General features: G+C 43.4%; 1 protein-coding gene across 3 annotated transcripts; it reads left to right on the top strand.

The window, feature by feature from the left end:
* Positions 1–28,911: 28,911 nt before the first annotated feature.
* On the top strand, positions 28,912–125,762 carry ikzf1 (IKAROS family zinc finger 1 (Ikaros)). Of its 3 annotated transcripts, none has more exons than XM_078236972.1 (8): positions 28,912–29,027; positions 31,241–31,294; positions 41,870–41,989; positions 97,493–97,753; positions 98,354–98,521; positions 105,741–105,866; positions 117,592–117,723; positions 121,375–125,762. In XM_078236972.1, exons 2-8 carry the CDS (start codon positions 31,255–31,257, stop codon positions 122,091–122,093), a joined length of 1,566 nt encoding a protein of 521 aa, XP_078093098.1. In that variant the 5' UTR covers positions 28,912–29,027; positions 31,241–31,254; the 3' UTR covers positions 122,094–125,762. The 3 variants fall into 3 exon arrangements, with proteins under 3 accessions (XP_078093098.1, XP_078093107.1, XP_078093088.1); XM_078236981.1 differs by having other exon boundaries at positions 31,241–31,303; positions 97,493–97,675; XM_078236962.1 differs by having other exon boundaries at positions 31,241–31,303.
* The last annotated feature ends 18,417 nt before the right edge of the window (positions 125,763–144,179 follow it).

Raw genomic sequence — 144,179 nt, 5'->3', positions numbered from 1 at the left:
CAGAGAACAATGACTCATGGTGGATAGTTGTTTTTTAGACTGGAAGATGGTAGACAGTGTGGTGTTCTTCAAGGGTCAGTGCTAGACCACTTTTCATTTGATAAATAGATAAATGACATAATTCCCAAAGGTTAGGCTAAAAACAGAAAATGCTGGAAAAATACAGCCAGTCCGGCAGAATCTATGGCGAGAGAGAGTTAACATTGTGAGTCTGTATGACTTCTTCAGAGCTAGGCTACCCTTTCTAGGTCCCAATAATAAACCAGGCTGATTGCTTCGTCATCAATAGGTCTGAAGTTCAGCACAGGTCAGATTGCCAACGTATTGGATTGCCAAGGCTTCCACAGATGATAGTCTCAGTTCCAATTTCCCATCAACAATATGCTATTTTGGAGTCAACTTCAAATACAATTTTACAAATTTCCTTCCAAGACAAATATTCACCGAATGGTCATTAGATACAAGTGAGAATCTTCACTTAGTAAACAGCAGGAAATTTTCTCTTGAGATATGCTGTAAAAATAAGTTGGTTGTCACTATTCTCTTGACAACAGCACTGACATACATTGTACCTCAAATTCATTCAAGCCATTATGATAGGCACTAAACATCAGGTGCATGTGCACATGTTGTCATACTTTACTCCTGGCTAATGCCCGCTAGCAATCATCATCCAAAATCCTGGAATTTCACCATCAGCTATATGACAGATATCTATTTTTAATGTGATGGAAGGAGCTGTGGTGGGCAGCTTGCAATGTGCTGTTTCTTCCTTCCAGAGTACTGAGTCATAAATGAGCATCATCTATAACCCTCTGTCCCTGCAATCATTTCCTATTTTTGTCACCAACCTGTACCACAATTTTTCTTTGACCTTGAACATGGTTAAAGGAATCGTCCTGTTGCTGACCCAGGAGATACAACTCAAAAAAGGCACAAATTTAGTGTCACTAGCATTTTGAAATGAATTATGAATGTTGAAAAAGACCACAGGATTCTTCACTCCTTTTCAGCATGGGGCTAAAGTTTTATGTTAAGCTGAAGTTGGCATCCATCATATATCAGTCTGAAGTGAAGAAACAATCAAGATGCCCCTTTTATTATTCAATTAATATCTTTGAAGGTTTCTTTAAGGCAAGGAGAGCCATGAAACTGCACTAACAGACAACACGCACAACACTAGTGATAACTGTTCAAAATGTTAGTAAGCTGGATTGCTCAAATGTGTCTGCTGGCTACACAATATCATTTTCAAATCAAAGCACTACAATGATTTTAGAAATTCCTGATACTCTGAGACGATTCCTTACAATCCTGGCCGGTGCCTTTTCAAAGCATTTATGTTTCTGCCTACCAACTGGTCTCCGTACCACTCCTTGCATATAATTTACAGACCGGAGTAGAGTTATAATCGTTATCTGTTCAGATGTCCCTTTAATATAAATGCCTAGACAATCCCTGTGGTCTAAATAAATCCCGAGGTTAATTAGGAGCTAATTATTGATGGTCAGAATTTGCTGCTCTTGTTATCTTGACCCTCTCCAGATTATTGCAATAAACAAAAACACAATTTGTTAAGCTTTTTTAATAAATGTTTTTAAAGGTAGATTTTTATGCAAGTGTGAAGTTCGGGCAGTGACAAAAGCTGTCAGAATTTTTACGCAAATGGCCGGGATTCTCTGACCTCGTTCAACCCACCACCACTGCCAACAAGAATGAGAATTTAGCGATCACCCTAAATTCCATTCACTGCAGCCGGACTGGAGAATCCCAGCCATGGGCGAGGTCGGAGAATTCTAGGGCCCGATTCTCCCATCCCAACTCACACGTTTTTTGGCACGTCGGGATGGGAGAATCATGTGCTGGCCATTTCGCGGGATTTGCACATTCATTCCCAACGCTTGCACGACTCCCACAGCCGGAGAGCAGGCACAGTCGGGACAGCGCGAGAAACTGGCGGGAAGAGAGGTAAGTCATTTAAATCTGTTTTTGATGTATTTTAAATGTGATTATCGGGCCCGGCGCGGAATTCTTCGGGCCCGATAGCATCTCCCAACCCATCAGGAGTATTTCACTCTGGCGGGGTTTAGAATTGTTCCCCACTTGTGGAGAACTAGTGGGAGACCCCACCGGAGTAAACTGGAGGCAATTGGGGCCGCCCAGGGGGTCAGGCGGCGCAGGGATGGTGCCCACTGGACATGGGCATCCTGGCAGTGCCAGCCTTTGCCCCCTGGCACTGCTCAAGGGGCAAAGTGCCCATGCCCAGGGGGCACCTTGGCACTGCCTACTGGGCATCGGGCAGTGCCAAGGGAGCAGGTCCTAGGGGGCAAGGGCGGGGGCAAGGAGCAGGGACAAGGGGGCAGGGCCTGGGAGACAAGGGCTGGGGCCTAATGTGGGAAGGACCAAGGGACAGGGCCTATCATGGGCAGGGCCAAGAGGCGATCAGTTAGGGTGGGGGGTCCCGCTGTCACTCTGCCATTGGGAATGGTTGAGGCTGGAGGGAGGCCAGTGATCGGGGTGGGCTTCGGGGAGATAGTCTGCCGGGGGGGGGGGGGGTCTGCTTCCCGGAGGGGTCTGCCTCCTGGAGGTGGTCTGCTGGTGTGGTGGAGGGGGGGAACCACTGCTGGAGGAGGAGGGGGGCTGGAGACCAGGGCACTCCGGGAGGGGGTTCGGGTATGGCCCGGGAATACTTGTGAGGGCCGCGATCAGGCTTGGGGGTATTGGGAGGGGCAGCACTGCGGGGGCCCCGGGCTGGCCAGCGATCGAGCTGACCAGCAAACTGCAGGCTGACAATTCGGGGCCACTGCGCATGTGCACAGTTCCAGGACTGTCAGACTCTGGCGCGAATAGGCCCCGCCCCCCCAAATTTTAATGATATTCACGATTGTGGCCTCTGCATTGCACAGAGTGTGGGAGATTCGAGTCTGAACTCCCACTGAAAAAACAATCGTGATTTACACCAGTTTTCTCACCAATTCAGCACTTAGAATTTTTTTGGGAGAATCGGGCCCCTAATTTCAGAGAATAACGAGATTCAAAGGTGCCAGGAGAAAGTGGTTAAACAAACAAAACATAAACCTTAATCTTCATAATGGACCCCACGTGTAACAATTACTAGTGACCATGTTTAACAGCAATGGATCCACAAAGATTACAACAACAGAATTCATCTTGTGGACTGCCTTGGTGGGCTAGATTTACAAAACCACCTGATCCATAAATCAATCAGCATGGGATAAAAAATTTCATGGCATGATTTCACCACTGGAAACACAACTGGACAGAATTTCTGGCCCATATTTTCAAATCTCTGTGCCTACATTTGATGAAATGTAGATAAGCATATGCACCTGTAAGGACAGAGCACCGAGGAAGTGAAACTAATATTGATCCGAAAAAAATGGGGCAAGCGCTTTTCTTTCTCTTCAAGTATTGAATGAGGAAATACAATGCCCTTCTGGAATCAACTTCTGCCAGCCTTGCCCTTCACTCTAAGAGGAATGTACTTACCCTGAACCCTGGTTAACACACTTTTGAAAGCCTGCCACTTACCAGATGTCCCTTTGCCTTCCCATGGACTCCCCCAATTAACTGTTGAAAGTTCCTGTCTGATACCATCAAAATTGGCCTTGCCCCAATTTAGAATTTTAACTTTTGGGCCAGATCTATCATCCTCTATAGCTATCTTGAAACTAATGGAATTATGGTCACTGGTCCCAAAGTGATCCCTCACTAACACTTCTGTCACCTGCCCTTCCTTATTTCCCCTTTCTAGTCAGGTTATCCACATTCTGAATGAGAAATTCATCCTGAATACACTCAACAAATTTCTCTCCATCCAACCCTCTAATACTATGGCTGTCCCAGTCAATGTTGGGAAAGTTAAAATCCCCTATTTTTCTTGAAGCTATCTGTAATCTCCTTACATATTTGCTCCTCAATTTCTAGCCAACTATTTGGGGGCCTATAGTATAACCCTATCAAAGTGATTTCCCCCTTCTTATTTCTCAGTTCTACTCATATAGACTCAGTGGGCGAACCCTCGGATATATCCCCTCTCAGTACTGGCGTGATATTTTCCTTAATCAAAATCCCTCCTCTCTTACTCCTGTTCTATCTTTCCCAAATCATCTGTACTCTGGAACATTGAGCTGCCAGCCCTGTCCTTCCCTTAACCATGTTTCAGTAATTGCTATAATATCCCAGTCCCACATACCCATCCATGCCCTGAGTTCATCTGCCTTGCCCGTCAGGCTTCTTGCATTGAAATAAATGCAGTTTAATCCGAACTTCCCTTGCCCTCTACCTTGCTTTTGCCTGATCTGTCTAGTACTAGGATTACTGACACTGCCTTTACTATTTAATGTGCTCTCTTTAACTTCTGTGCTGTCCTCAAACTTCTCTTCTGTCTCCCTACTGCTTTGGGTCCAACACCCCTGCCAAACTAGAGCCAAACCCTCCCGAGTGGCTCTAGCAACTCTTCCCGCCAGGATGTTAGTCCCCCTCCAGTTCAGGTGTTACCTGTCCCTCTTGAACAGGTCACCCCTTCCCCAGAAGAGATCCCAATGATCTAAAAATCTAAATCCTTGCCCCCTTCACCAGCTCTCAAGCCACACATTCATCTGCCTAATCTTCCTATTCCTACTCTCACTAGCACATGGAACATGAATCAGGAATCAATTTGGATAGCAAATACACATGAAATACACATATCTGAGTATGTTTTGCTCAATATATATGATTTAAAATAATAGTATTTTAAAATCATTGACTACCTTGTGCCATTTAAATTGTATTTTTGAGTTAACTTAGTTACCCATAGATAAATATACTGTCTTAAGGTTATCAAGATTTCAAGATTGATATATTCCCCAGTTCGAAAATAAAAATGCTCCTCGTGCCATAGAAACCAATGATCTTTAAGCATTGGTTGCATCGGTGACATTCAGCATCATTAGCGCCTGTAACAGAATAAATTGTCACAAGGTGCTTCACAGGAGCGTTAGAAAGAAAAAATAGACATCAAACCACATAAGGCAACATTAGAACATATGGCCGAAAGCTTGGTCAAAGAGGTTCTTTAAGGACAGTCTTAAAGAAAGAAAGAGAGGTCAGGAGTCAGAATTTTTTAGGAATGGAATCCTAGGGCCTAGACAGGAAAACATGATCAGCAATGGTGGAGAAATTAAAATTGGAGATGCTTAAGAGACGAGATTAAAGTGAAATATTAGAAACTCCCCAATGTTCCAACAACTAAGGCTGCTTGAAAGGTTGTGGTCAGAACCTGGGATTTGTTCTCCAACTAAAATGAATGTGATTAGATTCCAGAGTCTCTTTCACTTTTATTTTTGGTCAACACTCGTGCTCCAGTTTCCTCTCACATTCTGAAAGACATATTGGTTTGGCATTGACCAGAACCGGTGCTGGACTGTGACGTCTAGGGGAATTTCACAGTAACTTCATTGCAGTGTTAATGGAAGCCTTATTTGTGACTAATAAATAAACTTTTATCAATAGTTATTACACAATTCTATGAATGTCAAAGCAAATTATTGTTTTACGATTGAATTTTTTCAATGATCATTTTTTAATAATCTATTGTGACTTAATAAATTGTGGATAATGAAGTCTGCCCAATCATGCAATCATCTGCATATTCATACTATCTATTCTTCTTATGCTAACAGGATTATGTCATATATAAATAGTAGAAAATGCTTCTATTTCATTAACGACGATGACAAATATAATTATAGCAATATAAGACAACACAAGATTTAATCAGAGCCCTATCCAAAATAGTGACAGAATGAAATGTTGCATCAGTCTTGACAATAATACTGTAACTTTTTTACTTTTCATAAACAATAGAAACTTTTTTTAACAAGGTGAGGGGTATGGCGTGATCCACTTGCTCCCGCCTCCACTGTCTCAGCACAATGAAGCAAGTGTGGATGGTCAATTTGTTGCCACCTGGAGTAATTGCAGTGGTGTTAAGTAGGGGGCTCTGTGCCCAATTGAGAGTCTAGGCCAGGACATCGCGCAGGAGAGTGGTGATGCCATGCCGATTTGCAGCTGTAAAATCCAGTCTGCTTGAATTTCATACTCAAATTCTTGGTGTCACCACCTCTATTTGTTTCCACTCTTGATGACATTTTTCCTCTTTCTCATGCAATGATAAATACATTCATCAAGTGAGTCCTACTCAGCAGAAAAGCATTTTCCAGTTTAGATTCTTCTATTCAGTTCCAGACCTTAACACAGCTTTGACCTGGGTCATGGTCACAAAGGTGAGGTTTAGCCTCATTATTTTCTCATTGTTTCTTTTAACACTTTACAGTATTTGTAATTCCTATTCCCATATCTGACGATGCCTTTCTAAAAATCCCACAATGCTGGACAGGAGTACAACAGTGTTAGACACGTGGAGACAAGGTTAAGAATTGAGAGAGCCATTGGAATGCTCAAAAGGTTACAATGTTTGGATAGGTCTCGGGATACCCTGCAATATTCATGTAGCATCTCACAAATTGTGAGTGCCTGATGATAACATTGCTGATGCTGTGGACACAGCCCATGTATAATGTGAAGCAGGTGCAATACAGCATTCCACAGAAGCCTTCACCTTTTGGGCGACCATAACAAAGAGTCAAGGATCCTAAGCCATCTGACAGCATGGAGGTCCTGAGAGATGGACCAATGCCATATTAAGAATTTATAATATTTTGCATGAATAGTCTACGGCTGGAATTTTACAATCCCACCTGCCACGGAGCGGGCGTGGGCCAGACCATGAAAAGGTCTGTTGACCTCAGGCGGGATTTTACAGCTTCGGGACGAGCGAGGCCATAAAATCCTGCCCTACATTTCAGCTGGTACATATAGAAATGTTACAATCAGGGAGTCAGGTAAAGAACAGCTTGGCTAATCTCAAGTGTGGATAGTGACAAAAATAAATTATATAAAAAGTTGTAATAAGTCACAGGAATATTTCATGCAAAGTCTGAATTGGATTTGATTCTCTTGCCTGACAATAGAGTTGATAGTATACTGATATTAAGATGTGATAACCAGATAGACAGCTGAGCAACTCAGAGTCTTTTGAGACACAATAAAACAGTATTATTGGAAAATCCCTGCCCTTCAAATATCTACTTCTTCTGACCAATCCCTCAAAGGGCCAAATAAAGCCCTCGATCCTCACAGCTGGTCATCTTCCCTGATATCCTCTCCTGTGGCTTGGTGTGAAATTTTGTTTGACAACACTCCAGTGAGGCACTTGTCAAGGTTTGCTGTGTTAAAGGTACTAGATAAATACAAGTTGTTGTTGAATCTCACTTTGAGCTATTTCATCAGCTACATTAACTGTATCCTATCAGCACATGTCTCCAGACCTCTGACCGTAAGGGAGAAGGTAAGTGGCCTGCAGTGTTGCCAGAGATACATGGAACATAAGGCAAGATTATCCACTGTCTCCAGGCTTGCAACCTCCAAAGGAGAGAGTTCAACACCGCCCCTTGACATTCGATGGCGTTACCATCATGGAATCCCCCACTATCAACATTCTGGGTGTTACCATTGATTAGGAATTGAACTGGACTAGTCACAGAAATGCTGTGGCTACAAGAGCAGGTCAAATGCTAGGAAGCTTGCGGCGAGTAACTTAACGCCTGACTCCCCAAAACCTCCCCGCCATCTACAAGGGACAAGTCAGGAGTGTGATGGAATACTCTCCAATAGCCTGGGTGAGTGCGTTCCAACAATAGTCATAACATTCAGCACTATCTCGAAAAAAACAGACTGCTTGGCCAGCACCCCATCCATTCCATCTTCAATATTCACTCCCTCCACCACAAGATGCACTGCAGCAAATCTTTGGACAGCACCTTCCAAACCCACAACTTCTACCATCTAGAAGGACAAGGGCAGCAGGTGCATGGGAACACCATCACCTGCAAGTTCCCCTCCAAGCCACACACCATCCTGACTTGGAACTATATTGCTGTCACTTTGCTGTTATTGGATCAAAACCTGGAACTCCCTTCCTAAAAGCACTGTGGCTGTACCTACAATACATGGACTGCACCACTTTCTCAAGGGCAATTAGGGATGGACACTAAATGCTGGCATGGCTAGCAATGCCCACATCCCATGAAAGAATGCAAAAAAGGAGAAAAACTATACTGTTAACTTTGATGTGCTTGCACAGAATTTCATCCTTATTAGCGCTTTACATACATTTTATGAGGAAAGTGGTAGCTGGTAAGAGATTGAATAACCAGCGAGAATTAACTATCAAGCAAGAAATGGTATATATTCTCACAAACACACCGAAGTAACAAAGACTCCCATATCTCCATTCCAACTGCCAGGTCAGAATTGCCTCCTCTTCATTGGCTGTTAAACATTGGCTAATAACACACCATCCTCCAATGGCCTAGCATTATGCACTGTCATCTTCTGCAACAGTAATACATGTTATTAATTAATGGCTACAATTTTCAAATTCTGCAGTCCAATCTGTTATGATTCATGCAATGGATGATAGTGTACATGAGCGTAAAGGAATGAGCTTCTGGATTGTGAGACTCAATGTATGTTTTATGGAATATGAGACCATTGACATGGATGTTGCCTATTGACTTTGTTTCTGGGACAAAGGACATGGTGCCATGTGATACGCTGAAGAGCAATGCTTTACTGTTGTACCAGAAAATAACTATGGCCAGAATGTTACAGCCGTTCACGCCGGTGGGATCTTCCCATCCAACTGCAGTGAACGGAGATTTGGCTGGGCGCCAAATTCTCCGACTTGACTGCAGCGGGAGAGTGGCATGAATGGCCAGTAAGATCGTGTCCACCATGTTTCTCCACAACTCAGTTATCTCTCCTGCTGTTCATCCAAAAACACATTATCCTTTGCTAACTGAGTGAGGCCATCGAACATCTCTTCCAACACCTCAATGGATCCTACACTTTCAAACTTCGTCAAAAGCACTTCCGACTGCAGGAACCAGTCTACTGTAACTGACAGGGTCTGCCCTGGTGCTTCAATAAGTGCATCCTCTATTCTTTAAGTTGGGCAAGTAGCAATTTTACCTAAGTCTTTGAAAAGTTAGATGATTATCTTTTTCCTTAATTTAATACACAAATCAGCCTATTAACAGAATTTAAGAAGATACCCTGCCAATATTGGTGAGTTTTCACACTTGTTAGGGATATCAGAAGTCACCGTGGGTTTACCCTGAGAATAATAACACTTGCTATGTTACAAATGTGGTGGTAAATTGCTTCAGTAAAACATTTTGGTTTTGAGAAAGAAAGATATAAAAATGTTTGTTTATTTTACTTGCCACCTATAAACCAATTTTAATTTTATGTCTTGATGTAATCAGAATCAGGTGTTTTAATATACATTTGAGATGGGACATTAAATAACTTTACCAACCCTTTTTCATTTAATGTTAAAATCACTTGAAAAAACTGGAAAGTCAGATAAGTATGTAAGGTCAATGACATCTTTATTTTCTTCACTGACGAAAGGAGTACATGAGAAAGCATTTCTGCAGAACCGGCACCGTTGCCATGAGCTAGAGAAGTCATTTCATCTCATTAACCGGGTTCAATTCCGGTTTGGGTGACAACTGTGTGGAGTTTGCACATTCTCCCCGTGTCTGCGTGGGCTTCCTCTGGGTGCTCCGGTTCCCTCCCACAGTCCAATGATGTGCAGGTTAGGTGGATTGGCCATGCTGAATTGCCTGTTTGCATCTCGAAATATGTAGATTAGATGGCTTGGCCATGGGAAATGTGTGGGGTTATGGGGATAGGGTGGGGGAGAGGCCTGGGTATGATATTCTGTCAGAGAGTCAATGCAGACCATGATGTTTTCACCATCTGCCAATCAGTCATTCCTGTGATATATGAGCCGCTAAGATGAATCAGAAAGTAGTTGCTTGGTTAGAAGGGTTACCTGATCTACATGTAACTCATGACTCCTCTCTGCCACCTGAACACATGTGGACAGTGCACTTACATTGAGAGTCATGCTGCCACCAGGATCTTTATCTAAATGGTGAGTGATTGCAGAGCTCTGAGGTGCAGAAGATTTGGGTGTCCTAATGCATGGATCACAAAATGTGCAGATACAGCAAGCAATTAAGAAAGCTGATGGAATATTATCATATATTGTGAGGGGAATTGATTACAAAGTTATGCTTTGGTTATACAGGGAACTAATGAGACCATATTTGGAGCACTGTGAACATTATTGGTCTCCCTATTTAAAAAAAGATGTAAAAGTGTTAGAAGCAGTTCAGAGAAGGTTTACTAAGCTGATACCTGGAATGGGCAGGTTGTCTTATGAGGAAAGATTGGACAGGTTAGGCTTATATTCACTGGAGTTTAGAAATATAAGAGGTGACTTGATTGAAACCTTGAAAATCCTGAGCGGTCTTGACAAGAGTGGATGTGGAGCAGATGTTTCCTCTTGTTGGAGAATCTAGAATTAGGGTTCACTGTTTAAAAAAACAGCCTACTCCAGTACCTAATTTCTTTGTTCGTATGTGTGTATTGTAGAGCAAGCCATCGGCATTATAAAACAATGTCTCCATTGCCTGGAACACTCAGCGTTGCCTCCAATACTCACTGGAGTTTGTGTGGTGATATGTTGCACACCTAGCACTGATAATGTGCAGCCTTGCCACCCAGACCTCCAGACAGGTTCTCCAGAGGAGAAAGAGCAGGAGAAAAAAGAGATGAAATATCCACCACTTCTTCGCTCCAGACTGGTTGTCCGTTAGTGGCTAATCAGACCCTGGTTCTATTAAAATCATCTCCACATCACCGCTGCTTCACAAATCCCCACCTTTCCAGCCCTTTCTTATGTCCCATTACAGTGTTCTCTTGGACAAAATCTTACAAAAGAAGACACCACAAAAATCAAAATCTATAACAACTTCGTCCAATAAAACGTCCAATAATGTTTACTAACTGAACTATTCACTCGAGTACATTTCCTTCTTACCCGTCTTATAGATATTTTTGCCTATCCTAGCGCTCCCACATAATACTATCCCTGTGAATGCAGCAAGACTGGTGGAAGGCTGTTGACTTTCACTGTGAGAGACTGCAAATGGCCTTGCAGGATGACATTGGTCAGCTTTGCATCTTGAGGACCTGCCCTTGGACTGCAGTACCTCAGCATTAGTAGCAGCCATCTAGGCTGGCTGTCTGACAAGCAGCAGCAAGGGTCCTTGCACAGTGGCAGTGGCAGCATGAACACATGTTGGTGCAATAAAGGCCACACTCCTCCATGGTGATGTCTCAGTAACTCTAGTAACCTGCTGAAGCACAGATTGAAGGACTGCTGTGAAAGACCTCATGACCTTTGGAGCACTGGTATCCACAGCCACAGTGGCAGAAATCTGGATCACAAAAAGCTGGAACACGTGACAAAAAGGGATAGATATCATAACATCAGTCTGAGCTTTGATTGTAGCATTGAGATATTCAGTGGCTTCTGTCTGCTACAGGAAGCTGAGACAGTGGCCAGCACATGCTGCATCATAGCTGGGTCCAAAAGTGTTCTCATGAAGTTGATATCTCATCTTCAATGGAAAGGATAGAATCCAAATTCTGTGTAATGCCCAGTGCCATGTTGGAGCCAGATTTCTCTGTGCTCCTTGATAGTAACAACAGACTCTTTAGCAGAACTGCAGTTTCATCAAGCATCTCTGGGCATGCCCATTGGCTTCCTCATACAGTATGTGCTGCCCCTTCTGAGCGTTCTGCATATACGACCTCACTCTTCAGTGAGCTGGTACATATGCTATCATTACCCCCCAGTCTGTCTGCAGTCCACTTGTGGCCGGTGACTAACGATGTGCAGACCTTGGCTTCATAATGCCTTCTAAAGAAGATGCAGTACCTCAGCATTAGTAGCAGCTGTCTGGGTTGGCGGTCTGACAAGCAGCAGCAAGGGTCCTTGCGGAGTGGCAATGGGAGCATGAACACATGTTGGTGCAATAAAGCTGGTGGCTCTGAGTTTCGATTCATATGCAGGCACTTTTTCATCGGTTATGTGCTTTTGAATAGGCCTTTCACTATCAGTCTGCACTGCCCAACCAGGCAGAGGCAAATTCACAATGAAACACACCACGTCTGGGCACAGGACCCTGACCAATGGGGGGCCCCCACGCCGGCCGGTGCACTGGCCATCCAATCAGAGTCTGATTACTCTGCATTTGCTGATAGGTTCATTTGTATTTGTTGAGCCCATCAAGATGATCAGAGGATTAGATAGGGTGGATAGTGAGAGCCTTTGTCCTCGGATGGTGTTGGCTAGCACGAGGGGACATAGCTTTAAATTGAGGGGTGAGAGATATGGGACAGATGTTAGAGGTAGGTTCTTTACTCAGAGAGTAGTAAGGGCGTGGAATGCCCTGCCTGCAGCAGTGGTGGACTCATCAACGTTGAGAGCATTCAAGTGGTTATTGGATAAACATATGGATGATATTGGAATAGTGTAGATTAGAGGGGCTTTAGATTGGTACCACTGTTCGGCGCAACATCGAGGCCGAAGGGCCTGTACTGCGCTGTAATGTTCTATGTTCTATCAGCAGACAATGCAAAGTGAGATCAGACTCTGATTGGTGAGTCTGAAAGAGCAAGAAAACACTGGTCTTTTTGAGGTTAATTTGAGACGCGCCTGCAAGAGGAATGAAGAGAGGTGAAAAGGGAGAGGCAGAGGCTGCTGATGTTTTACCATTTTTGCAAAAGATGAGTAGGTTTGTGTCTCGATGCAGGGCAGGTCAGCAACTGCGAGGCACCGAAAACCACCACGGGGTGAGGTCAGCCACCAAGCAGGAGAGGTGAACAGGTTTGCCACTCGACCCAGGGCAGGCCATCAACAGTGAGGCATGGGGTGCAACGCCCCCAATCAAGCCTTAGCCACGAGGAGAAGACAAATGAGGCAAGAGGCTTCCATGAAGACCCTCGGTGAGCAAGGTGAGGGAGATTGTGAGTGTGTGAGGAATGGGGGAGTTTGTGAGGAAATGGGAGTATGAGGGTGTCAGGGGAGGAGAGTGTGTGAGGGGACTAGCCAGGGTTGCCGACCTGTAGAGAGGGAGAGTGTGTGAGGATCGGCTTGTATTTTGGAGGGAGGGAGAGTTTGTGATGGGGTTGGGGTCCACGAGCAGGGAGAGTTTGTGAGTTTGTAAGGGCGGCGTGGGCAGGGGAAGAGCAGAGTGAATGTTATTTGAAATCCAGAGTAACAGCTTCATAGTTAAACGATGAATCCAATTTTTGCAGAGCATGAAGTGAAGCCGATAAAAATGTGGGATTGACTGTGCAAACGCCTTCTCTTTCAGACACTTCATTATAATCAAGATCAGTTTCTTTAGCAATATGAAGTGACATTATCAATCTGGCAGTCAGGAACGCAGAAAATTGAAGGTGAGGCAAGAGGACAAAGCTGGAAAAAAAGACAGTTTGTCATTGTACATTAAGTTGTTCAAAGTTTTGAAGAATGCACAAATCGCACATTCATGTTCATCCACCAAAAGAATGGATGAATTATCTGATGACTTAGACTTGCTGATTTTCAGAAATACCAGTGCTGGAATTCTACCGCCCTGCCCGCTACGGGAATTGGAGCAGGCGAGGGGTGGACGATGAGAAGTTCCATTGACCTCGGTCGGGATTTTCCAGTCTCGGGTCCAACGAGGCCATAAAACCCTGCCCCACATCTCCTGAAAACGTTGAACAAGAAGTAGACTCTGAAATGACAACGGAACTACAAGATATTGTTGATTCTTCTGTTGAAGTGAGGGAAGAAACTTACCTTGAAGACATTGCCTTATGGCCAAAATCTGTTCTGCTGATTATGATATAATATTTCATCCTAAATAAACCAGAAAACACAGGCAAAATAGAAAATTTGATGAAAGTGTTAAAGTTGGAGGCCGAAATCCCAGGTTAGAAGTCTTTATAAATCGCATTTTCTCACAGTCAAGAGAAATGCGATGATAGAAATTACAAATTAATTTTTTTCAGGAACTTCTAAGGCAGTCTACTGTTATGTTCACAAATTATTCCCTGGCCCTAGTAAAGGGAAACAAGCGTTCCCCAATGGGTACTCTAACTGGTGTTAGGGCCCTGGACCAGAATCCCACATTGCATTAGGAAGCCAGACAAGAGCCCAACAATTTTTCTATTTTGACATAAATGTGAGGATAGGATGCTTCACTCCAGGAGTAATTCTGCTGATAAACCAGGGATCTTTTAGAGTAAAATAAACTTTATTTAACATCACAGTTTAACTATAACTCTAACAAACAAAGCGGTTTAACTATTACACGTTAAACAATATTTAAACATAGAATCATAGAATCCCTACAGTACAGAAGGAGGTCATTCAGCCCATCGAATCTGCATTGACAACAATCCCATCCAGGCCCTATCTCCATAACCCCATGTATTTACCCTACTAGTCCCCCTGACATTAAGGGGCAATAAGCATGGCCAGTCCACCTAACTCACACATCTTTGGAGTGTGGGAGGAAACCGGAGCACCCAAAGGAAACCCACGCAGATACAAGGAGAACATGCAAACTCCACACAGACAGTGACCCCAGGCTGGAAATGAACCCGGGTCCCTGGTACTGTGAAGTAGCCGTGCTAATCACTGTGCCACTGTGCTGCCCGTGAAAAGAAACAACTCTAATTTCTAACATCACTGTTTTCTTTCCAAATAAGCAAAAATCAATTTAAATACAGTTAGCAACCATAAATATATTTGCTGTAAAGAGTGTAGCCAGTCTTTAATTTTGATTTGATTTGATTTATTATTGTCACATGTAATAGTACACAGTGAAAAGTATTGTTTCTTGCGTGCTATACAGACAGAGCATACAGTTCATAGAGAAGGAAAGAAATCATAGAAACCCTACAGCACAGAAAGAGGCCATTCGGCCCATCGAGTCTGCACCGACCACAATCCCACCCAGGCCCTACCCCCATATCCCGACGTATTTACCCACTAATCCCTCTAATTTATGCATCTCAGGACACTAAGAGCAATTTTAGCATGGCCAATCAACCTAACCCGCACATCTTTGGACTGTGGGAGGAAACCGGAGCACCTGGAGAAAACCCAACCAGACACGAGGAGAATGTGCAAACTCCACACAGACAGTGACCCAAGCCGGGAATCAAACCCAGGTCCCTGGAGCTGTGAAGCAGCAGTGCTAACCACTGTGCTACCGCGCCGCCCAAATAGCTAAGGTGTAGAGAAAGATCAACTTAATATAAGGTAGGTCCATTCAAAAGTCTGACAGCAGCAGAGAAGAAGCTGTTCTTGAGTCGGTTGGTATGTGACCTCAGACTTTTGTATCTTTTTCCCGATGGAAGAAGGTGGAAGAAAGAATGTCCAGGGTGCGTGGGGTCCTTAATTATGCTGGCTGCTTTTCTGAGGCAGCAGGATGTGGAGACAGAGTCAATGGATGGGAGGCTGGTTCAGAAAGGGATTTTGCATTTCAGAGCAGTTTGCAGACCTCTGTCCTTAAACAAACCCCAGCCAAAACTGAAAGTTGTTTTTCTCTCCACGTACCTAGCTCCTCCCATTAACCACACTATCACAAGACCCTGCATACCTAAAACCACCTTCCATTCTTCTAATCAAAAACCCCAGAGGACGTTTTCCTTTTGTAAAGAAAAGTGCATTAACTCTCTAAGTAAACACTGCATGACTAAAATAAGTAATTAACCTGTTCTCCCAGCATCTGAGTTATATTTCTTCCAGCCATACCAACAACCTGTAGGATGAAGCTGAATTTTAATCATTCCCCTTGAACACAAAAAAACATAATATCTATAGCAACTACTACCATCTCACTGGAGAAATGTCAGAAGAGGTATTGCTGGTCATCAAACTTCCAAACCTCATATTAAAGCTATGTGTACGTTCATTCAAAGATGTAAATTAGCTGGAAGAATTGATATTGCGTTATGGTCTCAATTTGTAAAGGAGTGTTCTTATTGGAGGAAAGTGCAGAGACGTGTTATAGCCCGGTCAAACTGCTGTCTTATTTGGGACCACCCAACCCAAAGCTTGGTGGGAGGGTAAGTTGTAAGGAGGATGCTGGATCCACTACAGTTTGCCTATCGCCGCAACAGGTCCACAGCAGATGCCATCTCCCTCGCCCTGCACTCAGCCCTGGAACACCTAGATGAGAAAGACACCTATGTCAGACTTATTTACTACAGCTCAACTTTCAACACCATTATTCCTACGAAACTCAATCTCCAAACTCCATGGCCGGGGCATATCTCCTCCCTCTGCAACTGGATCCTAGACTTCGGAACCCACAGACCGCAATCAGTAAGGATAGACAACAACACCTCCTCCACGATCATCCTCAACATCAGTGCTCCACAATGTTGTGTCCTCAGCCCCTCACTATACTCCTTATACACCTATGACTGTGTGGCCAAATTCCCCTCCAATTCGATTTTCAAGTTTGCTGATGACACCACCGTAGTGAGTCAGGTCACAAACAATAATGAGATAGAGTGTAGGAAAAAGATAGAGAATCAGATGAACTGGTGCGACAACAATAATCTCTCCTTCAATGTCAACAAAATGAAGGAGATAGGCATCGACTTCAGGAAGCATAGTGGAGGACATGCCCCTGTCTACATCAATGAGGGCGAAGTGGAAATGGTCAAGAGCTTCAGGTTTTGAGGTGTCCAGATGACCAACAACCTGTCCTGGTCTCTCCATGCTGACACTATAGTTAAGAAAGCCCATCAACACCTCTACTTTCTCAGGAGAATAAGGAAATTTGGCATGTCCGCCACGACCCTCACCAACTTTTATAGATGCTCCATAGAAAGCATTCTTTCTGGTGGTATCACAGCTTGGTATGGTTCCTGCTCTGTCCAAGACTACAGTAAATTACAAAGGGTCGTGAATGAAGCCCAGTCCATCATGCAAACCAACCTCTCATCCATTGACATTGTCTACACTTCCTGCTGCTTCAGAAAAGCAGCCAGCATAATCAAGGACTCCATGCTCTCTTCCACCTTCTCCCTTTGGGAAACAGATACAAAAGTCTGAGGACACGTACCAACCAAATCAAGAACAGCTTCTTCTCTGCTGCCATCAGACTTTTGAATGGACCTACCTCATATTAAGTTGATTTTTCTCTACACCCTAGCTATGACTGGAACATTCTGCATTCTCTCCTTTCCTTCTCTATGTACAGTATGCTCTATCTGTAAAGCACACAAGAAACAATACTTTTCACTGTATACAAATATATGTCTCGATAATAAATCAAATCAAATCAAATCAAATGCAGAGATGCTTCATTGTGATTTGGACAAGCTGAGTGAGTGGCTCAGTACATGGCAGATGCAGTGGATAAATGTGAGGACATCCACTTTGGTAGCAAAAACAGTCAGGCAGATTATCCAAATGGCTATAAATTAAGAAAGTGAAATGTGCAACAAGACTTGGGCGTCTCATACACCAGTCGCTGATGGTAAGCATGCAGGTGCAGCAGGTGGGAAAGAAGGCAAATGGTATGTTGAATGTTGGCCTTCATTGCAACAGGATTCGAGTACATGGATGTCTTGCTCCAATCATATAGGGTCTTGATGAGGCGACATCTGGAACATTGTGTGCAATTTTTGTCTCCGTTTCTGAGGAAGGGTTTTCTTGCAAAAGACAGAGTGCAGTGAAGGTTTACCAGACTGATTCCTGGGATGGCAGGGTTGATGTATGAGGAGAGATTGAATCAGTTAAGATTATATTTGCTGGAGTTCAGAAGAGTAAAGAGGGAAAACTGTAAAATTTTAACAGAATTAGAAAGGATAGATGCAGCAAGGATGTTCCTGATGGTGGGGATGTTTATCTCTAAGAGTTTGTCAACTCGAAGAGGTAATTTTTAGCCTGCCATGAATATCTCAGTGAATTTGATGAGCTTTTCAAAGAGCATTTGAAAAGTTATCGATATAGTGGCTCAAGGAAGACCAACATTTTAATGCACCAAACCTACAATAATATCATCACGATAATGGCAGAGCAGCTCAGAAACCTATTCACTCCATTAGTAAAGATTCCAAATACTATTCCAAAATAGCTGATTTAACACCAAATGTGAATCATGTTGACCAATTAACATTAATTTTAAGATATATGACCAACAATGGTGATATTGTAGAGCAATTTATTTGTTTGTTCAGCTACAATCCCACACTTCTCAGTGCCTGGAGAAAACTACTTTGGGAATCATTGCAAATTTAGGTTTGGACATCAAAAAAAGTATTGCTGTTTTTACTCTTTCATGGAACCATTTACTTCAAAGAATTAATGCCATCAGCAAATCACTGCAAACTGTTGATACAACTTTATTGAATGCTGCATAGTCGCTGGCCTCAATTAAAAGTTTTGTCATGAAAGTTCAAAATGACTATAGCGCTATGGAAGCAGAGGGACTAACATTAACAAAAATTTTAGGTCCTTCTGATGGAAAGAAGTGTGCAAGATGCAGGAAGTTATTTGGTGAAACTAGAGACACTGAAGGGAAAGAGAAGATCATTGTTGAGACTGACAATGCCGTTAGTTACACAATAATGGTGGAATTTCAGAGTAGAAGTGAACTTCTAAAGAAAATTGATGATTTATTTTGCACACTTATTTACAGAAGTTTGGATGAAAATGCTAAAAGCCACTGAAGTAAGAAATTAAATGTATTCTTCAGGAAGGACATAGACACAAATCCTTTTGAAGATGAAGTGAAACAATTCATTAATTTTATCAATAATGATGAGCTCTGTGCTTTGAGATCACCAGCTGATTTGTACAGACATGTATGTGATAGTTTGCAGGCAACACTTCCAAATGTGAAAACCATTCTGAAAATATTTTTAACAATACCTTTCACAAATGCTTTGGGCGAATGTTCTTTTTCTGTATTGAAAAGAGTTAAAAATTATTTACGAAGTAAAATGAGTCAGGAACATTTGACAAGTTCAGCAATATTGATGATTGAAAGTGCGTGTTTACAAGATTATATCTATGATGATGTAATTGATGAGTTTGTGGAGAAAAAGTGTGGAATAAAAAGCTATCTAAATTGCCATGCTAACAAGGGATGGAGTAAGAAAATCTTAAAAATCTGTCCATCTTCCATATCCCCTTGTTTAAATATTGTTTTTCAAAATGGACCAGTGCTGGTCTGATATGATGGCTGCAGATGGTCACATGCTGGTAGTTCTAACCACCATCGCTCTCAAGACTGGCCTTCAGAAAGTCTCTTCGGGACAAAGAATGGAATCCTGCAGACAGAGTCACTGATATTGGGCTTCGACTCTCTGGACACTACACTCGCGTGAATTTACAGTAATATCTTCTTTAATTCTGTGAGAGGACCAAAGAACAAAGAACAATACAGCACAGGAACAGGCCCTTTGGCCCTCCAAGCCTGCGCCGCTCATGTGCCCAACTAGACCATTCGTTTGTATCCCTCTATTCCCAGTCTGTTCATGTGGCTATCTAGATAAGTCTTAAATGATCCCAGCGTGTCCGCCTCAATCACCTTGCTTGGGAGTGCATTCCAGGCCCCCACCACCCTCTGTGTAAAATACGTCCCCCTGACATCTGTGTTGAACCTTGTCCCCCTCACCTTGAACCCATGACCCCTTGTGTTCGTCACCTCCGACCTGGGAAAAAGCTTCCCACTGTTCACCCTATCTATGCCCTCCATAATTTTATACACCTCTATTAGGTCGCCCCTCATCCTCCATCTTTCCAGGGAGAACAACCCCAGTTTACCCAATCTCTCCACATAGCTAAGACCCTCCATACCAGGCAACATCCTGGTAAACCTTTTCTGTACTCTCTCCAAAGCCTCCACGTCCTTCTGGTAGTGTGGCGACCAGAACTGGACGCAGTATTCCAAATGTGGCCTAACTAACGTTCTATACAGCTGCAACATCATATGCCAACTTTTATATTCTATGCCCCGTCCAATAAAGGCAAGCATGTCATATGCCTTCTTGACTACCCTCTCCACCTGTGCTGCCACCTTTAAGGATCTGTGGACTTGTACACCCAGGTCCCTCTGTGTGTCTATACTCCTGAAGTAAGGAGTTAACTTTTATTTTTGAAACTGAACGAGACTGGAATATACGGAATGGCATGCTGTAATGAGGTCAGGTGCTAAATGGCCAAACTGAGTGCCAGTGAGCAGGTTATTGCTATGGAAGTGAAGTTTGATAGCACTGTCAATGGCACCTTCCATTGCTTTACTGATGATTGAAAACAGACTGATGGGGAGGTAATTGACTCGGTTGGATTGGTCCTACTTTCTGTGCACAGGACTTTTCCACATTGCTGGGCAGATGCCAGTGTTGTCGCTGTACTGGAACAGCTTGGTTCAGGCGCAGCTAGTCTGAAGCATAAATCTTCAGAACTATTTCCGTAATATTGTTAGGGCCCATAGCTTTTGCTATATCCAGTGCCTTCAGTCATTTCTAGATATCACATGAGCAAATCAAATTGGCTGAAGACTGGCATCTGTAAGACTGGGGACTTCAGGAGGAGGCTGAGATGAACCAAATACTTGGCACTTCTGGCTGAAAATTGTAGCAAATGCTTCAGTCTTATCTTTTGCACTGATGTGCTGGGCTGCTCCATCATTGAGGATGGAGATATTCATGGAATCTCCTCCTCCAATGAGTTGTTTAATTGTCCATCACCATTCATGGCTGGATGTGGCAGGACTGCAGAGATTAGATCTGATTGGATGGTTGTGGATTTGCTTAGCTCTGTCTATCACTTGCTGCTGATGCTGTTTGGCACACAAGTAGTCCTGTGTTGGAGCTTCATCAGGTTGACACCTCATTTTTCGGTATGCCTGGTGTTGCACCTGGCATGCCCTTCTGCACTCTACATTGAATGAGGATAGATGCCCTGTCTCGGTGATAATGGTAGAGTGGGGGATATACTGAGCCATGAAGTTACAGAGTGTGGTTAAGTACAATTTTGATGCTGCTGATGGCCCACAGCACTACATTGATGCCCAGGCTTGAGTTGCTAGACCTATTTGAAGTCTAATCCATTTAGCATGGTGGCAGCGCCACACAACATGATGGAGGGTATCTTCAATGTGAAGACGAGACTCTTTCTCCACAAGGACTATGTGGGGTCACTCCTACTGATACTGTCATGGACAGATGCATCTGTGGCAGGCAGGTTGGTAAGAATGAGGTCAAGTACATTTCTCCCTCTTGTTGGTTCCCTCAACACCTGTAGCATACCCAGTATAGCAGTTATATCCTTTGGGATTCAGCCAGCTCAGTTAGTAGTGGTGCTGTCGAGCCCCACTTGGTGATGGACATTGAAGTACCTCACCCGGTTTCCACCCTCAGTGCTTCCTCCAAGAGGGGATCAAATAGGAAGAGCGCAATTCATCAGCTGAGGAGTGGGGGTGTGGAATGCGATCATCGGCAGGAGGTTTACTTGCCCATGTTTGACCTGATGTCATAAGACTTCATGGAGTCCAGAGTCGATGCTGAGGACTCCCAGGAAAACACCGTCCTGACTGTATACCACTTTGCCGCCACCTCTGCTGGGTCTGTCCTGTTGATGGGACAGGACTTACCCAGGGATGGTGATGGTGGTGTCTGCGAAATTGTCTGTCAGGTATAACTCCATGAGTATGACGTCAGACTGTTGCTCGACTCGTCTGTGAGACAGTTCTCCCAATTTTGGCACAAGCCCCCAGGTGGTAGTCAGGAGGAGCTTGTAGGGTCCACAGGGCTGGGTTTGCCATTGTCCTTTCTGGTGCCTCCGCCGATGTTGGGTTGTCTGTTCAGCTTCATGCCTTTGAGACTTTCCGATGGTCTGTATCGCTGAATGGCTTGCTAGGTCATTTCAGACACGTCATCCACATTGCTGTGGGTTTGGAATCACGTATAAAAACGGTGAAGTGGGGAATATACCAGGCCATTAGGTTACGGATTGTGGTTGAGTACAATTGTGCTGCTGCTGATGACCCACAGCGCCTCATGTTTGCCCAGTCTTGAGTTGCTCGATCTGTTCGAAATCTATTCCATTTAACACAATGTCGTGCCACACAACACAGCAGGTAATGATGGCAGATTTCCTTCCCTAAAGAACAGTAGTTAATCAGATGGGTTTTTGATGACATTGACAGTGATTCCAAGGTCACCATTCATGGTCATCATTTAATTCCAGATTTTTATCTAACTGAAATGGGATTTGAACCCCAGTCCTCAGACCCAGTCCCCCTGGGTCTCTGATTACTAGTCCAGTGACAATATTATTACACCGCAACCTCTCCCCTAAAAGGGGTTGAGGAAATGCAGGTGTGCCTGTCCTCTACCAGCCTTTGGTTCTGCCTCTTATTATGTGTGACCTTGTCCTGCAAGAGATAGAAAATAGTGTTAGTGAGGATTTTTTGATGTGTTTAGGTGATGTTCCTGTTGTAACTGAATAAAATGTGGAAGCTGTCAGGTCTATGTCTGAGACTAGAACATGGGTAAGTGTGTGAGGATGAATGGAGAATCTGAATGCGAGGAATGAGCTCTGGTTGTTGATGGGTGAGTAATGGGAGTCTGGTACATTGAGCAACATGTGAGGCTTGTGATGCGCTGGGTAGGAGATGCATCCACCGAACTTAACCATCTATGTGAGTACACTGAACTTTTTTTGGCACTGCAGCCAGATCCTCAGGACCAGAGTCTTTGCATTGGCCTCCGCGACCACCTAAAGTTTAAAGTTTTTCAAAGTTTATTTATTAGTGTCACAGGTAGGCTTACATTAACACTTCAATGAAGTTACTGTGAAAATGCCTGATTCCCTTCGCATAGTGTATCTGGATGCCCTCTAGTCCCCGTTACTGAAGCATAATCTTTCACCTTCTTTCCACCACCTTAACTAAGGCGTCCAGTGCTGCCAGAGATCATGGGAGCCCTCTCTCTAGCCTATGATTTCATTGATAATTTTATTCCTTTTCTGAAACACTTTTGGCATCAGTTCTAATAGATGCTGCAGCCTTTATGCATCTCCATTTTATGGATGAGGATTGCCTGGACCCCATCAGCATGACTCTCCTCACTGGGCCACATGTTTTGATCATGCAGGTGTGGAAGCAGCAGAAATTTTGTATCACCTTGACTGGAAACAGAGTAATCGTGCACTGCGATCCCAGCACCTCCCATCGGGTCTAATCAAACTTTCGGCCAATAGACTACCAATACAACCTACCCAGTATATCCCACAACATTTCCCTGTCAGAAAAAAACAAATTTAACTGCCTCTTGAATCTATTCATGTTATCTGCTATATTGGTGTTTCTGGTAACTTATTCCCCAAGTTTATTCTTTTTCATGCAATGAAAAGCTTTAGCTGCCTCACTGTCTTAATCCAAATTTCCAAATATTACACACACAAACTTAAGAGTTAGGAACAAGAGTAGGCCATTTGGCCGCTCAAGTTTGCTCTCCAGTCAATAAGATTATGGCTGATCTGACTGTGGCCTCAACTCCACCTTTCTGTCATAACCCTTGACTCCCTGTTGAACAAAAATCCATCTAACTCTGCCTTGAATATATTCAATGACCCAGCCCTCAATGCTCCTTGAGGAAGAGAATTCCACAGACTAAAAGCCATCTGAGAGAAAACATTTCTCCCCATCTCAGTCTTAAGTAGGAGACCCCTAATTTTTAAACTGTGTCCTCTAGATCTAGACTACTCCACAAGGGGGAATATTCTCTCAGCATCCACTCACCCTGTCGAGTCCCCTCAGGATCTTATATATTTCAATACCATCACCTCTCACTATTTTAAACTCCAATGGGTTTGGACCCAACCTGCTCAACCTTTCCTCATAAGATAGCTCTTTCATACCAGGAATTAGTTGAGCAAACCTGCTCTGAGCTGCTTCAAATGCCATTATATAATTTCTTCAGTAAAGAGACTAAAATATTACACAGTACTCCAGATGTGATCTAAGGCCATGTACAGCTGTAGAAACACTTCCATAGTTGTATACTTGATTCCCCTTGCACTAAATGCCAACATTCCCATTGACCTTCCTAATCACTGGCGCCTTATCATTAATTTTGTGTTCCCTCATATATGTACAACTCAACAATGTGGGCAACTTTCTGAATCATCTTTATCCATTCCTTCAAAATCTTCAATCCAATGACTTTATGACATCATAGGGAATGGCATTGTGAAAAATAACTAAATGTCCTGGATATTGCATGAAATTTCTACAATTAGTATTCAAATTGTGTCCTACAACAAAGAAGCTTTCACATAAATCAATGTAGGAAAATATGTTAAAAGATATTAACTGAAGCTCTGTGACACTGGTGGAACCGACAACAGAGAAGCTAAAGCACCTCTTTCAGTCATTTCCAGTGTGGTCACACAGCAGCCTACGATGGTAAGGCTTTCACACTGAGCAGGGAGAAGCATCTGGAACACGTTTTCAGCTGTTCCCCCAAAGATCTCATCCCATCATCACAATTGCTCCACAATTTCCCACTTTTCAATCCATCTAGTTTATCCAGCACCACATCCAATAATACATCTATTTAGTGCCTGTCTTGTGACTGTCTTTGCCTGTTCTCTACTGTTACATTCTGCTACCCTAGTGGCTGCAGAAAGGCCGATGGAAGGCTGCTGACACGGGGCGGCACGGTAGCACAGTGGTTAGCACTGCTGCTTCACTGCTGCTTCACAGCTCCAGGGTCCCGGGTTCGATTCCCGGCTCGGGTCACTGTCTGTGTGGAGTTTGCACATTCTCCTCGTGTCTGCGTGGGTTTCCTCCGGGTGCTCCGGTTTCCTCCCACAGTCCAAAGATGTGCGGGTTAGGTTGATTGGCCAGGTTAAAAAATTGCCCCTTAGAGTCCTGGGATGTGTAGGTTAGAGGGATTAGCGGGTAAAATATGTGGGGGTAGGGCCGGGTGGGATTGTGGTCGGTGCAGACTCGATGGGCCGAATGGCCTCCTTCTGCACTGTAGGGTTTCTATGATTTCTTCTATGATTTCTATGACTTTCAATGGGGAAGACTGCAAGTGGCCTCACAGGATGAAGTAAAGCCATTCTGGGCATTGAGGGACAGGCTTTAGACTGCAGCACTTCGCATAGCCAGCCACAGGCAGGGTTGGTTGAAAGGCAACAATAAAGACACTGGACGAGAACTTTCATCCTGAGAGAGCACAACAGATTCATGCTCCATACTGCTAGTGGCTGGAAAGGATGGACTTCAAATGCTCCATGATATCTCCATGCTCCTTAACAGAGGTAATAATTACCTATGCCAATGCACCAAGCAAAGGCATTCATCTTCATCAGTGTTTTCAAAAAGTCACCCCCACTACTCATCTGAGTTGGGTGCAGCAGAGGTCATCTAGACTTCACCCTCCAAGAAGGTGAAACATGACAATCCTCACTTCCAGGCCTATCGACAGCTCAATCATGCGCAGTGCTTCACCAAGTGCTGATCCAGCTTCATACTACCTTCTAAGGTATGGCATTGTGTGTAGCTGAGCCTATGTCTGCAAGTGTCAGATCAAGTAATAATGTTAGCAATTCTGGAAAGGGTAAAAATAGATAAGTCTCCTGGGCCGGATGGGATTTATCCTAGGATTCTCTGGGAGGCTAGAGAGCAGATTGCAGAGCCTTTGGCTTTGATCTTTGTGTCGTCATTGTCTACAGGAACAGTGCCAGAAGACTGGAGGATAGCAAATGTTGTCCCCTTGTTCAAGAAGGGGAGTAGGGACAACCCTGGTAATTATAGACCAGTGAGCCTTACTTCTGTTGTGGGCAAGGTATTGGAAAGGATTATAAGAGATAGGATTTATAATCACCTAGAAAGGAATAATTTGATTAGGGATAGTCAGCACGGTTTTGTGAATGGTAGGTCGTGCCTCACAAACCTTATTGAGTTCTTTGAGAAGGTGACCAAAGAGGTGGATGAGGGTAAAGCAGTTGATGTGGTGTATATGGATTTCAGCAAAGCGTTTGATAATGTTCCCCATGGTAAGCTTTTGCAGAAAATACGGACGCATGGGATTGAGGGTGATTTAGTGGTTTGGATCAGGAATTGGCTAGCTGTAAGAAAACAGAGGGTCGTGGTTGATGGGAAATATTCACCCTGGAGTTCAGTTACTAGTGGTGTACCTCAAGGATCTGTTTTGGGGCCATTGCTGTTTGTCATTTTTATAAATGACCTGGATGAGGGCGTGGAAGGATGGATTAGTAAATTTGCGGATGACACTAAAGTCGGTGGAGTTGTAGACAGTGCAGAGGGAAGTGGCAGGTTACAGAGGGACATAGATAAGCTGCAGAGCTGGGCTGAGAGGTTGCAAATGGAGTTTAATGCGGAAAAGTGTGAGGTGATTCACTTTGGAAGGAGTAACAGGAATACAGAGTACTGGGCTAATGGTAAGATACTTGGTAGTGTGGATGAACAGAGGGATCTGGGTGTCCATGTGCATAGATCCCTGAAAGTTGACACCCAGGTTGATAGGGTTGTTAAGAAGGCGTACAGTGTGTTAGCTTTTATTGGTAGAGGGATTGAGTTTCGGAGTCAGGAGGGCATGCTGCAACTGTACAAAACACTGGTGCAGCCGCATTTGGAGTATTGCGTACAGTTCTGGTCGCCGTATTAGAGGAAAGATGTGGAAGTGTTGGAAAGAGTGCAGAGGAGATTTACCAGGATGTTGCCTGGTATGGTGGGAAAATCGTATGAGGAAAGGCTGAGGGGCTTGAGGTTGTTTCCGTTAGAGAGAAGAAGGTTAAGAGGTGACTTAAAAGAGGCATACAAGATGATCAGAGGATTAGATAGGGTGGATAGTGAGAGCCTTTTTCCTCGGATGGTGATGGCTAGCACGAGGGGACATAGCTTTAAATTGAGGGGTGAGAGATATAGGACAGATGCTAGAGGTAGATTCTTTACTCAGAGAGTAGTAAGGGCGTGGAATGCCCTGCCTGCAGCAGTAGTGGACTCGTCAACATTAAGAGCATTCAAATGGTTATTGGATAAACATATGGATGATATTGGAATAGTGTAGATTAGAGGGGCTTTAGATTGGTTCCACAGGTCGGCGCAACATCGAGGGCCGAAGGGCCTGTACTGCGCTGTAATGTTCTATGTTTCTTCCTTTGTGGCCTATATCAACTCTCCCCCTTCCTCATGGTGTCGCAGTGGCTGGCCAGGGACCAGTTCTTGGGTATTTGAGAACATAAATGCAGGGTGAGGGAAGTGGGTTTATATAGAAAGCAAGATGCCCTTGGTAACACCATCTGCAGCTTTTATATTAGATAGCAGGATGAGGTATGATGGGAATTGAGAAAGAATATAAGGCAGGAACATACCATCAGGTTGAAAGCTCTCAGCAATGCGGGATGTAACGGCCTCTGTCATAGATAGTCCCCTGATGCAGTGCATGGTCTCCTCAAGAGAGCCTAGGCAATGCAGGCATACCTGTCTCCCTCTAGCTCTGTTCCCTCCTTTTATAGGCTGCCTTGTCCTGCAAGGGAGAAGAAAGAATGTCGGTGATTGTGCATGAGTGATGTACCTGCTGTGGTCACATATCCAGCGATTATTTGGAAACAGCAAGAGGTGAGTGTGAGGCTGGCAACAATGCAAGATTTTTGAGGGTGAGGTGGCTTATCTGAATGTAGACCTGTATCCTAATTGCTAGAGATTGCTGATGGGTGAATGGTGGATTAACATTGAGAGGTTAGTGGTGCTGTTGGTAAGAGGCATCCTTTGAAGATACATTCACTGAATTTGACCACACGTGTGAGGTATTGAACATCTTGTGGCGCTGGTACCTGAAACTCTGGGAATTGACATTTCTGGCCACCTAAACCCATTCCCTCCACAGAGTTTGCTTTGAAGATCTCCAAAAACATTTTTCCGACGCCTTTCAACCTCATGCACTAAAACCTCCAGCGCTGAAAAGGAAAACCTGAAAACCTGGGAGCTCTCTCTCACAGTAATTTCATTGCACTGAATGTAAGCCTACCTGTGACTAATAAATAAACTTTGCTTTAACTTTTCTTGGCTATCATTCCATTTGGGATGCTGATCTTGGCAGTTAATTTCTGTAGGGACAACAGAAGCTTCCTAACAATGGGAAGGGGGTGGGGGGGGGGGGGCTGTGTATGTTCCACAGTAAGAAGTCTCACAACACCAGGTTAAAGTCCAACAGGTTTATTTGGTATCACGAGCTTTCGGAGAGTCACTCCTTCTTCAGGTGAGAAGGCTGAAGAAGGAGCGAAACTCCAAAAGTTGTGCTGCCAAATAAACCTGTTGGACTCTAACCTGGTGTTGTGAGACTTCTTACTGTGTTCACCCCAGTCTTAACGCTGGCATCTCCACATCATATTTTCCACATGCCAATGCTTTGGTGCAGCTTATGTTTTTGCACCTGAGTGGTGGTGTGGGAAGGGGGCAAAAGTTGGCTTTTCAAATCAAAATGGCAAGAAATTCCTTCAACTCCCCCCCCCCCCCCGGATATTGGCACAAGATGACTTGTGGCTTCTTTGGGGTTCCTCATTCTTGGAATGTGTGTAATCCACAGTTTTCCACATTGCTTTTCTGTGTGCTTGGTTCCCCCCCCCCCCTGCCCCTGCCCCTGCCCCCCTTTTATTAGCATGTGGAGGAGCAGGTCGTGCTGCCAGCACCCTGCTGAAAGCCCATCACAGACAGACATTGCGGTGCAGCAAAGGCTCCTGACAACCTGGGTGCCACCGCTCAGCGCATAAGGGCATCTCTACTCGTGAGCTGCAGCTGAAGCTGAGCCCTGGGCTCTTCCACCAATCCCAGCACGAGGGTGTGTGCGCACGGTCGGCGCATTGGAAGGAGGAAGTCGAGCGGGGAGAGATGTACAACCGCAGGGAGTCCAAGTGCAGCCTGCACATGGAGCAGGAACTGCCGGGCTGTGCGTACCGCCAGCGAGGAGGGATACAGGTAGGAAAGAACTGCCAGCCAACTCAAGCAACTTGATTCTTAATACCGCTTAATAGCGTGCAGCGGACACGCACACACATACATACACTCACTCAGGACTTGTACTGCTGTGGGATTGTCAGAGCAAAAATATATATGTATGGAAAGTGATGATTCTTTTTGCTTTCTAGTTTGGAGGAGGCACCTGTTACCTCGGCTGCAGTGTGCTCCTGCCAATGCTGCCTTCAGTGTGTGACCCAGAAGATTTTGGGTGCTCATCTGCAAAAATCTGAATATACCTCTCCCCATATATAGCTGGAAATATAGTTTAGATCCAAAGTTTTGTCAGTGCGTTGTGCATGTTATTCTGGGGCGCCGCAGCAACCCGCAGCACATGAATGCGACTGTCAAAAACTATTGAGTTGTTTTCTGTAGTTCAGTGGCAACAGTGGAAATACTCTGAATTCTCTCTAAAATAATTTTGTTGCAAAATCCATTGCGTGACAAAATCATTTATTAGTGTTGTTCAGAAGCTGATTTGTTAATTCACCACCACCCCCCCCCCCCATTCTGGCTCTGATCGAGGATTTTTGCATATTGCAGTGGTACACTTTTCTCTTCTTACACCACTCAAAAGTTTCCAAAAACGTAATTCTGGAAGATTAGTTTGGAGGACCCCCCCCCCCCCCCAACTCACCCATTAGAATCACTCACATGCATGGTCGAGAGAATGAGGAAGGTTAGTCGAACTATTTTGGGGAAGTCGTTTTAAACAACTTCTGTTTGCCGTTGTGATATAGAGAACTTCGCTCATTTAAATAAACTCTGACTTATAACCATTTGTGGGCACGTGTCCTTTGGTCCAGATTTTCAGGCAAATTGGGCAAATGCTCCATTGGAAGGAGATGCTCGAGTTATTTCATTCCCATCTAGAATATTGAAAATTGAAAATGTTCTGCTATATTAGTCATTTTGTAATTATACTGTGCAGGGCAGTGCTGTAGGAGGAACTTATTTGTTTTCAAGGCTTGCTATTAGCCAAATTAGTATTCAAGTATTTGCATAACAATTTTGTTTCTGCAGAACATTTTGGGGTGGGGAGGCAGTAATGTAGAAATATTGGTCATTTGAGGATTTGGACATTTTAGTCATTTGTTTTAACACATTCTTGTAAATATGATGCCATTTGTGTCATCAACTACCAGTGAAGTTTGTAAAAGCTAGACCTTAAAATTGTTATTTGGTGATCTTCATAATTAAATTGCTGGTTTTGCAAGTTCTAGTTTCGTAATTGTTGAATATTAAAGTGCACCAAATTTTCACAGAAACGGCCAATCACTGGTAATCTGCAATCCCAGCAAAAGCTGTTTAAAAAAAAACTTGTGCCCCACGAAACCTCAACCGTCTACTCCCTGGTGTTTGCAGTTGCTTCAAAACCAGTGTTTAGAACATAAAGTGTTACAGCAAAAGAGTAGCAGCTTCCCACCATTCGTTCCAAATCTGTGGAGCCATCTGTCAGTAAAACAGGAAGGCATGGGTTCCCTTTCTCTCCTGGGCTTGTTTCGCTATTTTAGGGAGATTCACTTCTCCCTATGTAGGAGCTAACTGAAGAAATAGGTTGCTGCGACTTCTTGAAGTGAGGGACAGAGTATAAAGCTGCTGTTCTGCCCATCTGCTGCTATATGAGGTGTATTCATTATTAATCGAGGCAGAGCTGTGCTGCTCAAATATGCAGTCCTGCTTGGGTAAATGAGACATTCTTCTGTAAATTGCTTCATTTTTGATTGCTGATTGTACAAGTGTCACAAAGCTGACTCAAGGTTCATCGATGCATGCTCAGTAAATTAGAGAGAACATAACTATAGATCAACCAGAGAATGAATTCTGTGCTTCTCTTCACATACAATGACCCAGGGCCATTTAATTTTCTGCTTAATTTTGTTGCAGTCAGTTTGCATTTTTGGGTTATTATGGAGTGGGAAATTAACAATAAATAACAAATTTCGTCAACCTCTGCCTGTAATGAAATTTCTATAAATCTTTGTAATCTGTGAAAGATCAAGGTCTCCTTGTCAGATAGCAATGTACAGTTCTTTTTTCAAGAGTATTTGGAACTGAAGGAAGAAGGGCATATTTTTCCATAGCAGATAGTGTGTTAGAATAGTAAGCTGTTTCATTATCATCCATCCAGGTAACTTGCTACATTATTCCTTCCTCCCCCCCCCACACTATAGAGCACAAGCAGAATATGGAAACTGAAGAGGCACAGGACATTTCCCAGCTGTCAGGTGAGACAGGTAAATGGCATTTCTGTATTTACGTGATTTTATTACAGTGCTTTTTTTTTTACATTAAGACACTCTTGCTGCTGATATTTTCATTTTTAATGTTTTGTGCTGTATTAGAGTAAGTTGACCATACAAACTTTGCATTATAACACGCATGAACTTGTGTGAACTGTTATGTTAGGGGTGGAGAGTATACATGCCCATATAAAACTTTTTTTTCTTTTTAGATGACACTTTTTGGGTCCACAGTAAAACCTGAATAAATTCTATTCAAAGTATTAATCAACGAATGACGTTGACGGAAAAGATATTCATATTCGTAATAAAGATAAAAATGGTATATGATGGACTGAGGAACTTGAGGGAATGGCTCCTGGAATTGACTGCATTATATAGAGCAAAAAATATAGGGCGGGATTCTCCGGCCGTGCTCACCCAGCCATAATTCCTCCTTTTTATTTCTACATTTCAATCCAGCCTTACTTTGTCTATTTCTTTTATCATAGTAAGAAAAATTAGCAAACAAAGGAAGGTGCATGTTTCCGAGCAAATTTTATGTGTAGAACTTAAAGTTGGTTTTATTTGCCATTTATGCTTAATTTGATCAAAACATTATTATGAAACACCTTCATTAAACTTTAAGTAAATTCAGTTAATAAACTCTATTCAATCGTGCATAATGGAATATTACCCATTTAGTCCCACTGGTTAAGGCTTATTTCTCAGCAGCCTGGTATATGTTTCTCATAGACGCAGTGTGAATGTGAGACATTTAGTACAATTATTAGTTTCACACATCCTCCCCCATAAGCAGACCACACAATCTGCAACTCTATTCCAAGTTAGCCATTGAGCTGCTTATGTACTAAAGTCCTCAGACACACATCGTCCCACACAAATACATTGACCCACACACATACCACAATCTCAATTGGCAAGTGTTAAAATGTAAATTGCGGCTGTTGAGATAAAATACTGAAGCAGCTCACTTTTTAAATCTAGTTACCTTTAAAGAAAAAACACCTAACGAGCTAGAGGGCATATAATGTAACTAGCTGTAATTGCTGTTCAAAAGCGTGTCTCAGTTCCCATGCTTCAGTTATTCTGCTAAGTCCAGGTTCCTCCCAGCAGCTGCTTATCTTCTGGTCCAGATCTTGTTGCCAGCTGCTCATCTCCCTGTCCCTTGAAAAGGCACTCCTTTCCTGCTCCAGGTCCTTTTGAAGACCTACTCCTCCTTCATCCCATGCAGTTTGCAGGAACAATGTTGTGCAAGTTTCATTTCAATGATGCAATCTCTCACTGGAGTGAACTTTGAAAACAGTCCTTTATTCTGGAGCATCTCTAAAACATTTCTGATCTGCTTCCTCATTCTGGAAATAGATGACTGGAAAAAATATAAAATAAGATCTAATGACCAATTTAAAATAAAAGTCAATTTTTTAACAAATGGAACACCAGCCTGTACTCATTGAAGACTAGGATATTCAACTTGGCTGGCGGCCTTGACTACCCCTAAGGGCAAAATATCTGAGTATTTTTCTTGACACTTGTTCAATATTGTTCTTCGTCAGTGAGCACATACTTTATGTCTTCAGTGTACGATTTATTTTCCCCTTCTGGCCTGCACAATTTATAAAAGAAAGACTTGCATTAATATAGCACCTTCCGTGGCCCCAAGATGTAAATATTTTTCAAAATTAGCATTTAGTGCTGCAAAATATTATACGTTGTTAACAAAGATATTGAACCAGACTTTATGAATGGTAAATGAATGGCACCTACTGTTTATTTGACTTCCACTTGCAAAATCCCATAGAAGATCTATGTGTAAGGCTAGGTGCTGTCAGAGGGACATCCAAATGGCTTGGTGCCCTTTGTTAACAACCGTGTCTCTTCTTCACCAATTAGATTGAGGAATAATGAGCAGTGCAGAGTCTAAACCAGAAAATGTAAATTAGAATTCAATGCCGATTCATGAACAGAAAATAATTTAAAAAAAGGTTGGGAAAGAAAAATTGGATTAAAAGGGCAAGAAGTAAAAGACAGGAAAAATAAAACAAAACATACTTTTTAAAAAAGAAATGTCTCCCAAGTGTAATTTTTTTTTAAATTGAAGGAAGGTGTCTTCACACTGGACAAAGTGTCAGTGCCAAAGAGGTTGTTTGGCCATAATTAAGATTTACCAAATCGTTGAAAGAATACATAGACTGAAGTGAACAGGCCATAGCTTTTTGTATTGAGTTTAGTCTGTATCTGCAGCATCAGTACAGGAAATTTATGCCATGGGAATGAGATATCAAGATAACGTTTTTACACAACTCACAGGCAGCAGTGTGACTTCGACAACAGCTTTTGGGATTTGTGTTTAACAGCACATGCTCTGAAGAAGAGTCATACAGACTCAAAATGTTAACTCAATTTCTCCATAGATGCTGTCAGACCTGCTGAGTTTTTCCAGCATCTTCTGTTTTTATTTCAGATTTCCAGTACCGCAGTATTTTGATTTTATGTACATTTTGGAAGTTGTTGTCCAATTTACACATGAACAGTGGTGAGCACTACGTTAAAGTCACTACCACAGAAACATCCAGCCCATTGCTGCAGTATCGGTTTCTTTAATTGCATTGCATTAGAAATGCAGCTTTGATGATAGATTGACCTGAGGAAAGGAAAATATGATTCTTATGTAGCATATATTCTCTACTGAGTAGTCAGAAGGGAGCCATACTTTAAATGCTTTTTTTAAAACCTAACTTTTCAGAAATGAAATATTAAAATTTCCAGAAATTTAAACGGGAAGCGGTCAGGATATTTCTACTGTTAAAGAAGGAGGTTTACCATTAAATATTTCTCCACATTTTCTGAACTACATCTGTACTATGAAGGTTTTTTTCTTTAATTGCCATTGCTTTTGTCTTTCTGCTTTGAATTCCTGATACGGTTAATACTGTGGTATAACTATCATTTATGTTTCATAATCAATTTTTAGTTGAAGTAAACATCACAAGCCATTAACAAAATAAGTCAGTTCAAAAAGATTGGTCTGAATTTTCTGAACAGTAACACTGCTAGATGAATTACCACCATGCATGAAGTTTTTTTCTGATCTGACACTGAAGCGCATTGCTTCTGGGATCTTCCCAGCTGTCAGACAAATGTGCAGCGCAGCGTCTCCTGGCGAACTCCAGTGGAAGATAGGATATTCCACCTTTCTATGGCACTAGTTGCTGTATTCTGCCATTCCCACATAGGACTGTGCATCAGGACTTCTGACGATCCAGAAACCGGAATTTTGGGGCCATAGTTTTCAATGCCAAATATGATATAAATGTAAGATAAGAAATAAGCATTGTTCTTGCCCTTCATCAGAATGACTTAGTCAGATATTATATGAACAATCCCATGGCACTATTCAAAGAAGAGTATGGCTCTTCTCCCATTGCCCTGGCCAATGTTCATCCCTCAACCAACACCATCAATCTCAGGTTAACAACAAAACAACAGGCACAACATTTCAAAATATTGGCCGTAAAGTGCTTTGGGAGGGTCTGAGGACATGAAAGGTGCTTAGATACAAATTGCTTTGTTTATCTCAGTTATTCCCTTTTGCTTAATATATACAGTTCTGAAGGATAACATATGTATTACAGTTTGCACATCTCATTCATTACTTCTCGATCAATGTTGTTCTTAACTGTCCTTAAAGTTTTGATTCAACTCACTCTTAAGAGAAGAAATGTCACTTTTTGGAATTTAGTTGTCAGGTTTAATTAGATTGAATCCTGAAATTGCACGGCTTATTCAGCAAAAACAAGATTAAATAGTATTCACATAAAGTCTGACTGTGTGCCATACACACTTTGGCACAAGGAATAGGTGTGGTAAGGGAAGGTAAAGAAGACAAGATAGTACTCTAAAATATAAATGAATAATGCTGGAAATGCTCAGCAAATTAGGCGAATGTCCACCGACATGCTGATTATTTCCAGCATTTCCTATTTTTGTTTTGGATTTCCAGCATCCACAGTTTTTTTTTGTTTTTGTGTCGGTACAGAATTCTACACTTGTTTAGAGCTAACATCAGTATTGTTTCATAGGTAGACATTTTAATTTTACTCCAATTCAGGGTTTAAAAAAATCAGTGGAAAACATTTGGGAGTAAGTGCTTTTTGGGTCAAAAATGTTAATAATCAAAAAATTCAAGTAGAATTGGAATCCTTGAGAAAAGCAATTTGGAAAGAGAAAATACTACAGTTAAAATAAGTAATTACATAAAATTGTCTACTACATATATACTGGTCTAAAGGAGTTGGCTTGTACTCTTGGCTGTGTCCGTATTGACTCCCAGCCCACTGAATAACTCTTGGCGTTACAAAGGGTTTACATATTACAGATGTTCTGTTATTTTAGACTATAAAAAGGACACAAACAACCTTTGTCCCATCACTTTTACCACAATTTCAGGAAAAATAGAGACACATTATTTTTTAATCTATTCACGGAACAAGGGCTTCACCGACAAGGTCAGCACTTATTGCTCATCACTGAAATCAGATGGTCTTAGGAAGCAATATTAACTGCTTTAGAAAGTTTGAAACTCAGTTGTCAGATTAATTGAATTGAATTTGAAAGTTACCTGGCTTATTCAGCAGAAACAAGATTAAGTGGTATTCATATCTCATGACCTGTTCTGTCCTCGGTTATGTATCCTTTAGAATAAAACAAACTTGATGATAATTCTAATTCTTTTGAATTAAATAGAGGGCACTGTATCAGTAATGACTTACTGAAAGTACTTTTTTGTTATTATAAATTGTGGAATTTATGGCTAGGTTTTCAGGCTGGGGTTGAGAACCTGATGCCTGAATAATTTCCAGGCCCTAACCCCATGCCATCATTGCATCGCTCATGTGATGTTATTTCAAAATCCCAATTCAATAATTGGGCAAGAGGTGAGCTCGGATCCCAATTAGTGGCACCAAGTGTTACCAGGATATGCCTGCAGAGCACGAGTGGCAAAGGCAGAGAGCAGCCATGCTGGGGCCTGTCACTGCTTTGCTGAAGAGAGCAGGCAGCAGCACCTCGAAGGGCCTGCAGCATTAATGTGAACAAATGTGGTCGCGCTGTCAAGTGAAAGGTAACTTGCACGATCCAGTGCAAATCCTCCAGGTGCCAACACATTTCATCATTTAGAAACAAACTTTCACTTCTCCCAGCCTTGAGCCTGACAGCTTGCACAAACGTGCACCAGATTCGCGTTTGCTGAATTCACCATTGGAAATTTCCCTGCTCGCTCCCCAGACTGAAAGAATTCTTGGGGAGCCTCTAACTGGAGGGACGTGAATTTACCATTTGTCCCCTTTGAAAATCGTTGTAGGAGTTAGGATCCAGAGACACCCTCAGGGAACTCCAATTTTAAATCAGGCCTGCAGCCAATCCTTTCCCCCTGAAAGTCCAGCCCTTAGTTTCTCATGTGATGTTATTTCAAAATCCCAATTCAATAATTGGGCAAGAGGTGAGCTCGGATCCCAATTAGTGGCACCAAGTGTTACCAGGATATGCCTGCAGAGCACGAGTGGCAAAGGCAGAGAGCAGCCATGCTGGGGCTTAGTTATGTCTGATATAATGTTGTAGTTGCTTTGATTAGATTAATTTCTAAAATGTAAGTTTTAGAAGTTTCTTAATTGGATTAAGATTGTTTTCATGACCTCTCTAGTAAATTTTTAAGAAATGTTTGTATTCATCAAAGTGAAACTAATGACCTAGTAGTGCCAATTTGTAACATAACCAGTAACCTTCACATTGAATATAAAACAGACTAGTTACAGGAAAAAGATCTAACTAAAGTGTTCCATCAATGGATATAGATTTCTCCTGTGCATTATATATCGCAAAATGATAAATAACCTTGTAAGGGAAATGTTTACAATTTTGTTATCCTTAGTGGTACAGAGGTAATCCTCCCCTAATTTGTCTTAACCCCAGTTTCAGTGAAGCATTTCTAGATCCGTGTGAATGTTCATTTTTTCACACTTCCTAACTTAATTGGACTCTAACGTTTAAAATCAAAGCATTGCTTGACCAGGAACCAATGTAGATCAGAGAGCATGGGAGAAAGGAAACAGGCAGCAGAGTTTTGGATAACCTCAATTTTGCAGAGGATGGAATATGAGGGTGGGGGGCAGCCAAGATTGTGTTGGAATAGTCAAGTTCAGAGACAACAAAGGCATTAATGAGGGGGTTTTGCAGCAGATGAGCTGAGATGGATGCTTTTGGGCGATGTTAGGGAAGTGGAAATAGGCATTCTTAATGAGAGCTTGGAAATGTGGTCGAAAGCTCAACAACATGGTCAGATGTGTAACCAAGGCTGTGAACAGCCTGGTTCAATCTCAGACAGTTGCTAGGCAGAGGGACGGATTTGGTAGCTAGGAAACAGAATTTGGAGCAGGAACTGAAAACAATCACTAAAGTCTTCCCAATGTATGATTGGAGGAAATTTCTGCTTATCCAATACTGGATGTCAGGTAAGTAGCTTGATAATTTAGCAACAGTGGAGGAGTTAAGAGCCATGGTGGTGAGGTCGAGCTGGGCATCGTCTGTGTACATGTAAAAAATAACACTACTTTTGAATGATAATGCCAAAGGACAGCATGTAGATGAGAGATAGAAAAGGGGCCAAGGATAACCTTGGAGGTAGCCAGTAGTGGAATAGGAACAGGCACCATTACAAATGACACTCTGATAATGAAAATGGTGAGAATGGAACCTGAAAGGATGGATTCAAATGTAGAATTCCAGCAAGGTTGAGCACAGATTTAGAAGACAGCAACATGTTCAGGTACTTTGCAGTGGAAAAGGAGATTGGAGGTGGAGGCAACGGATTGCCAAGACAGTGGCGTCAAGGGTACTTTTGAGGTGAGGGGTAGTGACAGCAGGTCTATAGGCAAATGGAACAGCACCTGTTGAGCTAGAACTGCTAACACAGGGACCATACCAGGGCTAGAATGTTCAGGATGATGAGCGTTCAGACCCCACCAGTCAAAGAGTTGGCGAGGGAACGCAGCCAGGCCCGATTCCATTTCACACTTTTAATAAGCGCTGATTGACAGCAGGCGGGACTTCTCCCCATCACTGGGAAAAAGTTCCACCTTGCAGAGCCAATCAGATTGGCCAGCAGCTCCCAGTCATTCCAAGAACCGATTGTAGTGACCAGGAGAGGCAGTATAGTGAGCTGCCTGGAATAAAGTGCCAGGAACTGGAGGAAAGGTAAGTGGCAGGTCAAGGGGGTCAGTTAGGGAAGGCCAGAGGTGACCACCAGCGGGGAGATCGAAGTCTCTGAGAATAGGTTGGAGGGATGATCTTGGAGTGGGCTGGAAAAGAGGTGGGAAGGAAAATAAAAAATAAAGATCCAAAATCAAGGCAGGGGCAAGGGGAAACCTTGGATGATGTTTGGCCCAATGGAAGAGAGGAAAGTGACACAGGCAGCTGATCGATGGTCTGAACCCTACGAACAATTTCATGAAGCTCCTCACATTTATCATTGGGAGTGAGAGTGAAGAAAAAATTTGAGAAGTGTTTAAGATGATGGTTTACAGTTGAGAAAAGAAGTTGGGGCAGACGCAGAAGGAGATATGTGTGGGACGTGTGAGGGGGATGTGGGTGAATAATGATAGAGCTGATGGCCGCCATTGTGATTGATGCAAGGAGAATAGTGAGTTGACATGATCAAGGGAGTGACCATAAATATGGGTCGGGGAGTTTAGATGGAGGGAGGGATTAAGGGAGGATAAGAAGGTAGTGAATTCAGAGGAAAGAGATCATGATGAATTGAGATTGAAGTTGAAAACACCCAAGTTTGAGAAGTCGTTCAGTGCAGAGACCAGGAGAAAAGCAATGAAAATACCACAGTGAGAGAGCATCTTGCCACCCCACCCACTACCTTAAACATTCACTCTCTAAACCAGCAATGCATCAATCCTGCAATGTGTACCATCTGCAACATGCATTGAGCAACATGTCAAGTCTTCTTTGACAACACCTCCTGAATCCATGTCCTCTATTATGTAGAAGGGCAAGGGCAGCAGATAAGTGAGAATATCCTTGTCTGTAAATTTCCCTCCAAATCTCAAATTATCCTGGCTTGAAAATATAGGAGCATTCCTTCAGCATAGAGTCATTGAGTTTTACAGTGCAGAAAGAGGCCCTTCGGCCCGTTGTGTCACTGGAACAAAGTCTGGAACTCCCTATTTAACAACAAATAAACTGGCCAGGTTCACGAAGGTGACTCACCACCACCTTTCCAAAGGAAATTAGGGCTGGGCAGTCACTGGCTGTCTTATAAGGAGCGGTTGAGCAGGTTGGGCTATCCTTTGGAAGGATGAGAGTTATTCCTAGTCAAACATAGGATCTAGAGGGATCTAGACCGGCTAAAGATTGAGAGAATGTTTCTTCTTGTGGGAGAACCAAGCTAAAACTAGGGGACACAATTTAACAATAATGGAGAAAAGGAGGAATGTCTTCTCCCAGCAGATCAATCTTTGGAATTTTCTACTCCAGAAAACAATGGAGGCTGAATCATTAAAAATATTGAAGGCTGAGCCACACAGACTTTTAGGGTGAAATTTTCCCGACCCGCCCACCACGGGAATCTTGGCGGGTGAGACAACCGACCACACAAAGTCCGTTGACCTTGGGCGGGATTTTCCGGCCTTGGGGTGAGAGCGGCCAAAAAACCCCGCCCTGTATTTACAAAGGAGTCAAGGATTAAGGAGAACAGGCAGAAAAATGGAATTGAGGCTACAATCAGATCAGCCATGATCATATCAAATGGCAGAGCAGGCACAAGGGACCAAATGACCTCCTCCTTCTATTTCTTATGTTGCTGGATTGCAGGCCTTGCCAGCAATGCTCAGATCCCATGAATGAATAAAAAGAAACTTTAGGTCTCTGCTTCTAAATTGTTTCCATTGTCAATTTTACTTATATAATACATTTATGTTAATTAAATAATCAAACCAAATCACCCTGTGAAATCTTTGCCTCTGTCAAAGAAAATTTGGTGTGAATCGATTCAAACATTTTGAGCACTTTAGGTGGAATCTTGTTGAAGTGGTAAGCGGCCTGATGATCGGAAGTGGGCGGGATGATGGGCCATGTGTAATCACGCGGCAGCCAGCCAATTAGCTGTGCACAATGGAAAGGCACAGCTGGAGATGGTGGGCAGGGATCACCACCCCTGCTATTACTTCATTCTGCCTGTCTGAAAGCACGACTTTGAACTTGAACAGCTGCCACCCTCTCCCCACCTGTGACACCTGGATCCCTGTATCACACTTGAGCTGCCTTCGGTACATTCCGTCTGTTGTTCTGCTGCCCCCCCTCTAACCCCCATAACCATTCTTGAAGCTGCCATTACTGATCTCCCTCCCTTAGACAGCCATGGTCCGAACTCCCTGGGCAGCTAACACCCTCCCTCCCTTGGAGAGCCATACTCTGATTTCCCAAGCCACTGGCACTCTCCCTTCCACAGAGAGTTATGGTCTGAGCTCCTTGGACAGCAACCACTTGAGCTTGATGCAAAAGCCTCTGGTCCAATGAAGTTTCCTATATAAGAAAAGCAGCTCCCACTCACTCCAGATCCTTCAGGAAAAACTACCTCGTTTGCTGAAAGTCACTTCTAACAATCTGTGAATCCGAAGGCACTTTTTTTCTTATTTGCTGCCGATCTAATCACAAAGATACAATTTAATCCGGCGACCATGGTTTTAATGAGTTTGCGTGATGCGCTAATGCATTAAAAATAGATTCCTGCTGCTTCCCCCGCCACCAATTTACTTCCCAACTTGCATCTCTCCATAGGGTGGCACAGTGTTTAGCACTGCTGCCTCGCAACACCAGGGACCCGGGTTCGATTCCTGGCTTGGGTCACTGTCTGTGTGGAGTTTGCATGTTCTCCCTGTGTCTGTGTGGGTTTCCTCCGGGTGCTCCCCGGTTTTCTCCCACAGTCCAAAGATGTGCGAGTTAGGTTGATTGGCCATGCTAAATTGACCCTAGTGTCAGGATCAGCAGAGTAAATATGTGGGGTTATAGGGATAGGGTGTTGTTGGTGCAGGCTTGATGGGCCGAATGGCCTCCTTCTGCACTGTAGGGATTCTATGATTCTATTTGGAATCTAACATTTCATCTCCTGCACACCCCCTGGCCATCTCATTTTCTGCTTTCAGGAGCTTCACTAGATTCCACCCCATATTTTTTGAATAGTAGATTTATGGCTTAAGCAGTTCAAGTCTTGTCAGAGTGTGTAACAAAAATCAGAACATTAATCCGGGTTTCTTTAGTATTAATCACCCAGAATTCTTGCGAATTCTGCAATTTAGGAGGCAATATCTCCTTGAAAATGTTTGAATATAAGCAAGTTCGGAACATTCATACTGCATTTAATGTAATATTAAAAATACATGGACGCATTATTAGAGAAAAATTGCAGTTAATCCACGAATATATTCTCCTGCCTTTGATACACAAATCTGTCATTATTGTTGCTTGGCTATTGTAACCATGTCCCTTTTTACCTAGGGAGTACGGAAGCACTTTCTGTAAATGACCAATCAGAACAATTGGAGCAGATGCCTGTCCCTGAAGATCTGTCCACCAGTTCAGGAGGCCTGAACAACCCACAGGGTGAGAGGGTCATTGGTAAGTGCAAAAACTTTAGAATGTTTATGTGGAATATACAGCACAGAACAGGTCATTCAACCCACCTCGCCTGTGCTGGTGTGTATGCACTATACGAGTCTCTTTCCACTCTGCTTCATCTAACACTATCAACTTAAACTTCTGTTCCTTTCTCCTCAAGTGTTTATCTTGCTTCAATGTATTTGATATCACTCCAATATTAGGTATTCTAATTATTGAAATAAACGGTTCTCCAGAATTTGAACCCCTTCAAAATAATTTAAATAATTTGGATTAATTTATTCTATGGTTTCCATAAACAATCTGCAAATAAAAAATGGTTTCACATGTGTAAACACTTAATTTTTTCATGTGCAAATGGCTTCAGAAGAAATCCATCTTTATCTTGCATGAAATCTCTGGAACATACGCGGGGAGAATTGTCCCGTTCCACACTCCACGGAAATCGTGGCGGGCAGGGGGGCGGACCATGCAAAGGTTCGTTGCCCTTGGGCGGGATTTTCCGGTTTTAGGTCAAGTGTGGCCCTCAGAGTTTTCTGCTATCTGAGGAAATAACAAGAAATTGTAAAGACTCGTTTGAGTAAGGTTGCGGTATCCTCAATAGCCCTTGGTTCGTAAATCTAGTTTGCAACTGGGTACTTAGACCAGAATTTCATATCCTCCCCCATGGTGAGTTAAGTGGGGAGGGAATCATTTAATCAAGTAGGGAGGTGGCGGATGGGCCTCTCGATTTTTCAACAGCCCCCCCCCCCCCCCCCCCCCCCCAATAAAGTCTGTGCTGGGAATGCCTGTAGACAGTCTTATCACCCCGCTTCCAATTGAAGCCTTTAATTGCATCAACATGCAGGGAGCATGACAAGCAAATCTGTGCTTTGGAGCTCATTAGTAGGGGGTCTCTGGTTCAGAGGCACTTCGTGAGGACCTAGCATTGGGAAAGAGGGGCCCACTGAAAGTCACCTTGCTGCTCACTCCTCTCCCCATGACCCCTATCCTACCTCCTGTTGCCGGGGATAATGGGCCTTGGGTAGGGTGTTCTAACAGCAACAGCCATCGCCTCTCCAGTGAAAATGCTGTTCAATAGATTTGCCAACTTCTGGTTGGCTGACAGCTCTTAGTGGGCAGAAGTTCTGTCCCTGGGGTCCTCAAACCTGGGCCAGGGAAAGGCCTGCCACTGTCTAGTTAAATGCCTGAGTGGCACGTAATTCAGCATTTTTCCCTAAAAGAGGTGTCGGGCACCCCCTGACTCTCCAGTCCACATAATGAGGAAGATGCTAGTTTTGATTCTGGTTTGTGCTGACAATACTGGTTTCTGCGACAGGGGCACTACAGTTGACGTCCCTAGACTAGGAAGCTTAGCAGGGTTTTCATTAAGTGGGTGATTTTTGCCGGAGAGCTTGTGTAGGTAAATAAGGAAAGGCTTAAATTCAGTTGGGGTGAAAAATAGGGCAGCCACATTTCTGGAATGGGTCCTAAAGTTGACGATTAACCCCACATTAATACGAATCCTGCTTTAGGTGTTAATAGGATGACTGAAAAATTGCCTGCTTCAAAATGCTTTTGGATGTCATTCGGGAATCTTTGGCGCACACGCCATAGTCCTGTGAAATGTGTTATTTCTGCCTCTTTGTATCTCCTTGTCTATCTTACCAAATCCACTAATAATTTTAAGTATCTGAATTTGATCACCCTTCATCATAATAAACACAAGGGAATACAAGCCTAATGTATGCAACTTGTTCTCATACTCGGAGCCCTTCAAATAGCAAATGGGTGTGTACTTGAAATTGAAAAACTGCAGAGCTACAGGGAGCAAGCAGGACAATAAGAATAGTTGATAATTCTTTCAGAGAACCAGCACAGTCATAATGGGCTGAATGGCCTCCTATTGTGCTCTATCGTGAGCATTGGTATCACTCTGCTGAATTTGTGCCGTATCCCTCAAAACCATTAGTATGCTTCCAGAGATGCAGTGCCCAGAACCGAACACCGTATTCCAGAGGGAGTCTCACCAAAGTTCTGTACAACTGAACCATAATTTTCTCCCATTTATATTCCAGTGGTAATGTCACTGGACTTGTAATCCAGAGGCCCAGGCTAATACTCTAGGGGACATGGGTTCAAATCCCGCCATAGCAGCTGATGGAATTTAAATTCAATTCATAAAATCTGGAATTGAAAGCTCAGTGATGGCCATTCATGTCTTTTTAGGGGAAAAAACCTGCCACTCTTACCCAGCCTCGCCTTCTTGTACTCCAGACCCAGGAGAGGCAGCAGAGTGGTGGTTTTGTCACTGAACTAGTAATCTAGAGTAATCCTGTTGGATAAATTTACGACTTGCTCACTGAAATAATGGCCTGATATTTTCAGGGAGATTGTGAGGATGGTAGTTTGGGGCGAAATCCAACAAGGCTGGAATATGGAAGTCCTTCCAAGTTTAATACAAGGACCTCATCATAACTGCATTGTGCGAGTCTGAATTAAATATATTGACAAGGAGATGGGACGCTCACCCTATCCAATGATATAAGCGTGGAGACAGGTATCTATGCAGCAAGTTGGGTTGCATTCCCTGTTTTTATTGTTAATTAACTCATCACAGTTAATGAATTAAATTAAGATATTAACCTCTTCTTGACTGTTTGCTGCCCAACATGGGGAGCATGGTGGGTGTAGGGTTGTTACTGCCAGGGCTAATGTTTCAGGAGGTTAATTTTGAATGACACAAGACTAACTCTATTTCCACGCACCTTTATTTTTGCTAATAATCTTGTGCAGAACCTTATCAAATGCCTTCTGGAAATCTATACAGACAACACCCATAGTCCCCCATATGAGGGACAGCCTCAAAAAAATCGAGCAGATTAATCAGGCATGACCTCCCTTCATAACTCCATGCTGGCTTTCTTTAATCAGCTCTTCCTTATCCAAGTGCTCAGTCACGCTGTCTCTGATGATAGATTTCAGTAACTTACTAACAACTGATGTTAAACGGAAAGATATGTCGGCTCCTGCTTTCTCATTCCTTCAGTAATGGAATGTCATTTACAGTTTTCCAATCCGAAGGCACAATTCCAGAATTTAGGGAGATTTGGAAAATTACATTTCATTTTCTCACCCTATTTCTGTTAACACCCTGGGGAATCATCAGGTGCTGGAGATTTAGCTGTTAGGTTAATAAATAGATTATTTTTCAAAGAACAAATCCAAGTTTTTGAAAAAGCAAACTGTGTTAGAAGAGCTAGATTTCGTAACTTTGTCAGAAATCGGACATTTGCGTCCCAAAAACAATGGGCAATTCTTGAGCCATCGATGTGTACTCAAAGTTTTTTTAAACACATTCTTATTTTTCATAGTACTTTAACCCAAATGTTTTGTAAGGAAAATGGCACTGTGATGGCGAATCACTACATTACTGTGTGATTAGGGTCCTCATGGCTTTGATTTAGATGTTTTATTCTCGCTAATATATTTGAAGAGCCTCAGTTAAGGGCAATATCAAAGATTTTTACCCCAAGGGCAGGATTTTCTGTGCCTCCTGCCACATGTCTCATGCCGGTTGAGGCGGCGCACCATTGGCCGGTGGTGAGATCTTGCGGTGCCAATACTGTCAATGGGGTGTCCCATTTTATGCAACCACCCCACCCACCCACCTCCCACCTTCCGCCACCCCCCCCACCTCCCATGGCGTCACCGGAACCACCTGGAAAAAATTGGCCATTGTCTTCGTTAAAGATTTCTTTAAAACTTCTACTTGTTGAAATAATTGTATGCTTCGTCCCTGATGCGAGGCAATGGACAGGATTTTCTTTGCAGGTTTCCAAACGCCCCCACTGACATGCTGAAACGTGGGTTTGAAGCTTGCACTGTGTGACAAACAATCATTCTTCATGATTGTCCCTGGAGCGGCCAATTGATGGCCGGAGGGCAGGCTCACCGTCCAATTAAGTATGATGAGCAGGCTCTCAAAACTGGGGGTTACCAGGAGCAGCAGGCTGTATTGGAAGGGAAGGAAGAAAGAGGATGTTTCAAAATGGAGGTCCTCTTCTTTCCACCACTTTAAAATTTAAGAAATGGCATTTGCTGCTGGGCCACCATTGTGGGGAGGTTAGGGATGGGAGGAGCCCCCCCCCCCCCCCCCCCCTTAGTGTTGCAGCAAGGCAGGCAGGAAGGGCCCCTAGGTCTGACTTATGGAGCCCTGGCATCCAACCCTACATAGTCTGGACACACCACCTCCAGACACCTAAACTGCATCCCCAGCCCCAATACTGACTACTTGAATTTGAAAGCCAACTGGAAAAGCCCAGTAGGTCTCCTTTAATTTTTTAAGATTTTGAGTGGCTCTTTATGAGCCATGTTGATTACCCACCACATGGAGGCGGGTAGCCCTGCTGTTTTCCCCCCCTCCCTCCTCCTCAAAAATAGCCTGAAGGGAGGGTGGAACTGAGGAACCAGCATGCCAGTCAGTGGTGCTATTTTTAAATCCTGCCCACTTCCCTTCCCAGCCCTGGTGGGGGTTCATACTCATGCCCAATATATCAGATCAGTTGCTGGCTCAAATTCCAGGCCACTTGTGCACAGTGGACTGATTCAACAACACAATGATGGAGAAGAGCAATCATGTTTTTGCTTGTGAATGCAAACCTGGCGTGTACTTTTAGTTTCCAATTCCAGGTCATGTTATGTACATGACTCCTGTGGTTATGGTGTTTTTGTAGTGGTGCAAAATAGATAACTGAAGACACATTCAGGTGCTTGGAGGAGCTACAAATCAATATGTGTTTATGCCTCATTGTCAATGCCACTGGTTTGAGGTTTCTATGGAAAAATGGACAGAATTCTGGAATATGATCACTGTGGCACGGTGGTTAGCACTGCTGCCTCACAGCGCCAGGGACCCAGGTTCGATTCCCAGCTTGGGTGAATGTGTAGAGTCTGTACATTCTCCCCGTGTCTGCATGGGTTTCCTCTGGGTGCTCCGGTTTCCCTCCACAGTCTAAAAGACATGCTGGGTTAGGTGCATTGACCCGAACAGGCGCTGGATGGAGTCTGGCGACTAGGGGAATTTCACAGTAATTTCACTGCAGTGTTAATGTAAGCCTACCTGTGACACCAATAAATAAAAAATCGAGTCCTATATAATAAAAAGGGGATTTATTTATTTGTTCAACCCCTTGTTTGTTGGAACTGAAAGAATGTTTCAGAAAAAAAATAAATGTTTCAAAGTTTAGGCTGCTGATAGTTAGACCCTCATAATCATCCTCACAACCTACAACCCAGTTTTGACCAGCATGATGGGATTTCCTTTCTATAAATCCCAGGGCACTAAGTGAAATGAATTTCAGCCGTCACACTCAATTTTCGTGTCACCTCAAATCTATAGCTAATTGCAATATGTAAATTGCAGTTGTCATTAGATTGCCAAATTAACAGAAAACTTCAAAGGAAGACTTCTGCAGGAAATGGAAATATCATGGTTGGGTAATAGTGGTTTCTCTTTTAGCTGAAGGTGAAGAAACATTATTGTGGAACGAGCACAGGAAGAATTGTTTTCTACATAGAATGCCTGCTACGTCAGTGTGTATGACGATGAGTGAGTTGATCTGTTCCTTCCGAAATGTTCCCTTCCATGGAATTCTCCCAAGCCCCCAACAGTGGGCTCGATAGTGGGCATGGGTAAGAATATAGCTGAATACCCAGAAATTGGTTCCACACCAGCATAAATTTACAGCGCAATCTTCCGCTGATGCCCACCATGGCGGGTTGGAAAACCCACTGGAGACTGGCATGATCTTCATTTACACCCCCCGCCCCCCCCCCCCCCCCCCCCCGCCCCGCCAGATTCTCCACCCCCGTCAGATTCTCAGTGATGCCAGCAGGAAAACACGCCAGTGTGAAACACATTTGGAACAACATGGCATGCAGATGTCGGGACTCACCTGAAAAATGCCAGGGGCATTTAATGCCAGAGTTCAGGATGGCGGCCACCCGCAACTCTGGAACACCACAGCAATGGGCCACGGGAGCACCTGCAGGTGGACCTTGCAGATTAGGTGTCCTGGAAAGGGGTTCCATCTTCCAGTCTCTGAATGTTCCGGGAGATCCATCTTCGTTCTCAGGAGGTCCATCTTCGAGTCTCGGAGTGCTCGCAGAGATCCATCTCCATTTTCAGGCCCATCCTCTTTCTTCAACAGTGGATCAGTGATGTTGGGCACCTTTTCAATATGGCACCCGGACACAACAGCGGACTACGCACCATCCGGACCTGTCCCACCACTGAATATGGCGTAAAACACCCAGGTGCATAATTCATGAGGTCAGGGCTGGAGGGTTTGGTGCATATTTCCACCAGCCTCCACAGCAGGAAACACTCTACATTCCTGCCCCCAGCACAGCACTAAGTCTCAAAGTGGGAATATTCTGCCCGATATCTTTCATTCTGGAGGAAGGGTTTACTTGTGCCTGAATTACCAATTGACTCCTGTTTCTTGATGGATGCTGCCTGACCTGCTGGGTGTCTGTATTGTTTTCTTTTTTAGATTTGCAGCATCAGCAGTATTTTGCTTTTTGGGGCTACAATTAAAGAAATTTCTTTCTCTAACACCTTGCGAAGAATTGCATTTGCCCAAACATTCTTTCATTTCTCATTCATCAGAGCAAAGTAGCTACACAAATCTTATAGAGTAAAAGGTCTAGGGTGAGATTCTTCGGCCTCCCAGCCGCTTGTTTCCTGGCGGTGCAAGGTGGAGTGCCGCTCGCTAGGGTCCCGCCGCTGTCAGTGGGATTTCCCATTGATGTTACCCACACCGCTGGGAAACCTGCGGGTGGGGGGTGTGCTGCTGGAGGGACCAGAGAATCCTGTTGGCGTGAACGGCTGGAGAATCCCACCCCTGATCAGCAAAGCCTTTGCCAAGCACTCGTACAACATTTCTGTATATATTGATTTTTACACTGGTGTTAACCAATTCATTGTGGATGTGTTAGTGCCCATTTTAAAATAATGAATCCCTGAACAGGAATATAACACAACAAATAAAACTTTAAGGTACAGGGAATTTCCACTCTACTTTGCAAAGGAAGAACCTTCTTTATACCTTAGAGCAACAAGTCATAAGTAAGGAGCAATTTTAATTTCTGCCTGCATATTAAGAATTCAAGTACATGCTCTCCAAGAATTTTCATCTATTAAAATGACTGAGTGGAAACTCTTGGGGATGGATCCCAGAATTGCTGGCACTCCCAATGGTGGTGGGAGAGGTTCCCTGCTGGGAATACAATTTCATAAAAATTATCCAAATAATCTGTAATAGATCTTGGCTGAACAAAATAAAGATGTGCCAGTTGACTTTGGCATAGATGACTGAAGATTAACCTTAAATTGTGCGTCATATCCCCTTGTAATTTATACGGCAAGCTACTCTGGTTTGGTATATGACTTACCTGCAAAAAGTAGCAAAACACCTAAACAGGCAAAACAAGTTTCACAACAATCCTGAACAGCGACAAGACATTTTCAAATCTGTCACTTGACACCCAACTTCAACATCATTATGAAGCAGTGATTTGGAATTGCTACAGTAGCCCTTTGTTGTCTCAAAGGTTCATATTTTTCTGATTTCCAGAATGGGAGCACATGTCAAATATTCAGATAGAGGTCAGCGAGTCATGGGATATTCCACTAATTAAAATAGATGCACTTATGTCCACATCCAAACTGTGCACTCGCATTGCCTGCAAAGCATTAAGTCATACTTTCCCCATGCCCTTGCACATTGTTTCTGTTCAAGAAATCATCAAATGCCCTCTTGAATGCCTTGATTGAACTTGCTCCCACCATGATAATGATAATGAAAATCTATTATCATTGTTAAAAGTTGTTTAATTACTAATCTCATTGTAAAAGATACTTGGGGGGGGGGGGGGGGAAGGAATTCATTACACAATCAACTATCATATTAAGTTTCAGAACGACATATTCCTGTCGAAAACAAGAATCCCAAACAAAACTAATGATGTATGTATGAGGAAAAACTAGCTAAGGTTGATTGGGTAAATAAGCAAAAAGACGTGGTGCTAATAAACAGTTCAAAACTTTTAAAGGAATAGTTCAAAATGTTCAACAAAATATATTCCATTAAAATACAACTGTTCAGCGAGACAAACTTATCCGTGGCTTACTAATAAAGTTAAGGATAGCATTAGGTTAACAGAAGAGCCTTAAAAAATAAACCAGCTCAGAACATACAAACAAATCACAAGAGTGTTTCTAGGTTATAAAGACTCATTGTTGAGTCTGGAAGACTCTAAAGTGCCTAACCAAAAGATGAGGTGCTGTTTTTCAAGTTTATGTTAAGTTTCATTGGAATAGTGCAGCAAACCCAAGGACAGAGATGTCAACCTGAGAGCAAAGTGGAGAATTAAAAAATGACAGAACATTGGAAAGTCGCAGAGAAGAGGTAAAAGGTCAGGTGATACATCTCTTGCATTTGCACGGAAAGGTGCTGTGAACAGGGGACCCAGTGTTGTGGTGATTGAGGAATGGAGGAGAGTATCACAGAGGGAACAGCTCTCATTGTCCAAGGCCTCAAACACTCCTTCCTGGTGAAGTTATGGTTTATACGTACTTCTTTCAAATTGGTCCACTGCATTCACTGCTCACAATGTGGTCGCCTCTACGATGGTGAGACTGGGTGATTGCTTAGTGGAACACCTCCGTTCAGTCCGCAAGTGTGACTTCCGTGCTTCCATCTCTGTTCAAGTAACCACAATATGCCACCTTTAGTGTCTCTGGTGCTGCAATCACTTTGTTGCCAAAGCAAATGTGTAAAGGTTATATGTGTTCAGAGATTCTGCTGCAATTACCTTGCAGTTTTACTCTGGGGCCACTTTTGGCTTGCAGTGTTAATATTCTCCTGCTTTTCCTTGCCCCAGAAAAATAAAAGTACAAAGATTTTGTCTATTTTGGATTGGCTTGATGTGATCCATTTAAGAATCCCGAGTTAAACTGTTTCAGGCCAGGGACCGTTTACCAAAGCGTACATGGCACATGCCTCGCTCATTAGCCATAAAAATAACCTCGGCATCCAAGAGTGGTAGTAAAATTAAATAAATCTGCTGGTTTTGGGCTGGGGCATTGGACGCCTACTTAAAGGCCCTGCCAATGATTGAACCAAGCTGGCCTCTCAGTAGATCCTGACAGGGTGTCAATCTCAGCAATTTTCACACTGTGCTGCCTCGGTCTTGTCAGGAAGTGAAACAAACAGCAGGCAAAAACCAGCTATGTTTCCAATCTCTCTCCTTTTTAGTTTGCTGCTATAGCCCACTGTCTTTCCAGGAGCTATTTTCTTTTCCCTTTTGAGTGTTCCACTTTGGTGAGCATTTACATTCTGATCTGTTCCTGTTAATCTCTTTGCTCAATTTATCTTTCCTGCCTTATCTTCCATATACTGCTCACCATTGTGGTTTAATTATGCAGAACTGCTTGATGTGACTGTTGGGTCTCAGCAGCACTGACCTCTGAAATTCTGATGGACTACATTGCAAATGGAATCAGCACATCAACCATGTAACCTCTGCCTAACAATGGGCATCAGAAAAAACTTTAAAATATGAACAAAAATTAAAACACCCAAATGTATTTTGTACTGAAGACAAAATGCACATTACCATTATTGTTTTTGTAAGCTTGTGAAACCTTTTCCAGTCCATTGCTTCAGAATATGTATTATTTAAACCACAAGAATATTTGTACTGTGGGCAGGAATACTGTCGCTGGAGTCTTCCACCCCACTGGTGACTGTGAAACTTGCCCCCACCCCGACAGGCTGCCTTGCGGCCACTGAGTGGTCGGAGGAGCATTAAGTGTCTCCGGGTGATGAGACGTCCACCCCATCGGGGGAGGAAATCCAACTTTCGAGAGCTGCCAGCCAATCTGGCTGGCGACTCTCTGGTCCAAGTAGTGCCACTGGGAGCAGCCAGTCCCAGCAAAGAAAAGCAAGGAGCTGGATGACAGACAAGTCAGGGTTTGCTGTTGGTGGAGCCAGAATTGGAGGCCTTGAGGCCAAGGGAAGTGGGGGCCTGGGTGCGTAGGCGGGGGGATGGGGCCATCCAAAGTGGGGGTAGACCCTGGGGAGTCTCCAATCTTGAAGGAAGCAACCTCCCCCTTTCCGACCCGAAGCCCAAGCATGCTGACTTGCCAAGTTTCCCAACTATTGCCAATCTCCTCCCACCAGCCGAAAAATGACAACTGGCTGGGAATTGGGCCTTAAGTGGCTACTAATTGGCCACTTAAAGGCTTTGGTTGGCATGAGGGTGAGCTGCCAAAGCCTTTTCTGCCACCTGTCAAATAGTAGGCAGGTCAGGGGGTGGTCTGGTAGGAGATGGGAAAGGCACCCATGGAATTATACAGGCGGGAGCAACCTACCTGAACGAGATTGTAAAATTATGCCCTCTGTGCCGTGTCAGAATAAATTGATGGTACAGTTGAAGAATGGTTGGCAATAAAGATCTATGGGTACATAATAGCATAGAGATGACTACACAATGGATTTGAAATGTTATAGATATCACTACACAATGTGTTTGACAGACAAAATTGAATGTAGAAAAATGTGAGGCGAGACATTGTGAAGGAAAGACAACACATGCTAAGTTGTACAGTTTTAGAATGGATTGCAAGAGGAGATTTGGGGGTGTTTGTAAAATCTCTGAGGTTTGCAGGATAGGTTAACAGAGCTTACGGAAACTTGGGTTTTATAGTTCCAGATGTGGGGGGATTTTAATTGTTAACGTGGGTGGGTTTCTGGTGAAGGTGACAGTTAAAGCAGCTGTAACTGTCTGTGGGTCTGGAAGCCTGCAAGAATTTGCTAAATTCTACCTCTACCTTGAGTGCAGAGGAACTCCTGGTGGGGGCAGCCAGGTCTGCCATTTAATTATGTCAAATGCTCATTCACTGCTCTTAACCCATGATTCTGAATTTAAGAGTGTGTGCACTGTTTCCCAAGCTGTTTGGAATTCGACAGGGAAAACGAGGCTAGATGACCGTGGGAGTTGATGGGGGTTGAGTAATTGTCAGGCAAGAAATGCTTTCAATGCTAAGATCTGACACCTGCTTTCTTGTCTAAGTGAAAACATTTTGCTCACAATACTTGTTCTGTGAATGTGCTTGTGTCATGTTGAAGGTGACCTCCAGTGCTGTGGAGGTCATTTCTGCTACCTTGGTGTTTTCTGGCCTTTGAATTGCACTTGCCAGCTGTCAGCCTTCAGATCAGCATTGGGAGCAGCTAATGCATCCCTCTCTTGATCTTCAGATGGAAAGACGCAGCTGCCACAGCAACAAGAGCAGCAGCCTTATCCTTACCCGGCAGCTCAACACGGTAGAAGGGAGGAGCACAGAGCACCAGCTTGCAGGAGGAAATACCCTAACACAAAGTTTACAAGCAGAGAACGGGTTTCCTGTTCATGACTGAGCACCTCAGGAGGCTCAGAGTTTCCTGCCTGGTATTTGCTGACACCCGCAGCTTCCTGGAAAAAGACCTCCTTCCAAGTGGACCAGGTGTGCGTGCATTGCCCGTGGCGATCCCCACAGCCCTGAATATCTTTATCTCCAGCTCTTTCCAAGGGCCTGCTGGTGACATTTGTCAAAGTTCACGTTCTGCAGCTCACAGTGCTTGTCACAGGTGACTGACGCCATGTATGTCAGGGCTGGCACTTCATAGGCACTTTGCTCTTGACAATCCCGGTCAGAATGAGAGGGCATTCAGATTTTCCACTGTGGCTGGATTCTCTCAGGTTTAGGGAGTCAGAGACAAGTGGCAACCAAGACACTTCCAGATGGAAAGACATTTGTGGAGGGTGACTGAGAGTGGGTAAGGGTGAGTGTCAGTGGTGATGGTTAGATGTGGATGTGAGGAGGTGTCTAGACAGAGAGGGTGAGCCTGCAAGGTGTGTGGGCCTGAGAAATGATTTTCAGAAGAAGGCTTGGAAAGTTGGATTTGGGATGAGAGTTGTATAAGAGTGTGCCAGGCCATGTACCTTTCCTACCCTGATTAGGTCATTGAATCGCTTACACCCAGGATCAAGTAACCACACGCCTGCTGATCTCTTCAGCCACTTCCAACAACACCTTCTCCTCTACAGTGTATAGCCTTCCTTTTTCCCAGTGACTGGGAGCAGAATCTGTGTGAGTTCTTTATACAGCCAGCTACAGTATTTCCAGAAACTTTCTGTGGAAGCTTAATGCTGTTTTACCACATTTCTGTAGGTTTTGGCTCGGTCTACACAACTGTGTTAGCCTTCACCTCTGACCATTGCAGGGTCCCTTTTAACTAGTGGAGCTGAAAGAGAAGTCATTACACCCATTCATTCCAATTGGTCACAAAACCAGAAAGTCAGATGCAAATACAATGATTGGTCAAAACCAATGTGCTGCTGAAGCCTCCAGCTTTCCCACCCACCCCCTGCCACTGCAAGTGAACCTGAAAGTTAAAACTCAGATCATAAGCGTACAAAATGTCAGGAAACTATGTTAAACCTGTATGTTAAAAACACGTTTTGGTCCCAGCTGGAATATTGTATCCACTTCTGGGCACCACAATTTAGGAAGGACTTTAATGCTTTGGAAAATGCTTTGGTACAATAGAGGTTTATTAACACGGTTCTAATGGCTATGGGCGGCACAGTGGTTCACACTACTACCTCACAGCTCCAGGAACCCGAGTTCAATTCTGTCCTTGGGTGACTGTCTGTGTGGAGTTTGCACGTTCTCCCCGTGTCTGCATGGGTTTCCTCCGGATGCTCCAGTTTCCTCCCACAGTCCAAAGATGTGCGGGTTAGGTTGATTGGCCATGCTAAATTGATACTCGCGTTAGGGGGATTAGCACGGTAAATATGTTGGGTTATGGGGATAGGGCCTGGGTGGGATTGTGGTTGATGCAGACTCAATGGGCTGAATGGCCTCCTTCTGCACTGCAGGATTCTATGATTCTAACGATGAGAGATTACAGTTACGTGGATGAAACAGGTTTTTATTCTCTCTGGAGTAAAGCAGGCTGAGGAGATTTGATAGAAGTTTTTAGAATCTTGAGCAGTTCAATAAAGTAAAGTTCCTAATGGTTAAACTAAATAAAATGATCAGCAAGAGGTGACATTGAGGAAAAACATTTTTGTGCAATGAGTGGTGTGAAGATTTGGAATGCATTGTCTTGGGGGAAAATAATGCAGGTTTTGGGGAAAGGTACAGGAGAGTGGGACTGAATGGACTGCTTTTCAAAAGAGCAAGCATTGATGGACCAAATTGCCTCTTCCTGTGCTACCCAATTCTATGATTCCAGTTGGCTAAAAGGAGTATGTAAGTTTCTGTTTGTAATTTTCGGTTCAAAATTTAATCCTGAATGTAAAGCAACACTTCATATTACTTTTCTCTTCTTGCTTAAAGATAGCAACTATAGAAAAGTTCACTGGAATTCTTCTGATAATTTGATGAAGCTTTAACGATAGTCATTGAAACCTGAAGGCATTTGCTAAGGTTTAACATTTGGGGTTTTCATAAAATGTGAAGTTTAATGGCTGGATGGATAACAAATTGGCTAAGTAATAATAGGAAGATGATACTGAATGGAGAGGGCTCTAGCTTGGGGTGGTATCCAGAGATTAGTGGCATTACGTAATACTCTATTTCCAATTTGTTTTTTTTATACTGCTTCTAAACTCTCTAAGAGTAATTTGTCAATGACTTTGGGTGGGATTTCCCAGCACTTTCCGCCAGCAAGATCTACTGGTCCCATCAATTATTCTATGTGATAGTGTCCATCAATTTGGGGCAGGATGGTGGCATAATGGTTAGCACTGTTGTCTCACAGTGCCAGGGACCCAGGTTCCAGTCTTGGGTGACTGACTGTGTTCAGTTTGCACGTATTCCCCGTGTCTGCGTGGGTTTCTTCCTGATGTGGAAATGCCGGCGTTGGATTGGGGTAAACACAGTAAGGAGTCTAACAACACCAGGTTAAAGTCCAACAGGTTTATTTGGTAGCAAACGCCACTAGCTTTCGGAGCGCTGCTCCTTCACTGGCTGTCCTGTCTGGAGACAATACACATCTCTTTAACCTGTGCTAATGCTCTCTCCACTCACATTGTCTGTACCTTTAAGACTTGATTAGCTGTAAAGACTCGCATTCCAATCATTATTCATTATACTGTAAATTGAGTTTGTGTCTTTGTATGCCCTGTTTGTGAACAGAACTCCCACTCACCTGACGAAGGAGCAGCGCTCCGAAAGCTAGTGGCGTTTGCTACCAAATAAACCTGTTGGACTTTAACTTGGTGTTGTGAGACTTCTTACTGGGTTTCTTCCCACAGTCCAAAGATGTGACAAATAGGTGGATTGGTCATGCTAAATTGTTCCTTAGTGTCCCAAGATGTGTAGATTAGGGGGATTAGCGAGGTAAATGGGTGGGATTATGGGAATATGGCGGGAGTGAGCCTGGGTAAAATGCCCTGTCGGAGAGTCCATGCAAACGCACTGGGCCGAATGGCCTCTTTCTGCACTGTAGGGATTCTATGATTCTATGAATGTGAAATTGTTGTTACCAAACCAATTTAGGGTCTAGTATGAATATATGTGGTATTTCATTACAAATCAAAGAAAGCTTTAAAAAAACTGTTGTTACATATTTGTGAGCTTTTATTTGGAGTTGTGTGTCCAGTTTCAGTCACCTTCAAAAAGATGCGGCTGCATCGTTGAGGGTGCAGAGAAGAATGACAATGCAATTATGAAATTAAAACTCATTAAGAAGGACATACTGACAAAACATAATTTGTTTCGATTAGACAAAAGAAGATTAAGATGCAACAAGCTTTAAATCTATAAAATGTTGAAAATAATGAATGCTATAGATGTAGACTTTTGAATTTAATTATGGCATATCAAGTGTCACATGATACTTGACATGATAGTCAAGTATCATGTGACACTAGCTATTGTAGAAATGTTTATTCTGAAAGTAATTGGTAAGTACAATAGAATTCCATCAGAATTTGTTCATACTAATTCACTGAGCTCTGTTAAAAAGTCATTGGTTGATTACCTGTCAGGTAATGACATTGAAGTTGTAAGAAAAGATTAAATAGTTAAGGAATAATTACAGAGTGCTTTTCGGGACATGGCAGGCATATTTGTTGAGAGTTTGTTGCTTTTGGAAGCTCACTTCGGTTAAATCATCTTACTTGGAAATTTTGAGAATGGATTTGGTGGGGCTATAACAGTGTAGTTGGAAATGGTATTTTGAAGTGAATGGGGCATATGGCCTTTTCTTGTTCCAGGGCTTCTTATATGTTATGCTTTTTTTTTGCATATCATAAATTTTTAAAGAAATATAAATAAAGAATAGAATGTCACAGAGTTATGATGACAAAGTGTTTCCCTTCAGCTTTGACACCCTAACCAGAAATGTTATTGTTCTATTCATAATATAGATGATGTATTTTTTGTTATTTCAAATAAGTCGGGCAATTTCCTTACCAAATTCTATGATTGACTTGGCAGAAGGAAAATTGGTACAATGTAAAAATTCCTATCTGTACTAATATTTCATGGGTTGCGTGCACTATAATATCAAGTCTCATCCTATACTGTGAAACAATCTGGTTGTTAAGGGATTGTCTTGTTCTGTGCACATAAAATACAAGAAGAAGATCTAAAATGATTTATGCTACACCTAAATGATGTTCATTAGTGAACCTTTTTTTCACATTGATAGTTAATTTCATTGAGTGGAATTCTCCCATCTGGGGTCCCGCGGCGGGGGTGGGAACATGGAATGTTTCCCACCGCAGAGGCTGGCGAGATAACATGCAATATCTTCCGGCTCCGGCCTCATTAACTATGCAACGAGGTATTTGGCACCCATATTCCGTGCTGGGGCAGACCTGATGGTATGAAGGCTGCCATCATATCCGAGTGCCATATTGAAAAGGTGCCCAACATTACTGACCCATTATTGAGAAGAAAAGATAGACCTTCTGAAAATGAAGATGCAGCTCTTGGAGCACTGAGATCGGGACATTCTGAGGCAGGAAGATGGACCTTCTCAATGAGACTGAATCTGGATGATCCACCTGCAGATGCTCCCCCAACCAATGCTGTGGTCTTCCAGATGGAGGGTTGCAGGTGGCCTCCATTCCGAATTCCAGAAGCAGTCCCAGGCATTGTTCAGGGAGTCCTGACATCTGCACACCGCGTTGTTCCAGACATGTTCTGGATCGGCATGTTTTCCGGCCAACATTGTGGAGCGTCAGGAGTGGGTGGAAGATTCTTGTCGGGCCTCCGTCTGTATCCAGTTAGCGGGATGCAAATCAGTTTCACACTGGCCTCCAGTGGGTTTCCCAATCTGCCCTGGTGGGCACCAGTGGAAGATCCCACAGGAAATTCACACCAGTGTGAAACTGATTTTTGCACTCTAGCCAGATTCTCCTCCACTGCCCATCATTGCTTTTTGATATTGCGCTATTTTAAACAAAATTTCTTAACAGTTCCCCTTATTGCCATTTACACTTGCTATTTCCTTGTTTTAGACCTTAGATTATATCTTTGATTTCCCTTGTCATCATGAGTACCAGATTGAATAGTTCAGCTGTAACATTTAAAATGGCTGTACATAGTTGTCACAATTGGCATCTATTATTTCTTGCTTTCCAATTAAGTTGTGCAATTTATTACGCCAGCTTTTGCAGTTCCATTGTTTTTGTTTAGTTTATTGTGCTTCAAGCTTCAAAAAAAGGCACGTTTTCATTAAATAATTTGCTGAAATGCAAAATTATTTAGAATGCTGATTTACTGAATTCCAACACTATGCCTACAAATTGTCATGCTTTCAATCTGATACATCCATTGTGTTAAAAGAATGCATTCTGGGTGGGCAGACAATTTACGTTGAGATCCATTTTCAGCTCCACGGAGATAAAATGAAAGCAACAGAGGCTGGGGTGAGCAAGTTTTGGCCTTTGATTTTACCGTACGAAATAATGTTGAATTTTACTATTTTTGATTAATTCATGGGATGAGAGCAATCCTGGCAAAACTAGCGCTTTTTGCCCATCCCAAAATGCCTTTGAGAAGGTGGGAATGAGCTACCTTCTTGATGCACTGCAGTCGATCAATCTGCTGTCGGTACACCATTTGTTCTGTTACAGAGAGACTTTCAGGATTTAATTCAGTGACACTGAAGTAACGGGGATCAAGTTAGAATAGTGTGCGGCTTAGAGGGGAGCTTGTAGGTGGTGGCATTCCCATCTTCTAGGTGATAGAGGTCATGTGTTTGGAAGATGCTGTTGAATGAGCCTCAATGAGTTGCTGTAGTGAAATTTGTATATGGAGCACACACTGTACACCAGTGATGGAGGGAGTGACTGTTTGAGATGTTGGGTGGAATGCAAAACAAGTGAGCTGTTTTGTCTTTCATGGTCCCAAGTATTGCTACAACTTCCAGGCAAGTGTAAAATATTCCATCACAATCCTGACTTGAGTCTTGTAGGTGAGGAGTTTGAGGAGACAGGAAGTGAGTTATTCACTGCAGAATTCCCAGCCTCTTGCATTCGCAGTATTTATGTCGCTAGTGGCATTTGTGCCACTGGCAACATAATGTTATTTGCCAGTTATCAGCACAAGCATAAATATTGTCCAGGTCTTGCTACCTGCAGGCACAAACTGTTTGACTATTTGAGGGATTACGAGTGAAATTGAGCACTGTGCAATCACCAAACACTCCCACTTCTGCACTTATGGCAGAGAGAAGGTAACTAATGAAGCAGCTGAAGATAGAAATTATAGAATCCTACAGTGCAGAAGGAGGCCATTCGGCCCATCGAGTCTGCACCAACCACAGGCTCCCTATCCCCATAACCTCATGCATTTACCCTAGCTAGTCCCCCTGACACTAAGTGACAATTTAGCCTGGTCAATCCACTTAACCCTCACATCTTTGGACTGTGGGAGGAAACCGGAGCACCCGGAGGAAACCCACGCAGACATGGGGAGAATGTACAAACTGCACACACAGTGACCCAGTCAGGAATCGAACCCGGGTCCCTGGTGCTGTGAGACAACAGTGCAAACCACTGTGTCACCCATCAAACTGGGGTTAATTTAATGTAGCATATACATTTTGGTGTTCTGGGCCTAGCTAATAAACCCACAAAGAACAAATTCATTACTTCAATAAAGACTTTGGTTGAGTGGAAAATGCTCTTCAGTGTTAAGTATTAAGTTAAGAAATACATTTTCCTAACTCAAAAAAAAACTTACAAAGCTAATTTCTGTAAATGTGCTGTAAAGCCGAATTGGGAAAAAAATTACCAAATGGTAGAAAATATATTGATCCTTGAAATAAATCAGACATTGTAATCTTGGTAATTTTTTGTGCTTGAGCTATTGCAGCTCTTAAAGGGTTAATTCCACGCTGGGAAAGACCTGAAGACTTGAATGAGGCTGCCGTTCTAAGATGAATCCGAAGTAGAAACCTAATTTTTTTGATTGGTGTTATGGTGACCATGCCGAGTCTGACAGTGTTCTCTCTTTCAGAGGTGTAGTATTTACAGAATTAATGTTATTTTAATGAGTATACATTGGTTACTGAAGCATTACCAATGGCAGTGCAGGTGTCAGCTGTTAAATGTCAGTGGTGAGCAGAAAAGGTACAAGCGTGTGTTATTTATGACAGAATAATTAAGGCCACAAGAAGTGATAAACTCAAAGTCTGCTTGAGAGGAGAAGCACTTTGCTGTGTGGCTTCAGCTCAGATACTGTGCTCACTGATCTAATCTGCAGCAAGAGGAAGTTGTTTTTATCAGAAAAGTGCATATCTTCTGCTCAGATCAAACCCATCTCTTGGGAGAGCTAAATTATCTTGCAGGATCTAACGGTGACTGCAACAGAGCTCAGGCAATGCAGAGCTCAGGCAATGGAATTTTTAAGTGCATGCGAAAGAACTGGTGGCAGCAAGTTACTAACCTCAGGTTATTTTAACTTCAAACCCCAGTACACAGACTACTGGATGGTGTTTTGGATTTTGAGGACTTTCAGTTTCTGCTGCAAAGACTGTATCACTGAGTGGCTTGCATCTGTCTATTTCAGTTCTGTCTGGACTTTCTGCATTTAACTAATGTTGAGGCAGGATGAAAAACATTCATTTTTTTGTACTGAACCATTGGAGAATTAGGATGTGCAGGGGGTGATTAAGCATTGAATATCTTGAGAAAAATATATAACATTCTATCTCTAAACCTATCCAGCATACTGAAAAAGCAAATTATAAGTGACACACACTGGGGTTAATTTAATATAACATATACATTTTGGTGTTCTGTCTTTCTAGCTTGTTTCATCACTAAATGTTTTGGAAGATCATAGGCCAGGTAATTACATGTGCTCAGCATGTCTGTGTTCTGGTACATTCATCACCTATTTCCCAAATCCCTCACAAGTTATTTTAAACCCTTCCCGGTAGCACAAGCAAATCAGCCGGGTGCTCCGGTTAGGTGGATTGGCCATGTAGGTTAGATGGATTAGCCATGGGCACCATACAGTTTTTGTACAATGTACATGATACTGGCTATTTGGCCCAATGTGACTCACCCAACAATGAACCCATATGGTCTCTATTTCCTCGCATTTAGCTTTTCTTTCAAACAATTCTGAAATTTCTATTCCTTCTATCCCAGAAGATTAGTCCAAACAAAAACAGAAAATGCTGGAAAATCTCAGCAGGTCTGACAGCATCTGTGGAGAGAGAATAGAGCCAACGTTTCAAGTCTGGATGACTGTTCGTCAGAGCTAAAGAGAGCTGGAAATGGGATGAGATTAATACTGTTGTGGAGTGGGTGGAGCAGGGACTGGATAGAGGACCAACAATAGGTAAAGGCTAGGGAGAGATTGACAAAGATGTCATGGACAAAAAGACAAAAGGAATGTAAATGGTGGTGATCATGGTCAAGATATTAATTCCATATATTAATCATTCTTTGTATGAAGAGCTTTATAACATTAATCTTAAATTGGCCTTTCACTAGTTGTTCCCACACCATATTGCCACAGAGTGTTTTGAAGATCTATCCTTTCATTAACATCAATTGAGCTGCATTTTACAGTACTGTTGTCAGGTACTGAGCCTACCTCCTTCCCACCTACAGACGACCTGTTTCCCATAACATGGCGTGGAGGGGGGACTGGTTGTGGGAGGAGGTCACCCCCTAAGCCGACTGCCCTTAGGTCTATTGAGGCCCTTAACTGCCCAGTTAATTGGTAATTAAGGGAATCAATTTGCCTCCACTGCCACAAAACATGAGGCAGTGGCAGGTTGGCCAAGTGTGATGGTTTTTAAAAAGGTTTCTTTGGAAAGGAAGAGGAGGTATGTCAATCTGAGAGTGCATTGTGCTCATTGGAGGCATCCCCACTGCAAGATGTTATTCCCCCCTTGTTTGTCCCCACCTGCCCTAAAACTCTGAGCACACATCCACTTCTTCTACCCCCCCTGTCCCACCCCAACCCAACCCACTCCCTCCCCCTTCCCACGCTCTGTGATCCCTTCCTGCCCTTAAACTCCAGGACTTCTCTCCAATGGCCATTCTTCTTCTTCCTGCACTTCCTTGCAGTCCCAGCAATACCCACTACAAAGAACAAAGAACAATACAGCACAGGAACAGGCCCTTCGGCCCTCCAAGCCCGCGCCGCTCCCCGGTCCAGGATTGAATCCTGAATCCAGGATCCCCACCCAATTTTCCAGCCTATCTACATACCAATATCCTATCCACCGAGCTGTCCCTCACAGCTACGATGCTTTGTTCATTACAACCTATTAACTTACCCCCACCCCCCCCATTCCAGACCATGTGATCTCCAGGGAGAGGCGAAAACCCAGAGTGAAAAACCCCAGGGCCAATATGGGGAAAAGAAAATCTGGGAAATTCCTCTCCGACCCCCTGAGGCGATCGAAACGAGTCCAGGAGATCACAATGGCCCCGATCGGAAAATGCTTCCCAACCCTAGTCATTTCCACTTCCACGAACACCATATGAATCCCCTGCCCCCGAGACAGGTTCCCAACTATCCGCAGTCTCACTCTGTACTGGCACCGGCAAGATGATCGTAGAATGAAGCCTTGAAACGAGAAACCAGGAACAATTAGCCCGCGCCGCTCCCTGGTCCAAACTAGATCACTCTTTTGTATCCCTCCATTCCCACTCCGTTCATATAGCTGTCTAGATAAGTCTTAAACGTTCCCAGTGTGTCCGCCTCCACCACCTTGCCCGGCAACACATTCCAGGCCCCCACGACCCTCTGTGTGAAATATGTCCTTCTGATATCTGTGTTAAACCTCCCCCCCTTCACCTTGAACCTATGACCCCTCGTGAACGTCACCACCGACCCGGGGAAAAGCTTCCCACCGTTCACCCTATCTATGCCTTTCATAATTTTATACACCTCTATTAAGTCTCCCCTCATCCTCCGTCTTTCCAAGGAGAACAACCCCAGTTTCCCCAATCTCTCCTCATAAACAAGCCCCTCCATACCAGGCAACATCCTGGTAAACCTCCTCTGTACTCTCTCCAAAGCCTCCACGTCCTTCTGGTAGTGTGGCGACCAGAACTGGACGCAGTATTCCAAATGCGGCCGAACCAACGTTCTATACATCTGCAACATCAGACCCCAACTTTTATACTCTATGCCCCGTCCTATAAAGGCAAGCATGCCATATGCCTTCTTCACCACCTTCTCCACCTGTGACGTCACCTTCAAAGATCTGTGGACTTGCACACCCAGGTTCCTCTGCGTCTCTACACCCTTTATGGTTCTTCCATTTATCGTGTAGCTCCTCCCTACATTATTCCCACCAAAATGCATCACTTCGCATTTATCAGGATTGAACTCCATCTGCCATTTCCTTGCCCAAATTTCCAGCCTATCTATATCCTTCTGTAGCCTCTGACAATGTTCCTCACTATCTGCAAGTCCTGCCAGTTTTGTGTCGTCCGCAAACTTACTGATCACCCCAGTTACTCCTTCTTCCAGATCATTTATATAAATCACAAACAGCAGAGGTCCCAATACAGAGCCCTGCGGTACACCACTAGTCACAGGCCTCCAGCCGGAAAAAGACCCTTCCACTACCACCCTCTGTCTTCTATGACCAAGCCAGTTCTCCACCCATCTAGCCACCTCCCCCTTTATCCCATGGGATCCAACCTTTTTCACTAGCCTACCATGAGGGACTTTGTCAAACGCTTTACTAAAGTCCATATAGACAACATCCACGGCCCTTCCTTCGTCAACCATTTTGGTCACTTCTTCAAAAAACACCACCAGGTTCGTGAGGCATGACCTCCCTCTCACAAAACCATGTTGACTATCGTTAATGAGTTTATTCCTTTCTAAATGCGCATACATCCTATCTTTAAGAATCTTCTCCAACAACTTCCCCACCACGGACGTCAAGCTCACCGGCCTATAATTACCCGGGTTATCCTTCCTACCCTTCTTAAATAACGGGACCACATTGGCTATCCTCCAATCCTCTGGGACCTCACCTGTGTCCAGTGACGAGACAAAGATTTGCGTCAGAGGCCCAACTATTTCACCTCTCGTCTCCCTGAGCAGCCTTGGATAGATTCCATCAGGCCCTGGGGATTTGTCAGTCTTTATATTCTCTAACAAACCTAACACTTCCTCCTTTGTAATGGAGATTTTCTCCAACGGTTCAACACTCCCCTCCGAGACACTCCCAGTCAACACATCCCTCTCCTTAGTGAATACCGACGCAAAGTATTCATTTAGGATCTCCCCTACCTCTTTGGGCTCCAAGCATAAGTCCCCACTTTTGTCCCTGAGAGGTCCGATTTTTTCCCTTACAACCCTTTTGTTCCTAACGTATGAATAAAATGCCTTGGGATTCTCCTTAATCCTGTCTGCCAAGAACATTTCGTGACCCCTTTTTGCTCTTCTAATTCCCCGTTTGAGTATTTTCCTACTTTCATTATACTCTTCCAGAGCTCCCTCCGTTTTTAGCTGCTGAGCTCTAGCGCTGCCAGGACTGTTAGAGTTATTAGATTGGCCAGCAACCCTCAAGGGTAGAGCCTGCAGCCCACTGAGGGGTGGAAGTCCGACACTTAGCTGTTTAGCCCGCCCCTTCATGTTATCACCGGAGGGCAGACTTCTCAAAACTCTCCATCCAGAGCAGAGGGTGTGGGGGGGTGGCTGGACACGCAGTCTACCCCTGACCCCACCCCCACAGAATTCAGCCCATTATCTTAATTCTCCCTACTGGGTTATTTCCTAGTTGTCTCCATTCAAGCCTGGAAAACCAAAGTTGTCCAATTTAATACTCTTTTTAACCCTTAAATAAGCTGTGAATTTGATTGTAATGGTTATATTTTGCAGTATTTACAAATAGAAGAATCAGAAGAGATAATTATTTTAAAAATTTGAATCTTTTGCCCCATTTTCAAAAAGAACTCACTGATGCAACTATTTCTAGAACAGTCACTAATGTTTTATTTTCAGTGCTCATGTGACATCTTTGGAAATTCTGCAGGATTCACTGTAGATTGCATAAACTTTGGAAGTTTCACAGGATGCCACACACATTGCTTAATATTTAAACTAACTCTAAATTCTGTCAAATCTGCTGAAGGGCAACCCGCAACAAATTTTGACATAAGGCGAGTTGCGGTTCCAGTTCGGACAGTTGTAAACATTTTGACCTGTTTAGCCAAAGAACAATATCCACAATTCTTTTCCCCATCACACATCGAGTGACCATTTACATTCTTCCCCGAAATAAAATAGTTTTTGTACGAAATGTGCTGCGTCTTTGTCACAGATTTCCAGTATTCAGAGGAAGTTACTGCCATGGAGCGTTGCAAAGCAGCTGAAAAATTCAGACGATTACATGCACTTCTGTCTACTTTTCTAAAAATCTTACAAACTTCAGATCACAGATTTCTTAACATGAAAATAAGCATTAAAATGCAAATTAGGACACATCTGGGAATTGCAAAATGGCCTTAAAACATCACAATTGTTTTAAAAGTAAGGGTGCAAATCTTGACCTCCATTTAGATAATGACTTTTAGGTGAATTTATCAAATAAAAAGTGGCTTGTAGCCATTAATAGAAACAAACTGATTGGTCTCCTTTTTATAAATTGGGTGTTTCCTATCAAATGAAAATAGAACTTTGAAAATTCTAACACATTTAGCAATGAATTGGAAAATATGCAGGCAATGTTGGAAACCAATATTTCACATTGCATGAAAGGGTAGTGTGTTTTTTTATTACATGGATGCATGTTCTTGTATGAGAAAAGATAAAAATAAATATCCAACATGGTCTAATAGATCTTCTGGCAGAGTGTTTTGCTTGAATTTAAATGCCAGCCTTGACTGAACTCTGCTATACTATGCATATATTTCACAAGTTCTTATCTGAGTTGCTAAATAAAATATTTCATGATATAGCAAGGAAAAACTGGATGGGTGTACACTATTTAGCATACCTCCTGTTGGCTGTCTCTCATGATTAGCCTGAAACATGTGCAACCATCCATGGCCAGATTGTTACGTTCCTTCAGCTAAGAGAGGAAGCACAATGGATAAACTAGCATCAATGGATCTAGAGGATGGAAAATAGCAACCGAGGACTGAAGAGCAAGCGGAGGCCATTCAGCCCTTCGATCATTTTTCCATTCAATAAGAACATGGCTGATCTGGTTGTGGTCTCAGCTTCACTTTCCTGCCCACACCTCTTGACGCTTGACTCCCTTGACCATTAAAAATCTAACTCAGCCTGAAATAAATCTAAAGACTCAGCCTCCACTACCTTCTCGAGGAAGTGAATTCCACACTCCAACGGCCCTTTGAGATAATAAAATTCTCCTCATCCATACCTTTAAATAGGAAACCTCTTATTGTTAAACTGTGTCCCCAAGTTCTAGTTCCCCCACAAGAGGAGACATCTGTAATGACTTCAATCAGGCCATTGAGATTGGCCAATTGGAATATGAACTCTTTGATTAAGGAGTCAATTGATGGGCCAATCTGGGAGTCTTCTCCTTGCATTTAACTGGGAGTGTCAGTTCCTCTGGCACTCCCGAAGATAGACTGTTGACTGATAGCATTTGTGTACTACTATTGGAATTGTAAATAAAAGGATTTTGGTGAAGGGACTTCTACCTCTGAAGACTCATTACAACATCCCCCAGTATCTACTCCAACCAATTTCCTCAGGATGTTATATGCTTCAATAAGATCACCTTTCATTCTTCTAAACCCCAATGGGTATAGGCCTAACCTGTTCAACCTCTCTTCATAAGATAAGCCTTTCATCCAGGAATGAATCTATTAAACTTTCTATGAACTGCTTCTAAAGCAATTATATAATTTTATAAATATGGAGATTAAAACTGTACACAGTATTCCAGATGTGGTCTCACTAAGGCTCTCTACAAATGCAGTAAAACTTCCCCACTTTTATATTCCATTCCTCGTGCATGTAGTGACTAATCACTTGCTGTATATGGAGTCTAAATTTATATGATTCATATACTAGGACACCCTGATCCCTCCTGCAGTCTCTCTCTATTTCAGTAGTATACTGCTTTTCTGTTCTTCCTGCCAAAATGCATAAGTTCACATTTGGTTCCTGTTATACTCCATCTGCCAATTTTTTCCCAATTTCTGCAGACTCTCTACTTTTTGGTAACTTCTCCTTATCTTGGTGTCATTGGCAAATTTAGCTCCCATACACTCATCTCCGCCATTTCCTTGTGTTCTATTATCAATTCCCCTGACTCCATTTCCAGAGGACCAGCACGAGCATTAGTTACCCTTTTCCTCTTCGAATAGTTGGAGAAACTTGTGGGCCGGAATCTTCCGGCACCATCCTGGCAGGTTCCTCCATGATGGATGCAGCAAGCCGTTCAAACATCTATTAACTTTGGCAGGACCAGAAGGTTCCGCCGGCAGGAGAGGCCAGAAAATTCTAGCCTTATTGTCCATTTTGATATTTCGTGAGCGAGCTTTCTCTCATACTCTGCTTTCTGCCTCTTTGTTATCTTTTTATTAATTCTTTGCCAAATCTTAAAGTCTGTCCATTCCTCTGACCTATTAATCTTTGCAGATTTGTATAGTGTTTCTTTCAATTTAATATCCTTAACTTCCTTATTTAGTCATGGGTGATGTATCATTCTCAAAAAGCCTTTCTTTCTCACTGGGATAAATCTTTGCTGAGAGTTATTAAATATTTTCTTAAAGGTCAGCCACATTCCAGTGTACCATCCTACCTTTTAACCTAGTTTCCCGGTTCACCTCAGCCAGCTCTGCTTTCATACCCTCAGTTACCTTTCGTCATGTTTAACACATGGACCCACATTTCTCGCTTTCAAATGTAATGTGAAATCCTGTCACGTTGTGGTTGCTGTCTCTTAGAAGCTCTTTTACCCTGAGAGGCCAAACTGTTGCCTCGCTCTATTACCCAAATTGCTGTCTTGCTCTGTTACTTTTGCTGTTTCCTTCACTATATTTCCTCTCACTAACTAGCTTAAAGCCCTCTCCACTGCCATTGTTATACAATTCATCAGAATGCTGGGTCCAATGTGGTATAACTGGTGCCAGTGTCCCAGGAATCAAAATTCATTTAGAAACATAGAAAAACTACAGCACAAACAGGCCCTTCGGCCCACAAGTTGTGCCGAACACATCCCTACCTTCTAGACCTACCTATAACCCTCCATCCTATTAAGCTCCATGTACTCATCCAGGAGTCTCTTAAAAGACCCTATTGAGTTTGCCTCCACCACCCCTAACGGCAGCCGATTCCACTCGCCCACCACCCTCTGTGTGAAAAACTTACCCCTAACATCTCCCCTGTACCTACCCCCCAGCACCTTTAAACCTGTGTCCTCTCGTAGCAGACATTTCCACCCTGGGAAAAAGCCTCTGAGAGTCCACCCGATCTATGCCTCTCAACATCTTATACATCTTACACACCAATCTTTGAGCCATGCATTCATTCCTCTAATCTGATTTACCCTACCCCAATTTGCTTGTGGCTCAGGTCATAATCCAGAGATTATTACCCTCGAGGTTCTGCTTTTTAATTTAGCCCATAGTTGCTCATACTCGCTCAGCAGAATCTCTTTCTTATTATTACCTATGGTAATGATACAAACATGGACCACCTCGGCTGGATTCTCCCTCTCCCACTGCAAGTTCCTCCCCAACTCATAGAAGATGTCCTGAACCCTGGCAGGCAACACAACTGTCTGGACTCTTGCTCTTGGCTGCAGAGAAGAATGTCAATCCCTCTGACTACCTCCTATTACACCACATTCCTATTTACTCCACCAGCCTGAATTTCTTCCTGTGCCATGGTGCCCTGTTCATTTAGTTAATGCATCCTGCAGCCCCTACTCTCATAGAATCATAGAAGAATCATAGAAACCCTACAGTGCAGAAGGAGGCCATTCGGCCCATCGAGTCTGCACCGACCACAATCCCACCCAGGCCCTACCCCCACATATTTTACCCGCTAATCCCTCTAACCTACGCATCCCAGGACTCTAAGGGGCAATTTTTTTTTTAACCTGGCCAATCAACCTAACCCGCACATCTTTGGTTTGCAGGCAAACTAAAAAAAGCCTCAGATCTGTTGGACATTTGCAAGACTTCTGCATTCCTGCCTTCTGGATCCCTTTACATTACTCACTTGCAGTCACACCATCCTGCCCCGCACCATTGACCAAATCAGAAGACCCTACTCTAAGGGTTTGTTTGCTGGTGCAAAGTACCCAGGTAACTTTCCCCCTCCCTGATGTGTCACAGTGTCTGCAGCTCAGCCTCCAGCTGAATGACACTGAGCCACAGACACTTACTGCAGTTGTGTTTGCCCTGGATCACAATAGCTTCCAGAAACTCCCACATTCTGCCAATGCAACACATCATAGAATCCCTCCAATGCAGAAGGAGGCTATTCGGACCATCGAGTCTGCACCAACTTTCTGAAAGAGCATCCCACCCAGGCCCTCCCCTCCGCCCTATCCCTGTAACTGCACACATTTATAATGGCTAATTCACCTAACCTACACATCTTGGGACACTAAGGGGCAATTTAACATGGCCAATCCACCTAACCTGCACATCTTTGGACTGTGGGAGGAAACCAGAGCACCCGGAGGAAACCCATGCAGACACGAGGAGAATGTGCAAACTCCACACAGACAGTGAGGCTGGAATAGAACCTGGGTCCCTGGTGTTGTGAGGCAGCAGTGCTAACCTCTGTGCCACCGTGCCGCCCTAACACCTGCTCTGATATCCTTGATGAGTTTTAATCATTAATTATTTATTTTCCTTTTTTAATGCCCCTCCTTACATCACTAACTGTATTAATTTAAACCTTAATAATAGAAAAGAGCTTTTAACAATTTAAACAAAATATTTAAAAATTGACGTTTTCTAACTTCCAGATATTTACACTCACCCAACAGCCAATCAACTTACAGCTTTCCAGTGATGTCACTGTTCACAGCTCTTTTCAAACTGAAACTCCCCTCAATCCCCAAAAGTCTCACTGTTTTAACCCCTCTCTCTCCCAAAGTCTCACTGTTTTAACCCCTCAATCCCCAAAGTCTCTCAATTTTAACCCCTCAATCCCCAAAGTCTCACTATTTTAACCCCTCAATCCCCAAAAGTCTCACTATTTTAAACCCTCAATCCCCAAAGTCTCACTATTATAACCCCACTTCCCCGAACTCTGGCTATTTAACTCCTCTTCCCCCAAAGTCTCGATGTTTTAATCCCTCTTCCTCTAAATCTTGCCGTTTTAATCTTCCTGTCCCAAAGTCTTGCTGTTTTAACCCCTCCCTGTCTCTGTCTCACTGTTTTAACCTCTCCTTCCCAAAGTTTCACCATTTAAACTTCTCTCTCCTGAAGTCTCAGTGTTTTAACAATATAAACTGAAATTATAAATTTGTAGTTTTTTTGTTGAGGCTTTCCTGATTCATGATATTTGAAAGATAGAGCAATATGATATTTAAATTTGCCCTTAATCACAGCACCAAAATTGAAATAGGTTTATGACTTGAAAGTTACAGTTTTAAGGCACCGTTTTAAAGTTATTTTGACTTTCATGCTCTACCCTTTTCTTGAAGGCAGCAAATCGTAAGGAAAGGTGATGGATGTCGAAAACTGAGGCCCATTGAAATTAATGCTCATGAAAGCAGGCTGTATTTCTAATTGGCAGCCAATCCTCAGTTCCAGTCTTACAACCAAGTGATAAATTGAAAATCTGCTTCAATATCTTAGCCATGGCCATCTCTCTAACCACCCAAAATCTGCACAGTTTCCTGCAGTAATCCTCGAGTACACTTCCACATGCATCAGTGGTCCTTTTACATCTTCCCTAAGTGTCCAAGCCTCAAATATGAGGCTGTTAATGATGTTTTGCACAAGATGAGCATGGAAGCATGACAACTAAATCCAATCTTTCATTTTGAGCAAAGTTTGCTGGATAATGTTGAAGTGTAGGAATCTAACTTGGTAACATCTCCATGTTTCTCTTGATGAGGTTATTTGGTCCAGGCAGCAAACCTACAATTATCTTTTGTCTGTTTGGTTTATTCCATGAAGAGCAAAGGCTTCTAAAAATGTATTCTGAATACAAATTGTGTCTTTGGTGATTGTTACGCGCCACGAGCCCCACCCTCCGAATTCGGAAACAGAGGTAGGCTCGGCGCAAAATTACTGGTGCCAGGCAGTCTCAGTTCCTGCTGCCAGCCGTTTTGTGAGTGATGAGTTTGGAGCCAAGGAAGCCCTCAGAAGGTGGGTAGGCAATTAAACTCAATAAGAGCTTTGTTAGTTTCCCACCATGAATGGGGTTGTGGTGGGGTGGGGTACAAATCTACCTGGAATCAGGCATCAAGGTGGCATGCAGGAGTGCCAGTACTACTGGCAGGTGTACAGGCCCTCCCTACCTGGTGGGTAAAGGTAACGCTAAACACCAACCTGCAGAGGAGTTCCTGCCCCCACAATAGTCGTCGGCTACATTTTTTGTTTTCAAATTAACATTTTTTTTAAAAGCTCATGAGGCACACTTTACGTTACGGCCTGGTGCGCCTTTGAGGCTGGAAGACTTCAGATTAGCCCTCCAGTTTCAAGATCCTGCCCACCACCCTTAATTGGACAGGAAACCTGTTCACACCAACTAAGCGCTTATGTACATGAAAAATCAGTCTCCATTTAGAGACTGGTTCCTGACTAGAAAACAGACCCTATTCTGTTTCCCACCTTCACGGTAGAAATTCAGCCCCAAAGGAGTGAACTTCCAATTGCTAAAATTAATTTCCAAGCACCAAGAACTTGTCTGCAGTCTTAGTTTAATGCAGCATCAACCCAGATAAACATCTGTGTAAAATAACACAAACTGTAGTGTCAGCGTGCTGAGTTTTGTCCATGAGTTTTGCTGATCAGACATTCTACCCTCAACCTGTTATACAAAGATATGAGATCCAGAGTAAGGTCTTCACTTCCTATGGGAAGGGGAGGCTCCTCTGCCTTTTCATTGCAATGGCCATTTGCAGAGTATATCATCTACACCTGACATCTGCTACAAAATATTAACTGTTGCTCATTGTTTTACTTTTGAAATATTTATGTGCAAGAAATAAATTAAGTTGATTTCAAATTCAGACGCCACCATTTTGGTGTCAACTCTAGACCCTGAAATGCTCACTGTTCACATGGTCACTAGTACGAGGTATTTCACAGAACTTGACAATTTAAAATGTTTAAAAACAGAGACCTAGGCCAGGATTTTCGATGGCCTTTGTAAGCTCCCCTCAAAGCCACACACCATCATGACTGGAAATATATTGCTTTCCTTCACTGTCACTGGGTCAAAATCCTGGAACTCCCTCCCTAACAGCACTCTGGGTGTACCCCTATATCACATGGACTGCACCGGTTCAAGAAGGCAGCTCACCACCACCTTCTTAAGGACAATTAATGATATGCAGTTAAAATGCTGATCCAGCCAGCGGCGCACGCATCCTGTAAAGGAATAAGAAGAAAACATTCGGTACTACTAATTGGGTGTCGAACTCACCAACTGCCAATTAGGATATTAACGTTTGACAGTTGCGTTGCAGGATCAGGAGCCAGGAATTTATCTGCAAGAAGTCTCAAAACACCAGGTTAAAGTCCAACAGGTTTATTGGGAATCACGAGCTTTCGGAGCGCTGCCTCTTCATCACTCACCTGATGAAGGAGCAGCGCTCCGAAAGCTCATGATTCCAAATAGACCTGTTGCATTTTAACCTGGTGTTGTGAGACTTATTACTGTGCCCACCCCAATCCAACGCTGGCATCTCCACATCAGTAATTTATCTGGGCATTGGGTTCCCAACCCTAAATTGGAAAATAATTCCCAGCACTTCCAAAATTTGTTACCAAAAGAGAAAATGCTGGAAAATCTCAGTAGGTTTGGCAGCATCTGTAAGGAGAGAAAAGAGTTGACGCTTCGAGTCCAGATGCTTTTATCCAGAATTTGTTGTTAGTTACTCATGTGAAGCTTTCACTTGAGTTTAACAGAAATCCATTTCAGAATTCACACATATGCAACATTTCCAGTAAATTTTAAGTTATCTTTATCTGCGATTCCTCCAATGACTCGGCAGGTTTACTCAGTGACGAGTCAAGTCCGACAGACAAGAAAGATCATTTGAGAGTCCTGTCTTCTCTTTATCCCCAATCTCTCACCTATCTACAGTTGCAGGAAGAAGAATTCAGTATCACCATATCTTGTTTCTGTTAGAACAATTTGTATTCGTGTTACATTTTAAACATGATGGGTAGGCAGCAAAGTAAGTCTGTACATTGAGCTCCTCTCTGCCTGCAATCACAGAATCCCTACAGTACAGAAGGAGACCATTCAGCCCATCGAACCTGCACCAACAACAATCCCACCCAGGCCCTATCCCTGTAACTTCAGGTATTTACCCTGCTAGTCCCCCTGACACTAAGGGGCAATTTAGCAAAGCCAATCAACCTAACCCACACATCTTTGGACTGTGGAAGGAAACCGGAGCACCCGGAGGAAACCCACACAGACACTGGGAGAACATGCAAACTCCACACAGACGGTCACCCAAGGACAGAATTGAACCAGGGTCCCTGGTGCTGTGAGGCAGCAGTGCTCACCACCGTGCCACCCATTATTGTACGAGAGGCGCAGAAATTCTGGATAAATCATTGATAAATTGACCAACCATTTATATCTTCAGTGGTCAGTCTAATCATCAATGGATTATTATTCATGTTTGTGTTGATTTAACTTATTCACGCTGGGACAGCAGTAGGAGCGCTTGACTTGACCTCTGTGCTCCTGGATATGAGAAGTTGATACTCTTATTGCCGAGTAAGTTGTATCAAATCATCAGATTTGTTGCATGAGGATCAAGATAGAATAAGAACTAAATTATTATCTATGGCCTGAATTTTACGCTCCTTCTCCGGTGGGTTTTGAGGCCCAGGGCGGGGGAGCCCACTCTTGTCCCAATTAGCCACTTAAGGACATTTCCCTGCCCAGCCTCAATTTTTAGGCAGACAGATGACAGATCGGTGGAGTAATAGAAAAAATTTAAACAGCTACATCTCAGGCTGTAAACGGGAGAGAAGCACCTCCATCAGAAGCCCCTTTGTTATTGGGTGCCCTCCTGTGAAGCCCAGATATTTCTGGACCCCCTTCTCCCCTTGCCCCTTCTCCGAGACCTAATTCATCCCCGTCGCGACCCTGCCCCCAATGCCCATGTGTCCCCTACCCTTCCCTCTCCGGGACCCCTACCACTTACCTGGTCTCCATGTCCGAACAATCCCAGGCATGTCACTGTAGTGCCTCTTCCCACCACTGCAGCGCTGTGCCTGGAGGGGCAGGACTTCTTCCCAGTGAGAGACAGAAATCCTGCCTGAATGTAAAATGGAGACTGGATAGAGGTACATAAGACTATGAGGGGCATAAATAGGGTGGGTAGGAAGGCACGTTTTCCATTAGTAGAGGGCTGAATAACCCGGGGCATAGATTTAAGGTAAGAGGTAGAAGGCTAAGAGGGAACGTGAGGAGAAATCTTTTCACCCAGAGAGTGGTAGGAGTCTGGAACTCACTGCCTGAAAGGGTGGCTGAGGCAGAATCTCTTGTGCAGATATTCACTTGCACTGCTGTTGATCTCCACAGCTATGGACCAAGCGCTGGAAAATGGAATTAGTGCAGTCAGATCTTTGTTGACCGGCGTGGGCACGATGGGCAAAATGGCTGCCTTCTGTGCTGTAAATGTTTATGAATTTTATTAAATTGTCACAAAGTAACAACTGGTTCAGTAATACCATTCAGGAAAAGAAAGTTAACACCCTTACTAACTTTGTTCTATTTGTGATCTCAGACCCACACCAATGTGGTTGACTTTTAATCGGCCTCAGAAGGGTTTCAGGAAGCCAGTCATTTGATCACACCACTTCAGGACGGGCAATAAATGTCGCCTTGCCAGTGACGCCCACATCCTGGGAACTACTTTTTAAAAAGGCCAAAGGAAGCTATTTTTTAAAATGAATGATTTTACAAGAATCGCATGCACTCAAGCAAAAGTCGCTTACACACTTTTTTTTGGAAACACTTAAATGATGATTTACTTTGGCTCCCATAACTTCCTCAAAGGCAGGGGGAGCTTTGTGGAAGTGATTGATGCTGAAACTCTTTCAATCCCCATGCAAGATTGAGCAGCAGCTCTTCAGCTGTTCAGCCTATCAACTCTGAACAGAATCTTCCTGGCCGTTTGGAGGCAGATGGCACCGGAAAGGATTCTGAAAACCCCATCAGGACAGTTCCCAATGCTGGTCTGCCTCCAGGCCGCCAATCAATCCAAGCTATACCACAATCAAAGGCCAATTTCCCATGCTGACTGAATTTTCCCAACCTCAGAGTCTGGGGCCCGGCAACTAGTAGGAGGCAGTCCCCCGGCAGCATGTCTGAGGGCCATTGGAGCCTCCTCTCAAGTTGGAATGACCGACCTGCCAGGCTGAAACAGCCAGAGGCACGACCACATTCATTCCTCCACACACTAACACCTCTAGAATATTTTACAATGTGCCACAGTCATCCAAGAACACCTCCATTCTGACGCAGTATCATGTTCACCCATCAACCTAAGTAGCACAAAACTCTCCCAGTCAGGCTGCAGCTGTTCATTGCTGCGTGCTCTCTCACTGGGTCTCTCACCTTGCTTGCTTAATTGGACGTTGAATGCCGAGGCTGCCTTCCGTAAGATCACAACGCTGTGCAGAGAGCTGTGGAACCAGAAATGGTCCCAAAATGTGAATGTTTTCTCTGTGAGGAAGATTCCGCCCTCTGCCTTTGCGACACCACTCATGTTCATGTATAGACAAAAGTAGTTTGGCCTTTGGAGGTGAGAATGGAGACACAAAACTTTGGTTTCTGTTGCATGGTTGACCTGAGCTACTGACCTAAGCTGTGAGTTCCAAGGGAAATTGCAATGTAACATGGGATCAAACATTATCAGAATTGAACTTGAGAGGGTATCCTAATCTCATACCTCTGACTAAATACAGATTCTTGAATGGATCAGTTAGCTTCCTCGAAGGCAGAGCACAGGCCAGTATGCAAGGAGAGTGCTGTGATAAATTAGGCGTGTAATTCATGTTCTTTAGATGTGATACATGACTAGCTTGCGTGTTTTAGAATTCAAACTTTACTGACGCTTTTGAAGTGTTGAATTCATTGGCAAATTCCCAAAGAAATTGATTTACAGAAATTCAATATCTAAGAACACATTAGAATGATGATCAGAATTGCATGGCTGTAATCGAAGGCGCTTACACCAGCAGCTGAATTCCTGATACATGTTTTCACTGCAAGCTCTTTGCCAGAAGTGTCAAATTGCAAAATATACTTTAGTGCTGAGCATGCTTACAAATATGTTGTCATGACAGTGCAGGTAGCAGTGTGGTACGTTTTCCCCTACTTTTATATTGCATAAAGTCGCAGGATCTGTGTCACACTGTCAGTTTGTTTTATTACGAACCTAACAATTAATAGACTTAAAACTCACCTTTTTTATACCACCTCCATAAACTATACATTGGCAGTGTTTGCACAGACAAGCTAGTAACCGTGTGTCTCTGTGTGCTGCGTGTGTATTTCTGGGTATATGCTTTGTGATGTGTGTGCATCAGCATACGCTCATTGCTCAGCCAGTGACTTCCTGGCACATTCAGCAGATGGATGACAGCTGTGCACCTAAAGACCCTCTGTATGGTGAACTGGCCACTGAATCGTGACTTCCTGGGTATCTATGCCTCTGCTACAAAGACACCTGTAAGTAAAATATCAAGGTGCTGGATATTGACACCACCAATGGGGGGATATTTGGCAATGGATGCAAACTCTGAAAGCTCCTGTTTAGAAGGGCATTGGAAAAGATGAGAAGAAACAAAAAGCTCAGCTGGCCGAGAAGACAGTCCTGAGAAAACTGAGGCCTGAGAAAACCGAGGCCCGTGAATCTTGCATCTTCTCAGCCCGCTGTCTTCCTCTGCAGCAAATGTGAGAGAGACTGCCACCCCAGAGTTGGGCTCTTGAATCCCAGATGATGTTTAACACAGAGCTACCCACCACAACACAAGACGAAAGGCTACCAACTGTGTGTGCAAAATCACTCTTAATTCCCCTGCCCCCCTAAAAACATACGTTGTCCTGATTATTTACCCAAAAGGTAGGGAGGTTCTGAATACCAAAACTACTTTATTCCTTGTATAATGGCAAAATGGAGCATTTCCGATCTTGAACCTTTAAAAGAACTGTGCTGACACTGTTCTGTGACTTTCTCTGGCAAAACTATTTTTATTTTACATTTACTGACATGAGAGATTTCAATGATGATTAAAACACCATCCTGCCAAATAGATATGGCAACTATTGCTATGTCAACAACAGAATATGCTGCACCTAGCCCTAAAATTCCCAACCTTTCCAGAATGTTTTTGCTCCGGAATGAACTTTCAGTTTCCCAGCCTTTTTAGATTGAGCTTCCCTCGGATGGACATGGTGGCAATTTCCAAGCTGTAACTCGGGGGGGGGGGGGGTGTTCTCCAAAGATGCACTCAGGAAAACCCCCGCCCCCAGAGGTTCCTGGGTAAGCATTTCATAACAGTTGCCCAGGAAGTGTAATTCCCGTGCACCGGGAACCATCCAGAAATACGACTTCAATTGCAAACTTCGGATGGTCCGTCTATCATATAGCAATGGTTATCCAGAAATGTTAGCAAAATTAACACTACTTCTAACTTCTGGACACCTATTATACAGACCGACACTGAACTCCCACTGGACTCACCCCACATCTCTGAACCCTCGGAGGGGATTCCCCACACCCAAACTCCCTCTGCCAATACCACGTGACCCCCCCACCAACCCCCAACTGCCATCGTCCCACAGGACTACCACTCTATCCCCTCCCCCATGACTACCTCCTCCCCACAGGGCGCTCACCACCAACACCCAACCTCCCTCCAAGGAGACTCCCCATGTCCATGGGATTCCTCACCCCTTGGGAACCCTCCCCCACCATCCCCACCCAAAACAAGGCCTGAATCCCAATTTTTTCACCGAGCACCCTCTTCCCCATGGCCAAACCTGAGGGCTGGCCCAAAACCATTCTCCCCCCCCCTCCCCCAACACTCAAAATCCCCTTTCTCCTAAAATCCTACCCACTTAGACACTTCTCCCTAGCCTGTCAAATACCTTTAACCTTGGCTGGATCCTTAAACTTACTTGAAACAAGAACAGAGGACGCTGGAAAACCTCAGCAAGTCTGCCAGCATCTAGAAGGAGAGAAACAGAGTTAACGCTTTGAGTCCGTAGACCAGTGGTGGGCAAGATGCGGCCTGAGGGCCACATGCGGCATATCAGGGTCTGATGGCCCTCGAGACATTTTGTTGACTGTTGTCCATGCACAGTGTTACTACATTCTGCTGACTTTTACCTACGTAACTTTATTTTACTGATATAACTTTAGTGATACGCATGTGAAGTAAGGGCACGTGAAGTGAGGTGCATATTGATTGCACACATCATTGACCGTAAGAACAATGTTCATCCAGCAGAAGGGACTCTTCAGTTATTGGCAATAAAATGAAACAAAGCTTACTCCAACTTGTAAACCAAAGAAAACAGTTTAATAAAGAAGCATCATTACTACAACACTTGAGGCCTCACCCTGGGCCATTCCAAGCTCCCACAAACCCCAGCAGCCTCTTATTTATACCTAGTCAGCTGGTCAGCTGACCACCACATCATTTTGTCATTGGTTACGTAGTTTACTGCGTCAGCTGACCCTTACAGCATGTTACCATTGGTCATTACAACAGATCCAATGTTATCATTGGTTACATTCTAACAAGCCATGTGCTCCCTCTGCATCCAATCAAGTGTAAATATTTATTTTGTTCTTGACTGCTTCCAGTTCTATTAATATACGAATGGTTTAGCATTTTCTCTAACGTGTTATGAAATATTCAGCGTGTATCACTATGTATTCAATCTTACCTAAGGGTCGTTGTAAGAGAATATGCCCAAATTCAATCTTGAGATGAAAGAGGGCCACTCATGTGTCCCACTCACCTCGGTTGCACATCACTGCCTTAGACTTCTCAGGACTGAAGGGGGGAGAATGTGTTAGAGCTGTAGAAACTGCAAAACAAAATGGCAACTTTAAGAACAAAAGATAGATGGCCTGAAGTGAGAGGTGTTGTTTTGAATTGAAGCAATACATGGATGGGATATTAAAAAAAGAGGCGGGGGGGATTTAAACTGGAGGAGAAAGGTCAAAATCTAAAGGTTGCCAAATTCAACGTTGAATCCTGAGGGTTGCAACATGCCCAACCAAAAGATGAAATGCTGCACCTTCACTGGAGCATTGCAGCAGGAAAAAGGATGGACATGTGGGCATGAGAGCAAGATGCTAAGTTAAAATGACAAGCAATAGGAAGATTGGGGTTATGCCTGTGGACTGAGTGAACGTGTTCTGGAAAGTGGTCAATCATTCTGGCTTTAGTCTCCCTTCATAGAATCATAGAATCTATCGTGTAGAAGGAGGCCATTTGGCCTATCGAGCCTGCACCGACAACAATCCCACCCAGGTCCTATCCCTGTAACCCCACATGTTTACCCTCCTAGTACCTATGACACTAAGGGGCAATTTATCATGGCCAATTAGCCTGACCTGCTTTGAAATGTGGGAGGAAACCGGAGCGCTCAGAAGAAACCCACGCAGACACGGGGAGAACATGCATACTCCACACAGACAGTGACCCAAGGCCAGAATTGAAGCCGGGTCCCTGGCGTTGTGAGGCAGCAGTGCCAACCACTGCCACCGTATTGCCCTTACGTAAAGGAGATGCATTGGGAACAAATGTGAAGCAAGTGCAAATGAAATGCTGCTTAACTTAAAAGAACTATTTGGGGCCTTGAACGATGAGGAGGGAGGAAGTAAAGGAGCAGGTGTTGCGCCTTCTGCAATTGCAAGGGAAGGAGCTGTGGGAAGGGAATGGGGAGTTGGAGGTGATGGATAATTGGACCAGAGTGCCATAGAGGAGGCGATCCCTGTGGAATGCTGACAGGGGCAGTGAACGGAAGATGTGTTTCGTGGTAACATTGTGCTGGAGCAAGCACTTCCCTGCTTTATGGTTGCTCGTGCTGCAAAAAAGTGGATGTAGCTTCCTTATATCCAACTCTGCAGCACATAACTGAAGGCCCCAGGAGTGCCCTGCACTGTACATATCCCCATGAGCACTGTGCACTGCACATATCTCCAGGAGCACCCTGCGCAGCACATATCCCCAAGAGCGCCTGGCACTGCACATATCCCCAAGAGTGCCCGGCACTGCACATATCCCCAGCAGCGCCCGACAGTGCACATATCCCCAGGAGCGCCCGGCACTGCACGTATCCCCAGGAGCGTCCTGCCCTGCACATATTCCCAGGAGCATCCTGCCCTGCACATATCCCCAGGAGCGTCCTGCACTGCACATATCCCCAGGAGCATCCTGCCCTGCACATATCCACAGGAGCGTCCTGCCCTGCACATATCCCCAGGAGCTTCCTGCCCTGCACATATCCCCAAGAGCGTCCTGCCCTGCACATATCCCCAGGAGCGTCCTGCGCTGCACATATCCCCAGGAGCGTCCTGCACTGCACATATCCCCAGGAGCATCCTGCACTGCACATATCCCCAGGAGCGTCCTGAACTGCACATATCCCCAGGAGTGGCCTGCGCTGCAAATATCCCCAGGAGCGCCCAGCAGTGCACATATCCCCAGGAGCACCCTGCACTGCACATATCCCCAGGAGCACCCTGCACTGCACATATCCCCAGGAGCACCCTGCACTGCACATATCCCCAGAGCGCCCTGCGCTGCACATATCCGCAGAGCGCCCTGCAAGGCACATATCCCCAGAGCACCCTTCACTGAACATATCCTCAGGAGCACCCTGCGCTGCACATATCCCCAGTGCGCCCTGCCATCACATATCCCCGGGAGCGCCCTGCACTGCACATAACCCCAGTGCGCCCTGCGCTGCACATATCCACAGGAGTTGCGTGTGCTGCACATATCCGCAGGAGTGCCGTGCACTGCACATATCCTCAGGAATGCCCTGCGCTGCACATATCCCCAGGAGCGACCTGCGCTGCCCATATCCCCAGGAGCGCCCTGCACTGCACGTATCCCCAGGAGCGCCCTGCGCTGCCCATATCCCCAGGAGCGCCCTGCACTGCACATATCCCCAGGAGTGCCTTGCGCTGCACGTATCACAAGCAGCCTGAGTCAGAAGGTCTGGTGAGATAGGATCACAGCAGCAAAGATTAGTCCTAACAATTTGATAATCCTGACTAGAGGATTTAAATCCAGTTAATTGTATAAATATGGGGTTAAAAAGCTAGTCACAGTAATTATGACAATGAATGTATCGGATTTTTGTAAAAGAAAATCCACCCGGTAAACCATCTGGCTTAATGATATCCTTTAGAGAAGGAAGTCCATCCAGACCTAGAATGGCCTTACATTTAATTGCAGTTATCGGTTGACCCTTAATGCCCTCTTAGCAAACCACTCAGTTTCATCAAATCTCTATGAAAATGTTTAATAAGAATAAAACCAGACAGATCGACAAGGGGTCACCTTCGGTGCTACCTGAAGATCCCACCAGTAGGAATGGCCAGAAAATCTCACCCAGTGTATCTGTCATAGTTTGCACCACATTTTCATGGCAGATCAAATTGAATATGTTTTCTATTACGTAATACCTCTCTGAAGACTTCCACACATCTGCATTAACAAAGGGAATAAAGCAGTAAGCATTAAAGCCAATTATGTGTCAGTGATAATTGTTTCAAACTAAGTTGTTGTAATTGGCATTTCTTGGATAAGAAGCTTTTCAATGAAGAAAATAACCCACAGCAACTACATTGCTATTTCTGTTAAAGAGCTACAAAATGGAAAGATTTTAAGAACAGTTGTAATATCAGTCTGTCTTCAAACAACCATATCACAGGAGTGCAAGGATGTGTCAAAGAAAGAATAGGCCTTTCAGCCCATTGAACGTGTTCTCAATGACTTCAACTCACCAAAAGTAGCATCTAATTATATCGTGAACTTGCCAACATCTTGGATTCCACTGGGAGAGCTTTATCAATATTAATTACTCTTTCACTAAAGATTTGTTTCTTGAAGACCTGAATTGAATTCGTGTTTCATAAATGTATGTCTTCTAATGATCTTGAAATTATATTTTGACTTAAATTCATCGAATGAGTTTCATTTACTTCATCCGTTCAATACTTTATAAACTTCTTTGATGTTGCCATTAATATTTACTTGGGCTGAAATTCCTGCTGGTCTGGAAACCCTAGCCCTAAGCTGGATACCATGACCCAAAAAAAACAGTTATGGTGTCTTTTGCATTTCCAGAGAAGGTGGATCAGTATGATGGAGCAAAGCTTCACATAAAATCCTCTTCAAAGGATCCCTCATCCTAATGGTGCAAATGGACTCTTTATTGGCCTTTTTAAAAATTCCTTCATTCCTTGAGGCATTGCTGGCTTGGCCAGCATTTATTGTCCATCTGTAGAAGGTGGTGATGAGCTGCCTTCTTGAAACACTGATACAACTGAATGGCTTGCTAGGCCATTTCAAAGCACAGTTGCGAGTCAAACACATTGCTGTAGCTCTGGAGTCACATGTAGGCCAGACCAGGTAAGAACGACGGATTTCCTTCCCTAAAGGACATTAGTGAATCAGATGGGTTTTTCCAACAACCGGCAATGGTTATCAGTAGATTCTTAATTCTAGATATTTTTTAATGAATTCAAATTCCACTACCTGATAGGATTCGAACTTGAGTCCCCAGAACATTAGCTGAGTTTCTGGATTAATAATCTAGTGATAATACCACCAGGTCATTGCCTCCCCTGAGCTCTGCTGGATGCAAAAGGAAGAATATGCTGCCGAAACTCAGAATCTAACGGAGAGATGTCCCATCATGCTGGGGTATGGTGGATAGTCTAAAGATTCAGCCATGCTTTACCTAACTGGAAATAAAGGGCCAGTCTAAATGAGAAAGAATTCTCTCTAGACAATGCAGAATAAGGAGTCATTTAAAAAGCCTGATGGCTTTGTGCATTGGAAAATCATGGGCAACACACCAGTCATATTGAAGGATGCATTCCACTGGGTGAGACTCCCATTAACAATCCACATTTGTAAAATTGTTTCTAAAGTTTCTCTCATCTTTCCTCAGACCTCATCTCCTTCAGGTGTCCAACCATTTTGTTTTTTCTTCTTCTTAAAGGCGCATGAAATGTGGCCACCAGATCTGCATACTCTATTCCAAGTTACCACCACACCCCCCATACCTTCTAAACTCAAGTGTTACACTACATGGTTCTGGCTATGCATTTGTCAATATTAAATTTCAGATATCATCTAGGTGCTCGATTAACCAATAAACCTGCTGCATTTGTAATTTAATAATACTTACATGCAGTCGCTGATATAAATAAGGATGAAGATGATCATAAGCACTGAACCATCTGGTACTCAACTAGGCACCTATCCCCAGTCTGATGACGTGCCTCACACAAAAACTCAATTGATAGACACACTGATATGTACCAATACGTTCAAATACCATATTTTTTTATTCATTCGGCATGGGCATCGCTGGCTGGCCAACATTTATTGCCCATCCCTAGTTGAGGGCAGTTGAAAGTCAACCACATTGCTTTGGCTCTGGAGTCACATGTATGTTCCTGTCAGGATTAAAGGCAAAGTAAATAGGAATAAGGAACCTTGGTTCTCGAGGGAGATTGTAACACTGATTAAGAGGAAGAGAGAGTTGTATGAAATGTACAGACAGCAAGGAACATATCAGATGCTCGAGGAGTATAAAAAGTGCAAGAAGCTACTTAAGAGGGAAATCAGGAGGGCTAAAAGAAGACATGAGGTTGCTTTGGCAGACAGAGTGAAGGAAAATCCAAAGAGCTTCTATAGGTATGTTAGGAGCAAAAGGATAGTGAGGGATAAAATTGGTCCTCTTGAAGACCAGAGTGGTAGGCTGTGTATGGAACCAAAAGAGATGGGGAGATACTAAATGGTTTTTTTGCATCCGTATTTACTGAGGAAACGGGCATGGAGTCTACGGAAATAGGGCAAACTGGTAGGGAGGTCATGGAACCTTTACAGATTAAAGGGGAGGAGGTGCTCGCTGTCTTGAGGCAAATCAGAGTGGATAAATCCCCAGGACCAGACAGGGTATTCCCACGGACCTTGAGGGAAGCTAGTGTTGAACTTGCAGGGGCCCTGGCAGACATATTTAAAATGTCAGTATTCACGGTGGAGGTGCCGGATGTTTGGAGGGTGGCTCATGTTGTTCCGTTGTTTAAAAAAGGTTCCAAAAGAAATCCGGGAAATTATAGGCCAGTAAGTTTGACGTCGGTGGTGGGCAAGTTATTAGAAGGTGTGATAAGGGATAGGATCTATAAATATTTGGATAGACAGGGACTTATTAGGGAGAGTCAACATGGCTTTGTGCGTGGTAGGTCATGTTTGACCAATCTATTAGAGTTTTTCGAGGAGGTTACCAGGAAAGTGGATGAAGGGAAGGCGGTGGATGTTGTCTACCTGGATTTCAGCAAGGCCTTTGACAAGGTCCGTCATGGGAGGTTAGTTAGGAAGGTTCAGTCGCTAGGTATACATGGGGAGGTAGTAAATTGGATTAGACACTGGCTCAATGGAAGAAGCCAGAGAGTGGTTGTGGAGGATTGTTTCTCTGAGTGGAGGCCTGTGACTAGTGGTGTGCCGCAGGGATCGGTGTTGGGTCCATTGTTGTTTGTCATCTATATCAATGATCTGGATGATAATGTGGTAAATTGGATCAGCAAGTTTGCTGATGATACAAAGATTGGAGGTGGAGTGGACAGTGAGGAAGGTTTTCAAAGCTTGCAGAGGGATTTGGACCAACTAGAAAAATGGGCTGAAAAATGGCAAATGGAATTTAACGCAGACAAGTGTGAGATATTGCACTTTGGAAGGACAAACCAAAGTAGAACGTACAGGGTAAATGGTAGGACTCTGAAGAGTGCAGTTGAACAGAGGGATCTGGGAATACAGGTACAGAATTCCCTAAAAGTGACGTCACAGGTGGATAGGGTCGTACATTGGCCTTTATAAATCGGAGTATCGAGTATAAAAGTTGGAGTGTTATGGTAAGGTTATATAAGGCATTGGTGAGGCCGAATTTGGAGTATTGTGTACAGTTTTGGTCACCTAGTTACAGGAAGGATGTAAATAAGGTTGAAAGAGTGCAGAGAAGGTTCACAAGGATGTTGCCGGGACTTGAGAAGCTGAGTTACAGAGAGAGATTGAATAGGTTGGGACTTTATTCCCTGGAGCGTAGAAGATTGAGGGGAGATTTGATAGAGGTGTATAAGATTTTGATGGGTACAGATAGAGTGAATGCAAGCAGGCTTTTTCCGCTGAGGCTAGGGGAGAAAAAAACCAGAGGGCATGGGTTAAGGGTGAAAGGAGAAAAGTTTAAAGGGAATATTAGGGGGGGCTTCTTCACGCAGAGAGTGGTGGGAGTGTGGAATGAGCTGCCGGATAAAGTGGTAAAGTGGGGTCACTTTTAACATTTAAGAAAAACTTGGACGGGTTCATGGATGAGAGGGGTGTGGAGGGATATGGTCCAAGTGCAGGTCAGTGGGACTAGGCAAAAAATGGTTCGGCACAGACAAGAAGGGCCAAAAGGCCTGTTTCTGAGCTGTAATTTTCTATGGTTCTATGTAGGCCAGACCAGGTAAGGACAGCAGATTTCCTTCCCTAAAGGACATTAGTGAACCAGATAGGTTTTTCTGACAATCGACAATGGTTTCATGGCCATCAGTAGTTTCTTATTTCCAGATGTTTTTTATTGGATTCAAATTCCACCATCTGCCGTGGCAGGATTTGAACCCGGGTCCTCAGAATATTAGCTGAGTTTCTGAGTTAACAGTCAAATGATAATATCACTAGGCCATCACCTCCCCAGGAATTGTTTAGACACTAAAGGGTGAATTTTCCCGTTTCACCCACCACAAGTATCGTAGCAGGCGGGACAGGACCTGTCAAAGGTCCATTGACCTCGGGTGGGATTTTCTGACCTTGGGGTGAGCGTGACCGGAAAATCCTGCCCAAATCTCTGCTCTTTTGTCCCAGAAAGATTTTTTTGGAACCTTTGTCCCTGCAAGAATCTGAATGTATAATTTCTATCCTGGATGAATGACACAACATATGTTTTTGATAACATTCTTTCAAAGCATAATTGTCGTATACCAGCGCATGTTATATTTGCCAATCAGTTTATAACTCACAAGTATTGTGTTATACTAATTGTCCCTGTATGAACTCTGGGCAAATGGACACTTCATAATAGCAACTTCATAACCAACCAATTGTGCAAATGGAACAGCTGCTGTCAGTTTACTAACAATCCCCCATGCAAGACTTCTCGAGAAAGTGAGAGGGCATGAGATCCAAGGGGCTGTTGCCTTGTGGATCCAGAACTGGCTTGCCTGCAGAAGGCAGAGAGTGGTTGTAGATGGGTCTTTTTCTGAATGGAGGTTGGTCACCAGTGGAGTGCCCCAGGGATCTGTTCTGGGACCCTTGCTGTTTGTCATCTTCATAAATTACCTGGATGAGGAAGTGGAGGGATGGGTTGGCAAGTTTGCCGACGACACGAAGGTTGGTGGTGTTGTGGAAAGTTTGGAGGGATGTCAGAAGCTGCAGAGTGACATAGATAGGATGCAAGACTGGGCGGAGAAGTGGCAGATGGACTTCAACCCGGATGAATGTGTAGTGGTCCATTTTGGCAGGTCAAATGGGATGAAGGAGTATAATATCAGGGGTAAGACTCTTAGTAGTGTAGAGGATCAGAAGGACCTTGGGGTCCAAGTCTATAGGACTCTTAAATCGGCCTCGCAGGTGGAGGAGGTGGTTAAGAAGGTGTATGGTGTGCTGGCCTTCATCAATCGAGGGATTGAGTTTAGGAGTCGGGGGATAATGATGCAGCTTTATAAGACCCTTGTCAGACCCCACCTGGAGCACTGTGCCCAGTTCTGGTCACCTCATTGCAGAAAGGATGTGGAAGCCATAGAGAGGATGCAGAGGAGATTTACAAGGATGTTGCCTGAATTGGGTGGCATGTCTTATGAGGATAGGTTGAGGGAGCTCGGTCTTTTCTCCTTGGAGAGACGAAGGATGAGAGGTGACCTGATAGAGATTTACAAGATGTTGAGAGGTATAGATTGGGTGGATTCTCGGAGGCTTTTTCCCAGGCCTGAAATGGTTGCAACGAGAGGACACAGGTTTAAGGTGCTGGGGAGTAGGTACAGAGGAGATGTCGGGTAAGGTTTTCACTCAGAGGGTGGTGGGTGAGTGGAATCGGCTGCCGTCAGTGGTGGTGGAGGTAAACTCGATAGGGTCTTTTAAGAGACTTCTGGATGAGTACATGGGACTTAATAGGATTGAGGGTTATAGGTAAGTCTATTTATAAGCCTAGGTAGGTAGGGACACGACCAGCGTGACTTGTGGGCCGAAGGGCCTGTTTGTGCTGTAGTTTTTCTATGTTCTATCTCTTTGACCCCTTCTGAGTCTACTCTTATAGTTACTAATTATATATAGATCCCCATGTGATATTGTAACTGGCTAACCACTCAAAACCTGTTTGGTTGACCACTTATTATTGATGAGTTCCGAGCTCTGGGCTCATACTGCGAGGCAATTAGGGTAGAGCTCAGGAATAGGAAGGGTGTAGTCACAATGTTGGGGGTTTACTATAGGCCACCCAACTGCCAACGGGAGATAGAGGAACAGATATGTAGGCAGATTTTGGCAAGGTGTAAAAGTAACAGGGTTGTTGTGGTGCGAGATTTTAACTTTCCCTATATTGACTGGGACTCTCTCAGTGCTAGGGGCGTGGATGGGACAGAGTTGGTAAGGAGCATCCTGGAGGGCTTCTTGAAACAGTATGTAGATAGTCCAACTAGGGAAGGAGCCATACTGGACCTAGTATTGGGGAATGAGCCTGGCCAGGTGGTCGATGTTTCTGTAGGGGAGCAGTTCAGGAACAGTGACCACAATTCAATAAGCTTTGAGGTACTGATGGATAAAAATAAGTGCAGTCCTCAAGTTAAGGTGCTAAATTGGAGGAAGGCTAATTACAACAATATTAGGCAGGAACTGAAGAATGTAGATTGGGGGCAGATGTTTGAGGGCAAATCAACATCTGGCATGTGGGAAGCTTTCAAGTGTAAGTTGATAGAGATTCAGGACGGCACATTCTTGTAAGGATGAAGGATAAGTATGGCAAGTTTTGGGAACCTTGGATAACGAGAGATATTGTGAGCGTAGTCAAAGAGAAAAAGCATTTGTCAAAGCTAGGAGGCTGGGAACACACGAAGCAAGTGTGGAATACAAGGAAAGTAGAAAGAAACTTAAGCAAGGAGTAAGGAGGGCTAAAAGGGGTCACGAAAAAGCATTGGCCAGCAGGATTAAGGAAAATCCCAAGGCTTTTTCCACATATGTAAAGAGCAAGAGGGTAGCCAGGGAGAGGGTTGGCCCACTCAAGGACAAGGGAGGGAATCTATGTGTGGAGCCAGAGGAAATGGGTGAGGTATTAAATGAGTACTTCGCGTCAGTATTCACCAAAGAGAAGGACTTGGTGGATGATGAGTCTGGGAAAGGGTGTGTAGATAGTTTGGGTCATGTTGAGATCAAAAAGGAGGAGGTATTGGGATTCTTGAGAAACATTAAGGTAGACAAGTCCCCAGGGCCTGATGGGATATATCCCAGAATACTGAGAGAGGCAAGGGAGGAAATTGCTGGGGCCTTGAGAGAAATCTTTGTATCCTCACTGGCTACAGGGGAGGTCCCAGAGGATTGGAGAAAAGCAAATGTTGTTCCTTTGTTTAAGAAGGGTAGCAAGAATAATCCCAGTAATTACAGGCCGGTGAGCTTACATCAGTGGTAGGGAAATTATTGGAGAGGATTCTTCGAGACAGGATTTATTCCCACTTGGAATTAAGTGAACGTATTAGTGAGAGGCAACATTGTTTTGTGAAGGGGAGGTCGTGAATCACTAACTTGATCGAGTTTTTCGAGGAAGTGACGAAGATGATTGATGAGGATAGGGCAGTGGATGTTGTCTACATGGACTTAAGTAAGCCCTTTGACAAGATCCCTCATGGCAGACTGGTGCAGAAGGTGAAGTCGCATGGGATCAGAGGTGAGCTGGCAAGGTGGACGCAAAACTGGCTCGGTCAAAGAAGACAGAGGGTAGCAGTGGAAGGGTGCGTTTCTGAATGAAGGGCTGTGACAAGTGGCGTTCCTCAGGGATCAGTGCTAGAACCTTTGCAGTTCGTAATATATATAAATGATTTGGGGGTAAATGTAACTGGTTTGATTAGCAAGTTTGCGGACGACACAAAGATTTGCGGATAATGATGAGGACCATCAGAGGATACAGCAGGATATAGATTGGTTGGAGACTTGGGTGGAGAGATGGCAGATGGAGTTTAATCCAGACAAATGTGAGGCAATGCATTTTGGAAGGTCTAATACAGATAGAAAATGTACAGTAATTGGCAGAACCCTTAAGAGTATTGATAGGCAAAGAGATCTGGGTGTACAGGTACACAGGTCACTGAAAGTGGCAACGCAGGTGGAGAAGGTAGTCAAGAAGGCATACGGCATGCTTGCCTTCATCGGCTGGGGCACTGAGTTTTAAAGTTGGCAAGTCATGTTGCAGCTTTATCGAACCTTAGGTCGCACTTGGAATATAGTGTTCAATTCTGGTCGCCACACTACCAGAAAGATGTGGAGGCTTTGGAAAGGGTACAAAAAAGATTTACCAGAATGTTGCCTGGTATGGAGGGCATTAGCTATAAGGAGAGGTTGGAGAAACTTGGTTTGTTCTCACTGGAGCGACGGAGGTTGAGGGGAGACCTGATAGAAGTCTACAAGATTATGAGAGGCATGGACAGAGTGGATAGTCAGAAGCTTTTTCCCAGGGTGGAAGAGTCAATTACTAGGGGGCACAGGCTTAAGGTGCGAGGGGCAAGGTTTAAAGGAGATGTACGAGGCAGATTTTTTACACAGAGGGTGGTGGGTGCCTGGAACTCGCTGCAGGGGGAGGAGGTGGAAGCGGATACGGTAGTGGCTTTTAAGGGGCGTCTTGACAAATACATGAATAGGATGGGAATAGAGGGATATGGTCCCCAGAAGGGTAGGGGATTTTAGTTAAGTCAGGCGGCGTTGTTGGTGCAGGCTTGGAGGGCCAAAGGGCCTGTTCCTGTGCTGTAGTTTTCTTTATTCTTTGTTCTTCTCTGCATGTTTCGCTGTGTTTATTTTTAATGGAATAGCAAATCACTGAAATATTTAAAAATTCTATTCGTGAACATGCCATTTTACAGTGCACAGTGTATTCTTCATTATTTCCCAATAGTAAATTGAAGAAAAATCTGAACAGACAATTTTAAAGAAAATGTCAAGCAGCTCAAAGAGTTCTGAAATGATCTGGTTACTTGTCCTTGAGTGTTCGGTCTCAAACAATAAACCCAAAAGATAAAGTGACAGTCACAAATCCCTCAATACAGCTGAGACATTACAGAGTTTGAACACTTGCTTTGCTTAACCAAACCTGAATACTTGCTGAAACTAAAATAACAGGCAAGGAGCACTGTGGAGTGATTTAATAAAATGTTAATGATGCAATCTTTGGAAAAAGACTTTGTGTAAAAATGGAGATTTGTTCCAATGAAGTCCTTCAAAATAAAGAGCCTGATAAATACCTGGTTGGCACTGAAGATTATTCGATTGGGAATGGAGAGAGATGATCGACATGCCATGAATCTGCAACCTCCATACCAATTAACCCATGGCTTTAAAATTGACCTGTGTTGATTCACGTAGACAAAAAAAAATTGAGTTTTCCTTTTGGAATGTAGGGTTATTCATATAGAACTTTTTCTTTGTAAATTCAGTCAGTGGGGTGGAGTCCCTGCATGGTTGACAGTGCTATCTAGTACATTATTGAGGAGCAGTATAAAGATAAATGACAGCACATTAGTTGTAACTTACAAGCCTCTGACCTATTAAGGTCTGGCATATGTGCAATTCTTTTTTTTCAAAGCCTTAGTATCTTGTTAATCAAACTAATATTGTGACCGCTCTATAAAAACCAAGGAGGAAATGGCCTCTTTAATATTGCTGTACTATGTGAGGCCATTTCCTCCCCAAACAGGCAAATGTGCAGATGTGGAAGTATGCTAGAGATTTCAGATTAATTGATTAATGTCTTTCAGCGGTAGACAGAAGCTTTCAGGTACTAAATAAAGTTCCTAAGACATATGCCATGACTTAAAAAAAACTCTCAAAATTATCATTCAAGATTGGACTAAATTTCAATCAAGCATCATTATTACAGTTGTGTGACAATTAACGTGAATTTTCCGGAGGTTCGAGTTCATAGTGTCATATTTGATCCTGAGATGAGCTACCGATCACATATCTGGTGCTATCAGTAAGATCGCCTATTTCCACCTCCATAATATTGTCCAACTTCGTCCCTGCCTCAACTCATCTGTTGCTGAAACCCTCATCAATGCCTGTGTTACCTCTAGACTTGACTACTTAACACATTCCTGGCTGGCTTCCCATATTTCATGGTCCATGAACTCAAGGTCACCCAAAACTATGCTGCCCATGTCCTTGCTTGTGCCAAGTCCTGTTCACCCATCATTTCTCTGCTTGTTGACTTAGATTCGCTCCCCTTCAGGCAACATCTTGACTTTAAAATTCTCATCCTTATTTTCAAGTTTCTCCATGGTCTCACCCTCCCTATCCCTGTAATCTCCTCTAGCCCCACCACCCTCTGCACTCTTCTAATTCTCGTGTTTTGGGCAACCCTGATTTTAATTGTGCCACCATTGGCAACTAAACCTTTAAGTTCTGGAATTTCCTCCCTAAACCCTCCATCTCTCTACCTCTCTTTTCCCCTTTTAAAATCTACCCCCTTGGCCAAGCTTTTGGCCACTTTATGTGACTCAATGTCCAATTTTACTTCCTATCATTCCAATGAAGCATCATGAGGTGGTTTATTATAATAAAAGTGCTATATAAATATGAGTTGCTGTAATGTCAATGCTGAATCTGCCTTTACACAGCTTCAGCCAAAACCAGAAAAGAAAGAAACTTGTAATAGGAGTTTGTTTAACATGAGGTCTCACTTAAGGTTTGGTTGCAGGAAGGATGTTGCACGTTTCCATCAGTGTGGTGAAAAACAGTTGATTTAGGTCCCGTTATACATTCAATTTTAATCATCATTAACTTGTATTTGCATCATTTAGCAGTGAGCAATCTATGGGTTTAAATAATTCAATCAGACAAATTAATTTTTTGCCATATTATGCTTAAACATTGGAAATGTGACATAAAGCAAAAAATATTGTAAAGCCATAATGGATCAGTTAGTATATAAAGGAGAAAGATAGTTTAAAATTCTGGGTGTAAATTAATCTAATAACGGAGTTTAAATTTATGTGATTGGATATGCAAATTGAAGATTGTCGATCTGATGGCAATATTTTAACAGGTAGCAGTGTGATGAAAGGCTATTGTGCTAAACCATAAGAATAGCAGGAGTTAATAAGATAAGGCATTAGAATGCCTTAAAGCATGTTGGTCTATCCACATGCTTTAACTTGGACTAGAAATGTGGTCCAAAAACCAGGGTTTCAAAGCTTTATCAGCTATTTCCCATGTATAAATATGTAAAGTACTCTATATTGCAGCATAAGTTAGATGGAACTGACTTGATGAATTGTGGAGAAAGACCTTAAATTTGCTAAATGCAGCTCTCCAGAAGAGACCCTTTTTTTCCTCCTGTTCTCAAGCATTATATTTCCATCAGGCTCCCAAGTTGATGTAATCTCGTTTCAAAATGTAATCATTACTGGTGTATTTTCAATTATTTTCATAATGAAGTTTTCATTATTAATTCATTGTATTATTAAGTGCGGCATCAACCTAAAACAAGCTGGCGTCATAGGCATTCTTTTTCAAAGATATGCCAACAGCAATTGCAGATGAAACTAGTTGAACTCAGCCCTTTTCATATAGAATAAGTAGCAGGGTATGCCAAAAGCAGAAAATTACAAAATTAGAAATGTTACTCACTTAAAACTGCCATAATTGCAATTTAAGGAAGAAATCTTTTGTGGCTATTCCTTATTCGCAAAAACATCCAGAATTGTTTTGGCACTGCCATTTCATCCAGATGTGCTGAGTTGATGATTCATCTCGGCTGCCTCCTAAAGTCCCCCGCGGGCAGATGCCTGTTTTCAGCCAACTCGCTTCACTCCGCGTGATATCAAAAAATGGCTGAGCTAGTGCAATGGGTACAGCAAAGGCTACGGCCCCCCAATAGAATCCTGACCGCTATGTTGAAGAGCTGTGTTCCCGAACTAGCCGTACCCCTAGCCAAGCATTTCTAGTACAGCTAGAACACTGGCACTTAGCGAAAAGTGGAAAATTACCTATGAACGTCCTATCTGCAAAATGCAAATTGGATCCTGCTAATTACCCTATCATGAGTCTACCCTCATCATCAACAAAATGATGGATGGGATCGTTATGGTGCTATCAAATGGCACTCGATCACCAGCGTCCACCACTGCCCAGTTTGGGTTCAGCTATGATCATCCAACTCATTATAGCTTTAGTTCAAATATGGACAAAGGAGCTGAACTCCAGAGGTTGGCATCAAGGCAACCTGAGTTAACATCAAGGAGCCCGAGTATTGGTGAGAATCTTGGGAAAACTCCCCATTGGTTGGAGTCATGCCGAACACTAAGGAAAATGGGTGTGGTTCTTGGAAGGACAATTATTCCAGCTCCAGGATATAACAGGAGGGATTTCCTCAGAATAATACCCGAGGCCTAATCATCTTGAACTGCTACGTCAATGACCTGCCCTCCACCAAAAAGTCAGTAGTGGAGATGTTTACTGATCATTGCACAGTGTTTACTTATATTCACAACTTCTCTGATAATGAGGCAGTCCATGCCTATTTGCAGCATGACCTGGATAATATTCACACTTGGACTGATGGGTAACAAGTGACATACAAATGCTGGACAATTACTATCTCCAACAACTCTATTTTCCCACCTGCTCCCCATAACCTTTAATTCCCTGACTGTAAATTAGTCTATCCCAGCCTTAAATGTATTCAACAATGGAGCATCCACAACCCTCTGAGGTAGTGAATTCCAAAGATTCACAACCCTTTGAGTGAAGGACATTTCTGTTCATCTCACTCCTAAATTATCAGGCCCTTTTCCTGAGGTTGTGCCCCAGATTCCCCGGCCAAGAAAAAATATCTTTCACTGTCCCCTGTGACCAGCTTCAGAATTTCGTATATGAAATTGAGATCAACTTTTTTCCCAAACTTCAGAGTGTATAGGCTCAATTTACTCAGTTTCTCATCATAGGACAACTCTCTCATCCCAGGGACCAATCTAATGAACCTTCACTGCACCGCCTCAAATGCCAGTGTTTTCTTCCTTAAATATAGAGACCAAAGCTCCACGTTCCCATTCCCTGTGGCAGCGAATTCCACATTCTCACGAATCTGAGTTTCTTCTGAATTTCCAATTGGATTTATTAATGACTGTCGGATATATATCATTATAGTTGAGAGACCAGTGAAGTGGGAAATAAGGTGATGGAGGCAGAATAAAAGATGCAACAAAGGAACAGTAAGATCCAGTGGGAGAAATTAATAGGTAGGCGGATGCTTAGAAATGTCACTTTGGAGGTTGGCAGAATCCAATGTGAAAATCACCTGCATTTTCCTGATTTTAGTGACAATCTTGACTCCTTGCACCACAACAGACCCACGTAAGACAGGAGAGATTCTGATATTGACGGACAGTATTCGAGGGGGCCTTCAGTCTAGGGTCGGGGGGGTGGTGGGCTTAGTTTGGTGGCAAGGAGCGCGATGACAGGGAGAGTACACCACAAGGACTGTGACGGATCAAGAAAGTGGCCTATCACCACCCTCGCAGGGACAATTAGGGATGGGCAATAAATAATTGGCCTTGTCAGCAATGCTGACATCCCATGAATAAAATGAAACGCCCAGTTTTTGTAATTAAATACTTAAACTCCTCACAGCTATTGAGTAGCTACCTAACTTGGTACAGCAGGCAGAACTTTCTATTCACACACGAGCTACCTGCTTCTAATTGGCTGGCAGCTTGTGTGGCGAGGACCCCCCCGGGCTTTGATGCCAGGTGAAGGCCCCGGCTGTTGGCCTTGCCATTCTGATTAGCTTGAGGTTCTGCAGGCCTTCTCAGTAAGGCAGTGCCGATCTCTCATTGGCTCTCTAGCTGGCAGGCGAGATCCCCGATGCCTCCACAAGATTCTGTCTTCCTTTCGGAAGATTGCTTTGTTTGCAGATTTGTTTCCAATTTGGTCATAAAATAATAGGGAAAAAAATCTTTTGAGATAATGTTCTGCTTACAGAGGCATACTAATGTAACATGCATCAGAGGCTCATTAGGTGTGTTTAAATCATTCACCATGTGGTTAAATGCAATTAAATCTGGTATATTCTGGAATTGGAGCCCACAAAGGAGTCTTCTCTGTGATGTATTACGTGTTTATCATTAATTATTCCTGTCTCTTTGCATTATCCAAGAGATGTTAATGTGGCAGAATTTCAAAATTCAAATGTTGGTGTAAAAATGTATGCTATTATTTTTGTCTTGACATTCCAACCATATTAATGTCCAGCTAATGTGCTCAGACAGTACTAGTTAATGAAAATGCCACATGTAACAAAGGATCTTAAATTTGTACCGACTGATGCTAAACTGCCACTGTTGCAGGTAGTATCTTGTATTTCCTATCTCAGAATAGGTCTTCCAACATTTGATTGGATTGGTTTTTAATTAAGATTGGAATCTTTCAAGCAATCAAGGGCAATTACACAGATGTCACGAGTAAATTACTGATCCGTTCTTGATAGCATTGAACAGATGAGAAATAAGTTTGGGTTGGCCTTTATATCCAGAGGGCTGAAATCCAAGGGGCCGAGAGTTATGCTACAGCTGTACAAAGCCCGAGCAACACCATGTGTAGAGCACTCCTGGGCAACACATCCTACGAAGGTTATATTGGCCTCAGAGAGTGTGCAGCATTGATTTTCCAGCAAGAGCCCCAAGATTACAAGGGCTAAATTGCAAAGCGACATGGCAGAAAATAGGGTTGCTTTCCCTGAAATTTAGAAGGTTAAGAGATGAATTTATCAAAGTTTTCGGTGTAAGAAAGGGAACTGATGGTGTCGGTAGAAGAAAAAACTCGTACAGCATGGTTGGGAATCGTAAGACATGGGGATGTAGCCGAAAGGTCAGGCCTTTAACATTCAGAAACACTCCTGCACAATAAAAGGCAGTATATGTTAGGAAGTCTCTTGCACAAATGACTGTTAATACTAGGTCAGCTGTTAATTTTACATCTGAGATTGAGTGTTTTTTTTGTCAGGTTATATGGAGTTAGTTTGCACATCAGCCGTGATCTCATTCAATGTTGGAACAGGCTCAAGGGACTGCATAGCCTGCTCACCTCCCTACAGATAACCCTGTCCTGCTGTTTGATGCACAAACCCACCCTTTGGTGTCTGATTTCTAAATATGAAAATTGTTGCAAGTTTCGTCATCTCCTCCCCTCCTGTGTAAAATGATTGTGTTGTCACTATTTTAGTATCACGCCCACATCTGCTACATATTGTGTTCTATTTTCTTGCAGCAAATTCTATTAAAATAGAAACTCCAAGTGATGAAGAGAATGGGAGAGCCTGTGACACAAATGGCGAAGAGTGCGCTGAAGACTTACGAATGATAGATACTTCTGGGACTAAATTGAACGGACCACACAATGGCCAAGGCAGCAAAGCATTTTCTGGAGTTGGTGGCATTCGACTTCCAAATGGCAAGCTGAAGTGTGATATCTGTGGAATAATTTGCATTGGCCCAAATGTCCTCATGGTGCACAAACGTAGCCACACTGGTAAAAACAGGCACCGCTTTTTTCTGTTTTTTACCTTCATCATTTCATTTGGATTTTACTGTGCCGCATTTTTGCATGCCATTTCCAAAAGAAAATTCATAACTGGAATAACAAAATGCTTCACATTTAAAATGAGAATGTGATGCGGAGATTAAACTGAGAGCCTGAAATGCATTTTTAATAAGTTTTCTTTTTTTTTCTTGTTCATTGCCATTTCTTATTTTTTTTAAAGAACCACTGAAAAGCCACATTAAAAAAACAAAATGCCACAACATTCAGAAATCAAATCTGTTTATTCTGAAACTGCTGATCAGGAAGAGTAGCTCTTAACACACAATGATGCAGGCACTCTATTTAAATGAGTTTGAATCTTCATTGTGATGTGCCATTTTGATTTTTTTAAAAATTAGATTTTTCAGATCAAATTGACCCAGCCACTGAAGCGTTGAGAAACTGGCAGGTTTAGTCTGAATGCCTCATGTTATATCAAAACTACAGCTGGCAGAAATTAGAGAACAGTAACAAAGATACATCTTTTTTTTCTGAAAATCCACGCATAATATATGTATTTTTTGCTAACAAATATACTCTGCCTTGCAGGGGAGCGCCCCTTCCAATGCAGTCAGTGCGGTGCATCTTTCACTCAGAAAGGCAATCTACTTCGCCACATTAAGTTGCACTCTGGTGAGAAGCCATTCAAGTGCCACCTTTGCAACTACGCTTGCCGCCGTCGAGATGCACTCACAGGTCACCTGCGGACTCATTCTGGTGGGTATACATTTTGACGATGTGTACACCAAGTAACAGATTCAGAAAATGATAACCAGAAACTAATGTTGCAAATGTTAGCAGATGAATGGTGTGCATGTTCACACCCGGCATTCTTTTGTCCATTATTTTAACAGAGGGGATTACCTTCAATTAAAATAGCAGGTAGACAAATGTTATATCAACAGACATCCACAAATACCACCTCCAGTAAGTCCGAGGCTTATAAGGTATTCATTGATTGACATCGTTATTTATGTAGTTAGTTTTCTCTTGGTCCTCTCCAAATTTCTGCATCATTCAATTGGTTCAATTGTAATTCTGTTATGGACAACCCAGCTAAGGTCAGATGGCTCAATGCAGAGAGGGATCGTGAACCTAAATGCTTCCTGATCTTTATAATTCAGTCCCACAGTCATCTTTATACTCACCAACTGGAGATTCGTTTGTAAAAATCTGGAAATGTAACTTTAATTTAATTTTATATTTAAAACTATAGTTCAGCGAGCATATCAATCATCCATGCCCAATAGTTAATCATAAATGTAAAAGCCCAGTAATTAACTGCGCAATCTAAATTCAGGAGCTAGTAGGGATCACCTACTGTCAGATCAAAATTGCAGATTAGTGTCTGAAATGTGTAAAATGTACTCTGGAGGATCTCCAATCACATGGTGATAAATTGGAATATAGGGTCTTTAATATGTATTGTGATGTTGACAATAGTAAATGATACCAGAGGCAGGGTGCTGGAAGGATATAGTAGTTTTATGATCATATGGGAGACTGTGGTACAGTTAGAGGAAGAAAGTATCAAGAAATTATGGGGCAACTATGGGCTTATGTGATGTAGTGTTAAGCAGACAGCATTTGGATTGGGTAATAACGAGTTTAAGGTAGGAAATATGGATGGTGAGCAATTTGATAGATTGGGCTACTTTGCAGTTGGGAAGTTAAAAGCCTGGATGGTTAGTAAAAGGTTTGGGGAGTCAACATGCATATCTGCACTGTAGGGATTGTATTGTGTTCTAAAATAGTTTAGTTAAGTGTACGTTTTCAAAGATGGACAGTGGTATTCAAGTAGTGGGTAATATAGAGTTTTTTTTTCTTTGTTAGTTCTTAGAATATGGGTGACGTTGTGTGCTGCCTGCCTCAGTGAGACCAGGTGCAGGAAGATTGCAAATCATATCCTCCATACCCAAACGTTGGAGGAAATTATTATTTTTTAAAGTTTATTTATTAATGTCACAAATAGGCTTACATTAACACTACAATGAAGTCACTGTGGAAATCCCCTAGTTGCCACATCCCGACGCCTGCTCAAGTACACACTGAGGGAGAATTTAGCATGGACAATGCACCTAATCTAATCTGCACATCTTTCGGACTGTGAGAGGAAACCGGAGCACCCGGAGAAACCCACGCAGGCATTGGGAGAACATGCAGACTCCGTACAGACAATGATCCAAGCCGGGAAACGATCCCAGGTCTCTGGTGCTGTGAGGTAGCAGTACTAACCACTGTGCCGCCATCAACTAAGTTTCAAGTTTATTTATTAGTGTCACAAGTAGGCTTACATTAACTGAAATGAAGGCCGCAATTCTCCCAAAAGTGCTGAATTGGTGGGGAGAACTGTTCTAAATCCCGAAACTGTTTTGTCAGCTTCTCGCCTGAACCTTTGCACTCTGTGCACTGCAGAGATCCCAGTCGTGAATCTCATTAAAAACCCAGGGGGGGCGGGGCCTATTCGCGCCGGAGTCTGACAGTTCTGGAAATCTGCGCAAGCGCAGTGGTCCCGATCTGTCAGACTCCCTGTTTGCTGTCCAGCTCGCTCGCTGGCCAGCCCGGGACCCCCACAGTGCTGCCCCTCCAGCTCTCCCACCCCCCCCCCCCCCCCCCACGGCCCAATTGCGGCCCCCACAGCAATTCCCTGGCCAGCCCTGACCCCCGTCACCCCCTCACCCCTCCTCCCACCCACCCCCCCCCCCCCCCCGTCCTGGAGTGCCCCGATGCATGGCCCACCCCACCCCCCACCCCCAGCAGTGGTGATCCCCTCACCCCGGCAGACCCCTGCGCCACCCCTCCCCCCAGCCCGCCCCAATCACTGCCCATCCCAGACCAATCCTATCTGCAAAGTGGCAGTGGGACCCCTCACCCCCACCGATTGCTCCTTGGCCCCGCTCACAATAGGCCCTGCCCTCTTGGCATTGCCCGATGCCCGGTGGACAGCGCCAAGGTGCCCCTTGGGCAGTGCCAGGGGGCACAGGGCTGCCATGCGGGAGGGGGCACCCCCCCTGACGTCTGACCCCTGGGGGGCCCCGATTGCCCCCCCCCTTCATTCCGATAGGGCCTCCTGCTAGTTCGCCGAACGCAGGGAGCTAGTCTGAACCCCATCAGAATTAAGTACTCCTGGCACGATGCGAAATGCGATCGGGAACTGAAAGTTCCCAATAATGACCTGCTAAACATATTTAAAATACATTTTTAAAAGATTCAAATTACTTGCCTGCCCTCCCATCGGTTTCCAGTGTGGCCTGACCGGCGACTGTTCGCCGGCTCTGGGAGATGCGCATGCATTCCCGGTGCATGCGTAAATCCCAATACAAGGCCGGCGACGCGCATCTCCCACTTTGACCCACCAGAAAAGTTGCGGGTCACGATGGGAGAATCGCGGTCTAAGTTACTGTGAAAATCCCCTAGTCGCCACACTCTGGCACCTGTTCGGGTTCACTGAGGTAGAATTTAGCATGGCCAATTCACCTAACATTTTTCAGACTGTGGGAGGAAACCGGAGCACCCGGAGGAAACACACGCAGACACGGGGAGAACGTGCAAACTCCGCACAGACAGTGACCCGAGCCTGGAATCGAACCCGGGTCCCTGACACTGTGAGGCAGCAGTGCTAACCACTGCACCACCAACTAGTGATTCTTTTTGTTTGCTCCTTATAGGATGATCTTGTATTCAAATCAATTGTTGCATTTCCCTATATAACAATAACTTCTCTTCAAAGTAAATTCACTGGATATGAATGACTCTATATATATTTTTCCCCTATTAAAATAAGTAATATAGTGCCTGAGATGTGTTGCACACTTGCATCATCTTAAGTTGCCTCGAGACATATGTGGCGATCATGTCAACTCTTCATTTATTGAAAATGTCATTAGCAGTCAGTGTTTGTAATCCGTGTTCTGCGTACACATTTAAGTATGCGTGCATTGAGCTTTATATAACCTACCGAACAGTGCTGTAAATAAACAGCTAGTCATCTCACTAGTAGAAAGCCAGTCAACATTGCAGTTGGTGAATTATAGCTGGAATATTAATATCAAATAACCAAAGGATTGGAAGAACAGGTTAATAAATTATATCAATATTGTAGGTTTCAATTAGGACTGATGCATGGTTTTCATTCAGATTTTTCTTAGTGTTTTTAATAAGATTTCACAGTCTCCGTGGTATTCTTCAATCTCTGCCTCTCTTTAGCCATCAGCAGTGAAATTCCAACAAATTGAGTATAATGTTGTAATCTGTAAGTAGCAATTTTTTGTTTCACTCTTGTGAAAACATAGATTAATTAAGAAAATCTGTGGGGGTGAGAGCTGCGCTCTGCAGATTTACTTGGACTCCCCTGGGGCATGTGCACCACAGGCTGCTATGTGTGTGACCTGCACAGTGGTCCTTATTGATTGTTATTGAATTCCGGGTTCCCTGGTCTGTTCAGTTTTTGGGTGATTTCTTAATCTAGCTCACACATACAAAGATAGTTCAACAAATTGTAACATTGCATTAATAGTACTGAATTGTCAGGAATAACTTTAATACTGCTGTATTAACTTCTCTGACCAATTTAAATGCATGAAAATATTTAAATCAAAATTCAAGCTTTGAAAACTCTGCTTTTGTTTTGCCTCTTGTCCATTTTTCCCATTTACCCCAGATTTTCCCTACTTCCCAATCTAACTTTTGTACATTTTCACTATTTTAACAACTTTCGACCATGGGTAGAATTTTACGGCCTCACTCCTCCCGAAACCGTAAAATCCCAGCCGAGGTCAACGGACCTCCCCATTGTCCGCCCCTTCGCCGCTCTGATTCACGTGGCAGCTTCCCATTGTCCGTCCCTTCCCCGCTCTGATTCACGTGGCAGCTTCCCATTGTCCGCCCCTTCGCCGCTCTGATTCACGTGGCAGCTTCCCATTGTCCGTCCCTTCCCCGCTCTGATTCACGTGGCAGCTTCCCATTGTCCGCCCCTTCGCCGCTCTGATTCACGTGGCAGCTTCCCATTGTCCGTCCCTTCCCCGCTCTGATTCCTGTGGCAGCTTCCCATTGTCCGCCCCTCCCCCGCTCTGATTCACGTGGCAGCTTCCCATTGTCCGCCCCTTCGCCGCTCTGATTCACGTGGCAGCTTCCCATTGTCCGTCCCTTCCCCGCTCTGATTCCCGTGGCAGCTTCCCATTGTCCGCCCCTTCGCCGCTCTGATTCCCGTGGCAGCTTCCCATTGTCCGTCCCTTCCCCGCTCTGATTCACGTGGCAGCTTCCCATTGTCCGCCCCTTCGCCGCTCTGATTCCTGTGGCAACTTCCCATTGTCCGCCCCTCCCCTGCTCTGATTCCCATGGCAGCTTCCCATTGTCCGCCCCTTTCCCGCTCTGATTCCCATGGCAACTTCCCATTGTCCGCCCCTTCCCCGCTCTGATTCCTGTGGCAGCTTCCCATTGTCCGCCCCTTCCCCGCTCTGATTCCCGTGGCAACTTCCCATTGTCCGCCCCTCCCCCGCTCTGATTCCCGTGGCAACTTCCCATTGTCCGCCCCTTCCCCGCTCTGATTCCCGCGGCAAGCAGCTGGTAAAATTCCACCTTATGTCTTATTCATTGTATACTTTAACGTTTTTCACTTTTAACAACAACTTTATACTGCACCTTTAACATACTAAACTGTCCCAAAGTACTTCACAGGATAGTTATAAAACAAATTTAACACCATGCCACAGTCAGATAGTCAAAAGATTGATCAAAGAGGTGGATTTGAAGGAGCCTTAAAGGCAGAAAGAGAGGCAAAGAGGCAAAGTTTTTGGGGAGTGGAGGATGAGCTCCCAAGCCTCGGGTCGCAACTGAAGCCACTTAAAATCAGAGATATTCAAGAGGCCAGAACTGGAAAGCACAGATATCTCAAATAATTGTGGGGCTTACAAAGGAGGAGATTACAGACACGGGGTGGGCGGGGAGAAACTATGGAAGAATTTGGAAACAAGAATTTGAGAATGTTATACTCAAGGTTTTGTTTCACAAGGAGCCAGTGGAGGATGAGGTGTTGGATGAACAGAACTAGAAAGAACAAAACATGAATGAGTTATTTCCACAGCAGCTGAGCTAAAAGTTGGGAAATGTTATGCAAGTGGAACAAGCAGTGTTAATAATGGTGCGGATATGTGATCAAAAGTAAATCTTGAGGTTAGTAATGACACCATTGTTGGGAACAGTGTGGTTCAGCCTCTGAGAGTTGCCAAGGAGTGAGATAGAGTTAGTAGCAGTAGGGAATAGATTTTGAAGTAGGGACCAAAGACACTTTTCCTGCGTCTCACTGAATCTGATCCAATTCATGAAAATAGCACAAGACAAAAGTTGATGATAATCGACACCTTGCACCAACATCCCTTTTGTTACGTAATTTCTCCTGCCTTCCACCCTATCACAGGCCTCCGCTTTTGTTCTTTTGCCCCCACCTTTCACTGCCTCCGTACCTGCTTAAAATCTGTTACACTCCCAACTCGTTTCAGTTCTGGAAAAAAATCCTCAATTTGAAATGTTTCTAACTCCACAGATACTGCCAGGCCTACAGCGTATTTTCAGCATTACCCATTTTTATTTCACATTTCCAGCACCGACAGTATTTTGCATTTTTTATGATAACTTGCTGGTAGTTCAGAAACTTGGGGGGGCGATTCTCCCATCGAGACCCGCAAATTTTCTGGCGGGTCCGGACGGGTGAATCGCGTGTCGGCCATTTTGCGGGATTTGCGCATGCGTTTCTGACGCATGCGCATCTCTCAGAGCCAGGGAACAGGCGCAGTCGGGACCTCCCTGGAAACTGGCGGGAAGAGAGGTAAGTGATTTTAATCTGTTTTTAACATTTTTAATGTAGTTTACATGTGATTATCAGGCCCGGCACGGAACCTGCCGGGCCCGATAGCATCTTGCACCCCACCAGGAGCACTTCATTCCGGCGGGGTTTAGAGTAGCTCCCCACATTCGGGGAACTAGCAGGAGACCCTGCTGGAGTGATGAGGGGGGGGCAACCAGGGCCCCCCAGGGGGTTGGGTGGCAGGGGGATGGTGCCCCCTGGGCATGGGCACCCTGGCAGTGCCAGCCTGTGCCCCTGGCATTGCCCAAGGGGCAAAGTGCCCATGCCCAGGGGGCACCTTGGCTCTGCCCATCAGGCATTGGGCAGTGCCAAGGGGGCAGGGCATATTGTGGGCAGGATCTAGGGGATGATAGGTGGGGTTGGGGGGGTCCCGCTGCCATTCTGCATGGGGATCGGTCTGGGCTGGAGGGCGGCCAGCGATCGGGGTGGGCTGGGGGGGGGGAGGGGAGAGAGGCGGGGGGGAGTGCCTGCCTCCCGGGGGGTGGTCTGCCTCCCGTCGGGGGATCTGACCCCGAGGGGGGTCAGCGGGGAAGGGGGATCTGTCAGGATGAGGGAGGTGGGTGGATTGTCACTGCTGGGTGCGGGGGGCTGGACATTGGGGCACTCCGGGATGGGAGGGGGGCCAGCAAACAGGGAGACTGACAGATCTGAGCCACTGTGCATGCGCAGAGTTCCAGAACTGTCAGACTCCGGCACGAATAGGCCCGGCCCCCCAGGTTTTTAATGAGATTCACGATTGGGACCTCTGCATTACAGAGTGCGGAGATTCGGGTCTGAATTTGCACTGAAAAAACAGTCGTGATCTGGACCAGTTTTCTCGACAATTCAGCACTTTTGGGAGAATTGCCCCCTTGGTGTGTATGATATGAGTTATTTCATCAGACAGGCCATAGAATTAATAGATGCATCTCTAATATTGTCTGATACAGTGTTTGAGTTCAGATTAATGTCTGACAACTTAAATATTGCACAATATGGAAGTGCACAACCAATAAAACACAAATATTGGTAACAAATTACAAAATATGAAGCCCATTCTGTATTCTTTTAAGACTTCTTCCTTTTTGTGTACAGTTGGAAAGCCTCACAAATGTAGCTATTGTGGGAGAAGCTACAAGCAACGCAGCTCACTTGAAGAACATAAAGAACGTTGCCACAATTACTTGCAAACCATGGGACTGCATAGTGGTATTTATTCAGGTAAAAGATACTATTTCATGATTACATAGGATATATGGCAGAGAAACAGGCTATTCGGCCCAACCGGTCTGTGCTGATGTTCATGTTCCATTCGAGCCTCTCATCTAAACCTCCCATCGTAACCATCTATTCCCCTCTCCCCCAAATGCTGTCTAGTCTCTCTTTAAATGCATCTGTACTATTCGCTTCAGTTCCATATTCTTAATACATTTTGGGAAAATAAGTTTCTTCTGAATTCTCTGTTTGGTTTCTTGGGGACTACCTTATATTAATGGTTTCTAGTTATGCTCCCCCCTCAAAAGAAAATATTCTGTCTGTAGCCACTCTTACGAAAAAAATTTGTAATTTTAAAAAACTCTATTTGGTCACCCCTCAACCTTTATTCAAGAGAGAAGAGACCCAGCCTGTCAATTCTTCCTAATATGTATAACCACACATTTCATGTCATCCTTGTAAATTTTATCTGCACTGTCTATAATGTCTTTATATCTTTGATATACGGTGACCAGAACTGCACACATTACCCTAAGTGTGGTCTAACTTAAACAAAAACAGAAAATGCTGGAAATCTTAGCAGGTCAGACAGGATCTGTGGAGAGAGAATAAAGCCAATGTTTCAAAAAACAAAGAAAAGTACAGCACAGGAACAGGCCCTTCGGCCCTCCAAGCCTGCACTAATCATGATGCCTGCCTAAATTAAAACTGTATGCACTTACGAAGTCCGTATCCTTCCATTCCCATCCTATTCACGTATTTGTCTAGTTGCCCCATAAATACCGCTATCGTACCTGCTCCCACCACCTCCCCGGTCAGCACATTCCAGACATTCACCACGCTCTGTGTAAAAAAACTTGCCTCGCATATCTCCTGTAAACTTTTCTCCATGCACCATAAACCTATATCCTCCAGTACTTGAATTTTCTATCCTAGGAAAGAGCATCTGACGATCCACTCTGTCATGTCACTCATAATCTTGTAAACATCTATCAGGTCACCCCTCAACCTCCGTCGTTCCAGTGAGAACAAAGCGAGTTTATCCAACCTGTCCTCATGGCTAATACCTTCCAGTCCAGGCAACATCCTGGTAAACCTCTTCTGTATCTCTCCAAAGCATCCACATCATTCTGGTAATGTGGCGGCCAGAATTCTACACAAAATTCTAAATGAGGCCTAACTAAGGTTCTGTACAGCTGCAGCATGACCTGCCAATTTTTATATTCAGTGTGCCCCGACTGATGAAGGCAAGCAGACTGAATGTCTTCTTGACTACCTTATTCACCTGCGTAGCCACTTGAAGTGATCGGTGGACATGTACGTCCAGATCTCTCCTCCTGTCAATACTCCTAAGAGTTCTACCATTTACTATATAATTCCCACATGCATTCAACCTTCCAAACTGCATTATCTCACACTTATCCAGATTAAACTTAAAGTTTAAATGATTAAACTCATTTGCCATTTCTCCGCCCAAGTCTCCAACCGGTCTATATCTTGCTGCATCCTCTGACAATCTTCTTCACTGTCCACAACTCCACCAATTTTTGTGTCATCAGCGAACTTACTAATCAGGCCAGCTACATTTTCCTCCAAATCATTTATATATACTACGAACAACAAAGGTCCCAGAACTGATCCCTATTGTACAGTGCTAGTCGCAGAAAAGCACCCCTCTACTACTACCCTCTGTCTTCTATGGCCAAGCTAGTTCTGTATCCACCTTGCCAACTCTCCTCTGATCCCATGTGACTTCACCTTTCGTACCAGTCTACCATGAGGTACCTTGTCAAAGGTTTTACTGAAGTCCATGTATACAACATCCACTGCCTTTCCCTCATCTATCATCTTCACTTCCTCAAAAAACTCGATCAAGTTAGTGAGACCCAAACTCCCCTTCACAAAACCATGCCGTCCATCACTAATAAGTCCATTTATTTCCAAATGTGAGTAAATCCTGTCCCTAAGAATCTTTTCCAATAATTTCCCCACCATTAACATAAGGCTCACCAGCCTATAATTCCCTGGATTATCCATGCTGCCCTTCTTAAAAAATGGAACAACATTGGCTATCCTCCAGTCGTCTGAAACTTCACATGTAGCCAATAAGGACACAAAGATTTCTGTCAAGGCTCCAGCAATTTCCACCCTTGACTCCCTCAGTATTCTGGGGTGGATCCCATCAGGCTCTGAGGACTAAGAAACTTTAATGCTTTTTGAGACGCCCAATACCTCCTTTTTGATATTGACATGAGCCAGAATATCTACAACCCTACCCTAGGCTCCTCATCCATCAAGTCCCTCTCTTTGGTGAATGCTGAGGCAAAATATTCATTTAGTATCTCACCTATTTCCTCTGGTTCCATGCATAGATTCCCTCCACTATCCTTGAGTGGGCCAACCCTTTCCCTGGCTACCCTCTTGCTCTTTACATACGTATGAAATGCCTTAGGATTTTCCTTAATCCTGTTTGCCAAGGACTTTTCATGACCCCTTTTAGCCCTCCTAACTCCTTCCTAAATTCCTTCCTACATTTCAAGTCAGAGCTGCCAGACTTACTGAGATTTCTCCAGCATTTTCTGTTTTTGTTTCAGATTCCAGTATCCGCAGTATTTTTCCTTTATCTCTGTGGTCTAACTGATACAGGTTTCGTACAATTTTCCCACTTTGTAATTCTATTCCTCCAGAATAAAACCTAGTGTTTGGTTTGCTCTTTGGATTTCAAGAAAGTACCACATAAAAACTGGTTAACAAAATTGAGGGTCATAGAATAGTAGATTAGTGTTAATTTGAATAGAAGCAGTGGATTAAGGACAGAAACCACCGAGTTGTGGTAAATGGTTGTTATCCCGACAGGACGATGGGACATGATGTTCCCCATGGTTCAGTGCTAGGACCACTTTTTTAACAAATGTACATAATAACTTAGATATTGAAATACAGAGGAACCTTTCAAAATTTGCTGATGGATATCAAATTTGAAGGTGTAGCTGATAGTGAGGATGATACCAATCAGCTACAAAAGGACATCTGCACCAGAATGGGCAGACAAATGGCAGAAGATATTTAATACGTAGAAGTGTGAAAGTTTGCATTTTGGCAGAAGGGGTGGGGTGAGGCTATATAGACCTAATAGCGCTAATCTAAACAGCATGCCAAAACTAAGGGAACATGGCAGTTCATGTCCACAGATCTTTGAAGGTAACGGAGCATTTTGAGAAAGTTAAATCGAAGAATGCTGGAAATTCTTAGCAGAGAAGAAAACAGCTACAGAAAATAATGTTTAAGGTCATAGACCTTTGATGTTGAAAAAGTAGTTAGCAAATCGTTTGGGATCCTGGGTTTCACAAATAGAGCTATTAAAAGCAGGGAACTTAAATTTGAGAAGCTGGGGCTGTTCCCCTTGGAGTAAAGGAGATTGAGGTGAGATTTGATAAAGGTGTATCAGATTATGAAAGGTTTGACTAAGGTAGGCAAAGAAAGTTATTCCCCTTAGCACATTGTACAAGGAATAAGAGGCAAGTTTGAAGGAAGGGGGCTAGTCCTGTCGCCTACCCACCTGCCTCAATCTGTACAAAATTTACAGGGGAGAAATTGAGGTGTCAGATGGCCCACCCACCCTTGGGCATATTGAAGCCCTTAAGTGGCCACTTAAGGGCCTTATCCTACCCCACTGGTATTTTACTTGTAGCAGCAGGAGGCCCACGCCATGTGGAAAGGCCAGAAGCTTTAACTGCGCCGGTTACTGTTGGGAAAGTGGAAGAGGGCAGGGAAATGGGGGAACCTCCTTTGTGGATCTTCTATGCTCATTTTTGGGGCTCCCCTTGATCATGTCTCCCCCTTTATCCTCCCCTGCCTGGGCCTCCGAAGTCCAGCTCTGCCATCCCACTCTCCTCACCCCTTCACCGGAGTTGCCAGCTCACTCCAGGGAAATCCCCCCAATTTACTTTGGTGTCTAGTTTTAGCAACAATCTCCATTTGGGACTAACTGCAGTCCCAGCTGTGCCCACCTCTCCTACCTGGAACCACAGAGCTACCAGCCATCAAATTGGCCGGCAGCTCTCTTGAGGTGGGATACCCGGCTCCAGTCTATCAACAGCCAATTGACTGCTAAATGACAGGGAGGCAGCCGTTCTTTCCCTGTGCGAGATACTCGCCTACTCTTCAGACAGGTGGACAGGACCACACTGAACCATAAAATCCAGCTCAAGACTTTGAGAAAAGGTTGGAAGCATGAGCACGAAATTCATGACTTGTGTTGTACTTTTAGTATCATATAAATGTGACAGTCATTCATAAAGGTTTGTGTAAAAACATAGTGATTAGTTTGTTTAAACTAAGCACATGAGAACATATATACATGGATAGAAATCTTAGAGAGCAGCAGAGCTGTGTGTGCTGTGTTCTGCTAACAGGCCAAAGTGAAGCTGAGACAGGACCACATGAAAGATTTCCTTTCTGGTGATGTCATGCTGCTACCCTTAAAGACGTACTACAACATTCCACTTTCTTTTTAAAGAGACTTTCCCCCTTACAAAGAAGTAGAACTATTTGCAATACATGTTCATGTTTATTTACTGTTGTATAAGTGTACAGGACTGGTGAGTCCATGAGTTTCTAAAAAAAAAGGTCATCTTCTGCTATGTCAGATATTGTAACGGTAACCTTGTCTGGAGGTTTCTTGAATTGCTCACAATGATCTTGTGGGATTGTTATTCTTCTTTGATGTGCCTGGTTTCATTTGGGATCTTGCCCGAGATGCATTAGGACTGTAAGGTGGTTGAGGAGCTGGAATGGATCTGGTTTGTTTTCAGTTACATCTCATCATTGCACCTTGGTGTATAATGACTTGATAGGACCTTGGTTCTGGACAAATCTTGGTCACTTTGGCTATTTGCCACGTACCTTCTTGGGAATCCTGGATGCAAACTTGTTGTGCCAACTCTGAACTTGGCAATTCTATATCCACGTTTCTTGTATGCATTGTTGGTCATCTTCTCTTGCAAAAGTTGATCTCTAGTGTTTGAGAATAGAATGTATAAATTATGTAAATTGGTACGCACCATTTTGCTGTGCATGAGTTCTGCTGGTGACCAAATAGTTGCACTTAAAGGTGATGCTCTCAGGTGTAACATTGCAATGTGGAGATCTAGCTTGGTCTGCCCTACATTTGAGAATTGAGAGATTTCGCTGTGTGAATCATCCATTCAACTAGACTGTTAGCTCTAGGGTAATGGGAGAACAAGTAGTGTGATCAATATTCCACTTCTCACGTATACCCTGAAATGACTTCCCATTAAATTATGGACTATTATCTATAATGATCTCTTGAGGCGCACCACATCAACTGGAAATAGCACTTAAGAGGGTGCACAACAGTTTGTGCTGGGCATTTTGTGCAATGTACAATAATGGGGTATTTGATAATGTACTCGACGGCAATGATGAGGTCAGTGCCATGGACATAAAAGAGGTTGGATGTGATTTTGGACCAAGGATGAATCGGAATTTCATGTGGAATCAGTGGTTCTTTATACTGACTTGACATATGTTCTTGGCATGCCTCACAATTCTTGATGATGGCTTCAACGTGATTGTTCGTACCCGGCCAATAACCTGTCTCCCTTGTGAGGTTTCTTGTCTGATCTATGGACGTGTGTGAGTGATGAAGTTGCTGAAGAATATCAGGTTGCAAAGATTCCAATATGAAAATCTGTCTGCCTTTAAAACTGACTCCCCAGGAGATGCCCAGCTTGTCCCAATTAGGCCAAAATGGTCTCTTCTGCTCATGGATATGCGGAATTGAATCAGGCTATCCTTCAATAATAGTTTTCCACAGTTCTGTAGTGTGGAATCTTTTGCCATTTCTTCTTGTAGCTGATGGCATTTGCATTGTGCAACATATGCTAGATCAGTTGTTAGATTTGCATTCTTTTGTAAGCGTAATGTTGCAGCTCCTTTGAAACTTTCAATTTGGCTGAAACATTCTGGATATTTAAATGTTAGGTCATGAACTGCGGTGATAGGAGCAGTTTCTCAAGTTGATCAGCCAAATGATATCCAATTAATTCCATGGATTGTTATTGTTGTGAGGCAACAACTTGCCTATAATCACTTGGCCTTTAATCTCTATGACATAGAACATCTGTAATATCCCAGATGTTTGGTTGTACTTGCACTCCAGGACATGGAATCAGTGAACTGTCGTATACTTTAAGTGACGTAATACTGGATTTCACCATTGCCTTCCAAGTCTGTGGACACATGGCTTTAAGAATTCACAGGGACAGTATGTTGGCATTTGTCCCTGTGTCAATATTGAATATATCACTGTTAATTCACTATCGCTGGATCAAAATCTTGAAACTTGCTCCCTAACAGCACTGCGGGTGTACCTACACCACATGGACTGCAGTGGTTCAAGAAGGCAGCTAACCAGCACCTTCTCAAGGGCAATTAGAGGTGGACAATAAATGCTGGCCTAAACAGCAACTCCCACATCCCACCGTTGAATAAAAAGTCTTGGCCAATAGTGAATAGTTACCAAATTTCCTAGGGCCAATCATTTGAATCTTGGCATAGAGTTCAGATGGTGTTTTCCATAAGATTAACAGTGTGAAACTTGTGTTCACTGCTCACTGCCTTGTCATGAAATCATCGTCATTTTCAAATTTATTAATCACCTTGTGTCTGTTTCTGGGATATCTGGAATACCGGATGACCATTCTTATTGCCTGTAGGTACCTGTTGTGTACAGTCTGTTTGGATCAGTGCATGGCTCTTTTTAGCTGCATCAGTCTTTGTTACTATTGAATCTGTTTCTACCACCCTTTCAGGTATTACATTCCAAATCATAACGGCTCGTCATTTTTTTTTTAGTTTCGTCAATCACTTCTGGTTCTTCTACCAATCATATTAAATCTAAGTCCTCTGATTACCAAACCCTTCCTGCCATTGGAATCAGTTTCTCTTTATTCATTCTATCAGTCATTCATGATTTTGAATACCTCCCAAACCTATTGCCTTCTCCACTGTAAGATGAAAATGCCAACTTCTCCAGGTTCTCCACAGAACTGAATTCCATCATCCGTGGTAGCATTCCAATAAATCTCTTCTGTACTAACTCTGAGACCTTGACATCCTTCTCAAAGTATGGTGCCCACATTGAAGACAATATTCCAGTTGAGGCCCAGTATTTTTATAAATTTCAAGTATAGCTTCCTTTCCTCTGAGCTTCAGGTCTCCATTAACTAAGCCCAAGATCACATATGCCTTTTTTAAAATAGACTTCGTAACTTTTCTTCCACATTCAAAGATCTGTGTACATATTCACCCATCTCTCTTTGTCCTACACCCTCTTGAAAATCATAACCTTTACTTTATGCCATTCCTCCTCATTCTTTCTACCAAAATGTATCATTTTGCTCGCCTCTGTGTTAAATTTCCATCTGTCACGGGTCTACCGGTTTCTGTGCATTCCTCTAGACAGGCAGTTTCTTCCTCATTGGTCACTACATTTCTGAATGTTGTCATCTTCTAAACCCTGACATTATGGCCTGTGTACCCAAGCCCATTAATGTATATCAAGAAAGAGCAGTGGTCTTAATACTGGTCCCTGAGGAACACCACTCATGTTTCCCTCCAGTCTATAGAATAGCTATTCACCATTACTCTCTAGGGTCTGTTCCCTAACCAATCTTGTAGTGTTGCTGCTGCTCCTTTCATCCCCTGGGCTTCATCCTGCCGAGTCTACCATGTGGCAGTCCATTTCCACAACATCAACCGTACATCCCCCTTCAGTTTTCTCCATTATTTCATCAAAGAACTCATAGAAACATAGAAACCCTACAGTGCAGAAGGAGGCCATTCGGCCCATCGAGTCTGCACCGACCACAATCCCACCCAGGCCCTACCCCCACATATTTACCCGCTAATCCCTCTAACTACACATCTCAGGGACAATTTTTTTTTTACCTGGCCAATCAACCTAACCCGCACATCTTTGGACTGTGGGAGGAAACCGGAGCACCCGGAGGAAACCCACGCAGACACGAGGAGAATGTGCAAACTCCACACAGACAGTGACCTGAGCCCGGAATCGAACCCAGGACCCTGGAGCTGTGAAGCAGCAGTGCTAACCACTGTGCCACCGTGCCGCCCTCAATCAAGTTCGCCAAACACGACTTGCTGCTAACAAATCCATGCTGACCTTTCTTCATCAGCCCAAAGCTTTCCGAATTTCAAAAAAGAATAGAGGAGTTATCCACAATGTCTTGCCCAATATTTATCTCTCTCAAATCATTATCACAGGAATGGATTATTTGGACCATTTCACATTGTTGCCGTGGTTCCTACATTACAGCAATGTCATAACTTTGAGAGCAATTCATTGGCTGTAAAGTGCATTGAGAAGTTGAGTGGTCGTGAAAAACACGATATAAATGAAAGTCTTATTTTTCTTTTATGTAACAGTAGTGGCTATACTTCAAAAGTACGTCATTGAATGTGATATTCTGAGGACTTAAAGGGGTTTTACAAATGCAAGTTATTTTGTTCCTTTCCTTTCTCGATGCTTTACAGATTGAGAACTCTAGCCTTGAAATTCTGTCAGAGTTTTCTCAGTCACCTTATCTAACTCTGGAGGGAGATTGGTGAACGCCCAAAAAAGCCTGGGATATAGCTGAACTGCAATACTGCAGAAGGATTAGGAGGAACCCCGGCCACCCCCCCCCCCCCCCCCCCCCCCCCCCGGGAATTAATGGTTTACACCTTCAGCTATCATTAAGGCGGCACGGTGGCACAATGGTTAGCACTGCTGCCTTACAGTGCCAAGGACTCGGGTTCAATTCCAGCTTCAGGTGACTGTCTGTGTGGAGTCTGCACGTTCCCCCCGTGTCTGTGTGGGTTTCCTCCAGATGCTCCGGTTTCCTCTCACAGTCCAAAGATGTGCGTGTTAGGTTGATTGGCCATGCTAAATTGGCCATAGTGTCTGGGAGATTAGGAGGGTAAATGTGTGGGGTTACGGGGATAGGACCTGGGTGGGATTGTTGTCGGTGCAGGCTCGATGAGCCAAATGGCCTCCATCTGCACTGAAGGGAGTCTATGATTCTATATCTCTCTGGAGTACAGCTGAACCAAGCTATCACATAGGTTTTGATCCACATTACCCAAGTAGAACTGGTCAGTTGGTAATTAGAGGCTCCAATAATCCCTTGCATATTGCTTGTTGGATTAGTTATGTGTTCTTGGCAGAGAAATAGTTAACTGGAGATTAGAACATGTTGACAGTACTATCAACTTACCTAATACCTCATATTGAAACAGTGGCACGTGTCTGTCTGTCATGAGTGAAACAGCCAGAAAATAGTCCAGGATTTGGATATGTCGGGTATGAACCTTCCCACCATCTGACATGGCCGGGCAAAATTTGTTTCTGGCAGAACCTTGATACAACCCAAGCAAGGTCATCTCCATCAGTGGGAAGGCAAGGTTGAAGGTGGGGGATGTTTTACAGGCCGTGGAAGTGAGCACAGATAGAATAAAGGACTGGTCACTAAGGCCTAGATTTTCGCTCCAGAGGCAGATGCTCAGAGTCAGGGAATTGCCCTGCTCACAACACCTGCCTCATGAAAATGTGCCCTGAATGGCAAGAGTATTGTTCTGGGGGTGGGGGTGGGATAGAATTGGACCCGTCACTCCAAGGAACTGATCAGAGGCCGGCAGGGAGGCTGCCGAGTGCCATGATGGGCTGGATAAAACGCCCACCTTGATTCTCTGGAATTAAGTCCCAATTTTCTTGTTAATTATTAGGCTCACAAGGCCTCACCACTCATGCCACCTCATTTCCCAACCCATTGCCCATGTCCATGTATGCTAACTTTGTCAACACATGCCTTTTACCCATCCCTATGGTCCCATATAGCCCCTATGCCAACTTGGTACCAATTGCATGCCCCACATCCACTCCCATGGTCCCTTATAGCCTTTATGCCAATTTAGTGCTAATTCATACCAACACATGTCCCTCCACCACTATCACTTGCCCTTAACACCCTCCATGTCAATCACCTAGTATCCACCACGGGCAGACTTCAGGACCCATGCTAAAATGAAATAAAATGAAGTTACAAATATCTATTACAAACTTCACTGTATAAAATGCAACTCTCATTCATGAAAGCCTATCAATACATGTAAATCCCCTCAGGTATTAATCCCTTATAGAACAAACATTTTTATTCATAGCCATATATCATAGACAGCTAATCTTTTAATAACCTCCCAGATTAGCTAATTAAACTGAGTTTACAGCTCCCCATGTAATAATGACAGGCTGTGAAAGCAGTAAAGCATCAATAAAAACTATTGATGAATATATGAATCAATAAAAACTACACAGTTTTTTTAAACTCTCAGACACAGGTAAGCCATTTTTTTCTCAATGTTTGAAGGGCAAGCTATTTAAATAACTTGACAGCTTGACAGTTCCTCAGACATTATCCACCCTTAATGAGCATTTATGTCCACTTTAAAAACTCCCATGATTCGAGATAAGGACATTGCTCCAGCAAAAATGTGGGTCTGTTTGAACTCAGCACTGAGTTTCACTGACCTTGCTGGGTTCAGGATTCCACCATATGCGAGTCAATCCCCACCCCGCTCCAACCCTGGTGAAAATAGGATCGATTGGAAATGGGGGCAGGACTTATGGATCTGGGTCCCCACCATCATTTTAGATATTTCCGACTCCGTGAAAGCCTAGGCCTAAGTGTTGTTTTCAAGTGAAGTAAGATTAAAGGGCATTGTAACAGAGCTGAAGGAGATTTTGATAAAGGAGGCAGAGAGGAGAACTTGAGAGGATTGATCAGGAGAGACAAAAACTCCTGTATATTTCACCAGAAAACAAGTCCACAAACTTATTCTCGCCTAATTCCCAACACTAGTGAAAAAGGAAATCTTTCAGAGCCTTCACCTCTTTATTTTCCCATTTTTGTGCTCATTAAATGGGAAGTTAGAAATTATTAGGTTCTCAAACAATCTTCTTTCCCAAAGTTCTGCATCTGATATCAGTACCAAAATCGCGGCATTTGCTTTGGTTTACCCTTATATAAGGTCTAAATCCCATTCAATGTGTGTTAGCACAACAGTGTATTTGTAGTTACATATTCCTCTAATACAAGTGTGACATATTTTGCTGCTGATTATTTTGCTACAGTGGACTCTATTGTACTATACTGATGAAGCTGGATTAGTGCAATATGTAAGGTGCTGTCACCAGAATCTTACTGTTCTTTACTGAGCTGCAAACTATTCTGTAAAGGAGTGATTCACCCTTTTTCTTCCCTGTTTTTTCCAAACTCAGGAGGAAATGTCTTTGTAATAATGCAAAGTGAGGCAATATCTTCCTCATAGCTTGCTAAAGTACCAACGCAAGCATGTACCAGAAATGCAAATCAACTTGTGCATTTATTTTTGGCCCTGTGCTTGACTTGTTCTTAACCAGTGCAGTGCTTTCATTGTTTCCATTTCCCATACACAGTGTAAGGTATCGACTGCTCCTCACAAAATGTTCTGAAACAATAGTTCAGTTTAAAAGGCTGGAAGAGCCAATTAACTAATTAATGACAGTAATTAACATGAAAGGTGACACATTCATGAAACCTGATGACACTGCAAGCTTTGCTTGTGCGTTTATAAACGGATTTGCATTTTTCTTTTCCTTTGTACGTAGTGAAAGAAGAAAGCAAATCACATGAACTAACTGAAGGAATGTGCAAGATGGGATCAGAAAGAGCTATGGTACTGGACAGACTTGCAAGTAATGTTGCAAAGCGCAAAAGTTCAATGCCACAAAAGTTTGTTGGTAAGCATACAATATTTAGTTACAGTACTCTTGCATTTATTAGTTGTGTCATACAATCTGCACACTAATGAATATTGGTTTACTGTTTGCTAGTTTCGATATATGAATTTGTATTAACTTTCTTTAGTTTACCACTCCGTTCAAAGCCCGGATGTGACTATCGTTCAGTTCACTAAAATAGTGTCACAAGCTTTAAGTAGTTTGAGCCCTTTATTTATATGACCTCAGGAGTAAGTTATGATACCACTGAGTTTACTAAATATTTTCTGGATAAGGGAGCCCTGCTGGAAAAGGGGCAGTGAAAGGGGTGTTAACAAATGGAGAAGAGAGTATAAATGGTGATGGGGGAGGGGGTAAGTTAGGACATAATTAGAGATGAGAAAACACAACCACGTAAAGCAGAATATTTTTGAAGAGAGAGACTCACCATCTGCACAATCTGAAACAAATCAGACATTAAAGAATTATGATAAACATTTTATATCATTTTGGGTTTTTTTCATGCATCCATTTTAATAGGTTTTTTTTTACATTTTTGTTCAATAAGCAGTGTTGAAGAAATTATTAGGGGTACAGGAGGATTTGTGTTTTTTTAAAATTACTGCATGGCCACAGTTGATGAAGCATTGTGCCGTAGCTAAGAAGACCCCATGAATTTAATATTTAATGTCCATTCTGGAAAAAATTCAAAAGGAAATCTCTAAATGTGAGAAACAGATTACCTGATACAACAGACATCTTTTTTTTTAAATCACGTGTTTGAGGTAATTCGCAATTTTAAAAAATCAAGAACACAAAAGAAATAGCCTATCTTATATTCAAACAATACTAAAAACGACTGGAATACATTGAATATATAGTTGCAAGTTTGAAAAATATTCCAGATAACAGGATGAGCTGGATGGACTGAATGGCCAAAGGCAATTTTTGCATTGGAAACATTTTACTTCTGATTTTACAGAGTAATCAATGGTTTCATTCATTTTCCCCATGATTTACTTGTGAAACAGTGGGCTAAAGTGTTTCCTTACTAGTTTGAATGAAACAGGACCCACAAGATATTTTACAATTAGAATGGATTAAGAAATATGGCAACATCATTATAATGCATCTTGTATTTGAATTTAGAGGGGAAAAAGAAATATTTGCATGTATTTAGGACTATCGTACAGGGCCAGGTGGCTCAGGGCATTTCACACGGGGAATTATATATTGGAATTAGTCACTTCTGCTCGATAGATTTCTTGATATTTATAAAAGTAGAATTTGGAGCCTGGGTAATACAATGGGCTAGAATTCTGTCCTTTACCCTCAGATAATGAGATTAAATCTCCTGTCTGTATTGATGCTTTCTGAATTTAAGGCTGCAATAGATGTGAGTTGAAATGACGCTGTCCAAGAAGTAGACGTGCACCAAATTTTTTGTTTCAGCTAGTTTAAAATAAATAGATTACCTCCTTCATTAGAATGGACAAAATAGTTAATACCGATACAATAACATTTGTTACCAGTTTAAGTACAGAAGGAGCTACAGGTTAAACTTTAAAATGTTGTGCTCCTGGTACAAAGCTTCAAGATGCAAGCACCTATTTGGAATTTGAGTGTGGAGGTTTGCATACCCAATTTACAGCCACATAAGTCTCGGTTCATCAAAGGGCTATGGCACTGATGCAAAATTGCAAAGATTATTTTTATTTTATACATGTACTGCTGAAGTAGCAGTTTGATGTTGATAATCAAGTGCATGGAAAAACATGTCATTCCACTGTATTATCATTCCTACCTTGCTAAGCATAAACCTCATTTAAAATAGGAATTACTGATTTTGATCTTCCTATAAGAATTCAGAAATTATAGAAATCACACACCAGACTTTCTACCATTGTGCCTGTGCCAAGTCTAGCACTCCAATTAGAGCACATTATTCTAATTCAATTTCCCTATTGTTTCCCCATGTCCTTTTATACATGCGTATTTATATATATTTCTTGCTCTAGAAGCCAGATGTATTATCCAGCCCCCTAGATTCTAATAATCCCCTGCCTCTAAACAATTTTCTCTAACTTCCCCCTTCATTCACTAATACTAGTCAGGAATCGGTACCCTCTTGTTACTGATGTATCAGCCACTGGAAGCAGCCTTTCACTATTTATCCTCACAATCTTTTATAATTTGTAAGCATCCAGTAGATACCCTCTTAGCTTTCTTGGTTCCAGTGCCAAGAATATCCACTTTTTTGAGCCCTTCTTAATAACTAGACACTCTCTTTGTAGTGAATCTTGACTATTCTCTTTTATGGCTCTATCAACCTCTGTATAATGCAGTTCGAGCTGCTCACAACAGTGCAGCTGTTGCCTAACCAATGACTTGCAAAAATTCAAACTCACTCCCTTGTTTCATATTCTGGGTTCCTATCTGGAAACCGCAGGAACCCATTTGTCTTCCTTTGACCTTTGCACCCCACACCCACTCCTTCAAAGATCTAAGAATCCCCTTGCTTTCTACATTCCTTCACTCTGTTAAGAATCTTACCGTTTAGGATATTCTTTTTCCTAAAGTTCACTTCACATGTCTCTGAATTGAATTGCATCCAGCACTTGTTTGCTGACTTTACCAACATACCTGTCTTCCTACACTCTTCCTCACAGTTTACCATGCCCCCTAATTGGTATCAAGATATAATGTATCTGCTGTTTATTTCCAAATCATTTTAAAACGTGAAGCACAGAATAGGTACCAAACTGATGCCACAAATCGGGAAAATAATAGCTGCTACATTTTTCTTTCTAGTCCCTCATGTTCACCATATCCGTACCACTTATGGTTTCTTTGAGGCCATTTGTCTCAATTTTGATAACACTTCTGCTCTGGGGCATCTTGTAAAATGTCTTCTGAAAATATAATGTACCACATCTAGAATGTCCTTTTTATTTATACGTTCTAGGATTTCCACAGAGAAAATAATCTAAATTCATCAAGCACAACCTTCCCTTTAAAAATCCCCGCTGATGATTTCCAATTGGCTCCAGTCACTCAAATTATTTTTAATGCTTTCTACATTGACGTTGAAACACTAAAACCCAAAAAACACATTCTACTTAATTCCCTTTCCCTTTTTCAAATTCTATCTTTCATTCTCATTTTACTTAACCTCTCCTGCCTGCCTAATGTGGGATTCTTCACATCTACTCACTAATATAGTATTTTAGATTATTTTGCCTCTTCACTGAACCTATTCTTAACTACTCATTCATGTGCTGAAAGATCCATCTCTGCTCTTGCTATATTTGTTTGAAGCCTTCTCAATTGCTCGAATTGCCTGAGAACATTGGTACTAATTTGGTTGATTTAGATACATATTTCCTAGTATAGGAAGTAAACTAATAGTCATTAATAGGAATGCTTAGAGTCAGTCTTATTAAGTGTAAACATCTAGATTTTATTATATGTCTATTCTGTACCACTTACCTATTGTTAATACTAAAGAAACAGTTTAGTCTTTTTGACTACCTTCTTCAGACTAAGCAATTTTTTATGGGTTATGCATGTGTTAAAACTGCAGGATCCTTTATTTTTATAATGGGAAGTCTGTTATGTATCCAATCTGTGTAAAGTAATATTGTATTGGTTGTTCATATGCTAATCACACAGGTGAAAAGAAGCTGCAGCTTGGTATTTCAGAGCTTCAGTATGACGCTAATTCAAATTATGAAAAGGAGAGTGAGATGATGCAGACTCATGTTTTGGATCAAGCAATTAACAATGCTATCAATTATCTAGGGGCTGAATCCTTGCGTCCACTTGTCCAAACTCCTGCTGGAAGCTGTGAAGTGATACCAGTAATAAGCAACATGTACACCATGCATAAAACCAATTCAGACACACACAGTCATGCTAACAGTGCTGCAAGCCAAGATGGCGCAGTAGAGAACGTAGTGCTGATTTCAAAAACAAAATCACAGTCGTCAGAAAGAGAACCATCCCCAAGCAACAGCTGTCCAGACTCCACAGATACAGAGAGCAACAACGACGAACGGAACAACCTGATTTACCTAACAAATCATGTAACTCCAAGAAATGGCTTGCCTTTAATAAAAGAAGACCATAGATCTTATGACATTCTGAGAGCAGGCATGGAACCTAATCAAGAAATCTTCAAAGTGATTGGTGGTGATGGAGAACATGTGAAGGTTTATAAATGTGAGCACTGCAGGGTACTTTTCCTGGATCACGTAATGTTTACAATACACATGGGTTGCCATGGATTCCGTGACCCTTTTGAATGCAACATGTGTGGGTACCGAAGCCAGGATAGATATGAATTCTCTTCACACATAACAAGAGGAGAACATCGTTTTCACATGAACTAGTGAACTATTTCCATCTACCATTTTGACATTGCCTTCCGTTTTGTGCTTTTGATTACAATTAGCACAGAAAAAAGAACAAAATCCTTAGTTCACTTCTTTGTATAATTTTCATACTTCATACCGTTTACTGCAAAGTGCAGGCAGGATTTTATACACCGGACAGTATCGTCATACCTCTCAGAATTAATACATCTGAAGGAATGTTCTTTGAGATTGTATTTAATCATATTGGCACTTAAATTATTTGCTTAATGTATATGACCAAACTGAAAATGTATATGTGAACTGTTCATCACAAACCAGAAATCGGTGGGTAGTTAAAAGCTTGCATTTTTATTACTGTAGTTTGCAACAAGCGGTACTAGAATTTTTAAACAATTTAAAGCTTTTTAGTCTAGCGTCTTTTATAAAAAGCATTGATAAATGTAAGTGATTTAGTGTTGTAGGTGCACTGTACGGTCTTGTTTATTTGCCTTTTTGTACTAAATTACCAGCTAAAACTCGGGAACTTCATTAAGATATTATTTACATTTTGACCTGTTAAAAAGCAGCCGTGTCTACATAATATCTTGAGGTTCACCGTTTACACAGAAATTGTGCCTAATATGTTGGTTACATTACGGAAACAGTTTTCTGACAAAAGAAAATTTAATTGGTTCTATAAATGTATAGGTGTTTACTGATGTTTATCTATATTTCAAATCCAATAAGATTTGCTTTATTTATTATATTAATTGTTAAATTTTAAACTGGTTCAATCACCTCACATTTCAATGTGAAACATTGATGAGTAAATATTATTTCTTCGGCACAAAAAGTTTTATATATATCTATGTATTAATTTAAAAATCAAGTTACAATCTCTCGACCTTCAGACTGGGGGGTGACATGATGTAGTGAATAACTAAAAATGTGGATAACCAAAAAGTATTTAAATTGTGGCTCAATAAATTATAGTCTTAGAATTTGGCACCACACAAGATGACATTTCGTCCCTCCATGCATGCATCAATTATCTAAAAAAAACTATTCATTTTGTCTTATTTCCACGCCCAGTCTCCATACACCTTTTTTTTCCTCTTTTGAATATATATCCACTTATAAAATATATTACGGATACATTCTACCACCATTTCCAGTATCAAATTTCATGTTTTAATAACTCTCTGTGAATAGGTTTCTCCCAATCTCACTCTCGTTCTTTTGGTGGATCTTGCGTTTATGTCTTCTAGTTGACAATTCACTGACTAGGGGAAATAGATTTTCTCTATTTACCTTCACAAAAACAATTTGTATTTATATATTCCCCAAGAACTTCTCAACGTGCTTTACAGAGGCATTCTAAAACAAAATATGACAAAATGTTTCCTCATTTGGAACACCTTTATGAGAGAATCCTAATTTTTAGATCTCTTCTTTAAAGTCAGTGGTATCATCATAATGAACCTCTTCTATACCCTCTCCATGGCCTTGGCATCTTTCCTTAATAAAAACACCACAAACTGAACACAATATTCTAACTGCAGTGTAACTAAATACATTTTCTGTTTGATTTATCTCAATTTGGCATTTCCTATTTACTTTTGTACTCTAAAACCGAAGATCCCACATTGTATTTGACAGTTTTATCAATTTGCCTTCCCACTTTAGAAGATGTTTTTGTGTCTAAATCTTTAAATCTCTCCAATTTGGATTGGATAGGTAACTGGCTATCTGATCGAAGACAGAGGGTGGTGGTGGATGGAAAATTTTCGGACTGGAGGCAGGTTGCTAGCGGAGTGCCACAGGGATCGGTGCTTGGTCCTCTGCTCTTTGTGATTTTTATTAATGACTTAGAGGAGGGGGCTGAAGGGTGGATCAGTAAATTTGCTGATGACACCAAGATTGGTGGAGTAGTGGATGAGGTGGAGGGCTGTTGTAGGCTGCAAAGAGACATAGATAGGATGCAAAGCTGGGCTGAAAAATGGCAAATGGAGTTTAACCCTGATAAATGTGAGGTGATTCATTTTGGTAGGACTAATTTAAATGTGGATTACAGGGTCAAAGGTAGGGTTCTGAAGACTGTGGAGGAACAGAGAGATCTTGGGGTCCATATCCACAGATCTCTAAAGGTTGCCACTCAAGTGGATAGAGCTGTGAAGAAGGCATATAGTGTGTTAGCTTTTATTAACAGGGGGTTGGAGTTTAAGAGCCGTGGGGTTATGCTGCAACTGTACAGGACCTTGGTGAGACCGCATTTGGAATATTGCGTGCAGTTCTGGTCACCTCACTATAAGAAGGATGTGGAAGCGCTGGAAAGAGTGCAGAGGAGATTTACCAGGATGCTGCCTGGTTTGGAGTGTCGGTCTTATGAGGAAAGGTTGAGGGAGCTGGGGCTGTTCTCTCTGGAGCGGAGGAGATTGAGGGGAGACTTAATAGAGGTTTATAAAATGATGAAGGGGATAGATCGAGTGAACGTTCAAAGACTATTTCCTCGGGTGGATGGAGCTATTACAAGGGGGCATAACTATAGGGTTCATGGTGGGAGATATAGGAAGGATATCAGAGGTAGGTTCTTCACGCAGAGAGTGGTTGGGGTGTGGAATGGACTGCCTGCAGTGATAGTGGAGTCAGACACTTTAGGAACATTTAAGCGGTTATTGGATAGGCACATGGAGCACACCAGGATGGTAGGGAGTGGGATAGCTTGATCTTGGTTTCAGATGAAGGTCGGCACAACATCGTGGGCCGAAGGGCCTGTTCTGTGCTGTAATGTTCTATGTTCTATGTTCTAATTTCCTAATCTATTTGAGATTTTACTGTCCAGTGAACATGTCCTCTTTTATTCTTCCTTCCAAATTGTTTTGCATCAGGCCTCTGCAAATTAAATCGTCTCCAGCATCTATCCATCCAATGGACTAACCTTACAGTGTGATCTAGTAGTGCTGCTTCCCTTTTTATTTTGCTTCTTAATTTTCAGCCCACTACTACATGGAAGCTAACTTTCAAATGGACTAAAAGCTTCCCATTTAACTCATCCACAATATCAGTGTTATCCATTGTTTGACACATAATGGAAAGATACAGAAAGTTGGTAGTAAAATCGGTAACTTTATGAATTTCTAAATTATATTCCATCCCTAGTAGTTGAATTAAAACCTGTGTATATCTTGTACAAACGCCTTTGACCAGAAAACTGTTACAGTATGTAATTAGAATGTAAAAAAGTTGCATTATATTCAGTTTAAGCTATTATCAGAAATGTAAAGCTCAATTTCTTTTTAAACAATGAATCCTAAAGTGTACGTAATGTAAAAAAAAACAGATTAACAGTGATCTAATTGACTGGCAGAACAGGTTCAAGGGGCTGAAAGATCTTCTCCTGTTCCAAAGTTCCTTATCCTAAATTGGTCTTTCAAATGCAATGCATCAACTTTCAACACGTGACATTTTAAATTTTGTTATCAGTGTCTTAAATTTTGTAGAAGTTTACAAGACTTCGTATTACATTTAAAAGAAGTATCAACTATACTAGCATGAAATTAGTCCTTGTTGGAGAGAGAGCAAGCACAAAGACACTTGATCTGATATGTTATCTTCATGTGTTCTTTGGGACACAACATTCCTGTGGAAAATGTCTTTGTAATTTTGGTACAAAGAACAACATGTTTAATAAATTCACGTTTTAAAATGTAATGTCTTCATGCTTATACAGTTTGTTAGTCACGTTTATCAGATAAGATTGACAAAGTGATGCTTTGTTTTATTCCATTAGAAGTTGCATCATATTGGGCGCCTTTAATCTCATGGAAAAAACAGACAATGCTTGCCAAAAGGAAAATAATTAAAAAGTATAAACTCTTCAAAGTGTCTACTGTCTATTGAAAGTACAAAGACACCTGAGAAAAGTTGCTACTGCAGTTTTGCTGATTGTCGTAAAAACCCATCTGGTTCACTAATGTCCTCCGAGGGAAGGGAAACTGTGTCCTTACTTGATGGCCTACATGTGACTCCAGGTCCACAGCAATGTAGTTTATTCTTAATTGCCCTCAGGGATAAATACTGGCCCAGCTAGCACCCACATCCCATGAATGAATTCAATTTTGGTTTGTGCAAGTCACTTCTTTGTGAATTTTAGAAAATAACGATGGGGGCGGTTCTTCCAAAAGAATTCTAAGTGTCGAATTTGCCTAAAAACTGGAGTAAATCCTGCTGCTTTTTCAGCAGGTGTTTCAAAATGCATCTCCCACACTCTGTGCATGGCAGAGTGCCTCAGCGTGAATCCCGTTGAAAATCAGTGGGTGGGGCCCATTCCCAATGGAGAGGCTGGCAGCATATCGATGAGCGGGCCACTGTGTATGTTCCGATCTGTCAGCAATGAGATCGGCGCATACGCAGTAGCCCCACACTGCCGGCCTCCCGATTGCTGGTCAGCCATGTGACCCCTGCATCGCCAGCCGTGAAACCACCCCCCCCCCAACAGCCCGATCACTGATCCCCCGGATGCATCCGGGCCAGACTTGCCCCCAGCCCGCTCCCTCACCCCCAGCAGCCCAATCTCACCCACCACCAGCAGCCCCAAACCCGTGCCCGCCTGCAGTCCTGACACCCCCCCCCTCCCTCTGCAGCACCGACCCTCCCCAGCAGGCTGACCCACCACCCCGCCCCCCCCCCCCTCCCCCCACAACCCCAATGCCCAGCCCCGATTGCTGGCCTCCCTCCCTCTGTCTCGACACCGCAAACTGCCGGCTCCAAGTGGAGAGGATCTCCAAGAAGATCACGCATATCCATCTGACGAAGGAGCAGTGCTCCGAAAGCTTATGGTATTTGCTACCAAATAAACCTGTTGGACTTTAACCTGGTGTTGTGAGACTTCTTACTGTACTCAGCCCATTGACAGAGCAGCAGCGGGACCCCCCCCTGCCCCCAGAGGCCCTGCCCCATTATGCCCCGCCCCCTTGGCACTGCCCAATGCCCGGTCAGCATTGGCTATTTGCCTCTTGAGCAGTACCAGGGGGCCCAGGCTGGCAATGACCAGGAGGCATCCCCTAGCACCCAACGCTCTGAGGGGCCTCAATTGCCCCCCCGCCCTCCCCCCGCACTCCAGTGGGGTTGGGCCACCAGATCTCTGCAAGTAAGGAGCTATACTAAACCCCGCTGGAGTGAACCATTCCTGGCGGGGGGTGGGGGGGACGTCAGCGGGCCCGGACATTTCAGTCCCAGGCCCACTAATTACATTTAAAGTATATGGTAATGAAGATTACAATAATTTATACAACTTCATGCCATGCTGACAGTGCCAGAAATCTAGCTGCCAGAGACTCGCGGAGGCCGTGGCGCCCAGCAGGTAGCCCGCAAAACAGCCTCAGCTCAAGTATCTCGGCCTGCTGCGCCACAAAAGCAGCACAGCAGGATAGGAGAATTTCCCTCTATATTTTTATTTAAGGGTTGGCTCGGCAAGCATCCAATGCCCATCCCTAATTGCCTTTTCATCCATGATTCATGCTGAAATAGCTGATCTCGGTTGGGGTATTGATTGAAGCGCTAACATTTGGTCTCAGTTCCCACCAGCTAGCAAAGGAAAATATTCCCTAAAAATAATGGAACAAAAAAGCAAATGTAGAAATGACACAAGAGCTTGACAGATGGTTCTGTCACGATCCCAGAAATCAACCAAAACCTAAAAGAAAAACTCCTTTTGAACAGGATCAGCAGCTTTATAAAACAGTGTTAGACTCGACTAAAGTAGTGGCATCTCAGCCTGGTCATGAAGTGTGTATTAAGATGATATTTCAAATGCTGAAACATATATGTTTACATCAAAACCTCACTGAAATAAGATGGTGCAACAGTTACACAATAAGTATAACCGTGTAATAATTTGAAAATATTGCATCAATTGGACATTTATTGCTGTCTTAATCTTTTGAGTTGCAAATTAACGGAGAATGGACAGCCTATTGACAGTCTTCATTGACTTGTTTCTACCACTCCCATTCATTCACAGAAACGAAGGAAAAAATCAGATCAGAATATAACTACATTAAAGCATCTTCTTCCATGGTGCAGTCATGGCTCTTAAACCCACTGGTTCCAATTTTAATTCCATGATGTGCTGGGAACGTGGAAATAAGTGCACCCACCACTGTCAGTGGATTTTAAACAGCCACCTTATTATGATTTTACTTTGAGGTTTGCAGTCCAATCCATGACAGCGGGCATGATGGGAACTTGCATGATACAGTCTCTACTTCAGTATTTAAGCATGCAATTTGAAAGAGTTTAGATTGGGGAACCAAAGGAAAAGGAACTATCAGAATGGAGTCCGGATCACCAAAGTCTGTGCTTTGTTTCAGTGGTATCTTCCTGGAGATGTCACTGGGGGCCATGAGGAATTGTGAGAGAAAGATCCTCTTCCTACCAACAGAAGGAAGAAACCTGCAGCGCAGACCAAGAAGTGATGGTTGCAGGTAGCAGAGGAGAAAGTCTTATGCCAAACTCCTGGATTCAGTGCAGAAGGCACATTAGTAATCTAAGCAGGTCAAGAAGGTGAATACAGTGACAGGGTAACTGATGCCCTCTTGTGAATATGACCCCATCCACCATCCTGTCCCCTCCTTAGTACACCAAACATTTTGTACATCCACTAGCTTATGTCTATAGCCTGGTCAATCAAAGTCCTCATCTGGGTCCTCTGCAGCAGAATTTGTGTCTGACTTTGCCCTCTGGTGAACTAGCACTTGTGCTATCTTTGTTCCCAGCTCTGGCTGCAATGCTGTGCACCCTGTGAATCATCATGTTTATATGATGATATGCTCTTCTTGAATTTACTCATCGTGTCAGTATCTGAGCTGGTGCCAGTGGCTATAAAATGAAGCAATCATCACTGTCTTCTTGATCTTCCTTCACTGTCGGGTCAGGTTGCCTTTTTTGTTTACCTGAAAGCAATGAGGCACACGGGTACTGACGTGAGGAGGGGGAGGGGGAAGGAGGAAGTGCTAACACCACCTGCAGTGGAAGAGAGTGGGATGAGAGGTAAGTGGGAGGTAAGGAAGATAAAGTTTGAGGATACTGTCATCTTCAAGCATTGCTCTAAACCATTAGCCAGAGACTCTGCAATGGCTCTTCCAATGATAACCATTGTCTCCTCCATGCTGGTGCACCTCTCCAGCCCACCAGTTAGTTGCTGCACCTCTGTGCACCACCTTCTGGAAGAAAGTGGGAAATATGCCAATGAGTGCTGGGTGATGAGAGGTCATGGTTGAATAGCTGGTGATGTGTGTATTTTATTAGGTATGGCGTGTGAGGCTTGCAGTATGTGCTACCTACTGCCTTCTCACCATGAGTCTGGAGGGCCTCCTGACCCCTGCAGACACAGGACCTCCCTCCTCCTCTTTACTACCTCCTTCATCCAGTTCGAGTCCCCATAGTCAACCATTTTTTGTTGGTCAGCAACATTCCAAAAGATGTCAGCACCTGCAGCAGTCACAAGGCACAAGAGCTGCAGACTAGCTTTAAGCAATGCAGGTTAGTGTTAAGTAATGATAGCAAATAACATTTTTGGCCTCCACTGATGCATGCAGCATGGTTAGTGCTGGCTGCATGCAGAAATCCAGATAGTATGCAGGCTGCGCAAAGATGCCATGATGCTGGCATCATGTCAAATGGATGAAGGATGATTGCTCATCGTGATCCCTGTGCCCATTTTCAAAGGGTGTCCAATATAGCCCTCACAATGTGTTGCCTCTTTCAATCCTGCTTCCCAATCCTGCTACTGTGGTATGACAGTCGATAAAGGGATCTGCAATTGGATTTGATTGGAGGGAGAATCTGTCAATGGAATTGATCGAGACAGTGGGGAGACTGATAAAGGAAGTAATTGGGAAAGCAGGAGGTTGAGACCGGGGAGATTGAAGGCTACTTTGTGAAGCCTATGTGGGAGAGTCACATTCCCATTGTCCCACCAAGAGTTTAAAACCAAAGAAATTCTTAAGACTTACCTCAGCTGCTGGGTAACAAGCGGTGAGGGACCCCCTGTGTTGATGTTAAAAATAAGTCATGGTGTTGATGACGTTCAGGGGCTACGACTTGTCAAGTGAGCCCCTTTGTGCTTTTTCTGGGAGCCCCATTCCAGGGCCTGAATCACATTGCAGTGAACTGGAATAGGGTCCAGTTGTTCAATTCCGATATTTTATTTACCCCCTAACCCCACCCCCTTGTGTTTAGATCGATGAATGATTTAGTAATATGCAAATTACATAAAACCTGTTCTTCAAAGAGGGGGATCCCTCAGTCCAGGATCAAATCACAGCTTGATTCTTGCAGGAGTTACTCCATCTTACAGTTCCTAGTATAAGCATCTAGTGCTGAACCTAAGAAAAAATCTGAATCCGTTGATCATTTAAAATCAAAGCCAAAGGCCAGGATTTTCTGCTCCCGCCCCCAGCGGGTGTCATGGTGGGCAGGAGCAGAAAATGTTTCAAGAGCACGAAGATCTGTTTCACAACATGGTAACAGTTTGTGAAAGTGTTGTCAAGCCTCCTACAGCGGGGCACGTTTCCTGCCAAACATCAGGAACATCTTTTGCATAAATTATACTGTCACGCATGCTTATTAAAAGGGGTTTTCGCTGGAATCATCCCCCACACTAGATCAATAGGTCACACTGGCGTGCAGTTAGGCCGATGTGTTTCACAATGCTATATAAGCAACATGCCTCTGGTGACATCCACTTCATCAGAACTTTGAGGCTCATGAACCTACCTTGCATTGCGCAGCATCATAGCACCGCAGGTTCAGTGCAAGGCCTCGCTGGTTGGAGTCATACCTGGCACAAGGGAAGATGATTGTGGTGGTTGGAAATCAATCATCCCAACTCCAGGACATCACTGCAGGAGTTCCTCAGTGTAGCGTCCTAGGCACAACCATCTTCAGCTGTTTCATCAATGACCTTCCTTCCATCATCAGGTCAGAACTGGGGATGTTCGCCGATGATTGCACAATGTTCACCATTTGCAATCCTTCAGATACTGAAGCAGTCCATGTTCAAATGATGAAAGACCTGGACAATATCCAGGCTTGGGCCGACAAGTGGTAAGTGACATTCGCGCCACACAAACAGTAACGGTCTCTAACAAGAGAGGATGTAACCATGTTCCCTTTACATTCAATGACATTACCATCGCTGAATCCCCCACTGTCAACATCCTGGGGGGTTAACATTGACCAGAAACTGAACTGGCCATATAAATAATGTGGCTACTAAAACAGGTCAAAGGCTAGGAATCCTGAGACAGGTAACTCACCTCCTGACTTCCCAAAGTCAATCCACAATCTACAAAGCACAAGTCGGGAGTGTGATGGAATATTCTCCACTGGATGAATGCAGCTCCAACAACACTCAAAAAGCTCGACATCATCCAGGACAAAGCAGCCCACCTGATTGCTATCCCTTCCACAAACATTCAATCCCTCCACCACCAATGAACTATGGCAGCACTGTGTACCAGCACCAAGATGCACTGTAGGAACTCACCAAGGCTCCTTAGGCAGCACCTTCCAAACCATCACCACTACTATCTAAGAGGACAGGAGCAGCAGATACTTGGTAACGCCAATCATCTGGAAGTTCCCCTCCAAGTCACTCACCACCCTGATTTGGAAATATAACACTGTTCCTCCACTTTTGCTGGATCAAAATCCTGGAACATCTTCTCCAACCATACTCTGGTGTACCTACACACCTCAGAGACTGCAATGGTTCAAGAAGGCAGCTCACCATGGATGGCACAGTGGTTAGCACTGCTGCCTTACAGCGCCAGGGACCCCGGTTCAATTCCGGCCCCGGGTCACTGTGCGGAGTTTGCACATTCTCCCTGTGTGAACGTGGGTTTCCTCCGGGTGTTCCGGTTTCCTCCCACAGTCCAAAGGTGTGCAGGTTAGGTTGATTGGCCATGCTAAATTGACCCTAGTGTCAGAGGATTAGCTGGGTAAATATATAGGGCTGCGGGAGTGGGGCCTGGGTGGGATTGTGATTGGTGCAGACTTGATGGGCTGAATGGCCTCCTTCTGCACTGTAGGGATTCTATGATTCTATGATTATACCAGCACCTTCTCAAAGGCAACTAGGGAAGAGCAATAAATGCTGGCCTAGTCAGTGACGCCCAAAATCCTGTAAATGAATAAAAAGAACTGATGGGTGCCACCAAGAGCTATAGCACTGGAGTGCAGATCCTACAGCAGTGCAGGACCAACGTACTGAACCAAGGTCTCCATGATGGCCATGCATTTTATGCTGAAGTGCTGAAGCCTATGATACGGTGCGAAAAGCTGCCATTACCACTGGCTGGGAAAACTTCATTTTTCACATCTACCCTCGTACTTAGAATCATAGAATCCCTACAGTGCAGAAGGAGGCCATTCGGCCCATTGGGTCTGCACTGACCACAATCCCACCTAGGCCCTATTCCCATAACCCTATGCATTTACCCTAGCTAGTCCCCCTGACACTAAGGGGCAATTTAGCATGGCCAATCCACCTAACCCGCACATCTTTGTGCACAGAATGGAAAATTCCACCCAATATAATCCTGATATTCTCAAAGGTCCTAGTGAAACATTTTTACTGTGGCATACTCAATGCATCCTCATTTACAAACTCTCTTCCAAGTGCAGAACTCGTTTTTACTTGGTCAATGGATTCCTTGGACTGTGGGATAGTGTGGGTCAGTGGGTGAGCAGTGAGGATGGGAGTGAGCATCATTTAATCTGGCTCAATAAAGTCATCCTTTCATGAGAAAATCCAATGTGTCTTGGATAAAGGATTCACAGTAGTTTTTGCTGGGCCAGCCTTCATTGTACTTATTTGCTTTGTCTCTGTGATTCAGCTTTAATTTCATTCAATCTTTGAACTAAACCTTGCAACCCTGAAATGCAATGTAACCATTTTCTATTTTTTAGTACCTTTTGCTCACAAAACAATTAATCTGGCGGCTGTTGTGTGGATCAATGAGTGATCTTTAGTAATAGATTAGTTACATACAAGCTTATTCTTAAGGACAGCGGGATCCATAAGTATATCCCCAAATCCAGGATTGAATCAGAGCTTTATTCCTGCTAGGATTTACTCCTTCCATTTTTCCAGTTCTTTCAATGAGCAGCCAGTGTTTCTCCTCATTAAAAAGCTGAATCTGTTATTCATTTATCCTTAGAATTGCGGCAGCGTAGGGTCACAATCTAATTATAGAAAAATGAATTATTATTGAAAGAATCTAATTTTATATTTCCAGAAAGGGAAAAGATAGAAAGAGGAAATGCTATTATAATAACAATAATACAAATCTATATATAAAAATCTACTTATAAAAGTGCTTTAAAATGTACTTTTATTACCAAAAATGTATTTGAATTTGTCTATATAAAATAAATTACCAAAATGTATAACATATTTAATAAGCTTGGATTTATTCTTCGTGTACTTTTAAAATATGGGCTGGTCTTCTTTGAAATTACCGTCATGCGTATTCATTAAAAGTCTGTGGATTTGACTGAAGTGTGGAAAGATTGTTAAAAGCAAGATAAAGCTTAGTCAGCCGTGAATGTTTCTCCTTTGGATCACTCATTGATATTGTTTTATCAGAGAAAAAGCATAGATAAATAACAAAATTGTCAGTTAAATTGGATTTACAGTTGGAGGTGATGGGATAACAGTAAAACTAGCAGTGAGTTAATTTCCAACCAGCTTTGGTTGCCATAAAATTGGGTTTCCATTTGGCTTTCGCCCTCTAATGACTGTTCTGGAGCTCAGGAAAGAATCTCAAGGGAGGTAATTGTCGAATTGACAGGCATTGGAATTAAACTGGGCACAGGTCAGTCTTTTCCTCATATCCTAAATACATCTTAATTTACACCTGGGAATGTGATGAGCAGAATTTGGTCCCAGAAATACATTCCAATTTTTTTGTACTCAGTTAAGGGCGATTTTGAGTTTGAGTTAGCAGTGTGCGGGATCACCGATGTGGGCGCAAGATCCGACGAGATTCAGAAAACACGATCTCGCCAGTGAGATTGCGATTTCCGATTTTCAAAACCCCCCCCCCCGCAATGGCGGACTAACGTGAAAAATGTGGCGGAAGCCAGAGACCCTCATTTTAATATATTAGCATATCATCAGTGTGTGTTCATTTTGGAACTTCCCCTCTCACTAAATATTCAGTGGGTGCCACCCTGACGTCACGCCAGCACCTTTTACAACAGTTGTGTAAAAATATGAACCTGGCAATCTCACCTCCAAAAGTGATATCAGCGATGAGCGCAAAGGTCACCCTTCACTTCTTAATGCCAGTTACCTTCCCTACATGTCGGGATGCCTCTGGGTTTAAAGCGGTCTGGCAGCTGGCATGCAGGCAGTGGTTTCCGTGCACTCCTTGCTGGACTTGTGTCAATATCGCTGCTGAGAGAGTACCTTTCTATAGTGGGAGCTGGAAAGAGGGTGGAACCAGATGAATACACTGGGGTGACCATGGGGTTCTTGGGTGGGTTCCATGAGATGTCAGGCTGCTTAGGGCAGAGTCGGAAACTCATAAAAGGGGCACTTCCCTATCTCAGGGGGCCTGAAGGCCCTCTCTCTGGGGGAGGATGACTGCAGTGAGATTCGAACCCCACACTCAGACAGCAGTGTGAGGCCAAATGGGATGAGCTGTACTGAAGTTGAAGCCCACTGGTTATGGAGATTTGGCTGTCAGGGATTAGTGTCAGGGTGGCAGGCTGTTACAGATGGGTGGCTCATTTAATCTGCAGCTCTTGTGAGGTGGAGGAATGAACGATGAGGTTGGCAGGCCAGTTGCAGTCTTTACTCAAATCAGGTGTGCTTCGCCTGCCACTAGAGGAAGCCTGTTACCTGTCAAACTTATCATGAATGTGCCACTGATTGAAGCCCAGTTCACCGAGACCTGCCATGCAAAATGGCATTAGTGCATCACTAATTAGGGAAAGGTTACTCACGTGAGGCTTGAGGGTTCTCACTTTGTCTGTTGCTCCCCCTTAGCTCTCTGCACAGGTGTGGTCCTGCTCCTTACTTGCCAGCTCAAGGGCTTTCTGCTCAAAGGGCAGAGGCATCTCAGCTTGGACATGACTCCAGCTGGCTATGCCCACTCATAACAGTTGTGTTCAAGTTTGTCCTGCAATGAGATAGATGAGGAGAGTGTAGGCAGGAGTCCTGTACAATGCTGATGAAGTTTGGCATGCATGGGACTTGAGTGGGAGCAGGAATGTGAGGAACAGATTGGCTATTGGGATTATGGAAGTTGAGGGTGGGGGGAGGTCAGGGAGGTGTTGGGAATTCGTGAGGCAGCTGGGTGAAAGATCATTGTGGAGCTGTAAAAGGTGTGTTATGGAGTGCAGCACGACACAAGAGGGGGCAGACTTACCTTGGCTGCTCGAAGAAGGTAATTCACCTTCTTGTGGCACTGTTGCCCCCCCTCCTCTTCAGCTATGGTGGCCCTGCCTCCCAGGCAGGAGTGGTGACCTTGGTGAATGGATGTCTGCAGGAAAGAGTTGGAGGACATCAAGCCTGTATCCAACACCACCCAAGAGCTTAGTGAAGGCTCCTTTGGAAAATCTTGGTGCTGGCTTCTTTACAGCCATCCCCTCGACTGGACAAGTGGTGGAGAGGCATTTAAAAGAAATGACCCACCGATTTGATTTGATTTGATTTATTATTCTCACAAGTATCAGTATACAGTGTGAAGTATTGCTTCTTGTGCACTATACAAACAAAGCATACTGTTCATAGCGCACATAGGGGAGAAGGGAAGGAGAGGGTGCAGAATGTAGTGTTACAGTCATAGCTAGGGTGTAGAGAAAGATCAACTTAATATGAGGTAGGTCCATTCAAAGGTCTGATAGCAGCGGGGAAGAAGCTGTTCTTAAATTGGTTGGCATGTGCTCTCAGACTTTTGTATCCTTTTCCCGATGGAAGAAGATGGAAGAGAGAATGTCCAAGATGCATGAGGTCCTCAATTATGCTGGCTGTTTTTCCGAGGCAGCGGGAAGTGTAGACAGTGTCAATGGATGGGAGGCTGGTTTGTGTGATGGACTCGGCTATGTTCACAACCCTTTTGTAGTTTCTTGCGGTCTTGGTCAGAGCAGGAGCCATACCAAGCTGTGATACATCCGGAAAGGATGCTTTCTATGGTGCATCTTGTAAAAATGGGTGTCATTACTACTGAATACTTTAAATTGAAGAATATTCTTGCATTAGCGGTACCAGAGCAAATGCTCTTAAATGACAATTATGCAACACTATGCAGTTTCTGTGCATGTTGAGTAATTTTTGCTCAGCACTGACGGAGACCATGCAGTGTAATTTGTAAAATCAGCATGAAACCACTTCAAAGTAGCCGTCATTGTACTTTGGCTTAATTAGTTCCATTAGGTGATCATAGAAATCATAGAAATCATAGAAACCCTACAGTACAGAAAGAGGCCATTCGGCCCATCGAGTCTGCACCGACCACAATCCCACCCAGGCCCTACCCCCATATCCCTACATATTTTACCCACTAATCCCTCTAATCTACGCATCCCAGGACACTAAGGGGCAATTTTAGCATGGCCAATCAACCTAACCCGCACATCTTTGGACTGTGGGAGGAAACCGGAGCACCCGGAGGAAACCCACGCAGACACGAGGAGAATGTGCAAACTCCACACAGACAGTGACCCAAGCCGGGAATCGAACCCAGGCCCCTGGAGCTGTGAAGCAGCAGTGCTAACCACTGTGCTACCGTGCCACCCTGAAGTTGAAAAAATTCTCAGGTACATTAAAGCTGTTTTCAATGCATTTCCTATGGCCTGATTATAAACAGATATCTAACTGTCCAATCATGTCCAAACGTTTGAATTTAACCAGATTTGAATGATGGTGAGTGGAACCTTGTTTTCTCCAGCTATGGGTCTGGTGACTCTGTTCTGTCAGTGTGTAAGCAGGTCTCAGTCTTAAAGCCACACTATACTGATTTGATGCTACTTATCCATGGAAATGTCTAAGTACAGATTTGGAACTTTGGGGAGCATTGAAATATGGTTGGACTGTTCCGAAGCAGGAACTCTTACATATGTCACAAAAGTACTTTTCGTCTTTTCCATAAACTAGCACCACTAACTGTGTTTTACATCAAGGGCAGAGTAGGAGAAGAGTATTCTCAACCTTGAGAATTATCAAATTTGTTTTCAGCAATACCATAAACTTGTTGTAAATATTGAAAGGAGTCAATGTGGAATGAACCTGAAGGAAATGTTCGATGACATCTGGTTTGGAGACAAGGATAAAAGAGAGTGAGGAAAGCAGGGGAGACACAGGATAAAAGAGCACAAGGAGAGTGGCAGCGGTTCCCCCTCTCCCTCCCGCCCCCCCCCCCCCCCCCCCCCCCACCACCGATCCCTGCAGAGTGGCAGTGGGCCCCTCCCCCATTAGCCACTCCCCAATTAGCCCCACCCCCACTGACCCACCCCCACTGGCCCCCCACGCCGGCACTGCCCAATGGACTTTGCCCAGGTGCCGGTGTGACACTTCCACTCTTCTAGACTGGCATTGCCCAAGGGGTACCCACCCCACCCTTGCCGCCGGTGCGAATCTTTCCTGGCGAGGTCATAAAGGGGGGCATGCTTGGACAATTGAGTGCCGGGTCCGCTAAGCAGATGTAACCTGCCTCCCGCCCATTTCTGGTGAGAGGTTGACTGCGCCGGAAATCCAGCACTCGTAAAATGGCGCCAGTCGCAAAAACCGCCGTCAATCGCACTAAGCACTTTACACCCGACTTTACCATCGCATCGCGCCCAAAAACAGGTGCAACGCGATGGCAAAATCACCCCCGGAGAGGATAATGTGGGAAAATGTGAAATTGTCCATTTTGGCAAGAAGAATAATAAAGAAACATATTGTCTAAATGGTGAGAAATTGCAGAGTTCTGAGATGCAGAGAGACCTTGCTGTCCACGTACATGAATTGCAAAAGGTTAGTATACAGGTACAGCAAGTAATTAGAAAAGCTAATAAGAGTTTTATCATTTAACAGGAGGGGAATTTAATACAAATGTAGGGAAGTTATGCTACAGTTATGCAGGGCTTTGGTGAGACCACATCTGTAGAACTGCGTATAGTATTGGTCTCTTTCTTTAAGGAAGGATGTAAATGCATTGAAATCAGTTCAAAGAAAGTTTACTAGAGTAATACCTGGAATGGGTGGGTTGTTTTCTGAGGACAGACTTGCATCCATCGGCATTTAGAAGAGTAAAAGGTGACTTGAATGAAAAATATAAGACCCTGAGGGGATTTGATAGTGTGAATGTGGCAAGTATGTTTCCCCTTGTGGGACAATCTAGAACCGGGAATCATTGTTTAAAAATAAGGTAATTATTTTGTCTCAGGGGGTTGGAGTCTTTGGAACTCTCCTCCTTGCAAGGCAGTGGAGACAGAAGATTGGAGTTCTGGCCACACATGCCCCGAGACCCAAAATCCCCATCCGAGGTCAATGGACCTTTAAATGGTCCACCAAATTTTCTGTTACACCCACTATGATTCCCGTGGAAGACGGGACCAGAAAATCTATCCCAGGATCTTTGAATATTTTTAAAGCTGAGGTACATATATTGTTGATCAGCAAAGGGGCGAAAGGTTATTACAGGTCAGCAGGAATGTGGAGTTGATGTTAAATCAGATCAGCCATGGTCTTCTTGGATGGCGGCAGATCAGGCTCAAAGGGTCGAATGGCCTACTCCTGCTCCTGATTTGTATGTTCGCATGTAGATCTTAGGCCGTACATATTTTCAAAGTGGCAGCAACCCAGTTCGGAGGGGTGGAAGGGTGGCAGTGTGGGGCCACTGCGTATGCGCCGATCTCAGCATTGGCAGATCGGTGCATGTGCAGTAGCCCACTCAGCACACTGATGTCAGCCTCTTCAGTGGAAATAGGCTCCACCCCCTGAAATTCAATTATATTCAGGTTGGCGACCTCTGCAGTGCACAGACTGTGGGAGATTCTTCTCTGAACTCCCACTGAAAAAAAACAGCATGAGTTACTCCAGTTTTCACACAAATTCGACACTTAGAATTTTTCTGGAAGAATTCCGGCCCATATATTCTGCTGTTGGCCTAATAAATGCCAAAAACTTTAACTACAAATAAATGTTTGTGAGGCACAATAGAGCAAAGAGATTTAATGATGATTTTTTTCTTTTTCAGCGCAGTTGGATCTGGGCATCTCAGACAGATCTGTGTACCACTTTCCTTTCTAGCAAGAATGCCCTTTCAATGAGAATGTACCCATCCTCACTGTGGAAATGACCCCATCCGCAGTGTGAGTGATGAGATACCCAGTTCAGGGTTAGCTAGCTAGCTGATGGAACGTCTGCTCTGTCACTCCTGTACTGGCAGTCAAGGCACCCAGGAATTCAAGGGTCTTAGTCAGTGTTCCCAGAAGCTATTGTGCAGGCCACTCACAAGGTGTCTTCTTTAAAATACACCCCATTCCTACCACCCTTGCATGGCCATAGAAGGAAAAATTAAACGTATCAAATATTCAAATGAATAAGAGACGCACAACAATATATATAATATATATGGGACATTTTTTAAATATACCTTTAGTGGAAATTGAAAGGGCTGCTACCAGGCACTTCACTAAACTCTCATCTTTTTAAATTAATTCTTGGGACATGGGCATCGATGGCTGGCCAGCCTTCATTGCCCATTCCTGGTTGTCCTTGAACTGAATGGCTTTCTAGGCCATTTCAGAGGGTAGTTAAGTGTCAACTATATTGCTGTGGCTCTGGAGTCACAGACCGGGAAAGGACAAGGATTTCCTTCCCTAAAGAACATTAGTGAACTAGATGGGTTTTTCCAACAATCGACAATGGTTTCATGGTCATCAGTAGATTCTTAATTCCAGATTTTTTTATTAGTGAATTCAAATTCCACCATCTGCCATAGCAGGATTCGAACCCGGGCCCCAGAACATGATCTGAGTTTCTGGATTAATAGTCTAGCGATAATACCACTCAGCCATCGCCTCCCCTTAATATCTACAGGATCAGTTATTTGCATCCCTCAGGATATGATAGAGCCAGATGCACATTATATTTTTGGTTGCAATCAGTCGTTAAAATAAGTAGGTTATCTTGCAGTTAAGACAGCTATCATTTAGTTTTCCGAATTCTTCTCAGAAATTGCTTAAACCAAGAATCTTCCGGTGCTCATCATTTTCCATTCATCATTGCGCTATTGATAGTGTCAATTGTGGCTTGGTGAATAGCACCCTCACTTTCAGACTCAAGAGGCTGTGGGTTTGAATCCCATTCCAGAGATTAGATCATGAAATTTCACCTGACATCCTAGTATAGTGCTCTGGAAGTGCTGCACTGTCAGAAGTGCCATCCTTTGAATGTGACTTTAAACTGAGGCCCCATTCAGGTAGATGTAAACAATTCTACTGCATTATTGGAATAACAATAGGGCTATCCACTGCTCTGCCCTGGCCGATATTTATCCTTCAATCGCTAAATACAGATTTTCTAATCATTGTCACATTGCAATTGTGGCTCTTGCAGCGCACAAATAGGTTCCTGTGTTTCCTAAATGGTGACAGCAGCTACACTTCATCAAGTACACCATTAGTTACAAAACACATTGGACAGCAATTTTCAAAATAAAGTGGATGTTGGTTTAGGATTAGCATAAAGGCAAAGAGACAGTGTTGAGACATCTGAGAAAAACAGAGCTCTGCTCATTCAAGAAGAATAATAACTAAGGCCATGAAAAAGGCTATAGAAAGTCCTTTCTCTTTTTTATGTAGCAGATAGATAGAGCTCTGTATGCAACCAAGACTGAGGGACCAAGGTTCTACCAGGAAGTCTACCAGTCCAACTCAACTCCACTCTTCTCTGGAGTTGCAACTTCAGGGAAGAGTGGAACACCTGTGGAATTTTACTCTCAGAGTTTTCCAGAAGGAGTTGTTGAGCTGTTTGATGCTTGTTACCTATAAAAGTCGAGGATGGCATGAAGTGTTGAACAAATAGAAAACATTACTCTGAAAAGTGCGCTTACTGAAATATTATTTTATGTATTTTTCATTATTTTACCCACATTTCTTTTAATTAGATTTATTCTAAAGCATCATGGAAAAGCAATTACACCACTTGCATTGATGATCCAAATTGAATCTAGTTGCTAATTTTCTGCTCTATATTTTCCAGCTTTCTTATTTCAAATCTTTTCCAAGAATATGCCCTTAATTTAACCCTAAACAAGCACTCCTTGGTGTGAATTTATCCATGTCTTACATTATCGGCCATGCCAGTTAAGATGCCCGGTTATGTTCAGTGGTGGTTGATTTTGCAGTATGGGACTACACCCAGTATAGTGGCTGTGCCGGGCCTCACAGCTTCACTCCATTCTACTAGGGAGTTTGTTTGATTAGAACTAAGAAACCTAAAGCCATTTTCCCCCAATATTGTCCCAGAAAGACTATCGACACCACACAGGGCAGATTTTATCCCCAGCCAGGACCATGGCAGCAACATCAGATGTACAATGGGCAAAGGATTATTAACGATGTACTTTTCAGGGTAATGCGTTGGAACCTCAACACTCATCTGGTTTTGGGAAGTACCACTTCATTCTTTCTTTCTCTCTCTTTCTTTAGATTTAAATGCATTTATCCTAGCTCTTTATTAGTTTGCATTTGTATTACATTGAACCATAGAAGTTTATAACGTAGGAGACCATTTATCCCATCATGCTTGTGCAAGCTCTTTGCTCATGAAACCCAAAGTGAAGACCAGCTGTTCCATTAATTTTTGAAACTACTTCTGTATTGTTCTCTACACATATTTGAAAGCTTGTGAAAGTGCACTCATTTTCTCTCTGTTTGCATTTTTATATTTTCAAAGTCAGGACTGGCTGCTGCTCCCCCTGTGAATGAAAAAAAATTCATTTCAAGGCCCTGTTAGTTCAGTAGAACCTATTGGGATTGATTTTTTTTAAATATTCTGATATTTTAGTTTGTAAAATCTGCAGTACTAGGTAGAAAGATCTGCTAACAAAATAAAATACGAATGTAAGGTAAGACCCCAAAATAGCTAGACTAACAGCCTGCCCGGTTTATTTGACATGCACTGAAAACAGTAAAAATCAGCAGACCAGACAGCATCTGTGGACATAAATGTGTTGACACCTTTCAGGAAAAATGTATCATCTGGCCAAAAAAAAAAACAGGTAGATGGTGACCAAACGAGAAAATTCTGGAAAATCTCAGCAGGTCTGGCAGCATCTGTAAGGAAAGAAAAGAGCTGACATCTCGAGTTTAGTCACCTACCCAGGTCTCCTCCTACAACGCCTTTGGTGCCGCTTCATGCTCTCTTCCTGACCTAGAAAAATTCATCAACTTCGCTTCCAGTTTCCACCCCTCCATCACCTTCACCTGGTCCATCTTAGACACTTCCCTTCCCTTCCTTTACCTTTCTGCCTCAATTTCCACAATAGACTATCTACCAATATCCATTACAAGCCCACTGACTCCCACAGCTATCTGGACTACAGCTCTTCACACCCTACGTCCTGTAACGACTTCATCCCTTTCTCTCAGCTCCTTCGCCTCTGTCGCATTTGTTCCGATGATGCCACTTTCCAAAGTGGTGTTTCTAATATGTGCTCCTACTTCCTCAACCGTGGTTTCCCACCTACAGTTGTCCTCAGGGCTCTCAACAGCGTGTGGTCCATCTCCCGTGCCACAGCCCTCACCCCCTCCCCTCCCTCCCAGAACAAGGATAGAGTCCCCCTTGTTCTCACATTTCACCCACCAGCTCCGCATGCAAAGAATAATCCTCTGGCATTTTCGCCAACTCCAGCATGATACCACCACCAAACAAATCTTCCCTTCACTCCCTCTGTTAGCATTCCGCAGAGACCGTTCCCTCCAGGGTAACCTAGTCCACTCCACCTCCAGACCCAACACCTCTGTCATCACTCATGGACCTTCCCATGCAATCGCAGAAGGTGTAACACCTGTCCATTTACCTCTTCCATGCTCACCATCCAAGGTCCAAAACACTCATTCCAGGTTAAGCAGCGTTTCACTTGCACCTCTTTCAATTTGGTCTATTGTAGTTGCTGCTCCCAATGTGGTCTCCTCTATATCGGAGAGACCAAAAGGTGGACTGGGTGATCGCTTTGCTGAGCACCTTCGGTCGGTGCGCAATCAGGACACTGACCTTCCCAATGCTTGCTATTTTAACACACGATCCTGCTCCCATGCCCACATGTCTGTCCTTCTTGGCCTGCTGCAATGCTCCAATGAAGCTCAACGTAAACTGGAGGAACGGCATCTCATCTTCCAGCTAGACACATCACCGCCTTCCTGCCTCAACATCGAATTCAACAATTTCAGATGATTAGCTCTAGCCCACCTCGACCCCCTCTGTTTTCATTTTATTTAATTTTTAACTGTTCTTTACCTTTTATTTCTTTATTGTCTTTCTTTTTCTTTCCCCCTTTTATCCTCCTTTCCTTACCCTTTTTCCCCCTTTTTCTCAATTTTACCTCTCTCCCACCCATCCCCCCCTCCCCCACATCTTCATCTGTCACAGCTTACCCTCTGATTTCAGCTTCTCTGCCGTTTGGCCATTCACACCTTTTATTCTCTCTATGGATCGCCATTAGCAGACTTTCCTCTTGTTTTTGTGGCTATAACTCATCTTTCATTCCCTCATCCTACAGTATAAATATCTTCCATTTTCTGTGCCTTTTAGCTTTGACAAAGGGTCATCTGAACTCGAAACGTCAGCTCTTTTCTCTCTTTACAGATGCTGCCAGACCTTTTTGATTTGATTTGATTTATTATTGCCACATGTATTAACATACACTGAAAAGTATTGTTTCTTGTGCGCTATACAGACAAAACATACCGTTCATAGAGAAGGAAACGAGAGAGTGCAGAATGTAGTGTTACAGTCATAGCTAGGGTGTAGAGAAAGATCAACTTAATGCAAGGTAAGTCCATTCAAAAGTCTGATGGCAGCAGGGAAGAAGCTGTTCCTGAGTCGGTTGGTACCTG

This window comes from Mustelus asterias, chromosome 2 (genome assembly GCF_964213995.1).
Source record: "Mustelus asterias chromosome 2, sMusAst1.hap1.1, whole genome shotgun sequence".
Classification (NCBI taxonomy): domain Eukaryota; kingdom Metazoa; phylum Chordata; class Chondrichthyes; order Carcharhiniformes; family Triakidae; genus Mustelus; species Mustelus asterias.
The sequence above is the reverse complement of the archived record's forward strand: the minus strand, read 5'-3'. Positions and strand labels throughout refer to the sequence as shown.

Bases quoted from the DNA above. Each gene is read 5' to 3' on its own strand.
- ikzf1 (XM_078236962.1), top strand. From the start codon at position 31,255: ATGGAAACTGAAGAGGCACAGGACATTTCCCAGCTGTCAGGTGAGACA. The intron at 97,754-98,353 runs GTAAAAACAGGC...TCTGCCTTGCAG, and splicing joins GCACAAACGTAGCCACACTG to GGGAGCGCCCCTTCCAATGC. The intron at 105,867-117,591 runs GTAAAAGATACT...CTTTGTACGTAG, and splicing joins GCATAGTGGTATTTATTCAG to TGAAAGAAGAAAGCAAATCA.